The sequence below is a fragment of the Passer montanus genome, unplaced genomic scaffold (assembly GCF_014805655.1).
Source record: "Passer montanus isolate IOZ18808 unplaced genomic scaffold, ASM1480565v1 scaffold2, whole genome shotgun sequence".
In the NCBI taxonomy this organism is placed as follows: Eukaryota; Metazoa; Chordata; class Aves; order Passeriformes; family Passeridae; genus Passer; species Passer montanus.
This window is the reverse complement of record NW_024366591.1, coordinates 9,695,396-9,839,574: the sequence shown is the minus strand read 5'-3', so window position 1 is coordinate 9,839,574 and position 144,179 is coordinate 9,695,396. Positions and strand designations below refer to the sequence as shown.

General features: G+C 39.2%; 2 protein-coding genes across 2 annotated transcripts; both read left to right on the top strand.

The window, feature by feature from the left end:
* The first annotated feature begins 33,692 nt into the window (after window positions 1-33,692).
* On the top strand, window positions 33,693-122,677 carry LYST (lysosomal trafficking regulator). Its single transcript, XM_039707245.1, has 53 exons — window positions 33,693-33,711; window positions 56,696-56,780; window positions 57,979-58,177; window positions 59,089-59,179; window positions 61,059-63,135; window positions 64,724-65,756; window positions 66,690-66,851; window positions 67,497-67,647; window positions 70,065-70,291; window positions 71,019-71,085; window positions 71,869-71,978; window positions 73,108-73,531; window positions 74,576-74,720; window positions 75,497-75,670; window positions 77,207-77,367; window positions 78,875-79,065; window positions 80,580-80,825; window positions 82,398-82,571; window positions 82,849-82,998; window positions 83,592-83,729; window positions 85,533-85,731; window positions 87,209-87,340; window positions 89,408-90,050; window positions 90,490-90,667; window positions 92,800-92,969; window positions 94,440-94,670; window positions 95,570-95,736; window positions 96,211-96,363; window positions 97,567-97,758; window positions 98,256-98,434; window positions 99,414-99,620; window positions 100,899-101,075; window positions 101,541-101,617; window positions 102,532-102,720; window positions 103,482-103,627; window positions 103,716-103,812; window positions 104,480-104,541; window positions 105,016-105,071; window positions 106,281-106,433; window positions 106,769-107,013; window positions 107,851-107,917; window positions 108,784-108,940; window positions 109,334-109,474; window positions 109,884-110,101; window positions 111,425-111,655; window positions 112,347-112,536; window positions 113,392-113,528; window positions 114,351-114,449; window positions 117,892-118,031; window positions 118,331-118,428; window positions 119,436-119,592; window positions 119,803-119,874; window positions 121,221-122,677. Exons 3-53 carry the CDS (start codon window positions 57,986-57,988, stop codon window positions 121,357-121,359), a joined length of 11,412 nt encoding a protein of 3,803 aa, XP_039563179.1. The 5' UTR covers window positions 33,693-33,711; window positions 56,696-56,780; window positions 57,979-57,985; the 3' UTR covers window positions 121,360-122,677.
* Window positions 122,678-126,722: 4,045 nt separating this feature from the next.
* On the top strand, window positions 126,723-140,841 carry GNG4 (G protein subunit gamma 4). The gene is made up of 3 exons (XM_039707759.1): window positions 126,723-126,987; window positions 133,636-133,741; window positions 140,065-140,841. Exons 2-3 carry the CDS (start codon window positions 133,646-133,648, stop codon window positions 140,191-140,193), a joined length of 225 nt encoding a protein of 74 aa, XP_039563693.1. The 5' UTR covers window positions 126,723-126,987; window positions 133,636-133,645; the 3' UTR covers window positions 140,194-140,841.
* Window positions 140,842-144,179: the final 3,338 nt, after the last annotated feature.

The following is a 144,179-nucleotide window of genomic DNA, read 5'->3' as shown; positions in this document are numbered from 1 at the left end:
CAGAAACCAGGTAAAAATTGTGTCCCTTGTCTTCAGTGCTTACCTCATTTATTGGGTGGGAGTTAGCGGGATGCATTAGGGAATGCCATTCCTTTAAATTGTACCAGTGGTGGGTTTGGTGACTTGCAAGAGGAAGGTTTTTCTGAGGTAACCTGGGAGGCAGTGTGAAAGTACAGGCAGAGAAGTAGAAAATCAGCCTTTTGCCAGGATAGAACTAGCCTGTGAATGTCTTTGAAGCAAGGACAAGAAATACATAGGAGAGGCCACGGGAAGTTTTATAAATACATTACATAAAGAACTGCTAAACAGTAATCATCCCATTCCTCACTGCAATCCCCAACTAGTGGGCTGTGATCCTTTGTTGATGAAAAACCGCTAAGTTGCAAAATCAGCTGAAACAAAATGTCAAGAGCTTTTGTAAAGAATTATCTACTTTTCTTCCAAAGAATGCTGAGGTTAGATAGAGTTCTGCACTATTGCATGTTTTCACCACATATTTAAGCTGGTGGGATAATTAACATTTCTTTTGTACTTTCAACTCTAAAATCTGCAAAAAAAAAAAAAGCAAAGAGGGTGAATTTAAGTCAGAGGATATATTTAAGGTCAGTACTCACATGCCTCATCTCAGCATGAAATATGAGTGCTCTGCAATGGTATATTCACACTGACAAATCAGGGAGCAGAATCAGATGTAATATTTTGTCTTACAGCAACACTTACTTTTTGTGGGAGGTTCTTCATCTCTGTGTTTTGGAGAGTGTTTTTAAGCACCCCTTGTCTGATTTCTCAGGGCCAGCATAGCATCAGAGTAAACATAGCATTCTCAAATCTTCAAAAATGTGTAATGGTTAAAATGTTACAGCGTCTTTAGCCTTATGTGTTCTCCACAGCTTCTAGTGCGGGGCCTGGAAATAAGAGCAGAGGTAGAACAACTTTGAGGGTGCTGTGTTAAACAAGGAGCCCTTCTTCAGCTGAAGGCGTGCGTGCCCTAGTGTCTGCTTTTTCCTTCCTTCTTTCCTTTCCCCAAGCTGGGTAGTGTTGGTTGTGTGCAGTGGCTGAAGGGTGCTGCTCCTGATGGCAGGCACGGGGTGTCTGCCTAGGCAGCTGATGGCCACAGCTGTAGTTTGCCCAAAAGGACCAGAGCCACTTTGGCATTTGGATCCATCTGGCAGATCGACAGCCCAGCTGCTACTTAACCTGGAAGGGGCAGCTGATCTCCAGAGAGCAGCAGGTTCTGCTGAGGCAGCCCTTCAAGGTCTCTGCTCAGACACAGATTTAGCCCTGTGTGCTGCAGGAGGGACTGATGCTTTGGGCAGAGCTCTCTGTGGAACAGACAGCCAGTTTGGGTAAGAGAGCAATGCTGAGAATTCATGCTGTTCACAGGGGCTGGGGTAACACCACAATTGTCAGAACCCAGGACACACCTCTGGGTGCCCTGGATGGCCCGAGACCCAGGCAGGGGGCTCGGGAGTCCGGGCAGGTAGCCAAAGACACTTGGGATTTCGATCCTAACCCATGGAGCAAATTACCAACCTTGCATGAAGAATCACAAATCACAGAAGTTTCAGCAGAGTGATAATGAATTAATCACAGGGTGAAAAGTGGAATTTTGGGGATTTTACTATAGGGGTCTAGGAGGCAAGATGGAAGTATATGGGCATTGCCCTGTCCTTCTTCCTTCTTCTGTCTAGCCTCCATCTTCTGGGTGATGGTGGCACATTTGGATTGGTTTAGAATAGAAGTAGACAGTCTAACATAAGTGATAGGTATTGGAAAATAATGATAAATAAAGTACATGTAACTCATAGTATAAAATGTAGACACCAGCCCGGGGGTGGGCAGTGTGCCCCTGACAGACCTGTAAGACAGGTCTGCAGGTCCAAAAACGAATGTTTTAGATAAGAGACAGTAAACAACCTTGTGAACCAGAGCCGAAGAATTCCGACTCTTTCTTTCACCATCGGGCTGGGGAAAAAAATAAGGACTCTCGGGACCATCCTGACCACAGGAAACCTGAGACAGAATCAGCCCGAAGGTGCTGCGGGAGCCATGCTGGGGCACAGCACGAGCAATCCCTTTTCTCCAGACTTCACCCAGAAACCGGGAGATGAAGGGTGGGAGCCCAGCAGGCTGCAGGGAATTTGTCTGTGCGGGAGCAGTAGGTGCCACTAGGTGGTAGCGCACGGACACAGAATGCCTTTCCACAGCCGGGATCCTGTCAAACCTGAAGCAGGGGCAGCCAGGATGAGCTTGGAGCAGGGAGAAGCTGGGCAGGTTTAGGACCCGCAGAGCTTCTGCTGTGATTCCTTGACTACAAAGGAATGGAACTTTGCACGCTCCCTGCAGAACATGTGGTGATCGTCAATTTGAATGGTAGCATCAGGACGTACAGAGGGCTCAGAAAGCAAAATGTTAGTAGAATATGGAACACAAGAAAGATTAACAACCAGCTGGGAATTAAACCATTTTCTTCCCATTGCCACTGAAAGAGCAGCAGAACAAAGAGACAAGCCATACTCTGGCCAAAGATGCTGATGAGGTACCCCTTGGGACAGCACTGTCCCCAACAGACTTTGTGGGTGATTGCAGAAAAGCTGTTCTGAGGAAGCTGCTATCATTTTATTAATCTGTCTTAGAGCTCTCAGCAGCTATCATGCTACTGAGATGACTCTGCATTAGGGCATCTAAGCTCTATGCAGTCTTTAGTTTATGGTTCCCTGGAGAGTGCTGTGCTGTTCATTTTATCAGTAATATATATTGCAGCAATTGTTGTTTTCTTGAACAAAGACATTATGAGTGAACCTCAATATTGAACAAAGACATTATGAGTGAACCTCAACAGTGACAATCTGAGAAACTCAAACAAGCAAAGAGGAGCTCAGACCTGTGAAAAAAACTTTGTTCTGCTCTGTACCAGCAATTGCCAGCAGTAATATAGGGACTAGTTAACAATCCTCTCATTAACTAACTCCCTGTGGAAACAAAGTTCCAACAAAGCAACCTGTTGAGAAAATTGATTCCAGTAAATTCTCAATAAACCCCAAAATGTTGATTTTTCTCCTAGCACACTCTCTTGACTGTCAGTCAGTCCATCTGCCTGGCAGTCCATTGGGACCAGTTGCCATGTCAGGCCACTGGTGTCCTGGGTTACCAGTGTGTCCCCAGCCTTGGCAGAGCACGGAGCACCTGCCCACAGAGCACAGAGCAGCCAGCCCGACCACAGTGGAGCCACTGGAATGGACTGTGGAAGAAGCTTCAGGTCTGTGACTCATCTGATATCACTGAATCTTTGCAAAATGTATTTTTCTTGTGTTTATCCCCCCGTTGTTTTTTCCAGTCATAGGGTAAAAAAAATTCCCAAATCTTCCTTAGGATAGGAATTGTGGCATCTTTTCAGGACTGACCACTGTGCCTATCAGGAAGCTGTTGTAATGAATGTCATCCCACCCTTAGAGAGCCTTCACCTTTCAAGTCTCCCAAGATTTTAATCCACTTTCCTTTATCAAGCAGGGATTGTCAGGCTGTTGATGTAGCTGAGCCAACTGAATGGCAGTGTAGTTAAAAAACCCTAAAACATTCAAAAATATCTTCTTCTGGAGGGTCATCATGGGTCCCTCAGCCAGAATTTGAATAACTCTGAGGTAGATGGCCCAGCTGTTTTTCCATTCCAGTGTTTCAGGGAGAGGTTCCAAATTCTGGGTGTAGTGATTTAAAAGAACCTTCTCATGGAGTAGTTCTGGGCATTACAACATGCTTTTTTAATGAATGAATCAATTGACCCCTCTGTGTTTTCTATTATAGCCACAAAATAATGAGGGTAGTTACTAGTACCTTGCAAAAATAATGATGGAAGGTTTAACAACAATAATAGGATCACCTAAGTATTTGGAAATAAGGGATAATACAAATTGAGAATATCAGAGATTTTTTTTAGACTGTCTCTACAATATTGTGCCATTCAATTTCCTTCTCTGTGCAAAGTAATATTCATATGTGACACTTTGAAATAGCAATGTTTTTAAGCCAAGAACTGAATTAAGTACACATTTCTAGGCTTTATATTGCACAGACTTTAGCAAATTTGATATTGCATTTAGCAACTGTCTGGGAGCTTAGTGCTCGGAGAAATCTTCTGAAACTGAATCCAGTTGTCTGCCATTGTAGGCAGCCTTGTCATATTATCCTTTTAAAGGATTTATTAAGCTTCATCTTAAACATGATTAGGCCTTTTCCAGTTACTGTTCCTGACAGGAAGTCTGTTCTAGTGCATCACTTTATTGATGAGTAGAAATAATCCCCAAACTCCAGCTTGAATTTGTATGTGGCTGGTTTACAGCCATGTGTTCTTGTGCCAACATTATGCCATTTTTAAATCTTTATTTCCCCCTCTTCATGTCCTTTTCCAGTGTTTCTACAAAAAGCAATCATATGCCCTCACAGACTTTTTAAAATGAAACAAGCTTAGCTGGTTTAGTCTCCCCTTATAAGATAGTTTTAAATCCCCAGCATTTTTCTCTGCATTCCTTCCAACACGAGTTAGGTTTTCTCAGAACAAGGGGACCCAGGATGCTGTGCCTTGTCCTGGAAAAGCCTCCCCCAGGCAGTGCCTCACAGCGTGGCACTCTCACACAGGGTTTTCTCCAAGAGTGCTGCACTGCGTACAAGCTTTTGGCAACCAATCCCTTCATCCATCATCACAGGCATGCCCAGCTCAGTTGAGTGTCCTATGTCTTTACATTCCTTCTGCTGAGAAAGCAAACTGCAGGAGAAAAAAAAATTAAAAGAACTGGCACAAAAAGGGATATTCATCTTGCAGCATCTTCCTTTAAACAGGACACGTCAGAAATCCTTTGAGCAGTGTGAATACAGACTTTGTAATTTCTGAACTGGTCAAGCAATAATAAGAGCGTGCTTTTTTCCCTGATTAAATATTTCCATATTCCAATTCTATAAACACAGTGGTAAAATACTAGGTGCAGCCTGTGCTATATATTTGACTGGATTTGGAGTTCTTCCAGTTTGACCAGATAATGTCTGATTCCAAAGTTTTCTCAAGTAATATTGAGGCACGTGGAATGGTAAACAGTAAAAAATATAACAAAGGGTCTCAGATACCTGCTACACAGTGTAGGTATCTTTTTATTCCAGATAAAAATTAATTCCATTATACTTTTTATTCCAGAATTTTTTTAAATGAGAACATTTTAGGCCTACTAATGTTATTTAAAGAAGAAAGCCAGACTTGAGTTGTGCCCAAACCTGCTCTAACTTAGCAATCTTCCTGGAACTGGGAAAACGTCTTTCTGTATTTCCTAGATTCTTAGTTTGTGGCAAAATGGAAGTAGAGTGGAATTCTCACCCATGAAGAGTGTTTGGAAGGATACCATAAGTTCTTGTGTTAGAGATGCCCTAGGAGTAGATACAGCTACTGCTTTTTTGAACTTAATTCTTATTTTTCCTATTCCAGTTAATACTGGTTGGTTCCTTTGAAATAACTTCACACTTACAATGGCACATTGAACACAGGGATATGGAAAGGATGCCAGAGAGTGTTTTTACAAAACAAAAAGCAAATAGTGTATTTTGTACAGTTCCATGTTTTTTCAAGGTAGTGTGGCTCAGTCCAATCTGGCATCCAGAGCCATTTTAGTCCTTGAGTCTATTTTCTGTTCTATGTATCATGTTCCAGATTTGCTGCATTTCTTTCTTGAATAATTTTGTCACTTTGTGAAAGTCAATGAATTGTTAAAAAGATAAAAAGCTGTCCAGATGCTGAAGCTCATGACAGCTAAATAGACCAGCTTGATTATTTTTTTAAATAGCTGTTGAGCCAGTGAATCTGTTCTGCTGCCTTGCTCTGCTGAATAAGGGTACTTCACTAGGTTACACTGCCTAGAAGCCAAGCTGTACTGGGGACAGGTGTGTAGCTGCATCTTCCTCTGAAAAATGATCAGAAAGTATGTACAAGGATGGCCTTCATCAGTCAGCTGATCGGCCAAGAGAAACATTGTCAGCCTGGTAAAAATCACACAATCCTTATTCCCTTTCCCATTTTTTGCTAAATATTTAGTATTAATTATTAACCTCACTGTCTGGTACAAGATAATAAAGATGAGTGCAAGTTTCTATCAGAACACTATTCTTCAGTGGGCTGCACCTAGTAAGAGATGTTATTGCCTCAGTATGTTGCAAACCATATGGGGAAAGTGTCGTGTGAAACTGCTTTTCTCACCCTCTGAGGGAAGTCCCTCAGGAGAAGGGATTTCTTGAGTGTGAGGTATATATAAGAACCACTAATCCAGAAGGATTCTGCTGCAAATCCCAGAGTTTAATTTCAGGATTAGGTGTTCTGCTTGAGATTTTGCCCTCATTTTCCATCTCTCTGATTTCTGAAGTCCTTTGCCTTTTTCCTGCCTGCAGTCTCTCATTCTTCCTCCTGGAATGAGAAAGTAAGAACAAACTTTGTATTTATTCTATGATCTAAATCCTTGGAATTGCCATAGAGCTTCTGCTTTTGCTAATGATGGGACAGACATCTCAGTTGCCATACATAAGGCTCATGTTCAGTATTTGATAAATAAAAGGATTTGATCACTTAAAGATCTTGACTAAATCACAAGCAGACTCATGCTTTAAAGGTTTATAAGTATAATAAAGGTAAGTCTTTGCAGACAGGACAGGTTCTAGTTATAAAATGTTAGGCCATAAATTTTAGGCCAGCAGACTTAATCTATGGAGAGCAGCATAAAAACATTGTCCTTAATGAAACCTCATTTCTGTTTTGCTGGATTAACACATTCAAATTTTAAGTTTGTCACCTCATGGAGTTCTGCTGAACAATTAGCACAGGTAGAGTGTTTTGTTTTGTGCAGGTCCAAGAGTAAATCAGGGCTTGGGGGGGCCTTTTGGTTGTCTCTTTTTCTTGTACATAGAGAAGAGGTCCTAACAACTGCATGATCCGATGGGGGACTGGATATAAAATTAGCACACTTTTAAAAATACACATTTTACCTGAAAGTGATTTGAAAACTGAATGTGTTATCAGGAATTGCCCTTCACTGCCTTATTTTTAGAATTTGTGGAAAATACCAAACCGTGTCATTTAGGCTGACAGTTGCTCTGTTTCCTCAGCTGGAGCTAATGAAACAGTGGCAGATGTTTATAAAGCCTCTTCTGCAAGCTCGTTTTGATATATGCAATAATTAGCTCTCCTGGGAATGTTTCTCAGCAGCCTGCACAAATGACTCACCCTGACTTCAGTGGAAGCTCCATGCAGGGAAGTGGGTGCCTTTATGTAATCTTGAGAAAGAAAAATGCTGTCATCTCTACTTAGAGAAGACAAGTTAAATCTATAGATACAGCTGACTATTTTTATGTCATCCTCCCGTTTTACTCACTGCCATTGAATTCTGCCTAGCCTTAATGCTCTTTCAGAGCTCTTTCCTCCCACTTCTCCTGTGGTGTTTGATCTACTCAGGCACTGTGACCCATGTTTCCCTTTTAGGCACATCATCCCACTGATGGCAGCATCACTCAAGATGCAGAATTGATTCCTCTGGCTCTGTTTGTGAGTGAGTTCTCTTGTCTCCTAAAGTCCTCTCAGTAACAGGCAGCAGTTCAGAGTTTCATCCTCCTCTTGTGTGCTCCTGCCATACAGAACTGCAGCTGGGATGATTTCAGCAGACCAAATCCTGGCATACGTTGGTGTGAGAGAGCTGACTGCTCTCGCTGTGCTTTGTTTAGGTTTTAGCTGTCGTGTTTGCACAGTGCAGTTTGTGAGCCTGACATTTTGGGCATTGTATAAGCTCCGGATGAGTCACAGAGGCAAAAAGATTCACGGGAATGCTTCCAGTAACTTCAATGGGCTCTGACTCGAGCCTCTAGCACCCTCGGCTGGAGCAGATGGAGTGTCTGCAGGAAAGCAGGCAGCTGATGGACATCGTTTAGGGCTCTGTGATGTCACTGACACTGATTTGCATCGGTTGTTAGTGAAACCATAATTCACATACATGCAAAGCCTCTCCTAAGTGTTGCCATACTGAGTGCAACCCTGTTGCCTCTTTATTCCACTGTTCCATCCCTGACAGTGGAGAGCAGCAATAGATAGATGAAGTCACTCATTTCTGTTACAATCTTCTCTCCTAAGCATTAGGAACTGCCCTTAAAGCATGGAACGCTTTTGATCTTTTCACCTTTATTTATTTTTTAAAAATTCAAGGTGGAGGGGATGAAACTTTAGTAGAAATTTACTATTTGTAATTTCTACACAGAGAAAAATGGAAATGTTAAAACTGACTTCAAAGGTAGTACAGTTAAAATCTGCTTACCCATGACACAACCTTTCTGAAGTAATAGAGGGAAGAAGCCAAAAATGTATGCTTTGAGGTACTGGGGAAACCTTTAACAGTTATGGAAGCATCACCAGGTATTTGCTGTCTGTACAGAAACAAAATTATTCCTGTTACTAAGTTCCCATCCTAAGATCTGACAGCAGGTAAAGCACATGGCACTGTCTCCTGCTGTGGGAAGGAGCCACGTTATGAAGACTTGTGTCTCTAGGCAGGCTACACAGACAGTTACTGACTGCCTTTGAAGGGACTTGCAATGACCACTTCCTTTTTGCTGTCTCACTCTAAATGCTTTTATTTAACAGTAAAATTCTGAAAAGGGTAAATAATTTCACCACTTCTTAGTCTGGGTAATTCAGCATTTTCCTTGTGCTGGCTTTGTCTGTCAGAGTTACTGACCCCCAGGCCAGGGTGATAGCAAGCTCTCAGAAAGAACAAAATTCCCACAGGCTGGGAAGGATCGGAAAACTCTTCTGTTTTGCCTTCTAAACTTTAGTGGTGTTTTAGATAATTTACTGAGCTTGTAATTTTCAGTGAGAATGAAACTGGGGAACTTTCAGTACTAAACACCCAAGCAGCCATTGATTAAGACGTAGAATGCAAGAATGAAAATTTAAATCTCTATGCTTCAAAAAGTGTATGGAGGTGTCAAACTGAGCACTAAAAACCAATTTCTAGACAAAAAAAATGTTGCAATCAACCACTCTCACATGGTATAATTTCTTCTTAAAACAACCATTTGCATGAGGACCTTTTTCACTGCTCATGCTCCAACAGGCTCATGTTTCAGTTTTCCTCCTGAGGCAAAGGATGGGGGAGAATCCTTCTCATGGAGAGTACAAACTTAATCTTCAAATTAACAAAGGCTCCATGACTCACAAGTTTTCACCTCAGGTCAGGTCAGCCACTGGCAACAGCTTCCTCTGTTTACAGTCTGCTGTGCTGCAGCTAGGGCTGGGGATGGTTCATGTTGCTGCTCACTGTCATGCTGCTTATGAAAAGAGAGGGGAAACTTCGTGTGTCTCTAATAATGTCTGAGAAGTGATTAAAACAATTCAGGAATTAAGTCACCACCATCATTGAAACAGAAATCTTCAGACATTTGGATAGCCTTCTAATTTTTAAAAGAAAACAGACATTTACCTTGTACAGTCCCAAGTATTAATAGAATGCTTATTCTCTTTAGGGAGGAAAACAGTTAATGGTTGTTATTGGCTTTGGATGGCTTTTACTAACTAAATATATTCATAATTTGAGTTTGTAACAGGTATCACATATTTTAGAGTTCATTTTTTCTTGAAGAAAACCATGATATTGAACAGAAAACATGGGTTTGAACAATACATATAACATGTCTGTCTGCATATATGCTGTCAGATATACATTTAATAATAATGTACTGAATCACAGGGTTCTTTCCTTCATTTGTGTATGTCATTAAAAATTTGGCTTAGTTCCTTATGGAAAAACTTTCTTTCTGAGCAGTATCATGTTTTGCCAGTAGCTGAAATGGCAGGATTTTTCATACATTGCCTCAAGTCTAAAAATTCACATTTTCTATTATATTAATCTGAAACCTCAATTTTAAAAATGCATGAGAATCTACTTACAGATGGTGAGGAGATGTCAGTGGTGGTATACACAGGAATGGGGCAAACAAAGAGATGAAGAAAAGAGTTACTAGCTGTGAAATCACGTTTTTATTTAAAAAGTGGTCTTGGGGGATTTCTTCAGCAACACGCTCCTGTATCAAGGCACAAATTGCCTACAGTGGCTGGTAGAAGTTGGCTATCTATGTGTCCTCTCTTCCTGCTTTAGAGTATTAGACTGCTCCTTCTGCTTCCTCTTGTGGCTGAAAGCAAGCTGGCTCACAGATAGTCCAACTCTGTGTCCCCTTTACTAGAGATAAAAAGTGAAAAAGGAGGGAGCTGTTACCCTCTTTTTGCTGTTCAATGACACAAAATAATTCATGGTCAACATGCAGATGTACACACCACAGAAATATCATGGCCAGAAGCAAATTACACAGTTAACTACTGAGCTGGAGAGAGCTTGTTGCTCTGTATGAAAAAAACACCAAAATATATTTTTTTCTTTGCTGGGAAGGATTTATTCGACACCTAAGCAGTAATTTAGATGCAGTAATTAGACTAAGCAGAGCTAGATTGCTACTTCTCAATTTGGACACCCCTAAGACCAGATAAATTATGTCACCTTTAGCCCTTGTGACCTGCCTAGAGCCTTCAGACTTCCTCTCCATAGTCACTGCACCTTCTCACAGAAGTCTGATTAAGTACTGGGGGTTATGTTTACAGGTATAACATGTCACACCTGTGAAAGCAAAGTCTTCTGACTTTGCATTTCAGGGTTTTGTTTATATTTTTTCAGCATTTGAAGCTTTTTTCCATCTATGCTGTAATGCATGGCTGAGAGCTTGAAGAAGCTTTTCCCTGTGTGAGCCACAGCCTCTGTGTGCTTCCACCAGAACAGAAGAACACTGATTTCTAATGGTCTGACATTTGTCTGGTTGAAAAGAGACAGAAGGCAACTCTTAGGACCTGGTGGTGGATTTCATGTGCATTGAATCAGTCTGTGTCATGATTTCAAGTGCTAATCACAGGAGTCATGCACAGAAGCTATTAATTTTAGATTCAGACCATGTTTTCCTAATGCATGTGAAGTTATACATGATGCCATGGGTCATATATCATGATACTTTCCTCTTTTGCATCAATATGTATGACATCTTTGGTTTCAGCGCATTTTGCAAAGTGATTCTTTTATAAAGCAGGAGTATAAAGCTGCAGCCTCTCCATGCATCACAGAAATTGACTGATTAGCAGAATCAGCTTATTATTCTACTTCCTTAAATGTTTTGTGTAACTCCATGCATGATGATCAGTCCATGTCCAAAAGTTTACTAGCATGACCTACCACATGTATTTAACTATTATTTTTTTGTCTGAGACCTTCATAATTTCATTTAACAGTGCTCAGGCTGTTGGGCATAACACATTTAATAGGATCATCTCTTGTGCAATGTGTAAAACCTGAAGAGTTAATAGTCCACAGTAAATAAAAATGGAGTCCAAAGCCTTTGGATAAAGCAAGTACTTTAAATATGGGAAGAGAAACAAGAAATCTGATGCTTTAATAAAATACGTGTAGTCCCCACAATGTACCTCATGCTCAAGAATGAAAGCTCAGTGAGAGCCCTGCAGAGCCTGCTTCCATCACAGCACTGATCCAAACAAACTGCTGTCCACGAGAACTCATCTCGAGTTAGCTTCTCAAGTGTGAATGTCAACACAGTAAGACTCAGAGCTGCACGAATTTGCACTGCAGAGCAGCTCAGTTTGTACCCTCATGTTGCAAACATGTGATGACAAATCTGCCTTAAAATTTTCCTCTCTCCCTCCCCGCTGCAGCTGATTCAATGGGTTGTGTGACTGGACTCTGAACTGTGTCTGGGAGAATCTGTACTGGTGACAGCATCACCTTCTACAGGAGGGGCAGGGATGACTCTCTGGGTGCAGGAAACCTCTTCAGCTGGATCTTTTGGTGGTGGAACCACTGCCTGCTAGGTCTGTGAGGGCAAGCCTGGGAAGTCATAGATAGCTGAAAGATGAGCTGCTATACTGTGTGCTGTTGGGCTGTTCCTGTACCTTCAGAAGACATTCCAAGCACATCTGTATCTCTGCTTATCACTGGCCCCTCTGGACTGTACTCCCTCTCTTACACTGTTTTTTGTGAAATCCCAGAATAAGTCATCTTTTGCTCATCTCTAGGGCTGACCACTTTTTACCAGACACAGCTCTTCAGAAGCTCCAGGAAATTCAGCAGCTGTGAGACTTTTCCTCTGGGGCTCACGGCAGCAGGCAAACACACTGAGTCACATTTGATCAACTCCTGCTCTCTGCAAAGGCTGTCTAAATCAGTCAAATGAAATGAAGTGAGGGACTTTGTGTTTAGCTGGTGTACAGGAGAAAAGAATTACCCACATGCTGGGCTTAAAGGCACAGTTCACAGTCAAAGGTCTTCCTACCTCATCAACTATTTTATAGAAACCTGGCTGACAAAATCTTGTGCTCAGTGTTTCCTCCTTGTTTTCTTTTTCCCTCTATCCAGTTAACAACAATCTCAATTGGAGATTGCACCATTACAGGCTTGCATACCTGGAATAGATATTTATATTTGTGGCATCATTCATTGAAAACTGTTCTGTGGTTGACCTTTTATTTTTTTTTCCTCCATTGAAAAACTAGGGGTTGTGAGATTGTGCCATTACAGGCTTGCATACCTGGAATAGATATTTATATTTTTGGCATAATTCATTGAAAACTGTTCTTTGGTTGACCTTTGTTTTCCTCCATTGAAATACTAGGGGTTGCATTTATCCCTGCAAGGGGATATATTAAAATATTCAAGTGAGTGTTTAAGGAAAAGTTCACACTTTCTCTCTCTTACTGACTAGGTTTCCTCTCAGTATCTTAGCAGGGTCTTTGTTTTCAGTTCTGCTTTATTCTTCCACCTAAGGACCTCAGATAGGAGTTCACTCCAAGCTACTGTTTTGGCCAGGTCTGGATTCAAACTTTGAGTGTTTTGACTCTGATAACAAGATTAAATGCAGGGTCTTTGTCTTCAGTTCTGCTTTATTCTTCCACCTAAGGACCTTAGGTAGGAGTTCACTCCAAGCTACTGTTGTTGGCCAGGTCTGGATTCAAACTTTGGGGGTTTTGACTCTGATAACAAGATTAAATCCCTGCCTGAGCAACTTCTGTGGTCTCACTGGCTACCCTGGCCTCAGATGACCCAGGCAGGATTTGCATGTTATTAAACAGATAAACAGTGAAAGTTCAAATATAAAGACACAGCATGACTTGTCAATGCACCCGCTTGTTCAAGTACACATAACACTCCTTAGACACCTTCACTGGCAAGAGGTGAAGCACTATTTCTTGGAACCTTGTTCAAGTACACTAAACACTCCTTAGACACCTTCACTGGCAAGAGGTTACTGGGCACTATTTCTTGGAAAAATTATAGGTCTAGTTGCTTCTCTTCAATATCCCAAAGAATTGTATCCCCTCTTGTGATTACTTGTTATTCTTTTTTACTCTGAACAACTAAATGTATTTTACAAGATAAAATTTCTCACACTAGTTAACGCCTAACATTGTTTGCTTGAGAGTAAAATGCTAACTTTCTCTGCTTTCTTTGCAACTTGCATTTGTCGAATATCCTATTTCAGGGGTTAGGCTGGCAGCTGGAAGGAAATGTATTTGTAGAACACACCCTAAAATCTGCTGTGTAACAGAATCATGGTAGCAACATAAGCTGTTCTATCAGATCATGTGAAAAAACTGTAATAACCTCCAGTTCTTCACAACAGAGTAGCAACAGTGTATTATATATTTTACATTAATTTCCCTTTTGAAGAAAAAGTCTCCTTTTTCTTCATAATATAGAAAAATAATGGGACTAAAGATGAGGCAGTTTTTCTGGACAGTCTCAGAATCAGGCCAGGGATCTACAAGGGAGGTGGTGGGTTTTTCTTGTATAGAATAGGTGTATCACTAGGTGTTTGGTTCCAAGTAAATTTGAAAATTTGTACTGAAAGCTCAAGCAAATATGAAAGGCAGCAAAATCATAATTAGCTGATTTCTGTTTTGCAGAAAGCAAACTCATGGATTTCATACAGAATTGGTAAAAACACCCAACATCCTCCCTGCAGAGCTACCTATAGAAACTAGAAGAGATCAAAGACAATTTACATTATTAGACAGGAATCAGGAAGAGAATGTGTAATTGTGCTCATGGGTATTTCTCTTTAAAAAGAAACAAAATAGTATATTCAGCTCTTGTACTTTCATTCTCAAAATAATTAGGAACATTTTTATATTAAAAATTACTACTTGAAATTTTTTCAGCCTATAGGATGATGGGAAATTTAAAACTAAGAGTTCATAAAAGACCCTGATTGACAAGCTCTCTAAGCCTCTGGTTTTAGTAAATAAAAAATTAGGTAATATCAGCAAACATCAGACTCTTTCACAAGCTTCCTTTTAAAAGCTGGAGTTCATAACTTTGGGGACAGATCATTGGTCCTTTGAAGGCCAGAAGAGCTCTTTCTGTCCACTCTGTGATGAAGGAGGAACAAGTGGACACATTTTCCCCATGGAAGTTGTCACAGAAACTAGGTCAGTAGTTAGGGTTGTGGTTTTGGAGCTTACTTTATTTTCAAATGTGTTGACTGTATTCGAACCCTGCTCATTAGGGGCACTTGAAGAAAATGTGACTCACCAGCTGTATGGCCTTGCCTGAAGAGATGAGATTTCAGAGGTTTTCAGTGGTTGATCTGCAGTTACTACTAAGGCATGACAAAAAATATTTCCTGGAATTGTGATCATATGTGGGGAGGGAAGGATAGTCTTGGATTTGATTATAGTGACTCATCTTTCCTCTGGAACAGACATGAAAAAATCTGTTCTCATCAATACATCCTGCACCAGCTAAGACATGACTGCAAGAACTGCATGAGCAGACCACTTCCAAAATTACATTAAAAGCAAGATATGTCACTGACATTGTGTGATTTACACTAGCTGGCTAATGGTTTTTGGCTGAAATTACCACTATAACTCAGTCATGGTGTGCAAAAGAACTGAGTCAGCCTCTGTTCAAAGGAAAATGAAGGTCATTATCCTTCAAAGGACTTCAGATTTGAAACCTTCTTGGTTCAAAAGTCCTCTCAACCTAGGAGGAGCACAGGGCCTGTAGGAGCTCCTGTTCTCTGTAGAGGTAGCAGCATGTAGGAGTTGGTGCCTTAAGACAAAAAGGGGAATTGCAGTCAGTGTTGTCAGTGCCTGTCTTCACTGACAGAACTTCCTGGCAGCAGGAAGTAAAGAGTAGATAAAGATGCACTATTTTCTGGTGCATTTAGCTTCTAAGTAACTGGAGCCCAAAGTGGATTGTTCTTGCATGTATGTAGTTGCTATGGATGGAAAAGCTGCTGACACTTGCACCTCCTTGAAATCAATAACATGGCTTCCATTGCTTTCAGGGGAACGGAGGCCAAAGCCGCAAATCCTGTTGGATAATTATGAACCAAACAAAGAGTTGCAGTAAAGAGTAAAGCTCCACAGGGCTGTGATTCAGAAAAGTACTCCATGGTCTTTGTTAGGGAAGTAAATCATGCAGCAGCAGGAGATATTTTCAGTATTCTAAATGCTCCTCAGGAAAACTAAACTCAATTTTGACTGTGCAGGTTTATGTATCTGATGCCTCCATGAAATTTTTCCACCTTTGAGGAGTGTTTGTGATTGTATCCTCCCAAAACAAAAACAAAACCAGAAACAAAACAATAACAACAAAAACACCAAAAAACCAACAAAAATCAAAACTCAATTTTCTCTTATTTTAATATTTTCCAGTGTGCATTTGTTTTCACAGCTGGTCACTGAAACCTCAAGGAGGCAACAGCTGTTGTGAATGAACAATCAGATTGCCCAACTAATTAATAGTTTTAAATGGACTTGGGTGGTTTTTTGCCACTCCTTGGGATGTCATAGCTGATGAAACTGTTAATAAATTCTTAATGAGGAAAAATGTTACATAAATGTTGGGTAAAGCAGGTCTTCTTCTATATTCAAAGCACAACACATAGTTTAAATGTACCATGTATAGAATCAGAGCTTCATTTAACTTATCTCAACCTACCCACTCTGTGCTGAGATGAATATATCCTGCTTCTCATTTGATGTGTCCTGTTGTGTTAAATGTACCACACTGATCTAAAAATGGCAGATTCTGTGGGTGCCCAGGGTTGTTATCAGAACCAGACGCTGCACGCTCGCAAGACATGCCTCCACAGAGCACCTCTACTTAGAAGAACAAGAAATGTGTAAAATGATCTCACTTCTCCTTTAAAAACAGGTTTCTAATCCATTTAATCCATTCCTTGCAAATAATCAACTGAAAATACAACTTCCCCATTAAAATTGACAGTGTATTATTTTTTTTCTGTAGCATTTTCTGGTTTATTCATAGTAAGATTATAATCAAGAAAGAACAGTGCAATCTATAAGGAATCTTTTTAATTAGTTGGAAATTATTACTTTTAGTAATTGCTGAACAGGATGTCTTCTTAAACAATTTTTTAAAACACACTAATTTTTTTCCAAGAGCTTTCCCAAAATTGCATTTTAAGAATGTGATTTTTAAAGATAGAGCATTATATTTTAGAATCACTGACCAAAGGTTAAAATCTTCAAAGTGTAATTTTTAAGGAATCAAATATTTATGGTAAACTCTCATTTTTTTATAAAATAGATATGTGTCATCAGCTATCTTTCTGGTGTAAAATCCTGCTGTATTGTGTGTGAGAGTTATTTAGCTCCTGTTCACCGCCATGGGAAGAAGGCTATGTAAAATTATGCTGATCATACCAGAGACCCAAAAGCCATGAATCAGTCTTCCTATAAAAAAAAATTGCTTTAAAACTCATAATGTTTCTGAAAATACTGAATATTAGTTTATTTTTTAGCCTTCTGTTTTCTGAGACTTTAGCACTTTCATTTTCTGTGTTTCGACCTGCAACTCTGAGGATATGAGTAACTTTAAAGGGGAAGTGGAGTTTCTTCATTGACCACATAAATGCAAGAGCTGGGCTTTTATGAAAGATAATTAAATATTATGAAACCAGGGGTGAACCAATCCAAATTGACATGGCTGCGGTAACAGCCCTAGAGCATGAAAGGTACTGGGTGCTAATGAACAAGAGAGAAGGGAAGATAAATAATCCTGAATCCTGGCATTGTGTCCCAACCAAGTACCTGCATCCAGAGTTCAGCTTGTTCAAATTACTCTTTTTCCTTGCAGGCACCAGACAAAGGTTTTCTTGCATGCTCTTGTCTATATTGCTGGGCAGAAATTTAGTTTATTTATCTAAAGTGAAACTATTTGATGATTTCTACCCACTTACCCACACGCCCTCCTCACAACTTCAGTTTTTTTATTGGTGTTTTAAGATAGAAATTTGGTCCTTATGCATCTCTAACTCTGAGGTTACATTTTCTTTAAATGCTGTTGGCGGTGCAATGTGCTGAGTATATGCAGTAACAAAGGTACACACGCTTCTGACCTGTATTCAGGGGCCAGAGATGTGGATCAGAAAGAGAATGAGTTTTTCCTCTGTTTTGGCAGTGATATCCCAGCTGTTTTCATTTCAAATGTTGGAGCAGTGCCTCTGTGACTTCAGCAGGTAAGCTCTGCCAACCTATTAGGTGAGTTGTTTGGTGTGGACTTTGATTAACTTTGTACAAATTTAACTTTCTCCTGGAAAACCTAGCTGCTTGTTTTCTGTTGTTGCTACCGTTGTGGCTAATATATTGAGATATACATTATAAAAATGAACAGATAACGTATTGTATTGATACAGATTTTTGTTTGGCATCAGCAAGCTGCATTCATGACTACTGACAGCTGAAGCAGCCAGATGTGTGTGTACGTGCACAGCTCTTCAACCACGTGGTCTTTTGCACAATAAATCCATTACTGCTGATTGCCTCCCTTTCTCCAAAAGGCCCCGCTTTGTCACTCCATTTTGCTATCTCTATCTCTAAATCAGCAAATAGCTTTTAGTAGAATCCTAAAGGGCTGGATATTTGTGAATTATATAATTTAATGCATTAGTCACAAAATTGCGGACGAATTTGTTAAGGGTGACTCATGACTTTGTTGCCTGTATCTTCTAGATGTAAAATGGACCTTTGTCACTTGGGTTTTCTTTTCTTGCCTTCAACCTTCTTTATTTTTTTCTGAATGACAAAAGCCTTGCCTGTTTTATGGCTAGGAGCACATACTGTATGAAAAAAGCACCTTCTTTCCCTCTGAGAGAGAGAGATGGGGTCAGGAACGGTGGTACAGTCACAGAATCACAAGGTTGGAAGAGACCTTCAGGACTATCGAGCCCAACCCCTTCCCTGACACCTCAACTAAACCACAGCACTGAGTGCCACATCCTGTCTTTTTTTAAACACATCCAGGGATGGTGACTCCACCACCTCCCTGGGCAGACCATTCCAGTACTTTATCACCCTTTGTGTGAAAAACATTTTCCTAATATCCAACCTATATTTCCCTTGACACAGCTTGAGATTGTGACCTCTTGTTCTGCCAATGCTGCCTGGAGAAAGAGACCAACCCCTGCCTGACTACAACCACCCTTCAGGCAGCTGTAGACAGTGTTAAGGTCGCCTCTGAGTGTCCTTTTCTCCAGGCTAAACAAGCCCAGCTCCCTCAGCCGTTCCTCACAGGGCTTGTGTTCCAAGCCCCTCACCAGCCTTGTCCTTCTCTGGACGCGCTCAAGCATCTCAATATCCTTCCCAAACTGACGGGCCCAGTCACTTGGTGGCAGAACATCCTCCTCTCTTAAAGGCAAATTACAAGTACATTTATGGAGGTTTATCATCTTGGACTTGAAACGTAGCCTGCAACTTGAAAGTCAACATTCTTTCACAATTGGTATGCTACTTTGGAGTCTGGCAACTGAAGCCAGTTAGAGAGAGAAGTGATTTCCCTGTGACCCCAGCTATTTGTTTTACACCAATGCTTACGAAAGTGTTTGCACATTTCTCAGTACCCAAAGCTGTACATGGTGACGAAGCTGTTACAACACCTCCCTGCTAGCAGAAGGAGAGGGCTTCCTTTCTCTCCATGCCCCTCCCACTGTCCAGTCGCCTGCTCTCCATTCTGCTGTCTGCTGCTTGTGTGACTGGTCAGGGAGCTGGGCTAGCCCTGAGGACAGCCCTGAGGGCCCGAAGAGGAGGAAGGAAGAGAAGCCTGGGGCAAGGAAGAAAATTCCACCCCCTTTTGATGATGCTAAGGTCAGCTAGTGCCACAAACATAAGGCATGTAGATTCTCCCAAAATTTGACTTTTACCTTCCCTGGGTGGTTATCCATGAGTCATTGCCACACAATACAGCAAAACATTTTTTGAAGATTTGGGAAATGCTCAAAGGGATGATCATGAGATATGAAAGCCTGTATTGGTTCCTCCTCAGGGAAAAAGTTATCACAGTTTTTTTCTCAAAACAGTCTCCCCAAAAACACCCTTAGGCAAGACAGAATGCAGCTTCTTCATGCGATGGGTCCTCAAGACAAGGTCCATGAGTCAAGCTCTTACTCATTTCCATTGACATGCCAAGGAGTCTTTTTTAAGGCACATACATTCTAGGCAAAGAGTGCTATCAGAAATAATTGTAGTGATGCAGCTCTTCCTTCCAAACAAGCCAACATTTGTTAATTCACTGGACATAGTTGACAGTGCCCTTTGATTACAGGGTGAGTCAAAATTCAAATTACATCTACAGGTGCAGGAGTACCCATGCAACAGACTTTGCTTTTCCCAGAAAATATCTTGCTGCTTTCCCTCTCTCTAGATGTCTCTTCTTATGCATCTTTGCTTACTATGGTATTTCCTTTAAAATTTGAATTACTGAAATCACTCCTCAGTTATTGGACCTTCTGTTATCTCCACCATGGTGGTTTTCCCCTTAGGAAAACAGCCTGGTCATCTCTTGACAGATCTCTTTATACCAGCCTGCCTGCCCTTCGTGCTGTTTGCCCACAATTTGCTTTCTATGATAAAAGCTAGTGATCAATTGTTTTCTGACTTCCTCCCTGTCCAGCAGTACACAGGAAGCTGGAGAAGCACAAATACAGTTCATAAAAATGATACCTAAAGCCCCTCTCTACCTACTGAGGATTTATGTAAGGGTACAAAAAGAGTTGCCCCAGGAGTCTGGAAATCTTGCATAAAGCACCGAGTTGAGTATTTCCAATTCACATGTGCAAATGGAGCAACATTTCAGGAGTCTTCAACTCATCACTTGCCTCTTTGAAGACCAGGACTTTTTATGGGCTTTGTAAAAAGGATGATTTTGTTAATGGTTAGCCAAGTCAGTAGCAAGACTGGGAAAACTGTTAATGATATATTTACCCAAAAGTGAAGCTAGAGCAATTTGAAAAATGAGGTATGATATCCACATGAATACACAGACATGTCCCATGGAAAAACAGGCAGAGTGTCATGAGTGGTGTGCAAGCTTCCTGACTTGAAGGGCAAATAATACAATCAGGGGTGTATCACTTGGAATGAGTCTTTCCAAAAACCAGCATTATATAGGGGTAAAATTCACTCCATCCGTGTTGGACTTAATTTAATTTTTGCATGCTCACACTTGGGATCAGAGCAATAACTGGTGTCAAAGAGTCTTTGACCCGGGAACATCCAGGTTTCTGCATGTTGCTGTGCTGATTGGACACTTTTGTTATGCAAACACTAAACAAAGTGGAGTACAGGCAAAAAAGAGAACTGCTTTGCACTGGGATGTGGGCCTATGGCACTCAGTCTTCCCCTGCATTTCAGCCCCACCTCTGAAGAAAATGGCTTCTTTGCTTATGGATGCTGCCTAAAGTGCCAGTGGCTGCATATTAATGCCTCCTTTGTTTCCTGCCTTTGCATGAGATCAGCTTCTCAAGGACAATCCCACTGCCTGTGCCACTTTTGTGCTAGCCCTGCCTCAGCCTGTGCATTGCAGCATCAGCAGGGCACGATGAACACCATGGGCACTTCCATGAACAACCATGGGCATCCTCCTCTGCAGGCTGGGGAACGGCTTCACTCTCTCCCACCTTTCACTGCCTCTTTGGGGGCCTCACTGACACCAGCAGCTGCTGGGCTGTTCAAAGGGAGCTTCCACATCTGACTGCAACCATGGAGAGTAGTGACTGGGGCCCAGTATCCTGAGCTCAGGAGCTAGAGATGCAAGTGCATGTGTAATGTTTCTCTTCTGTGGCACCTTCTCTTTTTCCTGAGAGTATCTGCATATTCTCCTCATACTATAGCCCTGCAGTTCAGATTTATGGAAAGTAGTTTCCCTTTGCATTTTTAAATACTTTTAGAGGCTGTTTTTTATTTCCAAGGGAGCAACACTCGGCTTCAAAGAATATATTTAAGACAACATCACTTCTGTGATCATCCTTCATGCACTGGATGTACATAAATATCTTCAGTCAGAAAAAATGCACAGAAGATTATTAATACAATGCAAATCTTATTAAAATATGATCTGTCCCTTTGTTTTGTATTACAAACTGTGTGTTTGCAGAGTACTTTCTCTTTGCATTAAGAGGCTCAGCATTGCTGCTTGGCTTTCTGCCACTTCTCATTGCTTAACTCCTTTGGATATTTAGCAGCTCTTCTGTTTATTAGGTTTGTATTAGTTTAGTAAGGCATCTCCACTGGGCACTGTTAAATCTCTCTCTCTCTCTCAGCACTCCTCATACTTGGTGTCTGCTTTCCCCTTTCCCTGCAACTCCATTCAGTGAGCTGCCAAGCTTCCCAACCCGAGGTGCTGCACACAGTCAGTGTCACAGCCTGCAGCAGTGCAGGGGACAGGAGTGTCCTGCTCACAGGCTGACCCCACAGCCACTGCTCTTGTATAGGAGTCCAGACCCCACAGTGCCTCCTACACAAGTAAATGGTAAACCCGGACACTGGAGGCTTTGCACATGCCTGGGGATCTGCAGGCAGGACCTGGGTAAGCCCTAACCTGAGAGACACTCGTATAAACCTTTTGAAGAGAAGCAACATAAAAGCACCAACCTCTGTGCAATATGTTTGTATAATGAAGTTAGAAAGTTACTGGGTATCAGAGTGACTAAAGGTGGAGGGGAGTGGGTTCTGCTGAGGCCTGGAGAATTTGGAGAATTATTTTTTGCTGCCTCTTGTGCTCTGTTTGGGCTTTTAAACTGAATTTACTTAGTCTGTCGTGTACACAGCTGCTATGGAAGCACAAAGATGTAAATATTTACTAAGATAAATACACCAGCTTTAATAAATGTCTCTCTTCTCAATAAAACCTCTCCATCTGGTATAAAGTAGTACAGATATTAAAAGCACGGGTAACAAGTAGGGATTTCTCCTTTTGTGTGTCACAGTAGATGTCAACAAACTTGACTCTACTGCCATGATACTGTTATCTATACCATAAGTGGTCTCCAGGCTCACACACTGTAGAGATGGAGGAGAGGAGGGTGTGCCTCAGGACAGCTAAACTTAAAAATGGGAATTCAATCCTTAAGCGTGACAGAAATTATCTTGGATTTTTTTCAGGAATGCTTCTAGAGTGCCTGGGATCTCCATTTATATGTCACAGAAAAACAGTGGGCTGCAGGAGTCACTGCCACAGCCGTGTCTATCGAGTGTGTAGCTGTCACATGGATAAAGCTCCCACAGCCCAGGGGCTCTGCAGCTCCTCGCTCCCCTTGGGCTCTACAAAGCGACAGACCTGCTCTGCCCGTGTTGGAATCTCTCAGCCTCCACGGAAACTACCTGAAGTGAAAAGTTCTAAACACTTTCCAGGAGTTACCTGACACTCTGCAAGCTGAAGCTGTAGCAGTTTGTCATTTATTTATCTTTCATTTGCATGTTGGCCATCTTGCTGCATGGTGCCTGCTGCATACTTACACTAAGGTAAGGCCTCCCTGGATCACTCCAGCGTTAAGGTGTGGTGATGACACTCAGCCTATGTGAAGGTGCATCTGTGTGGTGAATATATGGTCTGCAAAGCCCAAACTACTTTCTTTCCCTCCCTCTGCCTCTCTCTCTCTCTTCCCACCCCCCTTCCCTCTCTCCCTCTGTTTCTGAAAGGCTGTCAAATGCTGCTTAGCTGCCAAGCTGTCAAATGCTGCTTCTCTGCTGCACACTGTCAAATAAAGGTGCTTGTGAAGAGACAAGCTTGAACTTACAAAAAAATCTGATAAATGGAGGAAGGAGGCAAAAAAGAGCAAGAAAACCTAACCACCTGCTTACTGTAATTTGTCACTGGTATTCTTATGTTCCCTTGAGACCACTGAACCCTTTTAAAAGAATAGAGGAACAGCTTATGACATCTGATGCTAGCAACAAACTGGAAAGTTTGGAAACTGAATCTCAGGACCTGTGCCTACTGAAGTCTGACTAATGTTTTGTGTCTTTGTTACATTGACTCGATCTCCGGTTCAAATTACAGCTCAGAAACTGAGACCATAAAGAGATAAAAGAGAAGTTTATCTGTATCAGACATAACCTTTGCATCCCTTGTGCCTAGTCTCTCTCTGGCTGAATTGGCATAGCTTGACAGGATGTGAGTGAAAAAGAAAATATTTTCAGATGTTTTATCTATACAAGAACCATCATTGCTCCACTTACCCTACTTTTGTTTTTCTTTTATTTTCTACCAACATTTGCAAAAGGTGTTTTTTATTATGCTGATATTTCTGAGAGACTTTCTTTAACAGACCAGTTTTAGATAAACTCACTGCATAGCAGAAATAATGTATATGATTTAATGAATGAGTCACATGCAACAAAAAATGAATTATGGATAGTACAAGTCAAAAGAGAAGTCACAAGCCTAATGCAGCATTTAAATCCTGTTTGCAACATCAAATGAATGTGCTTAGATTCAGTTCTTTGCATATTTGCCAACAAACTGGCAACCTTTCTGGTTTCCATGACCCAGAAAGGAATGTCACTGATTTCCCTTTGCTAGTTCTTGCTTTCCATACCTTGATTTCCAATCTATTAAAATAATTATTTTTAAAAAATTAAAAATAAAAAAATAAAGAAAAAATAAGAAAACAAAAGAAACATTGAATCAATAATTGTCCTTTAGGTGAGACTTTACAAAGGGCAGCCATTGGCCAGTGCATGGACACCACCACAGCTGCCAGGAATTGCCAGAGGGCTCAAAGACTGAACCCAGAGAGGAAGGAGCAGGTGCCTGGGAGACACAAACTGCTGCAGCCCCTCTGCCCCCATCTCTGCAGCCCCTGTACCTGAATGAGACACATTAAAGGCTCTGCTTGTGTGGGGTTTGTCTTGTGGTTAAATATACAGTTTTACTTTCCAAAGTCCTCATTTTGGCATTTCTCACAAGTATTCTGATCACACATATTAAATTCATACGTGGGCATGGGCAGAAGAAACACAAAGCACATTTTGGTTACTTCCAGCAGAGTCTGAGGCTTGGAATAAAAGTGTCACTGCAAAAATTGTTATACCCCTACTTTGTGACCAAAATTTCATCTTTTATGTATCAAGCAGTCAGCCAAAATAGTTGCTTGCTTTTTCACCTTCTGGCACAGGCATTGGTATGCTCTTGATCTGACACAATCTTTCTCTTCAGGATCGCACAGCTCAACATCTGCTCTGCACATACCAGCCCATCTCTGATCCCACAGGCAGAGCTGCCTGATGCAGGGAGTGCATTTAAAGCAAAAGCAGGGAGGCAAAGCTGGCTGGCATCACTCCTGGACTGTACTGTGTCTCTGAGTACCTCCTCTGCAGATTGACTATCATGCCCAACCTTTGTCATCCCTTTTTCCCAGTTCCTTTGCTGCCAGCCAGTTTCACTGCCTGTTCTTTCTCTTTGTCCATGGTTTACCTCCTTCAGTTTTGGTTTCCTCTCCTCCCTCAGATAAAATTGTGATGGTCTGTTGGAGGAGATGTTTTCTCCTCTCTTGTTCTACTTTTTTACTAGTGGAGCAACATGCAGTGTAAGCCCCTTGCAGCAGAGTGCCTTACTGTGATTTTGTTCAGTGCCCACCACACAAACGTCCCAACGCAATCTGAGCCCTTTTGGTGTTGCTTAGCTGGCTCAGCCACTGTATGAGGAGAGCCCTGACCTCTGTCCTGGGGATGTAACAAGATGGTTTTGGCCCCTACTCTCTCTGAAGGCCCAGCTGAAGTCACATCACATACGGGAGCTGCCTGATGGTGAGCATCATCTTCAAGGAGTAATCAATTCTGTGACAAACTTCTTGAAGTCTTCACCTCTCTCTTTTACCCTCTCACTCCTCTGCAGCTCCATGGCTTTTTCACCCTGCAGTTCCCACAGCCATTGGAGGCAAGGCAGCCTGTGTATTTTCTCATCCATGCCTTTACAGGCTTGGTGGAAGCCTCAGGTATAATTTCTTCACACTCCCAGGACTGGTGATGCCAAAGTGGCACAGGCGGGGCAGGGAAGAGACACCCTGTTTCTCACAAGCGAGCAGAGCTGTCCCAGGCTGGTGGCCTCTTTCTTCTCTGGCTTGTGAGGTTGTTGCCTGCTGCCTCCTCCCCTGCCTGAGGTCAGGGAGCTGCCTGCCTCCCCCAGCAGCCCCAGCCGGCCCAGCTGGCCAGGGCAGCACTGGCAGACACGGGCTGGCAGCGCCTTCCCTGCGCCTGCGAGCAGCAGGGCACCGCTGCCTCTCTCCAGCCAGCACCACGGGCGGGCCTGGGCTGCTGCTCACTGTCTGCAGCTTCTGGGCAAGGCATGGCCTCCACTGAGGCTTCCCAGGCTCGCTTGGGAGCCTGACATCAGCCAGTGCCGAGGAGATTTGGAGGATGCCCCAGGGCTGAAGAGGCATCTGGCCACATTGTAGGGAGCTGAGCAGGGTCTCACCACTCAAGCTCAGGAAGATAAAGCAGAGCACTTGGAATTCCCATGTGCTCCATGTCCATTAAGTCAACCTAGATAATGTTTTCCTGCTAATACTCTGTTAATGTGTTGGGGTTTGGGGAGGTCTTATGGCAAAGAAGAATGCTGGGAATGGGTCTGTGAGAAATGGTCCCAGAGAGCTGATGCTCATGCAGAAAAGGCAGAGGGATGCCTCCTTCCCACAGGCCCTTTACAAAGCACCTTCTGCAGGTCCTTTGCAGGGACCTTGCTCCAGCTTTCCATCCTACCCCTGCAAGCAGCTGCCTGGCCCTTGCAGTTACCCAGGAATTGCTGTCACTTCTCCTCCCTCCCTGTGGGAGACAGGAGTTTTGAAAGGCTTCTGGAACTTCTGTTTGCAAAAGCAGCTCCTCCTACCCTCTGCTTCAGTCTAGCCAGAAATCAGAGGTTGCCATAGGAAGTGATGTGGGCACTTCTGCCACGTGGTTGATCTTTGTGATTCTGTGCCCTTGTGAGACAGAGTTTCATCTCTGAGCTGCCTATGGAACCTGCTTTAAGCCCTGGCCCAGAGCAGTCAGCAGCCCTTGAAGGTGCCTGCTAACAGAAAGGCCATGGAGAAGTGAGTCTGGCTACTATTTATAAGGATAGACATTCTTGTCAATGAACCACACTTTGCGTGCAGCCTTTGCTTCCATTCACAACATGATGTCACTCAGTCTGTGGCCTTATTCTGCAGTGTAGGAAAATGAATACTTTTGTCAGTACTAGTCAGCTGATCCATTCCTATTTGGAGGCAAATTTCATGCTGGAAAATGAGTGTGTAGTTAGCTGACAGAAAGGAAACAAAGGCAAAACTTTTCTCAAAATGTTTTTGTTGTTGAAAATGATGCAATTATAATGAACCAAATTCATTAGCTCTCTTTTAAAAGTCACACACCTTTGTGAAGATATTGAGAGATAACAATCTGCATTTTAATTCCATTTCTAAGTGACTTGGTTTGACCTGTTTTGCTAGAAATAGTAATCCTGCTCATGAATGCCATCTGCCCATTCAGACTGCTCGTGTACCAAATAATATCTTAAAGGCTGGAGCTTATGGCTTTAACTATCACATGATACACAGTCCCATGCCTCTTAATCAGAGCATCAAGTGATTTATTCAATGTGCTTTTTTATTTCCTGCCACGGCCTGCCCTCTCAGAAGTTTCCAACAGCTTGAGGCAGCCAGAATTCATTCTTAGGGCTGTCTACTTTCTGACCAGCAATGCTGTTTACAAGCAGCAGCCTTTTCTCTTTATGTTGCTGTATTTGTTTCTCTCCCAGTAAACCTCTCCTCGTAAAGCGAAATCCCATGGTAGTGGGGGAGAACAAGATGATCTTTAAGGTCTATTCCAACCCAAGCTGTTCTGTGATTCTACAATTCCCACAGTGTCAGATGAAGCACATAATTCTGCAATGTGTGCAGCAAGATCTTCTCTGACTCCAAAAATTGCTTTAAGAAAGAAGATCATTTATTTGTACCCCACGTGGCCCAATGGGACCCTGAACCAAGGCCAAACTTCAGGCAGTAATGCACTGTAAATGTAACAGATTGACAATATTGCATGAGTAACACTACATGATGCTTCTGTGTCACATTGCTGCAGAAAATCCCAGTCTGTAATGTATTTGGCAAATGTTTTTTTTGTGTTTATACTGCTATGACCTGAAAATAGAATCTCATAGGTGAGCCACGGGTCAATCACTACAGCACTAATGCTTACTCCAGGCTTGCTTTTAAGACAAAAGCAGCCACACTATTTAGACAGGCAGAGCACTCATTTAGTCAGGAAATGTAACCAGCCCTAGTTAATCAAGATTTGATCTAAGTACCAGACTAAATCCAGCATTTTTGGGTTTTATTCTTAAAAGTTCTTACAATCCTGTAAGCAAAGGAAGCATGTCATTCACTCTTTCCTAGGGCAAACAGAGACCAAAACTACTGAGAAAAATTTTGAAAAGCTTAATGTTGATCTCCTGACTTGTAGCCTTTGATTATAATCACAAGACCATCCTTTCTTCTCTTTAAGTAATAAAAAGCAACAACAAAATCAGTCTGAAATGAGAGAAAAATGTTGTCTTTTGTTGGAAAGTGTTTAAATATTCAGTTTAAGGAGACATGTTGCTGTTTGTTATTATTTTAGGTCACAAAGAAATTAAGGAAGGGAACTTTCTTAGCACCTTTTTAAAACGGCTATCTCCCTGAATGTAGGCATGATCATCAACATGCTTTGATTCTGGCCATTTTATTGCAATGACAGCCTCCATCTGTGACTGAGTTGCACTGTGTTTCTCTTACAGCAGTGAAAGCAGAATGTAGGAGCTGTTACGCTGTACACAGGGTTGGGAGGGAGGCTGTGGTGAGAGCACTGGAGCACAGAGCCAAAGGTACCATTCCCAGCCTTTCTTGACTCTTAAATTACATTCTGTATTTTTGTGTTTTAGGTGGAATATTACACTGAAGCTGAAGAAGCAGAACCCCCTGGGATGAGTCATTTGTATATCCTGTGATTGTGGTTTTGTTTACCATCCTGCCAAGATAAAGATTAAAATCCTTTGAAGGATAACTAAAAATTGTTGTATGTTGCTGCTAAAAAAGCATCAGCTGTCTACATTAGTGTTATCTTCTAATTTTTGTAATCTTTCTCATTCATCTCAGAGATTTTGTGTTAACAGGAACAGACATCTAGCTTTCTTAAAGGACCTGGCATTGCTATGGCTGGCTGGGACAGCATTAGTGCTACTGAGGTGACATTTCTGATGACATCCAAAGTATTAGAGCAGGATTTCCTGAGCATGGTCAGTACAAGTAGGATGTGTTAAAGCAGTTGTATGTAGAGTGCATGCCACAGGGGAGAGCCTCTGGTCTCCAGCATCACCTTGTGAAAAATATGTATTCAAAAGCTGGCCTGGTATGGCACCACCAGTGTAAGAAAAACTGATCTCACTTGTGCACTGTAGAGACATCATTCCAGATGCAAGGGGTCTTCGTCTGTCTCCATGGTGTCCATAAGAGTTCTGTCTACAGTCATGGGGACTTGGACACCAGTCCCAGGCCCCTGAAACAGTGGCTTTTTCTAAGTTTTCAAACAGGGACCCTGCCTTACAGTGGGAGAGGATGGCATATATAGTCTGCTGGGCTACTCCACTCAGTCCCCTAGTGCCAACACCAGTTTAAAGTTCTTTTTATAGCAGGCAGATGAAGGTGATGATTAGCTTTCATTTCCTACTGGTCATGAATAGCTGAGAGATGTCTGAGTTGATTTCAGGACATGATAGGACGGTGCAGGAAGAACCAAAGCCTCAAAGACCACTCCTAAAATTCATGAGGTTGTCATCAGACACCTTCTAGGAGCAGCCTGCTGCGATGGCTCCATGCTGCACCTGAAACAATTCTTTGTGACCTCTTTTAGATACAGACTCTGGCCAAAAACTGATGTTCTTGGGTCTCAAAGAAGACTAGCAAATGTAGAACTGCTGCATGGGGAAACGAGTCTATCTGAGTCTTCATCAGGAATTTGGCACCACCACACCTCAGCTCTGCCAGTTTGGAAAGGACCGCAGTGGTGGCCATCCAGAACCTTCTAGTTTATTCTAGGCAGTGTCACCCAGACAGTGGCGGGTGGCTGGGAGACCTGCAGTGGGCATTGCTGCAGTGTTTGGAAGCAGAGGTGAATGGTACAGCAGCACTCCTGGAAATGCTGATAGATGGGGTCCCCAAGAAACCTCAGAAGGAGCTTAGTCTGATCCTCTACCCCAACAAGTCCTGAAGAACCATAATCTAACCTGATCTGCAGTAAAGCAGATGTTAGAGAGCTGTTGTGGGTAGGGCTGGGGCATGAACATCACATGAGGGGACACACTGCATGCAATTATGGCCCAAATAATCTTTTTCCACTGAACTACACTGGAGCTATTGTTGCTGTCTTGCTGAGCATCTGACTGAACATCTACAGCAAACATTTATGAGAATTGCTTTTGACCACTTGTGTAACCACATGTAATATTACTTGTGATTTTTATTAACTTTCTTATCAGGAGGAAAGTTAGTAGAAATTGCTGAAGAAAATGCTTGAACAAATTACTGTAACCAATAATAACCTGATCTCTGATACCAGGTTTTCCTCAGGAAAGGAGCTGGAATGCATGAGCTAAGTAAAAGCTATTTAGAGATATAGTCACAAATAGTGTAATGCTCCAGTCAAGAAACCAGTACAGAGCAGATCTAGTAGCTGATCAGGTAATGGTAATTTTATAATGTGCTACTTGCAATGAGTATCTTTTAAAGACAAATCTTAACAGACTCCACTGATTACTTTTATTTTTCAGCCAAAACGTACATGTAGAAACAGTAACGTTTGTGAATGTAATTAATATATTTTTAAATTAAATTTTATAAAATCCAAGTGTTTTCTGTAATAGAGAGAGCCAACCAAATACCTAGTGCAGTAAAAACTGATGAGTTATGTGGTATTTTACACCTCATGTATGTTTTGATATTTAGTCACAACTTCATTCAAAATGAATATTATGTACTTTGTTTTCTCTTCATTACCAGTATAAAATGCTTCAAAAGAAAATCCCAAATACCCTGGACAGTGAAGTATGCACAGTGCCAAGCTGAGCTGACAAGAACACCCCACAACTAAAAAAAGAAAGAAAGAACAGTTTTCTGTGCATCAGGAATAACAAAAGAAGCAGGAGCTATGATCATTACATTAAGCTGCACAGCCAGTTGCCAAGCACTAATCAATAGACACAGATTTAGAAACAAACGTAAGTCCTTTCCAGTAACAGAAGTAAGCAGAGGGCTCAGAAATAGCATAGCAACAGACCTGCTGTGCCTGGAGGAAGCCATTTCCATCACTCAGGCTCCACTGCCGTCAGCGGTGACACACGTGGGCCCTGGAAATGGTACTGCTTCAGCACTGGGTGCATGCAGCACTGAGGCTGCTCTGCGCCCAAATACACACACTCGCCTTCTTGGCTGAGCAGAAATGTCTGTTCAGAATTGTGCTCACGGTAAGATTTATGTCCTACCTGGCCTGGAGCCAGCAAGTGACAAATGGACTTTGTACAAGATGCATAAAGACTTGCAAGCCTGACGCGCTCACTCTCAGCCAGAAGAGCATTTCCAGACTTTCATGTGCTGCAGACTCTGGACCTTCACCATGTGCTTGTGCTTGTCTTCCAGTGTGGTGGGCACACACTCAGGGTGAGCAGGATTTCAGCTCTAGCCTGGCTTTGGGCCTCTGCACTCCTGCTCAGAGTGTGCCTCCTCTGCCCACAACAGCCACCCACCCCAGAAAGAGACCCCTCTCCCACCCCCTTACGGCTGCATTGGCCCTGGTGCCTCCCAGCACCCTGAGGTCCACAGGCTAATGATAGATCAAGAAGTTAGAATAAAACAGGCTTGCACAAGTTTCTGACAGACCTGAGCCTTGCTTGGACAGCACCTGACACACACAGCTCTAGATTACCCTCACAGCCCACTTCATCCTCATGAATCTGAGTTTTCCTTGGTTCAGATCCATCCCTTAATGAGTCCAGAGGACTTCTTTTCCTTCTTCAGTTTAAGGCCTTGTCTTCTTTTACCTTTAGTAGTGAGGAGGGGAGAGGGCCATTTTCAGGGTTCAGTTCACCCCATATGTGCATATCTGCTGGATGGACTGAGTTGCCCTCTGGGGGTTACTATCTTCCCCCACTTACCATATATGAATTTTCAGTTCAGCTGCATGTCTAATTTATTGTAGGGAGAAGTTAGGTAAGACAAAGATCAAGATCCATTTATCTACTGCAGATGTCTGATTTCCAAGGAAAACTCTAAATGCCATCAAAATACTTACAAATGTCCAGACAGATGTGCAAACAAATTTCCTGGTCACCTGAAGGTACTGCAGCACCAATGCAAGAATTGCTTCAGGTCTCTGCGTCAGACAGAAAATTTTGCTGTAGTATTTCACAGCATCCTGTGCTGCATTTTGTCTCCTTGAAATTCAGAAGCAGCTTCCTCTTGGTAGAAGAAAAGAAAGGACTTTTACATCTGGAAAATTTCCAAAAGCTTATAAAAGCTGAGAAGTCAAATTAAATAGTGATTACATGCTTTCAACAACATTGCAGTGGCAGTGATCTGTGCCTTCTTGCTTCATACCAGCTGCTCCTTGTACAGAGATTGCCTGAGTTACCCCTCAGACTATAATTTTGTAGTAAATCCTCTGCAGTTCAGGTGGTGTATGTCTGGTGACTATAAATACAGACTCAAGCATGACAGAGCTGCACTTATCCAAGATCTGTCTGAGTGTGTGGTGAACTTTGCATTCATGGTGAGGCTTAAGAGGTGTTCATGCAGACTGAAATCAAAAGGGATGGCACCATCCTTCTTCTTGCAGGTGCAAGTCCCCCTCCTGCCTTGCGTTGGCAAAGTACTCATGACTGTGCCATCAAAGAGATCAACAAGCTGATCCAGTGGAAAACTTGCCCTAGAAAACCAGCAGATTGTTTTTCAGCTAGGTCAGTGGGCTGATCCAGCTGGCTGCAAGATCAGACAAGCACAAGCACTCCTGTTCCAGCACCTGGGCTTAGTGAAACTGTGCCCTGAGATGTAGCTGTGAATATGCAGAAAGTAAAAATCTAATATGCCCAGCAAATACTTGAGGCAAATCCCAAGTCCACATTCTACAGGAGAAGCCATAAAGGTAATTCAGTGAATTAAGACTAATAGGTAGATCAGCATGGTCATATGTGTCAGGAAAGCTCAAAGAAGCAGTCTCAACCATAAATTCTTAATAAGACCCACAAATATTACACTGACAGTTTCAGGGAGGTGCATCAAGATTTAGTGATTTTAGTGGTTTTGAAACCTTAGCACACTCACAGTGCTGAGGCAGATCATTGTCTTACAGGGTTTGTGACTCTGGATCTCTTCATGTTTTGCTGAAATTCGCTCACCAGTATTAGTTCTAAAAGCATTGATGCCTATGCAGTTGGGATCATACACATTTAGATCAAGTTATTTGGTATTTTAGAACAAATATAATTTCTTTAGTGTGACTAGAATCACTAGTCACACTAGTCCCCTAGACTAAGGGGATCCTGGCCTTGCTGTCCTTGCAGTTGGAAATTCAAAAGGGGACATCTAAAACTGTAAACTCTGAAAGGTGTATGTAGACTTTGAATTGTGTGGTTTGAGCACCTTTTTCCTTTTTTTTTTTTTCATTTTTTGTTATTGTTGTGCTTGGAAAAATGACATCAGTTGGAGACCAGAAACATTTTTTGCAGATCAGCTCAGATTGCTTATCGAGAGTCTTTTTGGCAGAACAGGACAGAGTTTTGAGTTTTTCACTCAGCCATCTCAGTTCATGAATGTGGCCTTAAGGCCACACTGTTCCCTCTTTATACATCTATATACAATACTCAAGCAAACACAATGGGATGGCTCATTGGAAAGCTTTTAGACTCTTGCACCACTTAGCACAGTCTTTTTAGCTGTCTGCACTGTTTACTCATCCTCCTGCACCACTGACAGTAAAAGCCTGCAGGAATCCTTTGTCTTTCCTTCCTTTCCTATATGCTTTTTTTTCTCCAGCAGCACTGCAGACACAGCAGCAGAACCAACTCAAAGGAAAACAAACCAAAGCGACTTTTGAATTCCAAGACTCTGCAGGACAGGCTGCTTGTGTGAAGCTGAAAAGGAGCCAGAGCACACCAGCAAGGAAGCTGTGATTTCATCCAGCAGTCTGACAGAAAATCCAAGGTTCCACTGCAGCAGTTTGTGCAGATGCAGCAACCTCCCTCTGGCTGGGTCCATGTCAAACGCTAACAGAGGAGAGACCAGGAGGTGGGTGCCCATGTAATTCTGTGTTGCTATCCCTTTGCTTCTTAGTAGCAAGTGTCTGAGGAAATCAGGTATGCTGTATAGGTTTTTAAACAGTTTTTATTCCTTATGGTGATGTCTAATTTCTAAGGGAAAGGGAAGCTGCAAGGAAATGGGGAAGATGGTTGTGAGGAAGAAAGCTCCCCAAGGAGGGTCATTCTTCTTGCTATGGAGTGGTGGTAGGGGTGTGTAAGGGTGTGCAGGAAAATCAACCTGAGTGGAGGTGGCTGGGGCATTTGTCTGGGGTGCAGATTAGCAGGGAAGTCTCTGGTGAGGTCTGGAGTGAGGGCTCAGGGAGGGTTAGCACCTGAGTCACATGTTTTGGTGTTTGCCCGGGGACTGATATTTGTGGTTTGGCATCTGTGCATCAGCTTGTGTGCTAGGTCAGCAGGCAGGGGAGATAGACTGATCAAGTAGGGCACAAAGTTTAGGATGGTGTGTGCTGGGTCAGGGAAACACTAAAGATTGTATCAAACCATGCACCTGTGTGACTCTGGAATGACTCTGCTGACAGCAGTAGAGTAATACCGACAAAACTGTGAACAGGATTTTGCCTTAGTGTGAAAACGAGAAGATTTGGCAGAGGTCCTGGATGGGTGCTGGGAGGTGTCTCTAAATGTATGTATCTCTGAAAAGGTCTGTGCTGATTGCTGGAGAGATGTCTGAAGCCCTACAAGCATGCGTCACCCTTCCCTTCACAGGAAACAGAGCCTGCTGCACTTCAGACAGCCTACCCACTGAATTATTCAATGCAACTAAATAACTACAGAGCTCCAATGAGGTGCATAAAACTGCAAAACTGGCTCACTCCCTTGACTTGAATCAATAGTATTGTCTCCTTCTGATCGGTACATTATAGTAGTAAATCCATGGCTTGAGGCAATGCTTAACACACCTGGAGAAAGAACTGAAAACATAGTAAGAGGAGAGTGGAGGTGAACAGACAGAACACTGTAAGAGAGATTCTTGCTGAGGAACAGTCTCCTGCTTCTTGTGAGAAAGTGACAGTGTCTGAAATAGAGCATGTTTTGTGCCCTGTTGTGCTAGTGCCAAAAAATGCTAATCTGGAGACAGGCAAGCAGAAAAGCACAATGGCTGAGTATTATTACAGAGTCTACTTCATGGGCTGGGTTTATTCTAAAACAGGGAATGCAAACCCCGCATACCATCCATGCTGGCTCTCTTGCACCCTTTCACTTGCCAGGATCATCATTCTACTTGTCAGGTTCCCCCACTGTGCCAGAGCTGAAGCTGTGTCACGGTTTTAAGTCCAGCTGGAGATGAAACATCACACAGCCTCTCTCTTAACACCCAAAGGAATGGGGAGAATGCAAATAAAACTTTTCTCTTGAGATAAGAACATTTTAATAATTGAAAATATAATAATAATAATAACAACAACAACAATAATAATAATGGGAAAATCCAAAGTGATGCACAATATAATTGCTCACCATCTGCTGACCAATGCCAGATCCCCCTTCCCAAACCCAGGTCAGCTGTCCTTCCAGGTAACTCCCTCAGTTTATATGCTGCACATGACATTCTATGGTGTGGAATATCCATCTGGTCAGCTTGGATCCCTCCCAGTTTCTTTTGCTTACCTCCTCACTGGCAAAGCAAGACAGAAGGGAAAAAAAGTCCTTGACTAAGGATAAACTACTTAGAAAAAACCAAAACATCAGTGTGTTATCAACACCATTCTCATTACAAATCCAAAACACATCACTGTAATAGCTACTGAGAAGAAATTAACTCTACCTTAACTGAAACCAGGACAATATCCACCCTTTTTTCCATACCATTATATCATGCCAAGTTTCACACTGCCCACTATCCCATCACCTTCCCTATTCATCTCTTTTGATAGGTATTCATACAAACGTAATTCTCTTAGTCTATGAAATGCCTCTGTCAAAAGTTCATTAAATGTCCACACACACACACACACACACAAAAAAAAAAAGTTTATGGAATTCTTTTACTCCCTGACTTTGGCCTTCATCTTTGATAACAGTTCTTCATGCAGGAAACATGGTGTGAGGGGTTGGACTGTTGCATGGTGCACATTTGAGTCAGTTCTCATTCCAGCACTGCTGCACTTGCTGTTTTATCAAAGCCCATTCTTCATTGGTGTGAACATGGCAATCAGAGGGAAGTCAGACTCAGATCCCTAGAATGCTTGTGGCTAAGATTGATGCCATGAGATGCTCAGTGAGGTAATGCACACATAGCCACCATATATATAATATTACAACTGGGTAGTTATAACACAGTGTAATTAATTGTTTATTTTCACCCAAAGTCAAATCCATTTGGGGCACACTAGACTTCTGCATCCTGCCACATCACCCACCAAGTGCATCCAGATTTTTTAGCAAAAGCAGTCCCATGGTAGGACTTGCCTTTGCCTGAGGCAGGACTACTCCAGGTTTTCCCCAGCATGCCTTTAACACGTACTACAAGAACTTTATCTGTTCCTACAGTATGTAAAATGTTTTGATTGGGCAGGGCCATCCCAATTGGCCCTCTGGAGCTGACTAACAAGGTGGCTTTTGCTGAGTGTGTTCCCCAATGTCTGAATGTCCCATCACCCATTGCTGTCAGTGTAGTCTTTAACAGTCCTTTACATTGTTGGGTCTTTCCAGAGACTGGTGCATGACAGGGAATGTGGTACAACTACTAAATTGGCCCATGTGTCTCTAAGGTTGTCTAGGAAATGAGTTCCATTGTCTGATTCAGCTCCTTCTGGAGTACCATGTCATCATAAGACTTGCTTTCCAAGGCCCAGGGTGGCGTTCCAGGTGGTGGCATGGGGCACAGGGTGTGTTTGCAGCTCTCCTGTGGTTACTGCCACCATCATAAGCACATGGCACTTGCCATCATGGGATTGGGTGCATGTGATGCAGACAATCTGCCAGGCCTCACCATACTTACATTTCAGCCACCGTCCTCTACACCAAAGAGTCTTTACCCACTTGGGTTTGACATTCATGGATAATGTGAAGCTGGCATAACATACCAACAGGGAACCAAACATCTCTAAATATCTGGAGCTTCTGGGCTGAGGGCAACAGTCTGTCCCCATTAAAGCAGCTCTAGGGAAACGTCCTCTTTGCAGTGCTGACATGAGCACCCACAAACACTGCGGCTGCTGGGGAACAGGCACTGAACCAGACCCCCACCTCCCCCTGACTCCTCACTTGTACCTCCTCCATGGGGAACAGGCAGCCATGAGCTGTCCCAGCACCAGAGGAGCATTTGAAAGCACTCTTGTGATTGCTCTGTCTGCTTTTCCAGCACCCTGAGTACTGCTTAGCATTCTGTGCATGGAGGTCTTCTGAAGATGGAGATACCCAATGCTCAGGAAAATATGTTTGCAAACATTGAACATTTATCTTTGCTGAATAACTTTTTCTTTTCCCACAAAGGAAAGTCAGTAAGAAAATAATTCCTGGACTGGAAGCAGAACTATTAGATTGACAATCAGAAATCACAGGGAGAAATGCAGTATCAGCCTTATGCAGAAATATTTTAAACAGCTTTCTTTGTTTGTTTTTATGTAGCATTAATACATTGGTAAAAGCCATAGTCAGTGTGCCAGAAAATTGTAATGTTTGCCTCATAATTTATTCATAGTCTTGTGATTAATAGGTTTGTGTGGTTGACCTGCATTATGTACTTTTCTTTAAAAAAATCAACAAAAACTAATCAATATAGAGTGACTATTTTTGTGAAAGACAAAGTTTTGCTGCTGAGTCTTTCTAATGTCACACTGACTATACTGAAACTCATGATATTTAAAGAGGTCAAGCCTTAAAAAAAAAGATTGTAGAAATATTGAAGAAATTGGTAGAAAAGATAATATATAGTGTAATTAGTAGGTGTATAAATATATGTGATATTATGAAGAAAAATGGATATAACTTTTGTAGGAAAAACAATCTCACATCTTGGTGGAGTTTTTTGGGCATAGGAAGGAGATGGAAGTCCCCAGCGAAGTCTCAGAAATCTGTCCCTGAAATTGTTTGGTTTGACATAGAAGTTATCTGAAAACAAATGCATAGTCTGAGGTGAGAGATGGCAAATTCCTCTAGGAAGCAAAAATGAAAGTCAGCCAGAAAAAGAAGGATTTCCTGCTATGAGTGATTGGGTTAAAATGGCAGAAAAAAAATCAATATTGTCAAACGAATCCTAACATTTTGTGCAGAGAGAGAAGTGCTGAAAAGAGAAGTCCTATTACTTGGGCAGAAGAGATCCCTAAGTTATGACAAACAGTTTTATAAAGGGCAAGAAAGCTGGACAAATGGTACACAGTGAATGGTTAAATAGCCAGGGACTCTTCAGTGTGGAAAAAAAGAAGCAGATGGGAGATTTGACAAGAAGTCTTAAAAACATGAGCAATGTAGGGAGAAGAACCATAGAGTCATTATTCCCTCCTCCACAAAGCAGAAGAACTAGACAAAACTAAGAGAAATGGGCAGGTAAAAAGTCCCAAACAAATTAAAGAGGTGCTTTTCACCAGACATGTAAGTCAACTTTAGAACACTGCAGGACTTGCTGGGTGCCAGAGGCTTTTCAGGGCTCACACAGCTACTGGACAAATCAATGGAACAAAAATGAATCAAAGTCTATAAACCATGAAGAGACCCCATCTGTCCCAGGCTGTTCTTGAACTCAGACTGCTGCAGACTGGAACAGGTACTAAGGGTCACCATTCACGTGTCCTGTTCATGCAGCCTTCTGCAGGCAGCTGATGCTGGGCTGAACAGGTCTGCTGGGACCCAGACTGGCCATTTTGAAGGTGAGATTGGAATCCATCAGGAAACTGAAACAGTGAAAAAGACACTGGAGGTATTTGCCTTGATACAAAACCAGACACTGTACCCATGTGTCAAACTAAACAGCAATGAAGAATGTTCAGCTGTCACTAGAATAGTGAGCAGTATCAGTTTGTTCCAACTGTGTCCAGGCAAAATAAATAGGGTTTTCTTTCTTGCAAGTGGGAAAAGGATAAATACACTGGAAATGTGAGAAACAGGGTGAAAGAATTCAACAAGAAAGTTTGGCTAAGCTTTATCCAAACAAATATATACTCCCATCACCCCTACCATACTGTTGATGGGGTTTGGACCTGCAGTTCCCAGAGCTACCATTCTGATGATATGCTACTTTAAAAAACAGATTGTTATCCTAAAAAAATTCTTGGGGATAAGCTCTATTAGGCTATGAATGAATAAGCAAATTATGACAGAAATACACATCTGGAAACATGGTCACTTTCAGGGGCGTCTGCATGCTTTTGTGAATTTCCTATTTTTGTATTGTTTGCTCTTTATAAAATATATACCCATTCTAAACTCTGAAGTACAATCTTAATTTTTCAAGAAGAGCAGTGCAAAAACTCAGAAATGGTGCATAACAGGTGAAAATTAAAATCTGCTAGAACTTTTCCAATACTAAAAAGAAGTTTTAAAAAATAATATTACTTTCTATGAGTTATATTTCATAGAAATTGATTGTGAAAAGATAATATAAAGCATGTGTGTTATTGAGAACTGCAGATATGCTTTTTGCAGTGGATTAGGAAGGTAGTATTTTCCCATGGGTTGTAGATCCAGCTAAAGGCAATGGTAGGCCTAATAAGGACATGTGAAAACTGCAGTTTGACATGCTTTTAATGAGATTTCATCTCAGTTTCACCTCTTGTACTGACTCACTTCAAGAACACATCCTTTGCCTGACTGTTTACTGCAGAACAGATGTGAGTTGTTAGACACATGACAATGTGTAACTGTAAGAGACTATGATCTGGAATTCATGCATTTACAAGCCATGAGTAGGTGCAAATTGAGACTCAAAGTCCTGTCTCTATGTTTTTAAACGATTTGCATTTCTCATTAGGTTTCTCTCCTTCTTTGTAGTGGGAATTATTCTAGCTTCAATCATTTCTGTATAAATCAAGTTTTCTTACATCATACAAACTCACTTCACTAAAGGCAATTTAATTCTAGTTCAACATACATTGCAGCCAGTGATTTACCTCAGCTGTTTTTGAGTAAACTTTAAACTGGATTAATTCCTTTTTCTTGGAAAAGCCAAGGCTGGTCAAAGTATACTCACTGATTAGAAACTGATAATGCAAGTAATCTTTAATTCTTTCATCTAGATTAGATATTGAACAAGTTGAGGGGTCATACAATGTGTTTCCACCGGGCTATCTGGCTACCTCCTGTCCTGTTTGGGCCCTAGAACCATCAGTAAAAACATCCTGATATCAGAGTGTGCTGACCAGGAATAACTGCAATGAAAAATTAAGCATGACTGGAAATCAAGTCCTGCTTGCAGTAGGCAAGCCTAAACAAGGATTATAAACAACTAAGGACAACTTTCCACAACTCCTGTGCTTCAAGCCACTTTTGGCTTAATTTCACCTTTGCTTTCTACCTACTAGATAATGTTTTTCTTTGTCTCTGGTCTTTCTATACCACTGTAGCCAAACATAAAGAATGCAAACATGAAGAGCGTTCAGCCTGTATTTCTTTGTCCTTGAATTCATTCAACAGTTTACTCCTCCAACACTGATCTGGAAGTGAGTAGATAATCACAGACTACTTCTTCCCATGATATAGATAGACCCACACCTAGAGTAGTGTTTTTTAATGTTTTTTTAACCATTCATTGATCCTAAGTGCAAAACTGGTTTTGTACTTTATTCACTCTTTTGTTTTTTTTTTAAAGTAGTATACGAATAAAAGAGTAATGCGCTTCCTTGGGAAAACAGACTCTTATTCATTCCCTGCTGAAATGCTGCTCATCTCAGTTGACAAAAGATGCCCTTTCCACAAACCACTCTGATTTAAGATCATGGACTTAAGACAGATCATGTATTATATTAATTACTCCACAGTTTTAAATATTATTTTTATTATATCATAAAAACACAGGTAAATTTTCCAAGACAAATACATACTCATTGGAAAGGAGAGAAAATGAGACTGTAAAAGTGGCTAACAAAATCTAGGCCTTACATTACATTACCTTCACAAGGCTTTCAGCCGAAACCTTCATGATGAGAGTAGATGGACCTTTATTGAAAAATATCTACTTAAGAAATTCCGGGAATGGACAGTGGCTGACTGAATATTAAAATTTTGGAACCATTGATCTCAATCCACACTCTGTGAACATTAGCACCACACACTGAAGAATTTGGGTACCAGTGTGATCTGTGCAGGTGTTGTGGACTTGTTCTATTGTTCAGGAGAACAGTAGGGAAATACCACCTGTATTCTTGCTCCTTGCTTGTTTTCCATCTTATTATCATCTCAATTTACACAGAAGAGTAAGAATTATAGTAGAAACCCAGGAAGAATGATGCTGAAGTGAGATTCAGGTACTGTTTGTAGGATAGAGGGAGTCATCAGTGAACCAGTGATGCTAAGAAGAACCAGGCTTGATTTGAAGTTTTTCTAGTATGAACCGGTGTCATTCTGCTCACTTTCTGGTGGTGCTGCAAATTTATACTGATGTAAATGAATTCAGAATGCTTAGTACTTTACTGAAAAACTCTGATTTGAAATTGAGGAGCAGGCTTGTGTTGCATCTGTGCAGGATCTTTAATTATTGTAATTATTAAAAAAATCTGCATGGCTGAAAGGTTATACTTTGAAGCATTCAAGTGAGAAAAACATTATCATTCTGATAAAATCTGTAATTGCCCCTACTTATCTTTCTCAACAATATTTTTAGTCCAAACAGTTTATAATCTTTTTTAAACACACATGATAACTGTTTGGTGCAGTCCTACTTAGGCTATGGCATACTTCCCTTCTAAAGTTTTAATAAATTGTGAAAATTCACTCAGATGTTTGTATGTGATGGCAAATTCTCCCCTGAAAACTCTTATTTTCAGGAATTTATCTTATTTATCTAAAATGTTCATATTCTTTGCACTATAAAATCTAATATTCCAAGGGTGAGTTGATGTGCTGTTGGCCATTGACTTCATTTTCATTGCTGCTGTGACAGTTTTGCTGTACAATCATGCAAGGCAATGTACAGCCTGCTTAGCTTCACTGGTCTCCTTGAGAAACAGTAGATAATGTGCAAATGTCAAGCACTGCGTTTGTCCTGTGCTACATCTGCTTCTGGGGAAAACTGGGCAGCTGCAGAGGAAACAATGCAAGGAGCCTTGGAGGTACTGGCAGGCAGGAGTTTCGTGGGAGAGCCCAATAGAAACCTCTGTTTTCAGGGTGCTGCCAGCGGTAAGGGACACACACATGCATTCATCCTCATCATAAGATCTGAAGGAAAGATAAAGTAGTGGCATCTCAACTTTTCAGTAAACAGGAAGTGCAGGTTCTGAGGTAGAAGAGACTTTTCTTTCTTCTCAGCTGCAGGAAGTAGAGAGGATTTGTGTGAGAATTATTAGGGCAAGGACTTCCTGAGCCTGGGTTTGGGAACCTTGGCTCACTTTCCTCTCCAGCAGCTGCAGTGCCAGATGGGATGGGCTGGACTGAATCCTACCATGTCCTTCAGGAGTTTAAAATAAACTGGCTTAAAAGTAGGATTTAGTTTGCCTGAATTAGCAACTCTGGGACATTGACTGAACCACTTTTCCTTTAAGTTCTCTGTGACCACTGAAGAGGCTTGGGTGCCTCCGAAAGCCACTTATCTCTCTGAGCTTCTCAAGGGTGGGTACCTAAGCAGGGACATGGGGTGTCACTGGGGCTCCCACAACTGTGGTGGCTCTGTGACTGCTGTGTGACCTGGCTTAGCAGCAAAGCAGCGCCAGGCTCCTCTCCCTTCCTTCCTGTTCTGTTGGAATACTGGTGATGCTTGCCTAGGACTGCTTTTCTTGAGGGATTTAAGCAATTTTTGAGTGCAGAAGTATTGCCTAGGTGCTTAATTCCCAGAGAGAGGTACCCTTTTGGGGTCTGCACAGCTGGTCCTTGCAGGGAAATTGCTGTCTTGGCTTGGAATAGAGATCTGTTTAGCCCAGTATCCATCTCACAGAGATAGCTTGCTCCCTGTCAATAAGGTGAGCACAAACCTGGACAACAGCCAAAAGCAGGTGCCAAGGGAGAAAAAGATGGCCATAAGTAGATGCCATGGGAAAAAGCGTGAGAAGCAGGGTGTACAGGCAGATTGAAGTTTATATTTGCAAGACTTAGCTGCTGTTACCTCGTGTGTATCTAAACTTACTTTGGCAGGTGGGTCCTGGGATCCTGCTGTTTGAAGCATTCCCAAGATCTGTCTCTGTCCATCCGTGTAATCCTTGCAGGCAGCCTGGCTTAGAGTTTTACAAAGCCAATATGACACCAAGGTAGCCAGCAGGCCCTGGGATGATAAGCAAAATGCAATTACACAGTCCGCACCAGAAAAGGCAGCAAAGGTCAGGGAGTAGGAGACCAATGCACCAGGGAGAGGCATAAGGATGTGAGGATACACCTGCTCATCCTCTGTATGTATATTTTTTTGTGATTTCAAGAATCAAGATGGTGATGCCAAACCTAGGCATGCATGAATGTATGAAGCATATTGTTATTAACATTGCCTGTACTGTATTGCTCTCACTTTCTGAGTGCCCTGGCCGTGCAAGGTGAATTCCTGAAGCAGGCGAGAACAGTGACATGCAGTCCGGGCTCACCGTTTATTTATTTGCCTACGCGAACCTGTTCTGTCAGGGGGTTGATGGAACAGCACTCAGGGCAACCGTTTCTTCTGGGCATTCCAGCCGAGTGCCAAAGCCCAGCTCCGCAGCCGTAACCTGCTCCAAGAATTTGCTCTGAGCAAACACCGACACGGAGCTCAAACCCCACGGATCCCTCCGTGAGCCAGCGCAGCGCTGCAGTGACAGCGGCTCGCAGCAGCCCGGCCGCCGCCAGCGGGCGGATGGCCACGGGTACGTGACACGCATGTTAAGGGCGTTTTTAATGTTGACGGTAAAGCCGGGCAGGGTGGTAGCGGCGGAGTGAACCGGCTTAGGGGCACCTCCCGCCCGTCTGGCTGCCCCGCAGGAGCTGCAGGCCGGCCGGCTGTCCGTGTGGCACTTGCCCGGCGCTGTCACTGCCCGAGGACAGGAGCAGGGGCAGCCGGCAGCCCCAGGCTAGCAGGGCACTCCCAGGGCGGCCCTAGCGCGGCCCGGCGGAGGCGCGGCGGCGGGCGCGGGGCGGCCCAGAGCGGTCGCTGCTGACGTGAGGCCTCGGCCTTTGCCGAAAGGCGACGTTTAATGCCCCGAGTGCTTGTGCAGACGGTGCGTGCGGGTTCTCCTCCGCCCCCTCCCGTGTTACCGGGTTGCTGTGCGGGTGACCGAGCACTGGAACAGATTGCCCAGAGAGGTTGTGCGGTCTCCCTCACTGGAGATGTTCAAGAACGGTCAGGACTCAATCCTGTGCCGTGTGCTGCAGGATGACCCTGCCTGAGCAGGAGCCTGGAGCCGGTGCCCCGCTGTGGTCCGTGCCAGCCCGGCCCGCTCGGTGCGCTGCCTGCGCTGGGCAGCGCTGTGCGCGAGCACAAAGCCTCTGCTGGCAGCGGGGCGCTTGGTGCACATAAGGACTGAAGAAAAGCAAGTGAGGGCTGTGCACGGAAACGCGATAACGCTGGCGGACATAGAACATACAGGGGTCGTAACGTTTCAGCACCTGAGCTGCTCCTTTTCAAAAACGTGCATCAAAATGGGTGGACAGAGGCGCGATGGAAACTCTTCTACGTGTTCTTTGAGTATGGGGAGAATATTCAAAGATGCTTCTCCGGGAGAAAAGTAAAAATCTAAGAATTGGATCTTGCTTGATATCCCCAGAGGAACTAAAGAGCTACCTTTTACTGACATCTGCAGTGAAGGGAGACGGCAAGAAAAGCAAGTGCATCACTGGAAGTGAAAATAAAACTTCTTGTATAAGAGAAAGCAGAGCAATTGAAGAAATTTAGAAAGAAGATCACATGACAATGTCATGGCCTAGGAGTTGGAAAAGCATCTAATGTGGTTATAAATGGGGCTGGCTAAAGAAGAAAATCTGGATGGCAGGCTTTTTTCTTTTTTTTTCCTTCTTGCTTGCAGTGCCATGTGAGTCAGTAAGACTTCATTATAAGGGTCTACAGGGAACTTGGAGCTAGTGCCACAAGCTTGTGTACTGTTGCTGATGAGGTGGTGGGATAGCTATCTGTTTTGGTTATGTGTATCATAACCTTGTGCTAGGTAGCAGAAAGGAGGTGTCTGGAACATTTAACCTTTCCTGAAGGTTAGATTTTGCTTGTTTGAAGGGTCAGATTTTGCTTGTTTGGACAAGAGACCATGCCTGCATACAGCTTTTATCATAATGAAGCTACAGTGTGATAAGCACTTGGGAAAATATTCTTGAGTCTCATTTTTGCCTGTATTACAGGCTTCCAGACCAGTAATGCAAAGGAGAAAGCATCCTCTCAGGTGCTTTAGAAAATTTGTGCTTTACTGGCTCTGAGAGTTTCTGGTGGATGTTTTGAATAGAGTGAATGAAAAATATTGTTTTCATGTATTATCATAGATAAGGAAAAAAAACCAAACATCTTTTTCCTAGGGTATTTTAATTTAACTGTTCCTACTTGTTGTCCTTTGGACAGAGACTCTTGTAAGCTAAAAGCATATTGTTTTTGATGCTTTACTTCTAAAATCAAAGCCAGTTGCCAAAGGAAGTCAGTTGTCACTTGGTTTATAAGACTGTATACAGATTTCTTAAGAGGACCTTTTTTTATGTCACTTACTTCCTGCCTTCCATTTCTCCTTGCCCTGTGAAATTTTTAACCATGCTCAAAGTCAGCTTTCCATCAGAAATGTTTGATTGTAAGAAGTTTTTCTGTAGGGTTAATAACCATTTAATTAGGATTCTTGTTTGATGCTTCTTTTGCTTCCTCCTTTCTCGTTGTCCCTGGTAGGTCTTTCACGTGTCACCACATCAGTTGTTAGTGCAGCTTAAAATAGTAAGGAAAGAGTCTGTGAGTACTTTGCACAATAGTATGGGATGTGTTGGAAAGTTAGACACTGGATTTGTAAACGTTGGAAAAGAGAAACTGCATTCTTAACACTTACTGAAAGTAGTTGCTGTTTTCATATCATTCTCTTTGCAGTCAAGCTCAAAGAGCATAAGCAAATACTGTGATCTATGTACAAGCACTTCAGGAAGCTCAGCTCTATATTTGTACTGTCAGTGATTTCTGTAATAGACCATGGTTCTTCCTTATTAGTATGAAATTGTACACCCTTACAACTGGTAATTTAATATTTCTTTGTATTTGCAGAATTTTGCCATTGCCATGATGGTCTCTTTTCAAATAAGATAGTATTGCCCATGGAGGAAATCAGAAGCAAAACTAGTTTTGATACTTGGCTTTTGAGGGTAGAAAAGAGCAGAGGGAATGTAAGGTGAAATGATTACTTTGTAAGAGGATTCTGCTGCACCTGGAAGTGCTGTCCAGAACACACCTGCTTGTCTTCTGTGGGTGAATTTCAGTTCTTTTCAGTGAACAGCTGTCATTGACCAGACCACACTAATATCTGTTTTATTCCTTTGTGAGGAGTTGTCAGGCTCTGTGGGCTTCCTTGACTAAGAACTGTAGTAGCTATTGTATGAGATGTCACCACAAACATTTTTGTGCTATGTTTGTTGGAAAATTGGATTATGTTGTTAGGAAAGGATTGTAATGTGCAGTGGAGGGAGGCCTTTATGTATATATGCCTGGGGTTATGTTCTTTTACTTTCTTTTCCAGTTCAGAGGTGGTTGTGAGACTGTTAGGTACTTTGGCAAATTATTTTTTGCTGAAGGTTCATGGGCCTTTAGATAGTATTAGCTGGTGTCATCGCAGCTGTTGGTTCCTGTGACAGCTCTGATCTCAGGATGGTACACCTGGGACAAGATCAGGTAGAAGAGACTTGAGGTTCCTTCTGTTGTGTGATCTGGACTGGTTTGTCTGAGCTTGCTAAGCTGATTGAGCTGCTTGTTACTGCTGAAGGAGAAAATCTTCCTCCTGCAGCCTTCCCTTCACTGACAGCAACAACTGCCTGATCCCTCAGTATGGCAATTCAACAACAAATCCACTGAAAAAGCTAGTTTTCTGCAAAGCTGTCAGGGTGGGCCACATCATGAAGGAACTGGATGAGTGCAGTGCTGGAGAGAAAAGAGAGGAGTTGCTGGGGAAGAACAGAAGCACTTTATGCTAGTCATGTGTTATCAGGTGGGCTGAGCTGCCTTGTATAACTCCAGCTGTGTTTTGGGAGATGGGGGTTTTTACTGAAGTTCAGCAGTGTTTCAATTCAGCTGTCATGGTCTGTTGAGAAGAACTAATAAAGCAGCGTGGTATGCACCAGATCAGGTTTTCTTTTCCTCTATTTACATTCAGGTCTTGCATTTGGTCATGGCTCTCAGGGACTTGGAAATTAGTGCAAGCTGAAGTCTTGCTTCCAGATGGAGCCCTCTGTACAGAAGTGATACTGGAATGTGTGATGGGGAAGGGGAAGGCTATGTGTAGTCTTGAGTTTTTCCTTGCTGTAAGCTGTTACCTCTTGGATTCATGTTTGTAGCCTGGGGTCTGATTAAAATCTCTTTTTCTGGGAAGTCATGTGTTTTTGTACTAATTAGTAAAGTATAAGTGTGAATCTTCTCAGTGTGATTTTTCAGTAAATGCATTGCGTGAAAAGACAGATTAAATCTGATGCTGAGTAAGAGAGCAAGATAGAAAAAAAAAACCTTGTGATATTCCTTAGCTTATGTATGGAAGAAGGGATGGATATGTAAAACTGTCATCCATGTGGTGGTGAATTTCTGGAATAGTTGTGTATCTTGGTGCCTGTACCTGTTGGAACGTCTATTGTATCTTTGTTTTGGACATTTCTTTAAAGTTCCCCTAGCTTTTTTTTTTCTTTTTAGTCACTACTGCATATTTATTCTTCCTTCATATTCTGTACCTCCTGCATTTTGTGATTTTGGTGTGTTACAAGACAGCCAGGGCATCTATTCCTCTGCTTGTCTTCTGTTTCTTAGTCAGCTTCTCCCCCGTAAATAAGTCCCTACTGCCTGGTCTTACTGTGGGGTGAGGTTTTGCACTGACTGTGCTGTGGGAAGCATGGAAAGGGTTGTCTTCTGCACTTCTCAGCTTGTGTAGCTTCCTGCAGGCACCTGGGGCTTGCCCTGTGACACTTGTGTTTGTCTGGGCATGTTGAGCCTTGTGGTGCTGAGGCACTGTGGGAATTACTCTCACATTATGAAAGAGCTTTTCTGCACTTCCTGGGTAATTTAAAAGGTGGGAAGTGGAAGGCAAGTCATGAATAGTGGTTTACGAAAGATGGTGGAAGACTCGTGCCTGTTAGACTGTGTCTGTCAGGTGCTTGCTCAACCACTCTGACAATCTCAGCTAATGCTCATGTTTATGAATTCTTTGCTCTCTTTTCCTGCACCCAAAAGCTGATCTCCTTGGCTTCAGTTAGAAGTTATCACCATGCTCCATGGAGAAGTATGGGAGCATGAAGTACTAACTGGGAGGTGGGAGGAGGGAGTTTCTGATTTTTTTTTTTCAGCTTTTGACAGTATAGAAAAACCTTCCTGTTCTCCCAAGAGAAAATTGGAAAAATTGAAATATTAGGAGGAATTACTGTCAGGTAGTACCAAATGCAAGGGTTTGTTGGAAGTATTAAAATTGATACTAACTTCTGTGAAGTTTTATTTCAGCAAACACTTGACATCATCTATTCCTCTGTAGTATTGTGGAGGCATTTACCAAAGATTAATATTCTTTGGAGGAATAAGGGACAAAAAGTATGTAACTAGATCTGCTAACGTCAGTAAGCTACTGATTTGATAGACCTTAGTGTATTAAGTGAAAGATGGGGAATGAGTAATGGAAACAGTGATCTGAATAGCTCTCAATGCCTTAAGTCTGGAAAAATGTGAATTAGTAAGGGAAATATTTAAGATTTAGAGCAAGAAATGTTCCTGATAGTTTATAATTCTGTTGCAGGACCTGATAAAAATCCACCAATATAATAATTGATACAAGATTTCAAAAGTTGACCTCTGCCCAGTTTTGATTCACCAGTTTAAACAGACACTGAAATAGTCTTAAAATTAACCAAAGAAGTGCTAGTCTTTCTGTTGGAAGGCAAGAGAGTCGAACAATCCTAGTTTCCAAGAACTGAGGTCAAACATTGTTATGATTTGCTGTAGAGAAAACAAAGCAAAATCCCTCCAGTGTATAACTGGACTACATGATTATTATCACTTTTCTTTGTATTACTTGCATCTTTCAATGATATGGGGAGGTTTGAGCCAGTGAGGAATGTGTACTTTCATTTTTTATTTGCATGTTTTAATTAAGGAAAGATCAAAGGAAAGCAGAACACTTCCTTCATGTGTCTGAACATCTAGAGGAAATGCTGGGGGGGATGTGTGGGTGTATTTTCCACTCCAGAAGGTACTCCTAATTACTCCAGAACTATTTTTAGAAGCCTAAATTACACCAGTTACAAAGCCAGTTTGATTATTGGAATCCCGCTAAGTCTTTAGCATTTGCAGCAAAAATTATCATATGATGTTTGCTTACTGAAAATGCCACTTGGCTTCATATGCACCTTCATCTGGCATACTTCTTGCATCTCAGTAGTGTAAAATCTTTCTTTGGTGTGTTCATGAGTGATACACATTTATAATTGGGGACTTCCTTGTTTGGCACTATTTTTTTCCTTGCATTGTGGATGGATTAAAGGTTTACTCTGGTGATTCAGCATTTTGTTAAATGTTTGCCTATCTAGTAATAGGTATACTGGGAAATGTCATATTTTTGGTCATTATTATATGTAGTGATGTGCAATTATTAATTATATTTTTTTCTGTTGGAGTCTGTACTCCTTGACTAATTTGGAGTGCTGTTTAAACTTCAAAAATAAGTTAAAAATCCTAGCTGTTCCTTATTTGCATTTTCATTGGAGAAAAGCTATGTAAAGTGAGATTATGTGAGTCATTTTGCCTGTAGTTACCTGGGATGTTGACTGTGTCATCTGGGTCCAGTTCAGTGCAAGAGGGGCAGGTGAATCAAATGCCTCTTTGCTGTAAAGCCTGAAGAAACACAGGGTCTGCTTCCCTAACACCACCAAAGCTGTTCTCACTTTGTAAAGAAGCTGGCATACTGAGCTGAGCAGGAATAGCAGTGTATGTCACTCTCAGATATTTGGTAACTTTTTAAATTGACACTTTTAGAAGTGCTTACTTGTTGTTTTGTCTGCATCTGACAGCTAATAGAAAATACCAACTTCACTGATCAGTTTTAAAGCTTCAGAAGTGGAATTAGTCTTCAGTCCTTTAATAGCTTTCTAAAAACAAAAAAAACTGATAATTTATTTCCCCCTCTTATTTAATTGCTCTTAGTGGGTACTTTAGTCACAATGTCAAAACTTATCTTAAGCACTTTGTAGTTTTAATCCTCTCACTACTAAGCTTTCATTTAGGATAGCCTTTACTCATTCATATTACTTCAGCAAGAGTGCCTCAAGCACTCAAGAGTGCTCAAATCTTTACTTCTTCTCTTTCTCCAGGTAATGGTACAATCAAAGTGTATAAGATTATAAGTTACAAAAAGTTTTGTACAATCCTCTAGACCATGACTTGAGCACACATTTGTTGTTTGAAATGCAGGGTAGTCCGCATACTTGTAGTGCAGCCCCAGCCACAGTCGCAGAGGCCACGCTATCTCCAGTACTGTGGGTTAATGTAAGAGCATATCACAAAGTCTGCCTCGTCATGCAGGGCTGGTCTTTGTGGGCCCAGTACTGGAGACAGTGGCACTGCACTTCTGACCTACCTGCCCTGGCATACTGCTGCTTTCCTTTCAATTTGCAGTCTATGGAAGTTGGTCTTGATCTTTAGATTTGGTTGTTACTGTGTGGCCATGACTGTTGAGGCTTGCTTGTAGTCTGGTCTGCAGTTAAAGTATCAAACCTAAAGTATGGAAGATGGTATTTGGAAGCGTGACTTGTATATATTTTAATTTAGGGAAGAACTTGTTAGCACTCTGACTAGTGTTCAGAACAAGGGTTGTTTACGAGTGTTGCCTTGCTACTGCAAAATGTTTTACAGATGATCTTCATCCTTCATTTTTCTTTTGTAAGAACTTACTGGTCTTTCATAGATTGCTCCTTGTGGTGGAATATTTGTCAGTTCCTTCCTTTAGTACCGTGTGTTTGCAGAGGTGTTGGCCTCTGACAGTTTAGATAAGATCTGAAAAAAATCCTAGTCTTCAACCCTGCTAACATTTTTATGGTATTGGTAGAAGCGTAGGATTCTTTAGTGCTTTTTGCTGATGTCCATGATAGCAGGTGTATTTGTTTCTGGTGGAGTTAGTGCTGCAATGATTATCTTTGAAGGCCCCCAGCTTTGCCCATGCCTCTTGTAAGGAGTGCTTACTCTCTGTGCTTGTATGCAGTGGCCTGAAATATGAAAATTTTAAATGAACAGGAATGGATTTAATTTGGCTAACAACTATGTTGTAGTTAATGACTTTGGTTAGTATAAGACCACAACTTAGCATAGGCTTCAGTTTAGCATGTGTGCAGGGCTAATGTATAACTTGAGTGTAGGTGGTTGTTTGAGAGCCTGTCTTTCATTAGTGTTGTACTTTTTATCTTGTTAGATGAGTCATCTCTCATTTTTTTGCTTGATTCAGGCTTGACGAGAATGTATTCACAGGTGTTTCATATTGTTTGATGACTAAATAAAATTCCACGTGAAGCTGAGAAACTGTCTCAAAGCACTTGTTTAATATGCAACTAGCCTGTGGGATTCTTTGCCATTAGCTGTCTCTCAGTGGTATTCCCCCCAGATTCAAAAGGAGGAAATTATTGATAATCTGTTAACTTGTAAAGGAATATTGTTCTTCATAAATCAAGGCAAAACATGACAACCTGCTGAATTTTAGCAATAAAAAATGTCCCAAGTTGACACTTTGGAAACTGTTGAACACTGTGGGGGGAGAGGCTGTGGGAGATGTATTGTTGTATGTAAACAAGAATAATGTGTACTGTTAATCTGAGATAGCTCTGAGTTATGTTTCTATCATTTAGATCTGATTTCACCAATACTTGTGCTGGACAAGTCAAATCCTTGAAACAGTCGTGCTGGGGAGAGCAGACATAAACACAGATCAGAATGTATCACAGGAAGCTGATTAAACGCTAGCAAACACATTATAGGTTACATTTTGAAGGAATACATTGACCAGATTTTGGAAGTGTGGTCTGAAACAATCTTTCTGCCCAAAGACATTACCCATGAGTTTGATTTCAAGCTATCATAAAAACCTGAGGCCTGAAAATCCATGGGAAATTATAATTTGTGAGTAAGCAAGGGTTTGGCTTTTTCTTTCTGATGTCACTGTGTGGTACACCACAGGTCTGGGTCCTGATCAGAGGGATGGCAGCTCTGAAGCTGTTTCTGAGAAGGTGACCTGTCTGCACCTGCTGTAATGCCTCTGTGTATCTCAAAGTGTCTGTAGCCTTGGGTATGTTTGCTGACTTGATTTTATAAATATATATATGACAGGTATTTTGGAAAGCACCTGTTGCTTTTATTTGAACAAACCTGGCTTATTTGTCTAATCTCATTTGTTTTTTTCCCATGGCATTCCTATTCTACATGGGGAATGGCTAGTTTAGCTGTCATGTCAGTGTTCTCTAACCATACACAATATGGAAGTGTGTATTTTTTTTAATGGGCTATTTTTTTCAGTAAGCACAGCTAATTCCTTTAAATTTTGGGTTTTTTTACAGTGTAAGATACAACACTTCCACATCCAAAGAGGCAGAAATTTCCTAATTCTCAGATTGTATAAGCACTGAGCTTCATGGATTAAATTTTTAATACCACGAACACAAGTAAACAACATACTTATAGAAGGCTTATAATACTTGCTGAAGCAGGACTCTCAAGGTTCAGGTGTTGCAAGACAAACATCCTTCTTAAGTGAGATGGGAGTTAGTACATAAAGTGGCAATATTAAGATTCTACAGACATAAACACACTTGTGTATTCTGAAACATCATTACTCTGGTCTCACCATACTTTTAAGGGTTCATTAAAATAATACTTGTTTACTGTCTTGTACACTTGACACACTTCCCTGGCTTGTAGAAAGCACAGTGCATGTGTTATTTATCCAAACATACCAAGCATTTTTTGGTTTTCACCTTTTTTCTTTGTTCTGGGGGGAAGACACTCTGAACAACTTGTTCAGAAATAATATTTATCTGGTTAATTACACATAAGGCTAAAAGCTGGTTACAGAACTCCCTGATGAAATCAAGAACTTGGTCAGAAATAACACTGTGTCAAAAAATTGATAGGTACCTGCAGCCTTATAATAAAGTCTATGTGTTAAGAGGCTGTTTTTTTCATGTGCAATGTCATGGTTGGAGCAGCACTGCCTTAGTATGTAATGGGTTTTCTGCTTCTGTAACTGCAAATAGTTAATAAATAATAGCAGAGGACAGAGCAGAAAGTGGTTGAAAATATTAAGCAGGAGTTCCTCTGTGGAGCTGGAGTGTTGCCTGATATGTCTGTTTTGAGAATGAATCAAACTTAAAAGGTCCTGGTTTTGCTCTTGTTTGCTTATATTTTTGACCGAGTTGTTGGGTGGTTAGCAGATGTTCGCTGTGTTTTGTAAGCTATTCTTTTGGCTGATTGCCCTGCATCAGTAATGCCAAGCATCAAAGTGTCTCAGGTTTTCTGAGATGCTCTGCTTAAACTGCAGGTTCCTGTTTTCTTTCTGTCTGTGTGTTGCTCCTGCTGTGTAACCTATTTTGGCAATGTCAGCTGAGTATTTCTTTCCAGCTTGTGTGAAGTTTTGAATCATACCAAAAGAACAGAAAAGGAAGAATGCTGATTTTGGCGATGCATTACTTTGAGCCTTCACTTGCATTTTCCCACCACATACAGATTTCAAGGCAGCACTGTACTTCCCATTTCATTCCAGGGCACACTAGATATATATTACTCTGTTGCATGCTCTCATGCACTTTCTTTTCCTCCCCAGTTTGCACGGAGGATTTCATTCTTAGTCTGTGATTTTCTTCAACCAGACAATCAAAATTGCTGACTCCTACTAACAAGCTAAACTTAATTTCTGCAATAACCCTGACAATCTTTGCTGCAATAGCAGAAACCTCTTGTGGAGTGTCTTAGTGTTAATAACATGCTGATGCTCTTCATTATGTATATGTCCTCTGCTAACAGAGGCTTGAGCTTAAGTTGAAAGTTTAACCCCAGACTAAATCTTTATTTAATAATGGTAAGTGTATAAATGTTAAGATCCTTGAGAAGGTAACAAACATGCTCTCCAGAACATAAACATTAGGTACAAGCAATGATGCTGGAATAAGCATTTGCTATTTGAAATGAATACTTTTATTTATATTTAAATATACATTTAGTATAAACAAAATGTAGTGTTTGTTGGCCAGAGGTTACGTGTGTGTGTATGTATATATGGAGATGTATGTGTGTGTGTATATATGTATATACTTTATTCTAGAGAATGGGTGAAAAGGCTACAAGGTTTGAACTGGAGGCCAGAAAAAATTTGATTGCACAATGTCTTATAGAAACTAAGGGCTTTTTCAAAGCATTGATTTTAACAGCTGCTGAAAATGCAACTTCATTGCAGTCTGTACTTAAAAAGACTTGTAGCCATGCCATGCCTGGTCAATGTTTCTCTCTTACCTGAAAGAGAAAACTAGGAAAGGTAAAGAAATTAACAGCTTCCTGTAGCTGTATGTTCTCTAGTTCTCTTTTACTCCTGTTGTACCTGTTGGGCAACAGTTTCTAAAAGTAATAAACTAGTATTAGGCTTTTGAATTAGTACTGTATTTTATTGTGATGCTGCTGTTTAGTGGATGTTCCAGGCCTTTCTGGGCAACCTATTGTTGAAAACATAACTAAGGAAAAGGCCCAGTTCACTTTAGTGAACATAGTATTAGTTCTGACACTGTGCTTTTGTTGCATTTTCTTCTTTCCTCAAATTCTGCTATTGTTAGAGATAATTCTCATAATTAGCACAATGCAGATTTAGTATGTTAATGATTTAGTAGTCAAGATTGCTAAATTGGTCTTAAGAGTTCCATCCTTGTAAGGACAATTTTGATATTTTCTTCCAAAGTCCACTGAAGTACAAGCATCTTACACTTTAAGATGCTCAGTTGATTAGCAACTTCATAGAAATGGAAGGAAGTTCAGAAAATACAATTTTCAGGTGCAAGAAATTGATTTCTACCACAACAGTAAATAAGAAATGACTTCTTTGAGAGGTGGGGCAGAAAGAGGCCAGAAGGCAGATGTGATACAGGTTGAATTATGAGCATGATGCAAAAATGGGCATGAAAAGGGCAAGAGAATATCAGATTATTTACAGTTAAGTGGGGCTTTTTTTGACTTGTGGGATTTTTCCCTTTATAGATAAATTCTATCTAGTAGAGGTGTTTTTTATGAAATATGGTGATCATTCTTCTAGCAAATGGCTCTTTTTTTTTTTTTTTTTAGAGCCATGCAGCTTAGTTAGGTTTTATCATTAACTGCTTTCAAAGATATGTTTGTGCTGTCAGTCTGTTTCAAGGCTTCATTGCAGAAATAGGTACAACTCAGAACTAGCCAGCACTTGTTGAAACAAGTCCTAAAGTGCCCCATTATCCAGCATGGTATCTCTTTACAATTTTTTTTCTGCACTGTAGAGTCAGAGCATCTTAATTCCTTACCCATTTCATATTAAATTATTGTGTTAAGAATATGTGCCTAATGTCCCTTTGTGTTAATGGCAACAAAATGTTACTGTATCTGGCTACAGATATTGGGAATCCACCCTTTTCATAGAATATGGCGATTTATGTTAAATCCATGAAACCAGGCAAGCGGTGCAGGAAACCTGGAGACTGAAGCTTTAGCTAGAAGGACACAAAAACAGCTTATCTATATGATGGACACCTTATCTCTATGTTTGTTACTCTGGTGCAACTGCAAAACCACTAGCTGCTTAAACTATTCTATTTCATTAAATTGTGACAATTAACTGAATGGGTAAGTTAGTTTTTTGTGAAGCTGTGGATGACACACGGTTCCTAGTGGTCACAGGGAGGCCAATTATTAGGTGCTTGCCCGGGTAACCTGTAGTGTTTGTCTCTTTCCTAAAGGAGGTATGTCATGTAGTGTTCATGCTCATCATAACTTTAAGCTGAAGTTTTTATTTACTTACCATCTGAGAATACTAAACCAATTAATTTAGTGCTTTTCTTTCCTTTTTTTCCTGCCCCCATCTGTTGTGTGTTGGTTTTTTTCCCCTCACAATTAACTGTGGATGTAATGAATGTCTTTTGAGTGCTCACCTGGAGACCTTTATTAGTTTAATGTTTTTGAGGCTTTTCTTGGTTACTACTCTTTGCATTCCCAGTGATAAATTCCAATTGAGTTTCCCACTGACAAATTTTCAGTTTTTATTACCTACATCTTGCTCTTAGTGTAATAGAGAAATGCTATTCTGTCGGGACAGACTAGGCAGATTAAAGATGCATTTATGTCAACACCTGACTGCATAATTCAGTTCTCCTTCTGTCCCTCACTTGTACCTGGAGCTGCAAGTTCTTCAAATATTATATATGCAGGTAGTGATCACTAAAACCTCATACTGTTTCTAGAGGGAATTATTTAAACTTGTGTACCTAGCTTATTTTGCAAACTGGTGGATTTTATTATGTTAACTTACTTCATGTATGCCAATTATTTTCTCTGTAAGAGGCTTTCCATTGTGCACAATCTTAAACTAAAAGTGAAAACTGGGGCTTTAAAGCTCAAAAAGCCCTCAAGGACTCTTCCTAAATTTCAAATAGCTGTCATAAAATAACTTTAAAAAATATTAACCATTATATTTTTCTGTTTTTAAAAACAGGTGAACCAAGAGTGATATTTCCAGAATATATTTGCTTGTTCTTCCAGATAGGAGATAAATGTGTTAAGCTGGCAAAGTGATTCTGGTAAGAATTTTTTTGCTACTTCCATAGTGAATGTTGTTATATGTATAAGTGTTTGCAGTTTTGCTACTAGAAGGAGCTTACTGTACCATTAGTGCAAACAAACTTAGTTTTACTTCCAAGGTCTTATATTTTGCCTAATAACTGCATATCAATCCATCTGTTATATTTAAATGTTACACTGAGAATTATTTAGCCTTTTTTTGTTTGTACATTCTGTGCTTGGATATGATGAAAGTATTTGACTTTTGAAGCTTTTACTGCAGCTGTTTATACAGAAATACAAGGAGTTGAATGTGCTGTAGCACTCATTAAATGAGGTTTATGTGGATTAAATGATCTTGTTTCCTAGCTGCCATCACTGATTATTTTTGTTTTGCTTTCTGCTATGATCCTCTTGAGAATTTTCTACAGCTGAGTCTTGCATTTTGTGTCTTGTTTGAGTTAAATGTTTCTCCATGTACTAGTGCTGAGTATTCAAAGCAAAATTAAGTCTGGGAAGCAGAACCAATATTTTTGGTATTTCTTCCTGAACAACGGCAGCAAAATTGTATCTTGAATTAAGCACACACTGGTAGTGACTGCTACCCACTTAGTTGTGCCAGAAGGAATAAACTGTCTGGTTTGGTTGTAAATCTAAAGCATTGTACTTTTGCAACTCCCAAAATTATCTGAACTTGGTAATTTTTTTCTTTTCCCCTTGAAGCAATCTGCACACACTGTTGGAATACATAACATGATATTGTTCAAATAAACTATTAAATAATAGAATTTCTGTACAATGTTGTGTAAGTGCTATGTATTTTGCCCTTATACTTCAAATCAAATACCTTTTAGTAGCACAGAAATGTTGAAGCTTGCATAGAGGTTACAAAGAAAAACTGGAACAATGTTATTAACTTTCATTATGCAGTGGGAGGGAATGCTCTCTTGTAGTCTTTTATTTGTTAGATTTATGAAATCAGGAATTGGGGTCCTGGGCTGTTAAAGTTTTGCTGAAATTCTCTAAGTTTGTTCTTTTCTTTCCCTTCTACCCTACATGGGTATATTGATTTCTCAGTTCAGCAGACACTGTGTTTTGGAGGGGGTGAGATGCAGGGAAGAATTTTTCCTGTATCTTTCCCTTCTTCCCCCCAGTCTTTTGTCTATAAGGGATGTATTTTCTGATGGAGCTAACTTATGTCCTTTCCTCTTCTTACAGCTCAGACATGAGCAGTGCCAGTAACTCACTGGCACGGGAATTCCTGACTGATGTCAACAGACTGTGCAATGCAGTGGTACAGAGGACAGAAGCCAAGGAGGATGAAGAAGAAGAAACTCATATGGCAGCACTGGGACAATACTTAGTTCAAGGCCGTGGGTTTATTTTGCTTACCACTCTGAACTCAATAATTGATCAGGTAGTAGCTTTTCTTAAGTGGTTATAGTTTTTGTATTGAGCTTTGACTGTGTGGATTTGTCTGGCTCACTTTGGTTGTTCTTGGTGCTGGTTTTCTTTCCTTTTTGTGGAGAGCGCATGAGTTAATTGGGAAGACTGGAAATTCAAAAAGATATGTTGTAGTTGGATTCTGTCCTTCAGCAGGAGCAGGAAATGGAAAACTAGATAATCATAGACCTGTTTGCCAGCTCAAATTTGACTAAGGCATGTGTGAAGCTCAAGTGCAGTAGCTGGGTGGAAAGAGATTCAGCTGCATGTCCCAGAATCATGTCAAGTGCCAAAAAGCCTGAGTCAGCTTTTTCTGTTTGAAAGTTACTGGTCTTTGGGACTGAAACCATTCTGATAGTGCTGCAAAGCATCCCATAAAAAATTATATTTTAATTTTGTGCTTTGTACAGTTCTTCCCTGCACCGAAGTTCATAGCATGAAAGTGTTAGAATCCTACTAGGAGTGGAGGTTTTTTGGTGGTTATTCAGTGGCTTTGATTTTTTTTTTGTTTATTTGTTTGTTTGTTTGGGTTTTTTTGCTGTTACATTTTTGGAACAAAGTTTCGTGCTTTTTTTTTTAATCACTGTTTTCTGCTTTTGGCTTTTCTGTTTTTCTTTTTTGAGTAATTCTTTCTCCAAGGGGGATTAGGAGAGTTTTGTATAGAAACAGTTTAGAGGTGTGATAAAAAGCATCCATATCTTGCATGCTTTCTGATTTGCTCTAGTTAATGATTATAGCACTCTTTGTAGTTAGGTTGCTTTTTCAATGCTTAAAACAGCAGAAAGACATAGGGAACTGAATGCTGAATGGCTTGGTAAAATAAAGAAGGTTAATCTGTGTTTTAAAAGTACAAAATCTTTTATTTTTATTTTGTTCCTAACATAGGAGCTGACATGTCGAGAAGAACTTCTGACACTCCTCCTGTCCCTTCTGCCATTGGTGTGGAAAATCCCTGTCCAGGAAGAAAAAGCAATAGGTATGTTTTATCACTTACAGTATTCAACACATAAAGGAATTATTTGTGTTTTACTGCAGAGCTGAGGAATCTGTGCTAAAGAGTAGTTCATTGTAGTACATATCCTCTGACATGAAACGAAGATGTGGATTCTGCAAAGAATTTAAATTTTAAAAATGCCAAAAAATTGTGCAGAGAAGGTAAAGGCTTTTGGTCAGTGCGAAAGGCAATGCTTTTGTTGCTGTGTAAAAACTGAACAGGGAAATGGCAGTGATCTGAGTCAGATTTTTTTTGTTTTGTTTTGGGCTCTTACATTTGTCTGATGCATTCTCTTCCCTCCCAGAGGGTAAAACAAAGAGAATGAAGTAAACGAAGTTACCTGACTGAGAGAGTTTCTAAGGATTCATACCCCAAGCTCTTCTAGGGTTTGGGTATTTTTGCTATTTGCAACTCCTCCAAATTGAAGGCTTTTTTAATGTTTGTAGACTTGGAGTCTTTAAAGGGCCAGTTTCATAGGGCTTTTATATAATAAGCTTTCCTGCTTGCTCAGTTGCATCATTCTTTTGTGCTCCTGTAAGCATGATGGAATTAAAGAAATGTTTTGGTTATTCTGTGACAGCTTAGTGGCTTTTCCAGGGTTCTTTAAAAGGCTGTTGTATAAATAGGTTTTAAGATATTGTGGTTTATACACTTCATAATTCATAGCTTTTACTTCTGCAAATTACCCTCTCTTAGTACTGAAAGAGTAAGCATGATGTATCCAGTTGTGCGCTAAATAGTTGGATTGTTTCTTGGCCTGAAGTAAGTTCCCCTGTATTAGGCAGCTTTTTTCTTTCAGTGCAGGTAATATCCTTTGTTTGATAAAGTACTCCTGATTAATTTCCTGTCTTCAAAGCAGATGATGTTTCTTCTTTAAGTATCACAACAGTGACTTTTTAAACAGCGTGGCACAGTCATAGTTGTACATGGAAGCATCTTTTCTTTCAGCTTAAATAATGTTTATAGCTGTTATGTGGGCTTCTGGGGCTTTGTGGGCATGGGGGCTATTATTGTTAACTATGACATTTTTCTAAATAATGAATTTATGGGGTAGAGGATACTTGCAGTTGTTTTATGGTAGCTATTTTACTGCCCAAAGCATCCAGTTACAGTTCTGTCACTTCTTAAAAATAACAATGGACTTAATCCAAGAACATGCAGAGTTGTTTCCCTGCTTGCTTTTTTGATAGTTTAATTGGAGTTTACTGATAGAAATGAAGCAGTAGTACTTCTGTTTTCCTTTCTTTCTCCCTTTTGTCCCTGATTCCTTTAACATCTCCTACTTTTACTTCTGCTGCTTTTATTTCGAATAATTAATGCTGAAGTAAAAAGACTGAGGTCTGTATACTTGAAGATTTGCACTGATAAGTAGAAATTTATCTTTTCTGTTACCACTAGTGCACTGGCAATGTCCTCATGCATGCTAAGTGGACTGTGAGCTAACACACCCAGCTGAGTTGCAAAAAGTGACAGTGGAGCATCAAGTTAAAGACCTTTCTTCCTCCATTTAGTTTGCTTACCAAAAAGTCCTTTCACCTACCTTGATGACATATTTTGAGAATGGTTTTTTGAGAATAGTTGTGCCAACAAGAAGTTTTAAGAAACCTTTTAGCACACTTTTGTTTAACCCTAAACAGAAAATGAAATAATTTTTCTAGGCTTTAAAAATAGCCAGTATGGCCCCTAAACATGAGTTGTTGCTGCCTGTTTTATACTGAAAACATCTGACACAGGTGCATGCAAAACCATGACCTATTAAGATATAAACTTGCTTTTTTAAATCTAGGAATATTTAACTAGAAAATGAGGAAAAATGCTTTACATATTGTAATGTTCCTTTGTTATCTTTCTGTTTCAATAGATTTTAATATACCCTTTACAGTAGACATATGCATGACCAAAGAGAATAATACAAGTTCTGTGAAATCTACTCAGGAAAAACTAAACTTAGATGGAAGCGCTCATTCATCTCTTCAGAGCTCTGTGAAACTCAATCTTCGATCCCGTAAAAGCGGCCGTCTCCGCAAAACCACCCACCGCTACTCTGTGCGGGATGCCAGGCGGTCCCAGCTGTCCACTTCGGATTCCGAAGGCAATTCTGATGAAAAGACTGCTGTAATAACTAAACACAGACGCTCCCAGATACTGCAGCCCTTTTTAACCTCTTCTGTTAGGGACAGCTACCCTGGAGGTAGAAGTGATTGCCAACCTCCTGAAGTGGCACCAGGTTCTAATGCCGATGCCCCTAATCTAGAATGTTCCAGCAAAGTTATTCCAGCGCATCAGATTTTGAATGAGCCAGCTGCAGGAACATCTGAGAGCAACATGAATAACTCTCCTTTTGACTTATGCCATGTTTTACTGTCTCTCCTGGAGAAAGTGTGCAAATTTGATATTACTTTGAATCACAGTTCTGCTCTTTCAGCGAGTGTTGTACCCACATTGACAGAGTTCTTATCAGGATTTGGGGACTCCTGCAATGTAAGTAGTAATGCAGAAAATGAAGTTGTTTCTGCAGGGTGGACGGAAGAACCTGTGGCTCTGATCCAAAGGATGCTCTTTCGAACAGTTCTACATCTTATGTCTTTAGACATCAGCAATACAGAAACAATGCCTGACAATTTACGAAGAAATTTAACAGACTTACTTAAAGCAGCATTAAAAATCAGAGTTTGCTTGGAAAAGCAACCTGGTCCTTTTGCACCAGGGTACAAGAAAACACTACAGCAGGTGGTTCAGGAGGACTATATATTTTCTAGATATCGTCACAGAGCCTTGCTTCTACCTGAGGTTATAGAGGGGGTCTTGCAGATTTTGATCTGCTGCCTACAAAGTGCAGCCTCCAATCCATTCTACTTTAGCCAGGCTATAGATCTGGTTCATGAGTTCATACAGCAGCAGGGATTTAAACTGTTTGAAGTAACTGTGCTTCAAATGGAATGGCTGTGTATGAAGAATGAGGGAGTACCTGGGGAAGCCTCAGAGCATCTGAAAGCCCTGATCAACAGCATCATGAAAATAATCAGCACTGTCAAAAAAGTGAAATCAGAGCAGCTCCATCAGTCAATGTGTACAAGAAAGCGGCACAGACGATGTGAATACTCTCACTTCATGAATCACCACAGAGATCTCTCTGGACTCTCTGTATCTGCTTTTAAAAACCAAGCTTCCAAAAATCCTTTTGAAACTGCTGATGGAGAAGTTGATTATCCTGAGAGATGCTGTTGCATTGCTGTTTGTGCACACCAGTGTTTGCACCTGTTGCAGAAAGTTTCTTTGAGCAGTACCTGTGCTGAGATTCTCTCAGGTGTACATAATGTAGGAATATGTTGTTGTATGGACCCAAAGTCTGTGATTGTTCCGTTGCTCCATGCTTCCAAGTTGCCAATATTAAAAAATTTTCAACAGCACATACTGAACATCCTGAACAAATTTATATTGGATCAGCTGGGTGGAGCAGAAGTGTCTCCAAAAATTACACAGGCATCATGCAATATATGTACTGTTGACTGTGATCAGCTCGCTCAGCTGGAAGAGGCCTTGCAGGACAACTCCAGTGATGCCAGTCCCACATCTAGTTCCTCTTGCAGAGTTCAGGGAATTCTGCCTAGCACTGGATCTGAAGATATGTTGTTGAGGTGGCATGCACTGGAGGCTTATCAGGACATCATTTTTGAAGAAGACAAACTACGTGGTGCACAGATCGCAAGCCATATTTGCCACTTAATTCAAAAGGGAAATGTAGTGGTCCAGTGGAAACTGTATAACTGCATCTATAATCCTGTGCTGCAGAGAGGAGTTGAGCTAGCTTGCCATGCTCAGCAGCAGCTTGGACTAAGTACAGCTGATAAACTCATGTGCAGTTACCATAGCCAGGAGTTGCCTTCTGAAGTGCTTCAGGTTTATTTGCAGATGCTCCCTCTGTTGCTGAAATCTAGGTTGGTTGATTTTCTGTTTATTATTGGGAAAAGAAATAATTAGGTACAGAGCTTTGTATACTTGTTACTGATTGGAATGTGGTTGGATTTAGTTGGACTCTAAGTGGTGTTTGGCTATTGCAGGTGGCAACAAGATAAAAGCTTGAGTAACAGGATACAAGCCTAGATTCATAAACTATAGGAAGTGAGGGCTCTCTACTCAGGAATTATGATCTCTAACAAGCCAAACTCTGTAGCAACAAATAAAATCTTTGTCCAGTGTGACATGATCTCTGCCTCCTCATTCTTTGTTCTAAAATTAGTCAGGAATGTTAAACAGATTGATATGTCATTTTTCTGTGGGAATTAGAATACATAGTTTTCTGATCTGTTTCCTTTTTCCTTCTAGAATGGTCATTATGGAAATCACCTTTCAAAAATAAGGCTTGATGTTTACTTTTCCTGTAATAACTTTTTTTTAACTTAAAAAATCCTATTCATTTAAACATAGTTTAAAAACAGGAACCAAAACAACCCCAAAACACAAAAAAAGGGACAAACATTGTCCCAAGGCATAAAATACTTCTTTTTAATTGTTACATTTATTTTAAAAATGATTTAATAAATTTATGGAACTTTTTACATAATATGAATGTGTCCTTTTGTCCAGGAAAGACTGATTTCATTTCTCTTGGAGTCCTGAAGTGAATTTGGTGGGGTTATTCAAGACAAAGAGTAGACTGGTACTCCAGCTTTTGTGAAGAGGTTATACAGTTTTAACTTCTATCCTAACCTAAAATGTATTAAAAGCTATTAATTTTTGCAGGTGTACTTAGTGGCAAAGAGGCAAGAGAAATAATGCTTAGATAAAGAAAAAAGTTAAATTGTCATGTTTTTAACTGGCTCAAAAGCGGGAATAAATAAGTAAAGGATCCATTTGGTTCTAGAGTAACTTGATTAGAGTAAATCTGATCCTGTGGGAAGGAGATGGGAGGTAAGGAAAGTAGATATCTAAAGCAAACATAGTATGCTAAAAATCTTACAGATCCTTACCCTAAATTTTGTATGAACTTAATATAATACTTGGAGAGTAGAAGAAGGGAAAAATAGACTTAGAAGCAAATACATGGAAAGTTTTTTTGATATTGGACATGCTGGCATAACAATTGCACAAACAGTTGTCTTGAAAGGTACTTCTGAATATATTTGAAATTCATCATCCATGCACCTAGTAGACAGCTAGGAATATGTCATGAAGTTTATTTGAGAAGGAATCTCTGCTTTCTGGTGAAATAACTGAACAGACTTACTAGCTTCAATTGCTAATAAAAAATTGGGGCAAGGAAATACCACTAAAGAGTAAATGTCATAAATAAAGTTAATTAACCACCTTTAGTTTTTGAACATCATATATTTTTGTGGTCTGCATTTCAGAGGGAGATACATCCTACATTAAATCTCACAAAAAAGTTGAATTTTCCACTTCCAGCACTTCCTGGAGTGCTGCAGACAAGTTTCTCTTCTCTTTAACAGTAATTTATAGCACTTGCTGACTTACATGAGTTTTTCGCTGATTTATAAAGTAACTTTCTTATGCTTTCTTTTGCAGAGTAATTAGAGACTTGTTTCTGAGTTGTAATGGAGTGAATCAAATGATTGAGTTAAATTACTTAGATACATTAAGAAGCCATTCCTTGAAGGTGTTAGAGACTCTGATACTCTGCCTTGATGATCAGCAGGAAGACCAAGCAACACCAGAACTGGAAGGCCTGAACAGCGAGCAAAAGGAATCTATGTCTGACTTGCCCACTTCTCTTTGTAGCCAGCATGCTGCTTCAGAAGTTCCTCAAAGCCTGAGCAAGTTTTATGCTGGCTTGAAGGAGGCTTACCCAAAAAAGAAAAAGTTTGTCAGCCAAGACATTCACGTCAACACAATAAACCTGTTCCTCTGTGTTGCTTTTTTATGTATAAGTAAAGAAGCTGATGGTGATCTGGATTCAGCTAATGAGTGTGAAGATACCTCAGGATATGATAGTACAGCTAGTGAGCCACTAGGCCACAAATTACCATATCTATCTCTGGAAAGTCTTACTTTGCCCTCTCTGGAACATATTCACAGGGCTGCAGATATTTGGTCCATGTGTCGTTGCATCTATTTGTATAGTTCAGTTTTCCAGAGACAGTTCCATAGACTTGGAGGCTTTGAAGCATGCCAGAGATTACTAATCCTGATAATTCAGAAACTTGCAAAAAATAAGGAAAAAGAGCAAGAAAAGAGGGAGAGAGTGTTGAGTGAAAGCAGCAGAAGTTCACATGGGAGTCCTCGAACCGAGCTTCTCAGCAAGGATGACTCTGTTCAGCTGGCTAAAGGTAGAGAGGTGACACAACTGGAGCTTGATAGTTCTGGCAGTCCTGCTGGGGCTGAGCAGCTGGTGCCTGACTCTGCCTCCTGTGACAGCCCTGTGGGTATGGAACATGCTTTGGTTACTTCAGTTGCCAATCTTGAAGGGGTAAGGACTTCTGCAAGGGAAGAGACTGAGTGGGCACTCCAAGGCATCAGACTTCTAGAAGCTCTGCTGTCCATCTGCCTACACAGTGCAAGCACCATGCAGCAGAAGACAGAAGTGGAGATGCTTCACCAGGTAATGTGCGAATTTCCCTAGCTTCCTTTGCTCCTATTTGTTTCATACAATATTATTTTAACAGTAATTTATTCAAAAGTTCTTCAAGGGAGGTAAAAACTTTATGTAGTTTTTATGGTATCATATTTTTTGTAGTACTGAAAGTGTAAGCTAAATAATGAGCTTAGTAGTGAGAGTAGTGGTCTGCTTGGGTAGTACTCTTTTCAGAAAGAGTATCCAGTGTAGAATGTGTATGAAAGGGATGCTGGAGGAAAGCTGTGTAGGCAAGATGTGACCATTATACTTAGTGACTCATGTTGTTTTTTGAGAGCTCATGGTTCTGAGCAGAGCATGGTGCTTGATAAAGGACTACTGAAGGGCACAGATAATGAAAGGACTCCTGAAAAAATTATTCCTTAAGTCTTAGAGGTGGAATAATTTAGTATTCTACAAGAAGTTGTTAATTCACAGAAGACACCTTCACTTTTCTTTAATGTTTTAATTACTATCTTGAATTTTACTTGGCAATTTATTGCAAAGCAGGAGGCATTAAGTGCAGGAACAAACTGGAAACTGGAGTTTTGTCTTGAACATTCACTGTTTTTATGATCTTGGACGTGTCACTCTGTCAACTGCTAGTAATGCAGTGTGGTTTGAATGCACAGCATATCTGAAACTTTTTCAAAGATGTTTATTTTTGAAACAGCACTTTGACCTGCAAATTATAGATAGCATTATTTTGCCAGATTTTTTCAGTGTGCAGGTTCCAATGAAATCTGTCATGACATATAGGATGAATCTTTCTTATTTCAAGAGACTGGATGAAATCTGGCAGTTTTAGATGAGAAGTCAGATTAGTGTAGGTAGAAGGAGAAGCTCTTAAATTAAAGAGCTAGACTATTTCTGTTAGCAATAGTAACACAAATCAAAATGTTTTTCTCCCCCAAAACACAGAATGCCTGTGTGGATGATATCTTACTTGAAATAAGAGAGCAGCTTGCTCAGTCAAAAGTGATAGAAACTGACTTGGCAAAACCTCTTTTTGATTCACTGCTTCGTGTTGCATTGGGCATTTTTTCTGCTGATCTGGATCATTCTGAAGAAAAAATTGAAAAGGTATGAAACACCAGCTAAACAGTCTCATTCTGAAAAATGCAAGATTTTCTCAAATTTGTTCTTTGTGTCTTTTTAAACCTGATAGGAAATGTTTAGATGTGTTTGTTTATTGTGGCCGTTGAAGATGAAATCTCCGCTTCTCATACCAAAGTGGAATGCTGCTTATTGATATGGTCCCCACAATTGCTGCTCAGAAACAAGTTGTGCTCCAAACAGTAGCAAGCTCAGTCAATCTGATGTTCTCTTTACTCTTTCATCTCACAACAGTGTGATGAACTCTTAAAGGAAGGGGCTTCAAATGGGAATGTTGAGTGACCTTAGTGGCTGTAGACATCTTCATCTTTGAGTGGATGTCAAGATGCATGCTATTGGTGGTAGTAATAGTGATTTAGAAACAGTTTTAATGCTGCTTCCTAAAATTTTGATCAGGTAGTTAGTAGGAAAAATCCCTCTTTGCAGATTTAGTTTTTACAAAAGAATTAAGTATTTTTAATGTATCTCAGATTTCTTGGAAGTGTATGATTAATTTTTCACCAGTGGGCTTGGAGAAAATAGGCATTTGGACGGTTCTAAATTATTTGCTTTTCTCATCCAGAGATTTTTTTTTTTCTGACCAATGACAGTCTATTTGGTTGTACTGTACAGACCCATTACACTGAGAAGGAGCCCGTGTCACAGCCTGGAGAAATTTCTGAAGAAACTGAAGAATGCTGTAGTCTTAAACCTTTTGCTGAAGAGGAAGGATATGAAGCAGATAGTGAAAGTAATCCTGATGATAGTGAAACCAAGAATGAAGGTAAATGGGAACTTTCTGAATATACAAAGCTTTATGATATAGCAAAGCTTGTTTGTCTTTTGAGATGTACCAAAACAGTGCAAGCACCTTTAATAAATGGAAATAATAAACTATTTACTTCTGGTAGGATGGAGTTACAAATGGAAAGATGATAAATATTCTTACTGAGTGTTACACAAATTGTTCTGTCTTGGTTGTTTTGGTATATGTGACTCTTGCTCTAAAGTCATGTTGTTCAAGTGTGTTATTGTGATCTAGAAACACCAGAGATATGTATCAGTAGTTTTTTTTGAAAATCAATGCTCAGTTGTTTTATTTTTTTTCTTCAGGATTGTAACTACCTGGTGAAAATTAAATAGTCTAATTATGTTATAGAATACCAGATTTAAAGGGTCTCCAAGGATCATCTTGTGCAACTTTTTTTCACAAAGCACAATCTAGACAAGGTAGCCTGGCACCTTGTCCATCTGAATCTGAAGTGCCCAATGTACCACTTCTCTGGGGAGATTTATTCCAATGTCTGATTTCTCATAGGGAAAACTTTCCTGTTGTGTCTATATGGAATTTCCCCAGAAATCCCTGTTACCCTTTGCTTTGTCCATTGACTCCTTGTAAAAAGGGAGTCTACCTTCTTTGTAGACACCTTTTAAATGGTGATGACATGTCCTCTAAGCTGCCTTTTCTCAAGCAAGCCCAGTTCTCTCAACCTTTCCTCCTGTCTTTTTTGTGTAGTGGGGACAAAACCAAACACAGTATTCCAGGTGTGGCCTGACAAACACTGAATAGAGTTGGGATAAAGGTTTTTTATCCCTATTGAGGATGTCCTTATGGATGCAGCCCAGTATCCCATTGGCTTTCCTTGCCACAGCAGCACACGTTCACTCAATGCTGAGCTTGCTGTCCAGCTCTCCAGCCAGGCAGATCCCAGTCTGTGTTGCACTCCTGGATTCTATTTTCCCATGTACAGACATTACATTTGTCCTTGCTGAACTTCATAAAGCTCTTGTTAGCCCACCTTACAGCCTATCCAGGCCTTCCTGCAGGGTGGCTCTCCTTTCCCAAGTGCCCACTTCCCCACTTAGTTCAGTATCATTGGCAAACTCCATCAGGGTGGATTGATCCCATCACCCAGATCACTCATGAGGATATGAGACACCCTTGGGCCCAATATGAATCCCCTGGGGACCCCACTTGTGACAGTGTCCAGTTTAAAAGGATTTATCACCCACCTCTGGGTGCAGCCAGGCAGTCAGTGCCCACCCACTGCTCAGACCCCTTGTCTCCACCCTAATGCATCAGTTTTTCTGAGAGGAGCCTGTGGGACACTTTGGAAAGCCTTGGAGAAATTCAGGTAGACATCCACTGCTCATTCCATATCAACCCAGCAGGTTTCTCACTTGTGGAAGGCGATCAGGTTTGTCAAGCACTATTTGGCTTTTTCCAATCACATGCTTCATTTGACTTGATAGCCCCCTTGTTATACAACATATCTCATTATTCTAAACAATTGATGTGCACATATCTTCATGTATTCTGTTTGTATAATTAATTTTAAACATGAATTTGCTTTCATTTTTTTCCTTTGTGCTGAGCACACCTGGGTGCTTATGTTCTGATATGAGATCAGCATGAACACCAACAGCATTTAATAGAATCAAATCATCAAACTGCTGCTGTTTACCTCCATAACTAGGCTTTATCAATAGGTTTATAATATTTTAAAAGCATTTCTGAATAAAAAGCTAATCTGAAAAATTTCCATGATACATTTACATGTACATATGTCTGTACCAAATAATTTCAAATAATGAATTTTAAAGTCTCTTCAAAATGTAACAGGGAGGCTTACATGTTTGGGTTTTTTCCTTTGATTATCATGCAGATATTCTGCCATGTGCATTTTCAGAGTTAAATAACAAATTGCTTCATCCAGCCTTTTACCATGAAATTATTTAAATTTATCTCCTTTCTTGGCAGGCTCAAAGTTTGGATAGAAACCTGAGGCTCTGTTACAATGATTTTACTGTTGTGTTTCATGAACTGCATATTTTGCCATTACTATGTGTGTCCAATTCCCAGGAAATGAAGCCAGATAGTTTAAGAGCATGTAACGGGAGAAACTGCACCCTTGCCCTTCATTCTAGCAGGAAAATCGAAAAATCTGAAGTGTAATATAAAACTGCACTAATTTCTGAGAATTGCTTATAACCTAACCCTTGCCCTTCATTCTAGCAGGAAAATCGAAAAATCTGAAGTGTAAAACTACACTAATTTCTGAGAATTGCTTATAACCTCGTGATTTTTGTTTTGTTGTACCTATGAAAAGGTTGGAGATATGTCCTTGGATGTTCTGCTTAAATCATGCAACTGTATTCAGCTGAGCAAGTTCCAGTAAGACACATATGGTTTCTTTTTAGGAGCAGACGCAAAGGCGGAACCACGATGTACTGGTGCTTCAGGTTATTTTAATGGCCTGGCTGAAAACATCAGTCAAGGAGAATTAATGTATCCTGAAATTTGCATGTTAGAATTAAACTTGCTCTCAGCTGGTAATGCAAGTTTAGATGTGCTTGCTCATGTATTCCAAAGCTGCCTGAATATCATCAATCAGAAGGAGAGAAATGCCACTGTCCTTATAGAACAGGTAAAAATGTTATTAACAGAGACAACAGTTTAGCGGTTGTGTATCTTTAATTTTATCATACCTAATAGTGATCTTGAATATTCTCACTTTTTATGGGATTTGATAAAGTATGAAACAGTGTAAATGACTGATGTTGTCAACTGCATTGCATCTAAGTTACTGGGAGCTAAGTAACATACTGAAAGGTATCTGTCCTACAAAGATTGAGTTTTGCAGGTGTCTTTCTTTTATCAAGCCTGTTCAATCCCTATAGATAGATTTGATGATTGTCAGGGCCTTAAGGAAAAAAGGGCAGATATCTGCTTGTATGTATATGTAAGCATTCTAAACTTTTTATTGAATATGTACTTTTAGAAACTGCGAATCACGTACCTGAAAAATATTCCATGCTTTTTTTCTTCATAACTTTGTATTAGAAGTTAGTTGTGCAAATGGTCATGCCCTCATAATCCTTTGGAGTTTCTTTTAGTTGCCTTTTTTAAACTAAATTGAGTATCCTTCCTGCAAAAGATAATGATGTGAAATTCAAAGTCTCTCTTCTGCAATTGAACTGTACAGAACACAAAAGATTGTTCATGGCAAATATAAAAACAGGCCATAATTTCAAATAATCTATATTATCATTAAAATCTATACTAGGCAGGAATTGATGAGAATAATTTAGTTCTTAGTTCTTTGAGCTGGGGAGTATCCTTCAGATATTAATTTTACCAATTATTTTCAACAGGGAGCTGTTAAACACCTTTTGGGAGGATTTCTGAATATATTGACACAAACAGAATCCAGTTTTCATGGTGAGTTAAAGGTCCAAGTAAATTAAATATTGATTTTTAAAGTCTAATGTATATACAGTCAAACAGTGCAAAAGGAAATCCATTGGTGGGAGAATTTATGCAGCTACTTTTTTAACTTGTAAGAAAAACTAGTGTAGATACAGGGTTATTTCTGAGTTAGTGGAAATAAGTTAACAAAATACTGGCAGATGTGAAGATGATATTGAAACCATAAACACTAGTGACAGTGTTAAACACTTCTTGGAAAAAAATAGCAGCTAATGAATTCACATTCTATCACAATGTAAGTCCGTATTTCCAATTTCTTTATAACCCATATCTTGATGAGGCCTTGAGTTTTATTTCTAACTGGAAAGCAGCTAGCTAATCCAAGAATGTGGAAGCAGATAAAATGTTTGCCCTAAGGTAGATTCATGTAATGAGGGTGCTTCACAGCAGGAGGTGATGTAAACCCAACCCAGGACTTGGATCCATGGTGGCTTTGTGGGGAGAGCCTTTGCAAGGCAGGTGCTTGGTTCTCAGACTTCCATTCCATTTTGCAAAGCTGGGACAAAATCTAGTGTAGCACTGATTGAATCAATGAAATTTTGAACGATAGTGTCAGGAAGTACTGTTGGATCTCTTTAGAATTCATCTTGTAATTATTATTGCTTCCTTAATTTGAAATGGTTTTGAAAAACACTTCAAATTCCAAATTAATCATTCTTCATAATAGTATAGAACATGAGTTTTTAAAGCTTAAAAAAATCCATTTCAACAATATTATTGTCTCCTTCTTTTTAGCATGTCAGGTGGTGCTGGTAGATCTGCTAGTTTCCTTGATGAGTTCACAGACTTGTTCAGAAGAGCTAACTCTTCTTCTGAGGATATTTTTGGAGAAGACACCTTGTACGGTATGGAGTAGCACATAGCAAAATTCAGAGGTCTAATGAGACAAATGAAGCAAAAAGCAAATCCTTTTGTGCCCAAGAGTTTGGGGAAATAAGGAGATGCCCAGCAATGTTTGAACTGATCAGAGCAAATAAAATTTGGTTGTAGAAATAGTTCCTCCTCAAAACTGGAAAAGGAAAGAGGAAATGAGAAGCGAAGGGTTTGTTGGTCCTGGGAACTCTCTTCAGCACAAGAAACCAAGGGACCTCTCAAGGATACTGATGTTGTGGTTATGGGTTCCTCCTCAAAACTGGAAAAGGAAAGAGGAAATGAGAAGCGAAGGGTGTGTTGGTCCTGGGAACTCTTCAGCACAAGAAACCAAGGATCCTCTCAAGGAGTCTGACATTGTGGTTATGAATGACAGAACAATAATACTGTAAAATTAGAAGCAATTCCTTTAAAGTTACAAGGCATCTCTCTATTTTGAGAGTGCTTTAGCAGCAGCAATTACTTTCAAACGTGTCCTAAGTTGGTTGGTGTGATGCTGGAATCTACTGCTTGTGCAGGATATACCGCTGAAATAACTCTGTTGGTTGCTATGAGAGTCTGTAGAAAAATACAAATAGGGGAAAAGAAAAAAAATACTGTGCAGTGTGAAATAGTACCAAACCAAACAAAAGATCACAAGTCAGTTTTTCAGTGGTAGTGTGTAATTATCAGCCAAATAGCAAGAGAAACTTTTTGGCTTAAGGGCTCAGATAGTTTTGTTACTTGTTATGCAATAACAAAGTCGTGGCCTGTGTGTGCTTTCTTAACCAGCCTCAAAACACAGGTCTTTTTATGCACATAACAGAAATGAGATAAGGTTGTGCAATGACCACCTGCTGCATTTCAGCTGATTCCTAAGCATGGTAACTTGAAGTCTGATCTGCACAGACTAAATTCCCAAAACTTTGTTGGGCCGCAATCTGTTGAAGTTGCTACCTGATGCTTTGCCAATGTGTGTAGATTTGGATATACAAACTCACTTCTCTTGGAAAAACATGAGTCCAAGTTTAAATGAGGAGTAGGCTTCTATTTAGTTGTATGATACTTGACTACATGGTGTAAACAGTTTCTTTTTTTCTCGTTTATTTGTTTTATTTCTTCTAGGAGGTACTGCTCAAGGGTGTACTGAAAATCGTAGACACTAATATTTATATGAATCCATTACAATACCTTGCCTTTCCTTTGCTGAATGGCACAAATTTGAGTAGCAGTTCCTCACAAAAATGTGCTGGCACTTCCAACAATAAAAATGCTGGACTACTAAAAAGAGCAAAATTGTCACAGAGTAAGAAAGAGGCAGATGGTGAAAACTTGAGTCACCAGCTACTTTCTTCTTGGCATGTAGCTCCTATTCACTTGCCTTTAGTTGGGCAAAACTGCTGGCCACACATGTCTGATGGCTTCAGTGTCTCACTGTGGTTTCGTCTGGAGTATGCTCATGAAGCAGAAAATTCAACAGAAAAGGGGAAAAAAGTCAAGAGGAGAAGCAGACTCATAGCTGTAAGAGAGAACAGTTTTGACAGCACAGGTGAGGATATAGTATTTTGTTTTTATTTAGGTAGCACTTAAGGATTCTGGTTACAAATATTCCAATCTATGTACTGTATACAAAAGTTGGAAATTTTATGATCAATATTGAACAGCAGTGGTAGTATTCTGATTTTTTATGACTACTGTACCATATACTTAGAGATACAACATTTCCAACCCTAGTTCTTGAATTAAATTAATGCCTGCTTCCTTAGAAATGTAGTATTCTCATTGAATTTGTAACTTCAGTAAGTTTTATGCTATTTCATGTTATGATGAAAATAATAAATGCTGCAGCTGTAGTTATAAAAAAAACTGCTCAAGTTTATTTGATTTCATGTGTTGATGATCAAGCCTCAGGCTGACTCAGTATAACTTCTTAATTTTCCTTGTTGTGTGCACCATGTAAATACCAATAGCTGTAAAATAATTTTCTACTTGTACTTTTGTAGGGACTCAGCTGCTCTCAAACTGTTTTAAGCAGAATCTTTTGGATTATAATTTGTAAAGGGAAAATTCAATATTTAAAATGTATCCATTTCACAACACTTGGAATACCTTTACTCTTGTATTTGAATAGAAGGAGGGAAAACCCAACCCTGAACCTTGAAACTCACTAGAGCTGCTTTTGTTAGGTCTGTGCTTTTGCTTGGTAAAGTGAAAATACAGATCATGCTTAAAGGGTAGCATGATTTGTGAAGAAAAATATGAAGATTACTTGGTGCACACTGATAGTTAACATAGGAATGTAATATGATATGTCAAAAGCATCATTGTTAGTGTATTCAGCTCATTGAATTTATATACTACAAACAAAAACATGTAAAGTGCTAAGTTAGTGTTAAGTTCCTCTATTTCTGTTTGAGACCTAGGTTTCTAATGAGAATCAAGCTTATTAGTCAACCCACTTAAAAAAGAAACCACATCAACCAAACAAAACCCAGTTCTATGCTGTACTTTAACAGTTTCTTTTCACACGTGATATATACTGTGAAAGGCATTGTTGTATTATATTGTAATTGCAATATTTTTATATTTCTAGAAGAAACAAAGTCTATAGGAATGGAATATGCAAGCCTTGGAGACAAACTTGTTGAAGATGGCTGTATTCACATAATTTCACTGGGCTCCAAAGCTCTGATGATCCAAGTTTGGGCAGACTTGAACACTGGAGCATTCATATTTCGGTATGGTGTATTAGTCCAGAAGCAGCCGTGTGGATATATTGCATTGTTACCTGTAGTAGCAACTTGCAGGGGATACTGATGGAGAGTAGACAGCTAATTTATATATTAGAGATATCTTGCACACTGATGAGGCAACATCAAGTGTGTTAGATACAGATCTATAGGTTAATCAGCTTCAACTGTTAAGCTCTGGCCTTGCATGTTTAAGGTAGTCATTTATAAATAACTGCCCACAAAGTAGCAATTCAAGTTCTAATCAAATGACACAATAAATGTGAGAAGATGGAAAAGATTTTGCAGCTGTAGGTTTTCACACCTCAGCTGTGAAAATTGCTGCTGTGTAATACGTATTGGGACAGTCTTGATTTTAATCTTCTGAGCACATTTTAGCACTAATTTAGTTCTTGTAAATAATCTTTAAGTGTCCTTGAAATTGCAGTCTAAAACTGCAATTTTAGAGCACTTTATTTCCGTGTTCAAAGCACCTGTATTTTTTCAGTAAATTAAATTCAACTTTTCTCTAAAATAGCGATATTTTTATCTTAAATGTAAGTAGATTTATGCAGACAAGTTAAATAACAAAGGTGAAAGTGTTGTGATGATTTCCTTACCTTATGTTGAGTACACTAAAAATAGAACTGTGATCAAAAAAATTACCTGTCAAATTTAAGGAACACAATCTCAAATTAACTGAGGCCAAAATGTGCAAATTCGGGCCTTAAAATGCAAATATGAAAACACACACCCTCATTTTTCCTTTTCTGTTGTTTACATAGTATGTGCATGGATCCAAATGATGAGATGAAAGCTGGTCTGCTGGCACAGGCTGAATCTCCAGGGAATGTTTTCCTTGTGGGCAGGTGGCAGCATTTGGCATTAAAATACCTGCAGAAGCCAGAAGGCAAGAAAAATTTCCATGGAAAGCTGTTGCTCTGGGTTTCTGGTCAGAGGTAAAGAACACATTAGTTCTACCTAAATATTTATCTTCTTTTAAAGATATTTTCTGTTAAGAAAACATTGCGATATTTTGATGCAAGCTGAACTAAAGGTTGAGTATTCGTCTAGAAGGATAGGAATATTGCTAATATTCTAAAGAATTCCTAACAGTATGTTACACTGTTAGGAATTCTTTAGAATATTAGCAATATCTGGAATATTCATGGATTACTTTGAGAATTATCAGTTTATACCATGGACCAGTGCAGACATCAGTGTTTTCTTCATCACAAATAAGTGAAAGATGAAAGTACTATAAGATTTTGAGTAAGATCCAAAATGAGCTATGGCATGAAGTTAGCAGTAGGCATAATGTATCTGGTTGAATTCAAATTAAGGAGGTGTAGTTCAGGCAATACTGTTGGAAGTAGGAATTAAGAGGAGTAGGAGAAAATGCAGTCACTTTGTTCCACTGAGAAAAATGAATAGAGAAGAAGATTTAAAAAAAATATTTCAGACAAGACCTGATGGTGCAAAATACTACTTCCACTGCAAAGTTGAGGTCCATGCTCCTAAATGAGGTACCTGATACTAGGTTGAGTAGGCCTGTGCTTGGATGAATTATTCACTGGTTAGAGAAATAGGATTTTATTAAATATCACAGTCTTTAGCCTTTTTTCCTAAGTCCAATCTGTGAAGGCTGTGTTAAGCCTGTGCATGCTGGTATTCAATTAAGTCCAAATATGGAGATATAGGGGAAAGCTGAAAATACTACAGTGTTCTCCCCATGTAGTTGTTGAGGCCTCTCTATATATAGATTTAGTTGCTAGTTTGCTAATAGTGAGGCTCTTTCAGGAAGCTTTGAATGACCTTTACAGTCCAGTCAGTCTGTTTCTGTAAAGGCACATGAAGTTAATTGGATGCTTTCTGAAAGCATCAGGCTTGTTGCCTGTGGCTGTACAGTGCACCAGTTCTGACAATGTTTCCTAGTCCAAGCAAATCCTCAACATGGTGTTTTCCAGCATTTGGGAGCCATGGTTTTCATGATGTGTATTAGGATGCTCAAAGGACTTTGACTTGTTAGGAATAGTAGAAATGATTGAAAAACCTCAACATGGTGTTTTCCAGCATTTGGGAGCCATGGTTTTCATGATGTGCATTAGGATACTCAAAGGACTTTGTTAGGAATAGTAGGAATGATTGAAAATTTGTGGTATTTTAGAAGTGTGTATAGTGTTACATACCATTTGCTCTTTGAGGTCAGGGGAAAGAAGGATGGTATTTCAGAGCTAGGAAAACTTGATTTCGTGGCAGCCCTATCTGGGACTCGACTCATCTGTTCTGTGCAGTACTGGAATGCATATATCTTATGTTACTGAGCTTTAAGGTGCCTGGAAGTTGAAGAGGACTTCAGTAATTTATTGTTGATGACAGGATGGCTTCTCACCTACTGAATATTTAAATGAATTTTAAACCTCAGCTGAATATCTTAGATAGCAATTTTGATCACTTCTTAATATTTCAGCTTGTTTGTTTATATGTATTTTCAGGCAATGTGAGATTAATTTGGATTTTGCACTACCAAGGAAAACAAGCTTATCATCTGACAGTAACAAAACATTTTGCATGATTGGCCATTGCACATCATCCCAAGAAGATCTGCTTCGATTGTCGGGTAGATGGGATCTTGGAAATCTGCTTCTATTTAATGGTACTTTTGTATGCTTTTTTCTTGAATAAGTGCTCATTTCCTCTTTCCCCTCCAAAATCAATGGCTTATTTTAATGTCTTTTTTGACATGCCAAAATGTGCAAATGCCAAGTTTTTACAGTAAAAACAACAATACACCCTTTAGCAGCTCATTTCCTCTTTTCCCCCCCAAAATCAATGGCTTATTTTAATGTCTTTTAACACGTCAAGTTTTTACAGCAAAAACAGCAATACACCCTTTAGCAGCATAATATGTCAGGAAGAATGAAATGTTTCAATATTGGATACTCCCTAATGTGACCTTCTGTCATATTCTCTTGCTTTCTCTTTAGTGCCATAATTGGCAAATTTCTTAGAATTTTTTAAACTAATACCTTGAGGTAGGGGATGGAGAGACAGTGATATTTGTTCTATTTTTTTTTTTTCCTTAAAGCACTCAGTCTCTGATCTGGAAAATTGACATCATTTACCTACTGCTAACCTTCTAGCTTCAAATTGCATAAATCTATTAAAAAGCTAACAAAATCTGAACCACTGAATGCTCCGAGTTAAGCAAGCTTATTTCTGGAACTTGTAGTGATACTTTGGAGATTTCTTAGATGTATAATTCTCCTCCTTCCTTGGGAAGTCTTATCTAGTACTTCTGGGTGTTTGCTTAATGCTAAAGGCTGGAACCCTGCTGCTTTGTCACCTGGTATTTCAGATGATGTGGCCCAGTCAGGACTGCTCCACAAGTGAGATCAGTTTGCCCAGGATATGTGGTACATGCAGGTCCTTTGTGTGCAGATGTGTATTTGTGGGCCATAGGTGAGAAACTTGTCATAAATGTAACCTGTAGAATCTATGTGGTCTGGTTGCCACGTGCCTGCCACCCCCATAACTGATGTATCCAGAGAGCCCTGGATTTGCTGCTGTATAGTTGTCATGCACCCACACACCAGACCCAAGTCCTTCTGGATGCTTCTTTTGAGTTTGTTCTCAGGTTGTAGATTACCCAAGATGTGCTGCCCAGAAGATGGAGGAAGGTTCATTTGGTCTCGTACTTCCTATGGGGTTTTTTCTCCTTCTGTTAGTTGTAGTGAGCTGTTGTTGTTGCATGCTGCTCAGTCGCTGCCCAAGTCTCCAAGACAATACAGCATGTTGTTGGTATCTGTAATCTTGCTATGCTTTGAAAGTTTTGAGGAGGCTTGGGTAGATGTCTTTTTAATTTTAAAAAGTGAAATTATTCAGACATGTTGATGTTCAGTTCATGCAGGTAAGTTTCCTAACTTGGTTTCAGTTGCCTTTGCCACTGAGTTAATCTGGCCTGTGATGCGTCAGAAGTCACTGATCTGCTGTAGCTAATAGGCTACATAGTGTAGCATTAGGCTGCACTGATTGTTTTATCATCAGAGCCTGAGAAATCCAGTTGGTGATACTCCTTCTGAAGTCTCTGATCCTACTAGGCAATATATGAATTTTGCTTAATTGTATAGTAAAGAGTTAACAGATTATTTTCTGGATTTTAGGTGCAAATATTGGACCAGAGGAAGCATTTTACTTATATACATGTGGCCCAGACTTCACATCTGTAATGCCTTGTAAATATGGCAAAACAGTGACTGACTGCTCGAAGTACATAAGTAAAGAGATTCTACAATGTGAACAAATTAAGGAGCTCTTCATGACAAAAAAGGAAGTGGATGTTGGGCCTCTAATTGTAAGTTTCTACTTAAAAATGGTCCTTAATCTTTTAGAACTGATTAAGAAAGTGGGAGTGTGTTTCCTGCTGGTTCCCAAAGTACTTAATTTGATCAAAACAGAGATGATCAAATGCTCTTCTCATGAAGATCATTGCAGGGTTCTTCCTACTTATTTTAATGGGAGCTGACCTCCACGCAGGGTGACCATTTCATCTTGCTTTAGGTTGGGTTCTGAAAATTTCTAGATGTTCCAGCATCTATAAATAATTTAAATCACACACATTAAGGCATAGTGGGTAAACATGTACCTCCAAAAGCTTTAGGATGGATACATAGCTCTTCCCTCCATTAGTGTAGAAGTAGCCAAGGATGCTAAATTAACCTTTTAAGGTTAAAACTGAGAGAAAAGGAGAAATGAGGATTTATCTGGCTTTAAGGAAACCAAGGAATTTGGATTCATTCTTTTAAGGTATTGGAGGAATTAAGTTGGTATTACATTTGGCTGAAAAGTAATTTTCCAGCTGGCAGGCACTGCTTTTCTCATCTTTCCTGCCTGAAACAGCCCTGCCAGGTGCAAGTGTAAATATACTATTGCTAGAAGAACAACAAAATAAAACTTGCTTATCATTGAAGCCTGCTCTATTCTGGGAATTCATACACTAGTAATTCCTGCTGTATGAATTATTCCCACTAGAGGGATTTTTCTGATTTCATTTTGTAGCTGTAGGCAAAGGCTCATTCTGTCTGGATGTGATCCTTGAAGACAATGATACTAAATTTTGAGTAGGTTAAGAAGAAATGAATTGGATAAGAGCTTAACAAATCAGTCATGCAATTTATAAGCTTATTTTGCCTTAAAGAAAACCAGATAGAGGGAAGAGCCATGTGCTCAAGTGATAACTCAATCTTTGCACTTTTGCAGAAAGTGCAAGCTCCTTAAATGAAATTATTTCTCTATTTTAAATAACCTTCCAAATAAGATCATTTTACATTTCTGTGAAAAAAAAATTAGTTACTTTCTGTATGAGCTTTGGTTTAAGTCTCTTCATTAATGAAACCTGTGTTGAATTTCTCTTATGGCTAAGCTGATTAAAGAATATAGTTAAAATAAAAAGCTCGAGAAGGTTTTAAAAGGCATCAGTATTTTGAATTTGCCATTTTAAAAAAGGAAACTCTACTCAATACTTCTATATGCTAATTTTATTTTAAATTTGTGAATAACTTATGCAAAACAGTTATGTAATTCTTAAGGTGATGAGAGGGGGATCCTTGGTGAAATTTCTTAGCATTTTCTTAATTTTCTGTGTTTTAGCTATTGCATGAGTTTAAGATTTGGGAATCCTGTTGCACTTTAGTGTATATGCATCCACATGCAACCTTCAGTGCATGTTAATGGTAAAGTAGAAATGAACTGCCAAAGTTATTACTACTTGCTGTTAGGTGACTTTTGTGTTTGGCTTTTTGCATCCTTGGCAGGGGGCGGGGGGTTGTGTTAAATTTCTAGAGAAAAATTAAATTGCTTTCTTTTCAGGAGAGTCTTGCTGTTGTTTATACCACAAGCTGCCCTGGTCAGTACACCATATACGAGCCTGTCATTCGACTGAAAGGTCAAGTGAAAACTGTACCTTCTCAGAGACCTTTCAGCTTGAAAGAAGTTCAGAGCAATGCGTTGGACTCCCATCACCTAAAAGCACTTCAGCCATTTGAATATAAAACTCTTCAGAGCATACTGCATGAAATTGGAGGCACTGGTGCATTTGTTTTCCTCTTTGCTAGGGTAAGGGGGCTGGAGGAGTAGGGTGTGTGTATGTGTTTTCCCACATAAAATGTTCCTTTTCTCTTGTGTAGAAAATCACATTATTGTAGCTGCCTTGCTCTACTCTGCATGTGATGCTTTTCTGTTAAAGAAAACTTGTGGAAAATACCTGCAGCATAAGACTGCATCATGCAGACTGTCTTAAACTGGAAATTTAATTATAATTCTGTTGTATTATGGTTTTTGTAATATTGCCAGTATGTAAGATGGAGTTACATTCTGATTTAGAAACAGGCCTTTTAAATACCAATAGAGATTTTTTAGGGATGCTTTAGAACTGATTATATTTTTCTGCCTCTGACTTTGAGGCACCTAAATTCATTGCGTGTCTTTAACCACAGGATATTCACAATGCAAGTATGAATGAATATGAAACTACAAGGTGTGCAGAGCTTTTTTTTTTTTTTTTAGTGACTAGTGAGAGCTTTTTGGCGATAACTGTTCACCTGTCTTCAAAGGCTTATCCTAAGAAAAATGGCTATTTGAAAAAATAGTAAGGTGTTAACTTAATTACTGCTTAACTGTGACCTGTATGTGGAGAGGCTGATATTTGTGCTAGCAGTCCCTGAAGTGTTTCAGTGAATTGAAAATACTACTCTAGGCCTAAGATTTATCTGATTTCTATGCCTCCGGTCTTGTTCTGAAGGATATGGTGAGAGTAGTTACAAATGCACATTAGATTATGGTTATAAAGACACTGCCTGTGGTAATTTTGCCACTGATAGCGACATCTGAGGTGAAAATCCTAACCTGTGTTATTTTATTATGTAAATTTATGCTGAGTATCTGCTATAGATCCTGCTGAAGACTGTTTGCATCAGTAAGGCAAGCAAACAATAGATCAGCTGTGAGACAATACAGGTCTTATAATAGAGATGTATAATTGTATTATTGTAAGTACAGCAGAATTAACAGGTACATGTCAAGAGAACCTATAGGACCTGAAATCCTATTAATGTGAGATTTCATTCTTGTATATTTTTGGTAAAAATACTAGTTGCTTTTGGGATTCGAGAATTGTAGAAAGCAAAGAGGGGGAAAGGATTCATGGTCTTCATCTATAAAATTGCTAGTCTCTTTATGGATAAAATAAAACTTCATTGTTAGACATGTACAGCTAGACTTAGTCCAGAACTTCAGGAACCTTTTTTTATAGCTTAAACACTGCAAAAAATACTTTTTTCAGGGCAAACACTTGATTCTTATTAGTGGCTCATGTATTTCACAGCCTTGTGACTTTGTAGTATGGCAAGTACCTTCTACTTAAAATTTATTTAGAACAGTTTTCTTTTCATTGAAAGGGATTCTTGTAATGGGACTTGTATTTCCTTAGCAGATCATAATTTATCACAATGCAAATTATCACTTCAAGTGTAATATCTGAATGTACACACAGACAAAATGAAGGTTCTGTACATAATCTTAAATGCTTTAGAAGAGATTAATCCATAAGTAATTATTTAGGAGTGCAACAAGACTTTTTATTAGATGTTTCCCACTTAAACTGTCTTACTAAATTTGCCTTTTCCTCAGGTAGTAGAGATTAGCAGCTGTGAAGACACTCAAGCTTTAGCACTACAACTTATACTGTCTTTAACAAAATACAATCAGCAGAGAATACAGGAGATGGACAACTGTAATGGTTATTCTATGATTCGTCGGGTGTTGATCAAATCGAAATGCATTGTTGGATTTTGCATGCTGAAGGTAAAGTCCTCTTCTAAACCTGATATTTTGTTCAATATTAGGACAAATCTAGAAACTTATGAGATTTTAATTGTACATTTGATGCTGTTTTTACAAAGGCAGAACAGTGATTTGAAGCAAGATTGGTGTTGACTAGGTAGATAAGTCTTCCCTATCAAGAGTTTGGTGCCTCTTCAAAGATTTAAATTTTTTTATAAATGGGATAGAACAGCTGTACTGCTTTGTCTTTTTGGCTTTTTTTTTTGTTGCTCAAAAAAAAAATTTTCCCTTCTTTAAGACTCTCCTTGAAGGATGCTGCAGTGATGAGATTCTCTATGTAAATGAAAACGGGCAATTTCAGCTTGACCCAGATTCTACTGCAGTTATTCAAGATGTCCAGTTGCTAGAAAAGCTGCTGCTTGACTGGAAAATATGGTCTAAAGCAAAGGTAAATACTTTAATTTTGGAAATACTTCAGGTCTAAAGGTCAATATTTTTTAAAAAATTAAGTATTATCATGTCTCAAATTAATCTCTCCAGTTAGTAACATGTTAGTTAATTGCTACAATTTTCTCAAATTAATGTTCCTTGTTTTTCTTTGAATAGCTATTTGTGATATCAGTCTCCTATGATTAATGGTGGAGGTAGCCTTAGTGTATTAAATTCTGTGAATGTGCTGTATGCATATGATTTCTTATTTGAATTGATAATTTTTTGTGGAAAAACTAAGGAGGACCTGTTTTGTCTTGGAATTAAACAGTTTAAAAGAACTGTTCAGGGTTAATATAGCTAAGAATGTACAAAACTAATTTTAGACAAGTAATTTGTTTGTAGCTTAATCATTAAAGCATGCTTAATTTTGTACAAACATTACTTTTGTGATGACTTTCTAACGTGTTCTGATCTGACCACTTGTACTCATTTAGTCATCATCTTAGGTGTAAAACTAACTTGACTTTGTGTTTGCTCGGGTTTTTTTTCTCAGTATGTAGACTCACAAATATATTTTTGAAGCTTCATTCCTGTTTTTTTGTTTTTCAGCAAGGTGTTTGGGAAACCCTGTTAGCAGCTCTAGAAATCCTTATCAGAGCTAACCATCACCAGCAGATGTTTAACATTAAACAGCTATTGAAAGCTCAAGTGGTCCATCACTTCCTGTTAACTTGTCAGGTCCTGCAGGTACTTCCACTCTGAAATCCTACTTTGTGCTTGGCAAATACTCGTTTTTATTTGGAGAGGGTGGGGTAGAGGGGACTAAATTCTGTAGCAAAAGTTGAGTAGACTGTCCTCTGTGCTTTGGAACTACTTCCATCTTCAACAGGCTTTGCTGTAAATTGATTCAGTTTCCTACTGGTGCTCCATTTACTGCTGGGCAGGAGGGACAAGAGCTTGTAACCATCTGGTGTGATCTGGAAACCTATGCTCTAGATTTCTTACACTAGCAGGAGCTGAAATGAACTGTCCCTTCTATACAGAAAGACCTGAGATTTCTCTTGCTGGCTCTTGTCTTCTACTGGAAGCCAGATACTGTGCCAGCAGTGAAGGTCTCTGTGCTGTATCTCATGAGGCCTAATGGGGCAGCCTACCTGCTGTGCTCAGTTTGAGCACTCATCTCAAAATCTTGGTACAGTAGTAGCTTCCTCCCTGGCATGGAAATAGCTCTGCCAGAAAGGACTTTAGAGAAATGCTTCAGTCCTTTGATAGACACTTGTTAAGAACACGATTTTGAAAGGGTTTCCTGCTTATAGAACATGTATCCATTTGTAAAAATAAGTATTGTAATCACTTTTTCCTGTACTCTTATTTTCTATCTTGCATTCCTTATTACTGAGTTTCTCACTTCAGCACATAAAATGTATTTATTGGGTTTTATTCCTCTTTTAATGATTTTTTTACAAGAATATTTTCCTCATTTTAGTATCTGTAAGTTTTGTTTCTTCATTTTTATGTGATGTTCCCTACTTTTGGAACTTGTTAGTACTGTAGTTAACGTCTCAAATTGTATATTAGTGCAAATGCCTAGATACAGAATGTTTCATAATATTTCTCCTGTCATGTTGCATATTGGGGAAAGTTATTTTCTTGAGTACAAAAACATTGAAATTGGTCAATGATTTGGCAATTCTATGGGGACTGATGGAACAAAGGTGAAACTATATAAGCCATTCTCTTTGGGAAAACTTACTTAAATTAACTTCATTTAGTCTTTTCTCACAGCGATCTCAGTTAAAGTGCGTGGATATCAAAAAGGGAGGTAAATTTAGAGAAGTTGGAAAGAAAAGATAATCACTATGCTCAACCCTTTTGTCAGGGTTTCCTACAAGTTTCTTGAAGTTTTGTTCTAAAATCCATATTCTTTCAATAATTTTTTTCAGGTAGCTGTTGAGCTATATAGAATTCTTGATTAAGCTGAAATTATAAATATAAATTAATCTCAAATGGGTATGTTTATAAAAATGGCTACTGAAGAGGAAATACATAAGACTGCATGGTACTGTTCAGAAATTTATTAATATGTTTGAATTACTGGTATTGGCAACTATTAATTTCTCTACAAATATATAATCCAACCACAATAAACTGTACTTTCAATGATGATTCATGTTCTAAAGTTCCAGCTTTTCATGACAGGGCAATATAGTATGGAGAAGATGCTCATTTTCCTAAAAACCAACTTGCATAACATATGTAATATTTGGTGCAGGATGGACTGAGATACCATTCAGGACATACAGTAGCTCCTCTCATAATTAAAGAATACAGTTTTATTAGCTGAGATTCTTTTCTTGTCTGTTCTACTACAGCATGACAATTGAAAAAAATACAGTTTGTCAAATTAAAATTGCAAGTAGCTTAAGAATACAGTTTTATTAGCTGAGCTTCTTTTCTTGTCTGTTCTACTACAGCATGACAATTGAAAAAAGACAGTTTGTCAAATTAAAATTGCAAGCAGCTAACAGTTGTACTACTCTTTCTTTCTAGGAGCATAAAGAGGGACACCTTACATCTCTGCCTCGGGAGGTTTGCAGGTCATTTGTGAAAATAATTGAAGAAGTGCTTGGTTCTCCCCCAGATCTTGAATTGCTGACACTGGTCTTCAATTTCCTCTTAGCAGTTCACCCTCCCACTAATACATATGTTTGTCACAACCCTACCAACTTCTACTTTTCCCTGCACATAGGTAAGTATGCCACCTTTAGATAAACAATAAGATAAAAATCTGGGAATAAACCAATATATTAAAATAACCCTCTTCCCTGTATTTTAATGACTATATATTAAAATTATTGAACTGTTGGAACTTAGTACTGCAAACTACTTTTACTTTTCTGAAACAGGTTACAGGTAGACTTTGTTTACTTGGAGAGCTTTCTTCTGTCTATAGCCCTTAGTACTGCAAACTACTTTTACTTTTCTGAAACAGGTTACAGTTAGACTTTGTTTACTTAGAGCTTTCTTCTGTCTATAACGATAGGTAATTTCTCTGGTGGTTATGCCTTTAACTTTCTTCAAGTTTGATGCTGCTAAATGGTATGCTTAAGTTCAGCTGCCTGTGTGGACATTTGTTTGTGGGCAAATTTAGAAAAAGCCATCTAGCTCACCTGTAAATGGAACTTCTTCAGAATGTGTATTTGGTTCTTTCTCCACTTCTACTTTCTTGTTTCCTGTAACTGAATTCCAAGAAAACTGCTTCAAGTTTGATGCTGCTAAATGGTATGCTTAAGTTCAGCTGCCTGTGTGGACATTTGTTTGTGGGCAAATTTAGAAAAAGCCATCTAGCTCACCTGTAAATGGAACTTCTTCAGAAATGTGTATTTGGTTCTTTTTCCACTTCTACTTTCTTGTTTCCTTTAACTGAATTCCAAGAAAACTAAAGGACCCATGGAGCATTTTTTGTAACTGATGATTTGCACTACAAGACACCATTGTGAGGCATTGTCAGTTCATTGCAGACAAGCTCCTGGCAGTGCTTGTGGGCTTTGAGGGGTGCAGACCTAGAACAACAGCTGCTTTAATATATCTGTACTGGATGATCATGTTGGCAAAATGATGGATGTGAGCTTTAAAAAAAAAATATTTCTTGGTCTTCTTAAAAATGTGAAACAATGTCAATGTATAGTTCATGCTTTAATATTAGCATTGTACTACCTAAGCTATAACTTGGGTAAACATGGAAAGCATCATCCAAGTTGGAAATATTTTCTCCTTTTGTAAATACCTGTGTACCTCAAGTTTTAGTGATCAGTTTCAGAGGCAGCACAGTTATGTTTATCTGTATCTGTCCTCTAGTACTAACTACTGTAAAATTCTGAGTAAGGGGAGAATGCACGTTTTGATACTTGAAGCCTTTTTAGGCTGTTTGAGAACAACCACCTGTTTTTGACATGACAAAAAGTCAGTTGTCACTACTTGTATGTCTGCAAGGACTGTCTTTAAATGTAATTGCTTTAGTACATGATAATATTTTTTTATTGCTCTAAAGTAAACTTTGAAGTCATAGCGCTAAACCAAAAAGTGCTTTTTCTCAGTTGTTTGGACTTGAGCACTTCTCATTAGCCTCCAAATGTAACTACCACTCACTATTGTGAGTCTAATTTATCAGCAAAACAAACATAAAAAGCGTTCATGTAACTTTCCCCCTTATCTTTTCTTTCTAGATGGCAAAATTTTCCAGGAGAAAGTTGAATCACTTAGGTACTTGAGAAATTCCAGCAGTGGTGGGAAGTCAGTAGACAATTCTGCATTTGTGATTACTTCTCCGACTGGATTTACAGCTTTACCATTGGAAGGTAAATCAATACTGGAAAAATAAGGATGTTAGGACATGATCCTTTGGCAAGTGACTAGAGTGCCCTAAAGTGTTACTTTCCCACAGATATTTCCAAAGCTCCCCCTGTCCCTTGGAGCTTGATGCCTGAACAGCAGAGTAAGAAGGATGGAACAGACCATGCTACCTAAATTACTCTTCATTCTTAAGTTGAAACAAATTGCCAGGCTGACGGCTCAGGCAGTGAAATGCACCAGATAAGCAGAACCATTTCATTTGTTAAACAGACCTGCTAGAGATGTATGAGAGTGCCCTGACCAGGCAACAGCTGAAGTAGTCAGCCATAAGCAGCTATCTTGTCTGGGCAGAGAGCATTAAGCTGATACTTTTCTTTCTCTGTGCATAATCCCTAACATCCATCCATATATTTCAGATCATGTGTGACTGGCTATATTCTGGTTATCACAGTGTAATACCTTTTACAGTTGATATCTTGTTGCTGTTTTGTTTAGGAAAAGGAAATTGAGTCTTCAACCACTACTTCAGTTGAAACAAGTTTATTCAAATTTTTTTAGTTTTTTTCAGTAAAGTAGTATGAAGAACATATCACAGTACTAAATTTTGTATGGAATCAGTCCTTTTCCCTATATGGAAAACATATGAAAACTCATTCTTCTAAATAAGTACTTTTAGTACATTTTTATGTCAGTATTACTAAATTATTGGTTTTGAACAGACATTATTAATGTGTACAAGGGGAATACTCAACCTCATTTTTTGTGAAAATGTTTGAGTGTTTGTGATTCTTAATTTGAATTTCCAAAATAAATGTATAATTTATATGATCTCATATTTAATCAAGAACTATAATAGTCATAGGACAAGGAGTAATGGGTACAAATTAAGAGGGGAAGTTTAGGTTGGATAGTAGGAATAAATTTTTCACTGTGAAGGTGGCAAGACACTGGAACAAGGTGCCTGGGGAGGCTGTGGATGCCCCAGCCCAGCAGTACTCAAGGCCAGGTTGGATGAAGCTCTGAGCAACCTGGTGTAGTGGCAGGTGTCCTGCCCATGGCAGGAGTTGCTGGGACTAGAAGATTTTAAAGGTCCATTCCAACACCTTAACAAAGTGTGATTCTGTAAAATAGAATAGCTGCATGTGGGTTTGCAATTTGTTGTACTACCTGCTGATGTGTGTGAAAGCTTGGCTTTAAGACTACTGCAGCTGTGTAGGCCCCCCTTATTGTGTGAAGGCCAGCTTGGTCTGGCTGTGCTGGCACATGTATGTGTGTATGTATATTCATGTATTTGTTTCATATATTTGATAGATTTCTCATTAAAAAATACATTCCTAATGCATGGTCATTGCCTCAGTACTAACTGATGCATAGTTTTCAAAATACTTGTGAATGAAAAAAATTCTCCTTTTCCTAGTCTTACAGGTAGCTGCTTCTACCAGTATACAGACCTCTTTCTCTCTCAAAACTATATTTTGTTAAAGACTCGTTATATGCTCTGAAAGTTTGACTGTTTCAGGTCAAAATATGCAGTTAAAAGCAAGCACTGTTAATTAAAACATGTAGTTATTTGTTCTAAATTTGAAGTATGTGTAAAACCCTGGTGCAAAATAGTTGCTGAGTAGAAATTTGATGTCCACTGAAACACTGCAGATTGGACCTCTTACACCAACCTTCAGATAGAACAAGTTGCTTTATTTGACCCTGCCTTGAGCAAGGATTCTGGTGTAGACACCTCCAGATGTGTCTCTACCCACTGTGATTCTGTAAAAGTTCCTGCTGAAGGTTAGGTGAAAGGATCATAACTTAAATCTCAAAACTCCAGTATATTGGCAAAAATTATTTTGTATTTTGTTTCTTTTGCATTTGTGACTTGCTAAATATATGGCTGCATGATAGTTTTGTATTTCTACTTTGATTAACCAAATCTGAGCGATGTTAGGCATTGAATCGGTTTTGCACATAAAATTAACTTGAGTCACTACAATTTTAAATAGTTGAAGAGTGTAACATTATTAGAAAAGCTGGGTTTTAGTGTGAAAGGAACGCTTAAGATATCCTTATTTCTCTAGAGAGCACTTCCAAGGCTACTGTACAGCAGAAGATAAGCTCTCAGGCACCTAGAAGGCTTTCTAAAAGCTTACCAGCATCACCTACTTCCTCACCCCAAGTTCATCAAAAGAGGCTGACTGAAAGAGTGGGAAGCAGTGTTGATGACCTGCTGATCCTCGGTGAGCGTGACTACGTTGATCTTCAGAGTAGAATTGGTTTTGTAGAAAGTTCTGAAACGATAAAGAGAGTACAGGAAGAACTCTTCCTTAGCAGCTGTGAGTCTGCAAAAACAGTTTGTGACTCAGAGCTAACATCTGCCGAAACATTTGAGGATATCGCAAAAGAAGTGGAGTTATCTGAAAGTGCACTAGAGAGTAAAGAAGCTGATACAGAACTGAAATGTAGTGAAGCTGCTGGTGGTGGTGGTGCAGCTGAGGCATCGCTGCGTCGTCCAGACAATCTGAAAGGACTGCCTTCATTTCAGAAGGGGCAGGGTAACTTTGCGGGGCTGGGTTTGGCATTCTCTGTTCTTGGAGCATCGTCAGCCATTGCTCGCTGGCCAAGCTTTGCTGACAAGAATGTTCTTCCTGAAGACTGGGACAGTCTTGCTTTTTCTTCACCTAATGAGAATACCCCAAAGCCATCTGAAAGCCCTGATGACAGGTAAGCACACAAAAGAATAATGTAACATGAGCTTTAATTTCTCAGTTCTTGTTCTTGATTAATATACCATAAAAATTCAAATTCTGAAAACTAAAGGAATGTTTTCAATAGCTGTCATGCACACTTTATTAAGCTTTTAGTGTATAGAATGTTCTGTTTTCTCAGTTTTTGCTGTATTTATATAACAAATTTAAAAAATTAGGATTTTTGCTATGTACAGTAAAAGTGGGAACTGCTCATAAAAAGTAGCTCTGGTTGGTTTATCCGGTTTACTGTCTGCCATCTAAAATTAAGTGTTAATGAAGATTGGTGGCTAGGAGTATGGAGAAATTATGTCTTCCAAATTTCTAACCTGAACCCTCTTTGTGTCCCTCAAGAATTACAATTTCACATTTTTTAATCGTTCCTGCTGTGGTGAAACCTATTCCTCTCTTTTCAGATGTGCAGAAGACTATCTTGTGCTTATCTGTTGTGGGTTATATGATCTCTTGCGTGGAGTTCTCCTAATCCTACCAGATGTCATGCTAGAAGATGTGATGGACAAACTTATCCAACCTGATTATCTTATAGTTCTGGTGAACCACCCATCTCCTCTCATACAACAAGGAGTCATTAAAGTAGGCCTATATCAAATGTTTTCTCCTAAAAATATGTGAACCAGTACGGTTAACATGTTGGAAATGTGATGGGGTTTTAATATTTTTGTTGACCTTCCTTCAGTTTTCTACATTTATTTGAGCTTTAAAATAAGCTTTCACCTTATGAATACAAAAGAACCAACCAAACAAACAAAAAAAAACCCCAACAAACCAACAAACAAAACACAACCAAAAAACCCCACACAACAAACAAAAACAAGCAAATCACAAGGCAACATAAACACAGTCTCTTTGAATAGATAAATGTAGTCCATAATGTAAGCCAAAGGCCCTAAGAGCTTATTGATAGCATTACCATTGTAAATGGAAGCAACAATGCAGAAAGTCAGTGACACAAAGCATGATGCAGTGTGTAAAAGTGCTTGCACCTTGTTTGAGATCAAATGTTTTCTCCTAAAAATATGTGAACCAGTACGGTTAACATGTTGGAAATGTGATGGGGTTTTAATATTTTTGTTGACCTTCCTTCAGTTTTCTACATTTATTTGAGCTTTAAAATAAGCTTTCACCCTATGGATTAAAAAAAAACCCAAACAAACAAACAAAAAAACCCCCCAACCCCCCCCCCCCTAAAAAAAAACAAACAACAACCACCAAAAAAAAAACCAACCCAAAAAACCCCCACACAACAAACAAAAACAAGCAAATCACAAGGCAACATAAACACAGTCTCTTTGTGCAGAAAGTCAGCGACACAAAACATGATGCAGTGTGTAAAAGTTCTTGCACCTTGTTTGGCTTGTAACAGAGTTGACTTTGAGTTATTCTGAGTCGTACACACAATCTGTGGGCTGAAGATGGACTTGAGGCTTCAAAATGTTTTCCGAGATTTTTGTAGTGTTAAGGACAGTGTTGCTGTATGATGACATTATGTAGATGTAAAACTTTGAGTAGATTTCTGTTTCAGTTTGAGAAAGAATACAACTTTGACTTTATTGAGAATGGATTGTCATGCTAGAAGATGTGATGGACAAACTTATCCAACCTGATTATCTTATAGTTCTGGTGAACCACCCATCTCCTCTCATACAACAAGGAGTCATTAAAGTAGGCCTATATCAAATGTTTTCTCCTAAAAATATGTGAACCAGTACGGTTAACATGTTGGAAATGTGATGGGGTTTTAATATTTTTGTTGACCTTCCTTCAGTTTTCTACATTTATTTGAGCTTTAAAATAAGCTTTCACCTTATGAATACAAAAGAACCAACCAAACAAACAAAAAAAAACCCCAACAAACCAACAAACAAAACACAACCAAAAAACCCCACACAACAAACAAAAACAAGCAAATCACAAGGCAACATAAACACAGTCTCTTTGTGCAGAAAGTCAGCGACACAAAACATGATGCAGTGTGTAAAAGTTCTTGCACCTTGTTTGGCTTGTAACAGAGTTGACTTTGAGTTATTCTGAGGAGTTGTACACACATCTGTGGACTGAAGATGGACTTAAGGCTTCAAAATGTTTTCCGAGATTTTTGTAGTGTTAAGGACAGTGTTGCTGTATGATGACATTATGTAGATGTAAAACTTTGAGTAGATTTCTGTTTCAGTTTGAGAAAGAATACAACTTTGACTTTATTGAGAATGGATGTTGTGCGTGCATTTCCACACACACTGAAGTGTAAGATTAAACAAATATAAAAAGTTTGAGTATTTATGTATGCATTTGCTAACTGTTGTTTGATTTCATTTGCCTCAAACTTGATGAGGTAGATTTCTGTTTCAGTTTGAGAAAGAATACGACTTTATGACTTTATTGAGAATGGATGTTGTGCATGCATTTCCACGCATACTGAAGTGTAAGATTGAACAAATATAAAAAGTTTGAGTATTTATGTATGCATTTGCTAACTGTTGTGTTTAATTTCATCTGCCCCAAACTTGATGAAAAATGTGTGTTCAGATCAAAAATATATTATCAAATATTGATTGTAACAAGGACAGTGTAGATTGCAGCTGCAATAGTATAATTGATGTTTGCAATCTTGAATTTTAAAAAATTTCAATGTCAGACAACAATTTCACTTTCAGGGCAGTTATATTAAATGTTTCATTCTTACACCATAATTATGCATTTATTTTTAGTTGTTGGATGCGTATTTCAACAGAGCAAGGAGGGAGCAGAAGGAAAAGTTCTTAAAGAATCGTGGCTTTTCTTTGTTAGCCAACCAGCTGTATCTTCATCAGGGGACTCAGGAAGTTGTAGAATGCTTCTTGGCAATGCTTTTTGGCCGCTCTGTTGGCTTGGATGAAGAGTAAGTAATGCTTTTATGTTCTGTAACAATATGTGAGTTATAAGCAGTGCACTTTGCTGGTCAGCAACCATAAAAAAACTATTCAGAACTGTTTGGTATGTTTTGCTTGTTTAAGTTATAAGCAGTGCACTTTGCTGGTCAGCAACCATAAAAAAAACTATTCAGAACTATTTGGTATGTTTTGACGTTGAAATGTATTAAAATCCTTAAGGCTGTTTTGTGGCTCTTAAGCTGTTTGTAAGCAACTTCATCTGATGGAGGCTGTCAGCAGGGATCTTGTAAACACTCAGACTTTCTGAGTGCCTCAGAGGCCTTGAACTCAAATGTCACGTAATCAGTTTAACTCTCTCTGTCTCTGATCCTACAGGAAACTGGTTTGTATCCTTAAAAGTTTTAAGTAGTAGTCACTAGACTTCTCTTAGCTTTTGGTGGGTAATTAAGGAAAATTCTTGATACCACAAGCTGCTTCCTTGTTTGGCTGCAAATTTAAATGGCTGTCTCTTTTATGGAAAAATCCCAGAGATACACCATTTTCATGAACCAAGGAGCCACCTTACATTGACAGAAAAGGAGATTACCTTTAAGCAGACAGCTATATAAGCAAATTATATTTTTAGAATTAGTCTGACTACTTAATGCTTGTACAGAAATCACTTGTAAATATAATAATTGGAAAAATCTTGCAAAAGTTTCCTTCTCAATTGCTGCCTCTGCAGGATTTGTAGCCAAATTACTTTTGCCTCTTGACCTGATCTTCACCACTCAAAAACTACACTTGTTTAACTGCAGTATTTAGTCATAGCTACTTAATTTGTCCCAAGGCAGAGAACTGTTGCTTCTTCAGGATTTATTGTGGGGCTGAAAAGATAATTCTAATGTCTAATGTCTCAAGTTTTTAAGAGTGTGTATAATAGTCATATGATGGGCTGATAATGTTATAATAGTAATGCAGTTTCTTAGTGCATAAATAAAAGAAGGTCTGAAGCACTGCTTCGAATTCTGCAATCACTGTAAGCCAGGTGCCAAACTTAATTAAACCTCAGCAGTAATGGATATAGGATATCAAACCTGCTGCCAGTCAGTACATTGTTACAGAGATGACAAGCTGTATCTGTTGTCTACATTAGTTATCATAGCGACATTGGATGGGTGATGCAACATTCTTCTGCACTGATTACAAACTCCTCTATTTTCATGAAGTCTATATTGTAGACAGCTGGTAATTAGCTGAAACATCAGATTTACTTCTTAGGCACTTCATTTCTTTGTGGCTCAATGAAAAGTTTATTTTTCTCTTATTGGATTTTTTGGTAGCTAGGTATTGTTACTACAATGAAATGTAGGAAATTACCATGGACATCTTTGCCAAAATACAAGCATATGATACAGAACTGGTATTCCAGTTGTCTGTACTGTTTTTGTTATCAGATTGTTCTTTATGATGCCATTTACTCACATTTCTGTTAACAGATTTGATCTGGAAGATGTCAAGAATGTTGGACTCTTTCGAAAATGGTGTGTCATACCTATTCTGGGTCTAATAGAGAATTCCCTCTATGATAACGTTCTGCTGCATAACTGCTTCTGTCTCCTCCTGCAAATCATAAATTCCTGCTCAAAAGTTGCAGACCTGCTGCTTGATAATGGTTTGCTCTATGTGTTGTGTAATACGCTGGCTGCTCTCAACGGACTGGAAACAAAGTGAGTATTGTTTCTTTTGCTATCAAATATTCTAGGCACAGCCTTCAGGCTAGCAAGAAATTCCTGTATTGCATTTTTTCTACTTTTTAAAATTATCAGACAGCATGTATAAAATACTGGGTTTGAGGTTTTCAACTTTATACTTGTAAGTTAATGTTTAATCATTTCGTGTAGTGGAATATAAAATGTTTCTTAAGCATTCAAGTGAAATGACATTTTAAAATGAGAGTTTGTCACACTGTCTGCACTTTCAATGCTTTTCTTAATAAATCTGAACAGTAAGATAAAGGTCCAGGAAGTGGTAGCATTCTACTGTCTCTATGACCAATATCAAAACTGAAGAAAAGTCTCTTCTGTACTGCCTATGATTTAATATTTGAGATTTTGAGTAACTTCAATGACTTTATTAGCAATAAAGATACTGTACTTTAAAAAATATTATACAGGGAACAAAGGAGAGACAGGGTTTTGTTATTTTATTTCATTAGTTGGTGTCCTGAAGAAATGGAAAGGTTTCCTTTTTACCTCAATATAGTTTTTGTTCAGCATGATTACAAAATGAGATTGTCCTGATACCTTTTTGAGAAATACAGGATTTCAGACTTGTCCTTTAACTTAAAAATCTGATAGTAATACATCATTGTTTTTCAATAAAACTGTGCTGCACTCAACATTAGAATGCCTCAAAAATTTGCAGGCATCCAATCTGCCAAAGTTAACGCTAAAGTAATGTCTTGAGTTATAATCTTCTAGTCTTCAGCAGTGACATTTTTATATGAAGTACAACAAAATATTAGGTACAGTTGGCAGAAGTAGCAAGGGGAATAATAATGGGTCTTGTTAAGGGTTACAATCTACTAGAATTGTCATGTTTCTGGTAACTACAACTTTGTTTGCAGCATTCCCTTGAATGACTACAAGTTACTTGCATGCGATATACAACAGCTGCTGGTAGCAGTTGCAATTCATGCCTGCAGCTCCTCAGGTTCTCAATATTTTCGTGTTATTGAAGACCTCATTGTGCTGCTGGGTCATCTCCAAAATAGTAAAAATGCAAGGATGCAAAGTAAGTTGTCTGCTAATTTTTGGGGTCATGGGACTGGAAAAGTAAATCCCTTCCCCGCTGTTTTCTGTTTAATATTCCTGCTGAGGGAGAAGGGGGAGTTTTCTGGTGATGAATCTTTCTCTTCTAAGTGATTCTCAAATTAGTAGTTTCCCTTAGGAGCCTGCCTTGTGGTCAAGAATTGTGTGCTGCTAATCTGAAAAAACAGTGACTGTAAAAGTTCTTTAAGGATATTTAAATGAAAACATTCTGCACAGTTTCATTTAGCTTGTTTTAGAGTGATCAAATTAAATGGCTTTTCTATGACAACTCATTTCTGCAGTGTCTGTATCTGTGGCAGAACAAAGTGACTTTGTGTGACTCCTGTGGAATCTAGAGTTCTGTAGCTCTTGACCCATGTTGTGGTTTGACTTGTTACGAACATCTCGTAAACATTGCTGAAGATGTCCTGTACACTTTGTATGCCTGTCTCTCTAGATATGGCAGTTGTTCTGCAGTTAAGAGTTCTTCAAGCAGCCATTGAGTTGATAAGAACCACAGCAAGCCAAGATGCTCAGGAGCAGGCCAGTTCAGCCCCGGCGCCCTCGGCACCGCATCGCGCAATGTTTCAGAAGCGCAAAGGCATCGCGGGTGAGTAGCAGCAGGGTGGCCTTCTTGTGCTTGCTCCTGTGTGTGTTACTTGATGATTCCAGGGTATTACCACCTTTGGGGATTCTCTTAAGTTGCTTAGTAAAGATGTTTTTAAAGTAATTTATAATGCTTGTAATAGCCAACCTCGCAGTAAGTCAATGCCAAAATCAAGGGTAGTGCTTGTAACTAACATGGCTATGATGTGGGGATTGCTTTGTTGCACAACTTTTCATTAGAGACTGTCCTGAAATAAGTACCTGCCACTCCAAATTTATATTTGGAAGTGCCGCTGTGGTTGTGTTTTTAAAACCTGTATTGCGTTCTAGCTTTAGCAGTAATACTTTCCCTGTATTTGATAGCTAGTCAGTCCTTCTGTAAAGGTTTTAGAGTTAGATGTAAGTTGATTTTATATGTCTCTTACAAATAAAGCTGCATTAAAGTCTTCACAAAAGATACGGTTAAAAAACCTGACAAACACTCTTTCCTGTTTACTATGGCAATGTAAACAATGTTTCTCTTGGCAATGTTTCTCTTGATGGTCAGCTTTTGAGACCCCCCTCTCCATCAACCAAGTAAAATATTTTATATATATGTTCAGTACAGTGAAAATGTTTTTGTATTAGTGAACTTGGTAAAGCACTAAAGGTAAATAAAAATAGTTGTTTCCAAAAGAAGGAAGTAAAGTCAAGGCCTCCCAGTTAATTTCAAGAAAATTCTGAGGAGTATACTTGTAAGTTAAATACTGTGCTTCTATTAGTGTCAGTAGGTATGGTACAAAAAGTGTTTGCTGATATGTCTGGCACATAATTTGTGCTGATGAACCCACTCTGCAATATGCAGGATTTTGGTCTATCACTAATCTTTAATCCTTTATCCTATTTATACATAAAAAGAGGATAAAAAGAGGAGTAAAAGTAGTGGGATTGAACGTTTAGCAAAAAGATATGGAAGTCACGCCATAAATCTCATCTCATCTCATGGTATTACTTATTATTTGAAATTTATATATTTATTCTCAAAAAGCCTTAAAAATTAAAAATAAGAAAGACAAACACCCAATGACACTTAGGTTCCCTTTGATATGGATATATTTCAAATGTTTGTTTCATTAAATAATGTGAAATCCTTGGTTGAAAGTAGTTGCTAGGTGATGGAGTTTTTGTGTGTTTCAGTAGAATTCTATTCATGCTTCTCTTTTTAAAGGTTCCAGGAAGTTTTCACTTGCTCAGTCTGATGCTCTGCTGGTGAAAATGCGCTCACTAGCAAGTGAGGAATTCAACATGATGATGCAGCGGAGAATGAGCCAAGAAAATCCTATCCAAGCCACTGAGTCTGAGTTTGCACAAAGGTTACAGAGGCTGACTGTTTTGGCTGTTAACAGGCTCATTTATTTAGGTAGGATTTCTTTTTGTTTTGTTTCTGTTTGGATGAAAAAATGAATTCTTGCTTTTGTAATGCTGAAGTGTTCGAGAGGAAAGTTGTTCTATTGACACGAGTTTAGTGGATTTTAGCCATAAAGCATTGTTCTCTATGATTTGTCAGTATTATGTAACTGGCAATCTGGGTAATGTTTTTATCTGAATGAACTGAACAAGTTGTTTTATTTCTACATTGGTCCATTCATCTGTTAACTGCATGAATTATTACATGAAGATTTAACTGCCAAAGGGAGCATCTGCTCTCTTAAAATGTAATTTTTCTATGAGATGGCTACATTGGTTAGCAAGACTTGATGACTTTGAGAGCTAGTTCAAATTCTGCAAAAGCAAGAGAGACTGTAAGTGTGGTAAATACATTAGTAAAGGCAGTATTTGATATAGTACCAACTAAAGGTTTGTAGGATTGTCTTGCTTGAGATGGTACTGATCAATATGTACCTCTTAAATTTTAAGCCTCTACCGAAGAGTGCCTTGATGTACTGGGTATAACAGAAAATACAAGTCAAAGCAGACTTTCAGCATCCCAGCTGGAAGTTCCCGAAGAAGAAAGCCAGCAAGAACTGACTAGCAGAGTAAATCCTTTTCTTAAAGAAATGGTCAAAATGTTGGTGGAAGGAATCAAAGTATCCATTGTAAGTAATTAGATGCTTTCCACATTAAAGCATATTTCATAAGGTTCCTTTATTAGTAACTTTCATGCATAGTGTATTCTGTTCATAAATGCTTTTCTTACTGCCTCTGTCCATTCAGCTGTGGCATTAAAAATTGTTGCTTCCCAGTTAATTTGCAGTTGTAAAATAAAAAATGGATCTGTTCTGATTTTTACTTTTCATTTAGCAAAATTCTTCTTGAACAAGAGCACAGAACTTAAATAGACTTTCTTTTACTATGAAAATTTGCTTGGTCTATTAAACTTCAACATTTAGGTTTGCTGAAGCCTATAAAACCAGATCTTCTGTGCATCCACAGGTGGTGGAGATTTTTTGAGCAATTTGTTGATAGTATATTTTAGAGTTGGGAAGGAGAACTCTCTTTATTCAATTCTTTAAAAAGTGGTGAAAGTCTTCTAACATACAGGTGTTAGCTTGTCAGCATTTCCAAGGCAATCAGTTTTTACTTGAATAATACAAAGTGTATTGTTAGTCTTCCTTAGGTTATCTTGGTAAAAGCAGTTCTACATAATTTTCTTTCTAGCTCAGAAAAATTACATTTGATAGGTGTATTATCTTTATATTGTACCATATTTGTAGTACTTTTCAAAGATGGCAAGTTTTTTCTTGTGAACACACACATCTCCTTCCAGTGCCTTCTCACTAATCTTTTGAGGTAATCTGTTCAGAAACTGGTGATTAATGTAAAAGGGCTGTTGATTAAAATGAGCAATAAAGAAACCCTCTGGTTTTTATATCCTTTACATCACAATTTTCACTTTGTTTTAGTAGAATGCCTTAATCCCATAATAATAATCACTATACTAAACCAAACCACTTATTTTGGTAGATAAAAGTTTGTCTTGCATTTTGATCCTACTGTGTTTATTTTGTAGTGTGAAAAACTTGATAGAAGAAAGTCTTAATCCTGTAATATTAAAAAGTTGTCTCCATTACTTAGGGCACCAGCAGAATGAGCACTCCAAAACAGCAGTGGAACAGAATCCTCTTGTTATGTAAGGACACATTCCGTACGCAGCTTGGGAGGCTCCTTGTGCATAGCTTGTCTCCTCTAAGTCCTCTGCAGGAGAGGAAGCAGGCTTTGGAGATGGCACACGAAGTAAAGCAGCAAGAGATTTTGCGTGACTGTCTTAGCCCAACTTTGCAAGTAAGCTCAAGAGTTTTTGGGAGAAGTTTCTAAAACCTATATTCAATTTTTTGTCTAGATTTTACAGTTATTTAGAACTGTATGAGGTAAGTTCTTCACTGGTACTTGAGCAATGTTTAGTGACTGACAATTGTCATACAAAACACCTGTGTGTACCTCTGCAATTGTGATACTATCCTGAGGACAGATAGAATTAAGTCTGGGTATGTAGGTGTTGCTCTGCATCAAACATATCCCCTGTGCTGTGCAGAGACAAAAAGTGATGATAGTTTTAAGATTAAGGATTTTACTGAGGAAGCTAGGAATTAACATGCCCTAAAAAAGCAAATTGAGGAAGGAATTGTCCTTGGTTTGGAACTCTTAACTGCAGATTTCCTGAAGCTTGTAAGAATTGATTGCAACTAGATTTCAAGAAGCAGTCAATCCTCATCCAAAGCAGTACTCTCTCTTTTCCTAGTTAGCCTTTATTAGATCTTAAAGTGAAATTGTGTATTCCATTTTCTTAAGTTAAAAAGCTGAATAAGCTCTCCCTGCTTTTCTGAGTTTGTCAGAAGAAAGCTTCTAATGGTGCTATGTTAGTGCAAGCTTGAAAGCAATTGTTTTTGTGTTGTTTCAAGGAGAAATCAGGTAGGAATGTTGCAGCTGGAGATCTTCAGGAACTGCAAGAATGAAATAAAAGACATGCCACAGATTGAGTCACTGTATACTAAGGAGAGAAAGTATTTATTGGATTAGTTTATGGTACTCGCATATTTCTGATCACATACACATTGTTCAAATAAATAAATTTTATCAGGTAGAAAAGATCTGATATACTAACAGTGGCTTCTGTGTGGGAGTGTCATGTTGAATGCATTTATGACTTATGTCTGCTTAACTTCATTATCTGTCACTTCCAATTTGATTAATCAAATGAGGTGTAGTGTTCTTGGCATGCAAAATTAGAAGTCTCTGGCGCATATTTCCAGAAGTATAAGTAAGGCTGCAGGAGCTGAGTACTGGGGGAAGAGAGAGTTTTCTAGCAAGCCATTTGAAAAGTCACAAGATGCTGGGGCAAATTTTAACATTTGAGGGTAAAATTCAGCATGTTTTTCTAGTTTTATAAAAGTTTATTTTTAACCATTAAAGCTGTCTTTTTCTTTAAATTAGAGAATAATTAGAAAAAATCTGCACAGTCTGACTAGAAAAGGGAATAAAAATGGTGGGGAAAATATTGCTCAGTGTTGTGGAAATGAGCATGACCATACATTCTCCTCTTTCCTTCTTTTCATCTTCTAGCATGGACCTAAATTAGTGCTCTATTTGTATGAGTTAATGCACAATCACAGTGATGGAATGACCAAAGAACAACAAAGAGCAGCAGGAGACTTAATGAATGCACTGAAAAGTTGTGGCTATAAATGCATTCCCCTGAGCCCACGACCAAAACCAGATTTAATAAAAGCTTTGAAAGAGGTTTGTGAATTAAAAACTTTGCTTTAAAAACTGAATGTATTTGAGACAGTTGATCAGAGTTTAACTGCAGACTGTGGTATTCTTTGGTGGATGGCTTATGCTTTTGGGAATTCTATTTGGATTATCAGTATTTCTGTCACATACTCTTAATTTTCATAGCAAGCTCACAAGCTTCTTGGTTAAACATATTATTTAATCCAGAGGAAAATTAGAGTTCATAATAAGCTACTAGTATCTCTTATTTTCAAGAAAATAATTTTTGATTTCTTACAAAGAGAAAAATTATATATAAATATAATAAAATGGCAGTAACTGAAATGAAGCCTTGCTAGTTTTAAATGCTGTGAAGATATCAGTTTAACAGTTTCATCACGCTTCCTTTTTAAAACTGGCATACCCTTTAGCCTCCCCTTCCTTACTTTGTCCATCAGAGAAAAGAAAATAATGTGTTAAACTTCCATTCAGGATCAGAAGAAATATGAGATGGAAGAAGGTGTTAACAAAGCTGCTTGGGAGAAGACAATGGCTAATAATCGGCAGAAGTAAGTACCTTAGAGGGGCTGCAAGAACCTTAAGAAATGTTCTCTGTTCAGCACTTCCCATTGCAAAGTTGCCTATGTGATTATGGATGGCTTTTTTTTCAAATTAACAGCATCACTAGCTTTCATGTTTTTAAGTATGCTATTATATTATAGGCATATGCATTTTGGTAGGTTGTATAATAAATGACATTGTGTGAAGCACAATACTGAATTGGTTTTTTGCACATTTGGCATTTCACCCTTAATTTTATGACTATTGCATCTGTCCAATCACCTCTCCTGTTGCTGCGGTCTGTGCAATTGAATGTCCCTACAACTAACTGATTTTCAACAAATGAAATACTGTATTCAGTATACAATTTTAATCTTTTTGTGAGCTATGTAGACTACTGCTCCTTGGTGTAATTGTAAATTTCAGTACATGGTGGTAGATAGTTTTCCATTTATTTAAATTTCAGGCTTTGCCATGAAATTAGATTTGAGATGCACACATGATGTGCTTTAAAGTAGGCAAGTGCAGTAGCTGTAAAGGTCAGCTTAGTCAAGTTCCCACAGACAAGTTTAAGACTTTATTATGTTGAATGATTTAGGAGATTTAATCAGTGGTAAATTAGTGTCCTTACTCCAGATTTTTATTGTCACGAGTGTACATTAATTAGTCAAGCACGTTAATACATAGCCATTGATCTTTACTGGCTTGTCTTGTCTTTGGCCAAAAGTAATAGGTTTTTTGATGGCTAAGAAGCAGAAGGTATTCATGAATCTCATTATGTAGGCTAAGTTGTTCTGCATCTTCTGTAACAAGAACTTTACATATCTACTGCCAAACTGATTGTATTTTATGAGACATTTTTGGTGTCTTTTCCTTTTCAGTGTGTTTATTTGGCATTTTAAACCACAGCTCTTCTCCTCAGTCTCTTTCAGCGTCTAGATACAAAGTCTAAAGACATTTCTAAAATAGCTGGAGACGTCACACAAGCTGTGTCACTGTCACAAGGAATGGAAAGGAAGAAAGTAATTCAGCACATCAGGGGGATGTATAAGGCAGAGCTGAGTGCCAGCAGACATTGGCAGGAACTTGTTCAGCAGCTTACACATGATCGGTGAGTTTTCTCATCTCAGGGAAAAAGTGAGAGAGACTTGATGCCTGACATGTGCTTCTCATTCTAATCAGAGGCATACAAAATGGAGATGATACTAAAATCAGAATTACTTTTGCTAACCATCTGATAACCATCTTTTACCAAGCCTATCAGATGGTTAGCAAAAGTAGGCTTGATTTTTTTTTTTACCCTATCTTTTAGGGTCAGGTAGTATTTCTATCCCATTTAGACAGTTTTTTTCATCATATACATTTTGCTGTGCCTAATACAATGGAGAGTGTCCTAAAAGTTTTCGTTTTAGTTTTCATATCTTGCACAACATAGATGGAGTAAAAAGCATTTTTGGGGTAATGTTATTCACATTATCATCTAGATACTCTGTTCACTAAATATTGTAGAACAAAGAATGTTAATGTTGATGTTGATAAGAAACCAAACTAGGGTGTCTTCACCCCTGCAGAACTAGCATTATCTCATGTTTGCAGCAGTGGAGTTTTCAAAATAGTATTGGATGCATTGTATTGCTGTTTTCATTAGAGTGAGTAACTCCAAGAACAGTCTTACAGTAGCAGCTTGTGAAAAGTCATTCAATGGAATAGCTCATAAAAATAATCTAGAGAATTCAGTCTTTTAATACTTTTTCAGAAATAATTGCCCAGTGTACTTCTGTGCAACTTCTGTCTGTCTACTTGCTAAAGAGCAGAATTTATAAGCACATATACTGCCCAGCTGCCTAACTACTAACACATCTTTTTTGTCAGAGCACTCTGGTATGACCCAGTCTATTACCCAACTTCCTGGCAACTGGATCCAACAGAGGGACCAAACAGAGAGAGGCGCCGCTTGCAGAGGTGCTACCTAACTATTCCAAACAAATACCTTCTCCCAGACAGGCAAAAACAGGAAGGTAATTAAAACATCTTCAATTCTGAATGTAGCATAATGTCTGAATTGTAATGACTGTTACTATCTTATTATTTGTGATGTCCTTATAGGTGTGATAAAAACGCCATTGTCTTACTTATTTGAAGACAAAACACATTCTTCTCATTCCTCTACTGTAAAGGACAAAGCAGCAAGTGAACATATAAGGTACATTTTGAATAACACATACTTCTCTTTCCTATCTTTTCCCAGTCAGATGAAATAGCTGTCTAAAAACCTTTTTGTTTTTTTGGTCTTAAAAACATTTTTTAAAAAAAAATCAAGTGGGAAATGAGAACAGTGTCAAAAATGCTAGGCATTTTGCTTTACTCAAAAGCAAAAGATTAGAGCTATCTAATACTGGTGTGCTGTGGATAGGACCTGTGGGATAACCTGAAGAGATCTTATTTTTGCTTAGTAGCACTGCCTGTCCTAGATATCTGAGATCTGGTAGGTCTTTCCATCAGAGTTCAAAAGCAAATTGCCTTTCCATCCTCTCTGCTTTTATCATTGCATTACTCAGCTCTGCAGTTATGTCAATTTGCCACCTGTTACAGGCACTAATACAGCCTGAAATAACTGCAGAGAACATGCAAAGTAAGTACAAATACACTCATAAGCACGTCTAGAAAGTTGAGGTTCTATTTCTTTCCCTCTTTGGGAAATAAACCATTAGTCATGTTGTTGGACAGTTTTTTCAGCTACAACTTGGAGAAACCTTGAACCTTGGAGTCTGTGTGGTTTAGGCTGGTTTTAGACCTGCTAAAAGGTACATAAATCCATAAGGATAGGCATTTCCATAATCCATAAGCATTTCCACTTTGAAATATTTCAGAGTTAATCGAAGATGTGTAAGTGTAGCACCTTCTAGAGAGACTGCTGGTGAACTGTTGCTAGGTAAGTAGAATTTTCATCTTTGTAAATATATTTTTTTGTGCATTTATTGTATAAACACAGTAAAAGTCTGCTTGCTGGTGAACTGTTGCTAGGTAAGTAGAATTTTCATCTTTGTAAATACATTTTTTTTGTGCATTTATTGTATAAATACAGTAAAAGTCTGCCGTATATAAAAAATTTGCCAGGTTTATATAAGTAATTGAGCTCTTGCCTGACTTTGTGGATTACATACTTTATAGATCAATTTTGCCTTTCTTCTCTACTGTTTTCGTGAGTGCTGTTTGAACTGCCAGTAAGTTTTAAGATCTGCAGACCACTTGTTAACAGATGAGGAATGATAAATTGTATTTCTGTCAAGTACTGTCTTGCCCCAGGTACTATTCTTAGCATTCTTAACTCATGACTAGTGTTTATATAACCCAAAGATGCATTGTGCAATATCATGTACCTTTTCATAAGTATTTTTTGCTGTAGGAAAATGTGGCATGTATTTTGTTGAAGATAATGCTTCAGACACAATTGAAAATTCGGTAAGTGTTAGAACATATTGTCCAGTTTTTGTTCCAAACTATGGCCATGAGTAGCTTTCAAATTCGGTAAGTGTTAGAACATATTGTCCAGTTTTTGTTCCAAATTATGGCCATGAGTAGCTTTCTTCAGCAATTTCAGTGGCAGTAGTACTGAATCAGTGGCAGTTCCAAACTATGGCCATGAGTAGCTTTCTTCTTCAGCAATTTCAGTGGCAGTAGTACTAGAGTTAGAGATCTCTGGACAAAGCTAGCCAAACAGATTAGTTTGGTTTGTGTTGCTTCTGGTAACCCCGGGTATGGAATTCGTGGTGATAGAAGAAAACAGGAAAGATGTGGGCCTGGGACTGGGGGGGGAGGAATTCGCGGTGATAGAAGAAAACAGGAAAGATGTGGGCCTGGGACTCGGGGGGGGGGGATGAGGAACAGGTGATGTGAGAGGCTTCTGCACCTTGCAGTGCATTGCTTTGATCTTTGTTCATCACAAAGTGCACAGAGTTTGCTTTGATCTGTGCCTGAGAACTTGCCTTAGTGGAAGCTGGGGCACTATGAAGTGCAGAAAGTCACAGGTGTATGGATGTGCTGTGCTCCACAGCATCTCATTCCTGAATTTTACATTATATATGATGTTCTAGCTCCTCCAATTTCCTATACAAGAGTATTGTTTCATGAAGGAAATGGGAGCTGAGCCAGTCCTTCTGAGATACAAAGACTAATGTGTAAGTTGTTTATACACCCAACAAACATGTAAAAGTAATTAAGATATGCATTGCACTACTGAAAGCTTTAAACTGCTTTTATGGAGCTCTTCCTTGCATCTACTGAACAGACAGTTCCTGTGATTTAAGATGCTACCAGCTGCTTTGTCCTTCACAGGACTGTCAGAGCTGGGATTCTCAAAGCTCTGCTTGCTCTGATTGGCTGTCCAGTATTTTTAGCTTAAGAGCCATTGAAAATGTGGCAGTACTTGCTAGTGCTGCGTAAGGAACTGGAGCAGCTGAGGAGCATGTGTCATGTTCTACCTACTACTTTGAGCAAAGTAGTGTATGGGGAAAGTAGCTAAAGAAAATCACAACAATGTATTAAAGCATTACATTAAAATTAAAGTTTGCCTTATGATATGCTGTATTGTTATAAAGTGGCTGCATTGAAGGGTTTCTTGTTTGGAAAGTCCACTATTTAAAATAACTTTCTAAATTGCAAATTCTGCAGAGTTTTCATGGTGAAACTGAACCAGCATCATTTTCTTGGACCTATGAGGAAATTAAGGAAGTTCATAAGCGCTGGTGGCAGTTAAGAGACAATGCTGTGGAAATCTTTTTAACAAATGGCAGAACTTTACTCTTGGCTTTCGATAATACAAAGGTACTGTGGCACCAATGTGGAGTAATACACCAAAGCATTTTCTCTGTCTTTATAAGATGTATATTCATGCATTAGGTTTTAGGGAGACCTGTTGCATGGACTAATTAAATTTTGCCTAATACCTTTGAAAGAACTTGGCTCAGCTAGGCTTCTGGCTGATCATAGGTATGTTGTAAAACACATCTCTGATATATTAAGACATTAAAGAATCTTAGTGATACTAGACATTATTCTCTTACAGTAGATATCTGGAAATATACAAAATGAGAGAAACTTACTCTTGGTAGTTTTAAACTTCTAAATTGTATTATTAAATCTATGGTGTTTTCTTCTAGGTCCGTGATGATGTGTACCACAACATCTTGACTAACAATTTGCCTAACCTTTTGGAATATGGAAACATTACTGCTTTGACCCACCTGTGGTGCACAGGACAGATTACTAACTTTGAATATCTGACTCATTTAAACAAACATGCAGGTCGTTCCTTCAATGATCTCATGCAATATCCAGTATTTCCTTTTATACTTTCTGACTACACCAATGAAACGCTGGACCTAAATGATCCCTCGGTATATAGGTAATATGAAATGCTTGAAACTTTTTTTCAAATACTTGAACTCATGATCCTATATAGCTTTTTAACTTTGTACTAAACTGCACACATACACAAATGGAACTATTCAGGGACAAGCCTCATCTCTGATAACTGGGCTTTTACAGTAAGTGGCTGCTTTGCCTGGGATATTGAAATAAAACAGGTGTGTAGATTCAAATGCAGTGTATTGGACTTACACTGTCTTAATAGCTATGTATAATTCACAGAATTAAATAGAAGCTCTATGTTTAAATCCATATGATTACAGACCTCCAGGCCAATTAGCAAAAATTAAATATAAAAGGAAATAATATTGTAAATTACTTAGCCAGTTACAAAATCACAGTCTTACTTGAATGGATTTGAGTGAATTGTCCCACCCTAATAAATTTATGCTAATTTTACAAAATCAGTCTTATTTGAATGGATTTGAGTGAATTGTCCCACCCTAATAAATTTGTTATGCTAATTGTAACATTTGTGTGCACTGTGTCTTTGCCTTTATAAGATGCCTCTGATTTGACTGAGGTGCTTGGCATTTGCTTGCCTGTTACTGTGCTGTGGATCCAACATTTGTGTGCACTGTGTCTTTGCCTTTATAAGATGCCTCTGATTTGACTGAGGCGCTTGGCATTTACTGTGCTGTGGATCCGAGTTTGCCTTTAGCACTAACTAAAAGTTGTTTTTTTATTTTCTGAACTTTCTTGAAAAGTGTTAAGTTTTCCTTGGCCTTTTCATTGTATAAAAGGTGTTATTCTTAATGATGTGAATCAATATTGTAATAAAAATTACAACATATCGGTACTGCTTTTGTTGCAGAAACCTGGTCAAACCAATAGCTGTGCAGTCTAAAGAAAAAGAGGATCGTTATGTGGATACTTACAAGGTAATTTGGATAATGTTTTCTTCTTGCCTTTGTCCCATGTATAAATGACACCGTGGCTTTAGTTTTTATAACATATTTATTGGGGAAGAAGAAACCACAAATACAGTATTTCATGGCTACAGAGCTCTTACTTCCAGTGTAATTTCCAGGAAACATTTCCTAGGAATTGTTTTGTAAAATGTTTGGAACTTGTGTTTTTTTCCTGAAATGTCAAATCAATTTAGCCCATCCATGTGATACTTTTGAGGAATTTAAATGGGTACCACCTTGTATGGGAACTTGTATACATTTAAAGATCCCTAAAGATCAGGAAGATAGTTTACTGCTGTTTAGTTGACATTACTTTGGTGGAATTTGTAGCTGTTTGTTCTGTTTGATAACAGAAACGCTGTCCTCCCTCAAGTACTTTATTTTAACATGCCCTACTATGACAATGGTGCTTTTTAATTTTTTTTCTCAAAATGTTTTAAATGCTGTAGGAAATAGCAACATACTGGGGAATTATAGCATCTGCATCTGGACTTTAAAATTTGTCTGTGTCACCATGGTCTACTATATTATTTGCTGTTTTTTCTGTGAGACTGCTGTGTTAGAAAACAAGACAGGGGAGTGGGCAAAAGTAATAAAAAATGGAAAGTAGGTAATTTAAATTGACTGAAGACTTCAATACCTAGCTGGATTATAAAAGCAGTTGTGTGTCTTAGACACTTAAGTGTATTTAATTCCAAATCGCTTTTCAATATACGCTTCTGAAGAGTTTGAGTGTTTATTGCTAAACAATTTAGGCAAGCACTTCTTTTTGTTGTTGGAATGCATCTAAGGAGAAGGTTTGTGATTTTCTTTTTCATTCTCTCCTCTTTTTCTAGTATTTAGAGGAAGAGTACCGTAAAGGAGCACGAGAGGATGATCCAATGCCCCCTGTACAACCCTATCACTATGGATCTCATTATTCTAACAGTGGAACTGTACTTCATTTCCTGGTTAGACTGCCACCTTTTACTAAAATGTTTTTAGCTTATCAAGGTAAGGTTGCATTTGCCTGTACTTGCCTTTTACATCTGGGCCTTGTTCCAATAACCCAGGAATGCTATATGTTACCCTATTTAGCATAGATTTTCCAATTCCAGATAGCTGAGCCTGATAAAATTAAATTTGGTATGCTTTAACAATAGATTCATTCTTGAAATTATCAAGCTAAACCATAAAGCTGGTCATCTGATGTTTATGCCTTAGTTTCTGTAGCATAAAAAGCTGACCTCTATTTGTCTTGCAGTTGATGTGTAACACATAGAATTGAAATAAGAGAATTCTAAATGTTCTCAGCTAACTAGAGGGCAGTTAACAACATGAAGTTGCAGATGTGCAACTGTTGGTGTCCATCATCAATGTAACAATTGAGTTTGGATTTCTTTACAGATCAAAGTTTTGACATCCCAGACAGAACTTTTCACTCTACCAATACAACCTGGCGCCTCTCTTCGTATGAATCAATGACTGACGTAAAGGAGCTTATACCAGAATTTTTCTACCTTCCCGACTTTCTAGTTAACAGAGAAGGTATACTAAGAGAGCAACAGAACTATATACCCAAAGGAGTTGTATGATTGAGCTTATGGGTTGAAACTGAGAACATTTATATGCCTTGGCTGAATATGCTAAGTAGTAGATGTATGAGAGAAATCTGGCACAAATTTGTGGGGTATACTAAAAAAAAAAAAGCTGTTATGTAGGAGTTAGGCTGAGTTTTTCCCTAATTTTGTCAGCAGGACAAAGGAGTTTGCTGTTTTCTCATTTTTCCATTTGAATGAGTATGTACAGCTGAATATGTTTTGGAGGGACTTGTTAATGATGCTGCTTTGTTGATTGTTAATCACCATGCTTAATCATTGAGGTCTGTAGAATCCTATAGACCTTTTTGAGGTTGCTGTCAACTGAAATGCTGGAATATTCACCCCCCTGTTTCTAGGTTTTGATTTTGGAGTGCGTCAAAATGGTGACAGAGTTAATCATGTCAATCTTCCACCCTGGGCCCGTAACGATCCTCGTCTGTTCATCTTGATTCATCGTCAGGCTTTGGAGTCTGATCATGTTTCCCAGACAATCTGTCACTGGATTGACTTGGTGTTTGGTTATAAGCAAAAAGGCAAGGCCTCTGTTCAGGCTATTAATGTCTTTCATCCTGCAGTAAGTATTTGTTAAGCAGCATGTTTGTTCATTGTCCTTAGTAACTTAATGGGGGTGAGCTTGGTCTGACTTGCTTGGAAAACATCAAGCCTGAAACAAGATCCCTCGCTCATGAAGTGTTGAAAAAAAAAAGGCTTTAACCATTTCAATGTTGAACTGTAAGATCCCAGTGGGTATTGTGAGACTTAGTGCATTTTTGTTCCTCTTTCTTGCCTTGAGCTACCTGTGGGGCATATCAGATCTGGGGCTTAGACCTTATGGATAGTTGTTTGCAGTGGCTTGCAGTAGTCTGATTGTTGTAACTGTGTGTATCTGCTTCTGCCTAATTCAAAAGCTCTTAATTTAGGCAGGTGCTGCTGCAGCTTTTGATAGAATTGAAATAGTTCTGTGTGTCCTGAGCTAATGCTGTTTTCCTTCATGCATCTCCTGTGTTCTGTCCCTCTAATGAGCACTTTTCTCTACAGTAAATTTAATTTCAAATAAGTCTTCATTTAATGTTAAGACTTCCAGAGTTTTACTGCATAATTGCACCATGGATATCTTGAATTGAATTCTTTAGCTTCAGTCCTTACTATCACAAGGTTTGCTCAGCAGGTAGTCCTGGTTGTAAATGCATTCAAATGTTTCCTGGTTTTAGTGTTTGTTCTATGGCTGGAAAAGCTAATGAAATGATAGTGTGTGGCAGTGATGCCTTTTTCAAGTAGCTATCCAAATACTTCCCTTTCTTTTACTCTTTTTGGGCTTAAGTATTGATTGAGTTAATACCATGAGCTTCAAATATTAAGTTTGCATCTTCATCATTTTTTAAAGTGAAAAGTCAAGGCCTTTGGTGTGGCTTCTGATGAAAAGTGCGTGATGCACAACTGGAGAGGCATGAAAAAGACAAATTTCCACTCTCTTGAAGTATGAGGTTTCTTTCTCCTTCCCTACCCCAAAAGAGAGCTTTAATATGCTCATTAAAAAGAGATAAAGAAAATAAACTTCTCCAACTCTTTCCACTTCTTTTGTTTATCATCAGCAACCTTTCCTGTTTTGCACAGATTGGTAAGGTCTCAAAGAAAACCTTCAACAGAAATTAGTCATATGTGGGTGCAGCTCACATGACAATCCTTAAAGTGGTAGTTTATTCCAATAAAGAGGAGGTGACAAGGTTATGCTCTCAGTGGCTCTTTAGTCAGCACAGTTGTTGTGGGATCTCTTCTGGTCCACACCTTGAGCAAACAACGGAATAGTCTGCCTCTGAATTTGTGTGTTGCAAAATCTTTCCTAAAGACAAACCTGATGAGCTTATTCTTGCCCCTCTCCTTTGTTTTTTGCCGGTAGACCTATTTTGGGATGGATGTTTCTGCTGTTGAAGATCCTGTTCAGAGAAGAGCCCTTGAAACAATGATAAAAACATATGGACAAACGCCCCGCCAGCTGTTTCATGCAGCACATGTTAGTAGACCTGGATCCAGGCTTATCATGGAAGGAGAACTTCCTGCTGCCATGGGATTACTAGTGCAGTTTGCTTTCAGAGAAACCAGAGAACACACTAAAGAAATCATTTATCCAGTATGTAATTTTCAATTGCAAAATGGTTTAATTAATACCTGTGTGCTGTAATTGTTGTACCCTGTACCCTTGGTCTAGAATTTTCATCCTAAAAGTGCTGCTTGCTATATTGTACTGTAAAGAAAATATATAAAATTAGGAAGTGATAGTGAAAATTACTTTCATGCATTGGTGATATTTTGTGTAAACTAAGATCTGAGTTTGTCTTGCTTTTGGGAAATAGGTGTTGGAAAGCATTTCAGTTAACCAGTCTTATATTTTCCATGATTAATTGTGGAATCTGTGTGTAGACCTATAGCAAGCAAACACATACTGTGCTTTCTTCCATCCCATCCTCAGCTTTTTTACTGCCTGTAGGACAGTTAAACTTCCTTCACTTCAAGCACTTTTCCCTGAAACCTAGTCAGAAACTGCATCTCTGGATTTAGAGATCTGTATTTTTCTCTAAACTACCTGAACTAGAAGCTTGCAGCCTATGCCTTCAAAGAAGGAGTAGAACTACCTTAAAGTTAAGTTTACTGATGGTATTAAAGGGCTTTGAACTTGTCTTTGTAGTGGTTTTAGAGCAAAGACTTCAGCTGTCCTTACCATGTGATTGCTTACAGGAAACTGACATGAATCATTCTACATTACTAATGAAACAGTTTTTATGAAAATGGTATAATTTGAACCTTGTCTGTGCTTGTTTCAGAGCCCATTACCATGGATAAAGGGCTTGAAGTGGGGAGAATATGTTGGTTCCCCAAGTGCTCCCGACCCTGTTGTCTGCTTTAGCCAACCACATGGAGAAAGGTTTGGCTCTCTCCAAGCTTTACCAACTAAGGCTATCTGTGGTTTGTCCAGCAAGTTCTGCCTTTTGATGATATATAGCAAGGAGCAAGGTATAAATTTATGCTTTATTCTCTATATGCACAATATATGTGAAATGAGACATAAAAAAATTAAATCTAATGCTACTATTGTAGCAAACTTCCCAAGTTAGTTGCTTTTGCCAAAGATTAATTTGTAATTTCATTAATAGCTTCCATATGTGTGGTATTTTACTGGAGGGTGGATTTTCCTTATAATTTTCAAAACTACAATGGAGGCATTCTGTAATTCATATTTTTTGGTGACGTGACTGAAGCATGAGAATTTAACTTTAAAAATTGCCAGCAGGTTGGGCCCAAGAACTAAAGAACAGATGAAAAAACTCAGGAGGCAACAGAAAGGAAAATTTAAATGGATTTTAGAGGCAGATAATGAGAAGTTAACAGTAAAAAAGCAGAGGTGAAGAATCTTCTGCTTTCAGTTAAACTTCTTGGAGGGATTCTTACTGAGAATGTGAGAACTTGTTTGCACAATCTTTTGTTCTGTTTGTGGCATATACTAGTGAAGGCTTTCTAAAAATAAATCACTTCACATTTTGTCGACAAAAATAAGTAACATTCTCCTTGAAGTTACAAACACTTTTTTCTCTAGGTGGGAAGTATTGTCTGCCCCTTTTCTCTCTACACAAAAGATGCATCTCTTCTTCAAAAAAGTTTTGTCCAGGTTGCAAATTGTCTCTGGAAAAGATGGAATGTTCATTTGGTCTCTAACTGTTTGTTTATAATATGTTACAGACAATACCTTCTTTTGAAACTTTGGGGGGTTATAGTTTAACTTGTGATGAAACATAAACCTGAGACTTTTGTTGACTGTTAAAGTGGTTGAATCTTGCTGTGCACGTGACACAATCCTGTGCCTCCCTTCAGGCGTGAGGAGCATGCACAGCACTGACATTCAGTGGTCCGCGATCCTGAGCTGGGGATATGCCGATAACATCTTACGACTGAAAAGCAAGCAAAGTGAGCCTCCAGTGAATTTTATACAGAGCTCACAGCTCCATCAGGTAAAACGAAATCAGTCCCTTGCTCTTCAATTTAATATTGGTAGTTTAAGTGGGGTGGGGTACTCTTGCTTTAGCCTTTTTTGGAGATGAGCATACAGTCACAACGCACAACTCCTTTTAATCTTTTTGATTTGCTTTGGAATGTGTTCCTCATGGCTTCACTGTTTTATCTGGTTCCTTGTTGTTTTCCTGTACTAGATAAAGATTCCTTTTGAGTTAATTTGATTTTTGTAGCTTTTCCTTCTTAGATAATATTGCTGTGAATTTAAAAATGTTTTAAGTTCTGTCCCAAGAAAAATCAATACAGAAAAAAAGTATAGGTGCTTCATGTTGGAAGAACAACTCCACTCTAGTTTAGGATCCATTTGAAAAAGATTGTCTAAAGGATTGTTAGGGAAAGCTACATAATTTCTGTCACAATCCAGTGACTGGTAAGATCTTGCCAAAAAGATTTTGGTGGATGATCTTGAAGTCTGTACTGCTCTTTAGTTATGAATTCCAGGCTACATAAAACTCCCTCTTTACTCTGTTTCTGACATAGTAACAGAGTAGCTATATTTTAGCTCTTGGATTTCTTTAGTTTAGGTGGTTTACCTGTCTTTTCATAGGATAACTAATAATCAGTTTGACCAAATGCTGTGACATAAAATGAAAACAGCAGTTAGAATAGTTTTCTTGGATTTCTTTAGTTTAGGTGGTTTACCTGTCTTTTCATAGGATAACTAATAATCAGTTTGACCAAATGCTGTGGCATAATGAAAACAGCAGTTAGAATAGTTTTTCTTTCCTAATTTTTTCCTGGATTTGTTTTGTCTTTTCAAGGTAACAAGTTGTGCTTGGGTGCCAGACAGTTGCCAGCTGTTCACAGGTAGTAAATCTGGTGTCATCACAGCATATATGAACAGATTCACCAGCAATACGGTACGTTATGTTGGAAAGAATTCATAAATGAAGGATTTTGTCTATTCAGTATTACAGTCCTTTTTTAAACAGGAAAGATGAGAAAAAGACATATTCTGGATAATTGCTGAGAAATTACATGCGTTTTTAGTATTTATTTTTGAAGGCTCCTCTGACATCTGAGCATGTTTGCCTGTTTTTCTTAAGCTGCCGTTCATGTACAGCTGGCCTTTAGTCAGCCCTCATCACCTGAGTGCACAAGTGCAGCTCTGACTGTGTTCAGGACAGGGCGTGGAACTGAAGCTCTCTGGAAGTGAAGCTTCCTGCATTAAGGACTAACTTCTGAGAAGGAGGCAGAGCCTTTCAATACTTTAACTGAAGCTGTGGAATGCAATTCCCCAAAGTAAACAATAATTCAAGTGCAGAAGGCACTTAAGCTACAGAGAGCCAAGATGAATTCTCAGTGTATATACCAAGCCTCTTTACTTTGTCGTATTCTCCGAGGGGCAAAGTTGTGAGAATGGAAGGCAGAAAGTAACTTGCATTACTTAATCTATTAGTGAAAAATACTGAGAGTAGTAGAAAGTCCCTTGATACTGTTTGCTAATAAACATGGTATAAATAGAAAAAATAGGAAGTATAAATGGAACTCCAAATTAAAAATCTGATTCTGACTGCGTTTTGAAGCTTCCATCTGAATCTTATGTACTTTATTTAGCAGTAACTACTATTCTCCATAGTTTTAATAAAGAGTGGACAACTTTCCTAACAGCTCATTTTAGGTGTGTCTGCAGTATTACCCATAGCAACAACTGAACTAAACTGATTTCCTAAATGTAGCTTGATACAGGTATTGGCAAATATATTTGGTGTTGTACTCCTTGATGCTCTTGAATCCCTATGTTAGCATGAGCTAGAGAGAACCTTGGCATGATCTGCTATGCCTACCCAGTTTCCTGTTTTCAGAAATGACAAGCAGCAGATGCTTAGACTAGGAAGAACATAAACACAGTGATTTTAAAATTTTTTTCCCCTTGCCTTTCTTCCAGTTTCTGGTGACCTGTCACTCATATTTCCTAAGCTCAGCAGCACTTTGAGTATAGGAAATGAAGCAGAGCTTCAAGCCTGCAAGCTTTAGTTAGTTGGATCATAAATCAGACACCTTAACTGCTTCCCAGAATAGTGAGCTTGTAAATAACCTGTACTGAAACTTGGATTCCAGTTGTTTTTTTTAATAGAAGTAAATATGCTTGCCTTCTGCAAAGCTGAAAAGAATCTTTAGTTAGTTGGGTTATGGTTCTTGAGTTCCTTCAGTTTCCTAGAAAAAAAAGTGATTTTTGTTCATCTGCACAGCTGATGTTCTTTGAGACATCTTTGCTGAATTTCTCAGCACTGACAGTTTTGTGCCCCAGGCAGAGGGACATTGTGTCGAGTCTGTAGCACCTGTCATTGAGTCAGTTACCCAAGTCAGGGCTGCAGGGAATGCAAATGTGCTTCCTCACATCTGCTCTGTATCCATCTTGTCAGCTATCAGCGATAAAGTGGACTGTTTGTTATAATGCAGTACTTGACACATGAATATTTTGCCCTGTTTCACATTTGTATAAATGCAATGTATGGGAATGAAGTAGATACCATGTTAATTTGGTATGGGAACTCAAAGGCATGCAGTCAGAATTCAAAAATGGCTCCATGTTGTGCTTCAGGTGCTCTGTTTTTCCTTGCCTTATGATGGTGAGAACCCCGTGAAGTACTGCTTTGACTCTGTGATCTGTGCTGACAATGAGTCACAGCTGCATGAGCCCCTCAGCCACAGGTGTCTGGCTGTACACATCATTTCAGCACTCACTTGCTGACTGTTAGAGGTGTCTTGCAAGCAGAGAGTGCACTTAAAGGACCTGTTTGGGTAAAACTGGGAAGAATTTCAATTCCCCACTTGAGTGCTGTAGGCAGGAAGAGCTGCTTTTTAAAGGTAGATATGTAAATGCATGTTTTCCCATATCCAGCTACCATTTTAGTGCTTGTCACCTAAAAGCAGGGGGGAAGTAAGAAGGGTAAAATATTTCAGGTGTGAGAAGTACCTATTACATGACTTATTAGAACTTAATATAACTTAATCCAGCTTGTCTCATTGCTGTATGATTACTATAAAAATCAATAAACCATTCATATTAGTGTGGTAGAGAGAATCTACAAAAGGTGAGAACTGCTTTCAGTTCAAGTGTTGAAATGCAGATTAAGAGGAAACACTTTAAAGGAAGTGGGAGGACCACAGTAAAAAGGTTATCAAAATCAGTTCTTCCTAAAAACATAAAATTTCTATAACATCAACAAACAAGACTTTTCTTTCTCTTAACTGGGAAAAGGTTAAAAAAAGATTTTTATATGTGAAGTGTCACTGAAAATGACACCTGGGTACTTTCATAAATGTCTTGCATGGATGAGATGCTCAGTAGCAAGAGCAAACTAGCAGGTCTTTCTGTTGCCAGACTGTGCATTGCCTTTTGCAGTATTACATAGATTAGATTGTCTCTTTTAGTGCAAAAACGTACATTTTCTACAACCTGTGACTTGAGCATATGTATACATACATATACTCAATACATATATGCATATGTATTTTATCTTGTCTGTTTGAGCTTTCAAGGTTTTTTGTAGACCTGCTATGGGTAGGCATCCTGTACCCTTGTACAAAAATGCAGATGATGTGCTCTGACATGGGTGAGGAAGCAAGCAGAAAATTGTTCTCTTCCTTTCCCAAGGTTATTCTAATCCCTATAAAGCAAGTTGTCTTAAATAAAGCATTAGCATTCTGATTAAGCAGATCTTTCAACTTAGCCAGTTTTCAGGAAGTCTGAGTCATTTCAAATTATATAACTTGAATAAAAAGTGTTGTTTGGTGTTAAATTTTGCTGCTTTAATTTTTACTCAGCAATTTCTGTACTTAAACTTGACTTCCTGCATGTTTTTCCAAGTTGGTATCATTGAAGAACTTGGCACCAATTTGAGGAATTCCTAGTAATTTGCTGTATGGAGAGTGGCAACTTCCAAGCTGGGTCTTCCTTTTATGTTTCCAAGCGTCTTCACTAGATGCTAAAATATTGAGAACTGTCATTTCAGTGTTGTATGGAAAGAGCAGTCTTGCAGAAAACAAATCAGCTGACTTCAAGGTGTGTAATTGAGACAGAACTACAGTAGTTTTTCATTCTGGTTCATCAGATCGTATAAATGTATTTGCTGAGGCTAAAGCATTGGAAGCAAAAAGTTGAACATAAGTGATAGCTCTGTTTTATCACATTATAAAGTGTTAAACACAAAGCATGAACATAGATGCTAAAATGATGATATTAAAAGCAATAGGAACCATTCTTTGAAATCTAAGACTTAAACTAGGCTCATCTTTTTAGAAAAAGAGACATTCATTTTCTTTTTCATGAGAGTTTCTTATTTTGCTGTTTTTCAGCCTTCAGAGATAGAAATGGAGTCACAAGTCCATCTGTATGGACACACAGCAGAAATAACAAGCTTATTTGTGTGCAAACCATACAGTATAATGATCAGTGTCAGCAAAGATGGAACCTGCATAATATGGGATTTGAACAGGTACAAGTGTATATGTAACTTTTTCTTATAGCTTTCTTATAAATACAGGTTTTCCCACTCTTGGGTATCTTTGCCACTTTGAAGTTAGTTGAATTTGTTCTGTGTATATCTTACTGTGAAGTCAAACCCTTACTGTTTTTTCTCATAAAAGATGCTAAAATTTTATTGTGAAAATGAAAAATGCCATCATTGTGCAAAATGTTGATTGAAATTAATGTAACTATTTTTAAGGTTTTCCTCAAAGGACCTTTTTTGCATTTGAGTCTGAAATTTAGGCTTGTTCCCTTTGTTTTCTTCAGGCTGTGCTATGTCCAGAGTCTGGCTGGACACAAGAGTCCTGTGACTGCAGTTTCAGCAAGTGAAACCACTGGTGATATTGCAACAGTCTGTGATTCAGGTATATTTGTCAGTTAAGAAAGCTGTTTTGACTTGCAGATGAAATAAATCACAAGAGTTGTAATTAAATTAGTTACTGAGTGTGTATTAATCATCTGAGGATGCATTCAGTCATACAGGAGCAACATTTTCCTTTTTTTTATGTGGTAACACAAATTTCTCCAGAAGAGATTACAGGTGTTTGAATGTAATGTAGAGCTATGAAGACCAACAGCTTGGTCTCTTTATAAAAAGACTTGAAATTTCAAAGGTGCCTGGGAGACTCAAATTTTGTGATGTTGGCTGCTTTCATTTTGATAGAGATATTCTTTGTGAAAAGTACAATTCTTGGAGGAGTTCCATGTATAACAGAGCACAGGCAAGGCGTATTGAAAGACAAGGGGACATTATTGTGGCAGTTTCAGAAAACTTATATTTAGATTTTTTTTTTATTTACTTGGAGACTTTCAAGTCCATTTCTATAGCTCACAAAATAAATTATTTTTTTTCTGCAAAGCATTTTATTGGTTAATTAGTATAAGGGACATTATATTTCCTTTTAAGACAATTCCTTTCAAGACAAAAACAAGAATCAGGTTGTTAGTTTGTTGATAGAATCAAATAATGCCAGATAACCAGGTAAGAGAACTGTGCTGGCTATTTAAGTATTTTGCTTAAAATGCAAGCTAAGGTATGAGAATCAACTGCTTAGATAGCTAGTATGAATTCCATCTTAGTGTCTTCCCTGATAGTGCATGAAAATTGGTCATTAAAAGTAAATTCACATAGTGCTTTGTAAGTAAAATGTTCCATAAATAGGATGTGATGGTTTCTAAATCACTGCAGTGGCTTGGTGGTTTGTGTGCTTCCTGTCTCAGAGAGAGAAGTAATTGCAGACATTACTCAGTCATTTAAACCTTAGGAACTTTCAAGAAGTTGAATTCTTTACCATGGAATATTTAAATATTATCGACTTAACTGTGGTCTAGATTTATTTTCTTAATGCTCCCATGCTGTGTTCTGTTACAGTTGGAGGAGGCAGTGATTTGAGACTTTGGACAGTTAATGGTGATCTTGTTGGACACGTGCACTGCAGGGAAAGTATTTGCTCTGTTGCTTTCTCTAACCAGCCTGAAGGTGTGTCTGTCAATGTGATTGCAGGGGGCCTTGAAAATGGAGTTGTAAGGTAAGAATTAGAAATGTTTATTTATTAAAATGCTCTATCACTTAGGCTCACAGTTTGAGAGCATGTAGCCAAACATCATGCTGGTATTTGGCTTTAAAGAAGGTGGACAAGCTGTTACTCAGCTCTCAGTCTTAGCAGTTGCTAAACAGATTGTTTATCACTGAAGTATTTGTAAAAGCAAGTGTGACAAAAAATGGCTCTTTCTTTCAGACTGTGGAGTACGTGGGATTTGAAGCCGGTACGTGAAATAACATTTTCGAAGTCAGCCAAACCTATTGTAAGGTAAAAGGATCTTAAGTGTACAATTAATGCATTTTTCTCTTTAGGGAAAAAACCACCCAAACCAACAAACAAAACCACAACAGAATAGTCTCGAGTACTGAGCATGAAAATAGGAGGTAAACACCCATGCCTAAAAAGAGCAATGCAAACCTACTAATTATTCATGAAAGCAAAGTGAGCACAAGTGTACTGGACTGGTAATGACAGTAATAACTATGTTCTGCTGCTGACAGATGGAAATTAGCAGGATTCCCTGGAAAACTGAACAATATCTACTCCTCTTATTTTGAAATTTAATATTTTTCCTCAGAATCTGTGTTAAAATGAGATAATCTTAAATATGCCAGACTTAAATATACAGTGTTTCTTTCTCAAAATTAAATGAAAATACTGCCTTTTCCATTTTTTCTGATGGTAGGGGGAAATCATGGAGAAAGAGTAGCCTAGAAGCTGCCATTTTGGAGATCTTGTGTAGTTAGTTTTCTCCAAGCCCCATTGATTTAGATGAGCAGAGTTCTCGTGCCAAAGTGTTTTCAGAAAGTGGTCAAAGGATTCTCTTTGATATCCCCAGTGGTACAGTAGTCTGCAAAAGGTCCTAGAGCTATGTGAAAATTTTATCTTAATGTTAGCATAGTAACAGATGACTCTTTAAAATTTTGTTTTGACTGTTGTTAAAATACCATTTAAAATCCAAACTACCATCTTTTTATAAATTAAAAAGATTGTCTGGTAGCAGCTATTGTCTTTGTTACCTCCTTTAAGCAGCATATTTCACAAAGCTTGTAGATAACGATTTAGTAGCTATTGAATAATTTAAAGTTTCCTGCTTAAATGTGACAGTAAATGGATGCTGACCTTCATGCTCTCTAACATTAATCATGGCATGATTTAAGGGCTTTACGAGCCCTGCTACAGCTCAGAAAATGCTCATGTGAACAAAAGTCCTGTGCTGTGCCATGAAATCTGATGGATTCAGTTTCTGCCTTTGTCAGCAATGCAAGTTCAGAGGGCACTGAGCTCTGTTACAGAAAATCTTTCTGTTCAGAAACAGAAGGGAAGAGGGTAGGACTTTGCTGCTAAATCCTGCCCTTTGCTGTGACACTGCAAAGAAATGAGTATTAAACTGCAGGGGATGTTGAAGTGCTGGCCAAAGCTGCAGTTCAGCCTGTTTGGGTATAAGTGGATAAGCAGATATATGCAAACATGTTGGTGTGTTAGTGTAGGCACTGGGCCTCCCCTCCTGACAGCTCATCTTTGTTGGCTGAACCCTCATGGGCTTTTAATGTCTCCTAGCATTATAAGTAGCCACATTTGGTGTAAAGATAGACTCTCTCCTTGTTTTGCAGCCTTACGTTTTCCTGCGACGGCCATCACTTGTTCACGGCTAACAGTGATGGGAACGTCATCGCCTGGTGCCGCAAGGACCAGCAGCGCTTGAAGCTGCCCATGTTCTACTCCTTCCTCAGCAGCTACGCCGCTGGCTGACGGCGGGGCCCGCTGCTGACTCCTGTCTCTGATGCACTTTAATCCAAATAGGCTATAGGAGCTCTTCTTTAACTGGACTTCGAAGTACTTTGAATGTCTCTAGAATGACTGAATAGCTGGGTATTTTTTTCAAGAGCAGCCTAAGATGGTTGTAAGATTGCATATGTGCGTGCACAAACTTGAAGCATATCTGGGTCAGCAGGAAGCTCTGGTCATATTATCCAATGCCAGCAAAGTGAGTAAGAAATGCTCAATGCTGCAATATAAAACACCAACAGTATTTTTTTAAATCACTTCTTGGACAGAAGTATTTAAAAAATTGATTGTGTTTATTCCCCCTCTTAATATATAAAATATCAGCAGCATCAAGTTCTGTAAATATCTATTCAAATGTCAGCATATGTATATCTGATTAGTTGAGTGTGGTATGGTTAGCTCTGGGATAAGCAATCCAAAACTTAAAAATCAACAACCACTTAAAATTGCTTTTTTTGAGAAGCAAAGAACTTAGTAGGTGCATTTTGCACCATCTTAAGATATTGTAATGCTAAAAATAGAATTTCTGCTATCTTTGTAATTTTTGCCATCTTCTCTGTTACTGTAATAGTCTTTGCAACAGACAACAATAAAATATTTGTCTTAGTGATGGGTAGACACCTCATGGCATCATGAAACAGTGGTTAGATCACAATGCAGTGTGAACTCCCTAACTTCGTGCTAGTTTGCTATCACAGTTCTGTGGCAGAACATCTACTATGTACACACACAACTTCTCTTTCAGAGCTCTAAAGAGAGGTGTTAAAGAAGGAACAAATGTGCTGCTGTTCTAGTGTCACTGAGGTTCAATACTCTGTAAAATGTTTGAATCTTACTGCTTGAATAATCAATGTTCATAAGCATCAGATTATTCAGAAAGGTTCACACAGATACACTGTGCAAATTTGTTGTGTATTCTTGGGTGCTATTTTATGAGGGGGAAAAAAATAAGCCTCTGTTGTGAACGGCTTAACAAATCTGAAATCTTAGGCCACATGACAAATTAGTATTTCAGTTGATGGATTTGAAGACCTCTAAACCTGGCACTGTGACTGAGTGCCTACTAGTCATGTGAATGGTAAAGCAAGAATGCTGTGCAAGTCTCATGTAGTTACATTTTCCTTTTAAATTGCTTTGCTTTATCACTGACATGTTCTGCTATTGCCATTTAAACTGCTGTATCTTCTCATGTTTAAGGCTTGTCTGCTTTCAGAACACATCACGTGAAATTGTCAGGTCGTGACGAAGGTGGTGCACACACACACACAAAAGCAATCTTTACACTTCCCCAAATAGTCTTCAGAAACTCTTGAGACTTCCCAGTTTAAGAACTTTTCAAACTAGAAAAACTTAAGAAAAATGTTCTCATAGTTCATGACACAAAGGATCATCATTGGTTCAATTAAGCAAGTGGCTGTATACTGTATGGATTGAGTTTTAAACTGCATATTATTGTAGCAGCATTGTATGGGATGGCTTTAGTCATATTTTTCTCAGTCTAAATGTTATTGTAAGATCCAAGTACTGACTGAAAAGTTTCCTGGCTCATGTTGATGTGATGTGCTTTGTTTAAGAGAAAAAGACAAACATTGTGGTTTTGGGGCACTTTTGTGCTCCCTGTTTTGGAGTGTTGCTCACAAAAGCTTATTTTTTTATAAGGTAGAATTCCACTTGTTACAAACCAATATGCAAAACTGCTGGCCTTGTCAAGAGTGCAATATTATATATTTTTATGTAAAAGTAAAAATGATTTTTGAAGCAAGGAATATTTATTCAGCTTAATATTCTGGAACTATTAAAATAACATTGCAATAGTGTCTGTGCATGATGTACTTAAATTTCCTGTAAATGTCACATTCCACACTGTATTTGTATATACACTGTCACATTGTTGGGTAATAAACAGATCTTTGTATCAAACCATTTTGAGATTATTAGAAACATGTTTTTGGCTTAGTTGCAACTTCCTTCTTTTAGGGAATCTTTCACGCCTTGCTCCAGATCAGTTTCTGCTGATTCCCTTGTCTTTCATATTTAAAAATTCATTATTTTTAAAAATCATTATGTGGGAAAGTTCCGTTTATGGACTACATCCTGTGTCTGTCAAACTGAAGGTGGTGAGCATAAGATGGGAATTGGGAAACCACGTATATCACTTTGCACATGTGTTCATGTGTCCTTCCTTCCCACAGGATGCATGACTAGAACTTGGATGAAATGATGGCTCTCAAAGCAGAGACATTCCCCTTCCTTCCATCTGCCTTCTCACTGAAAGCCTGTCTGAGCAGCAAAGGCAGAAAAGCAAATTCTCTCAGGATTCTCAGAAAGACTGGTGGAAATTGGAAGACTGGGATCCTGGGGAGGCCTCTGGCAGGATGTGAGGCTGTTTCTGCTGGCAGCTGGGGTTTGGGAGATGTTCATGGGCCAAGGCTTATCTACCTGATTGCAGGATTCTGTGGTAAATCCAGACCTTTATGCTCAATAGTGGAGAGGCATGGTGAGAAAGGGAAGGGGAGGCAATAGCTGGATATTCCCCGTTACTGAAAGGGAACCCTGATATTTCATTTTGAGATCCACTGCTTAGACAAACCCATGACAATGAACAAAAGTGAAAAAAAAAAAAAACACCAAAACAAACCTGAGCTGAATTAAACAAAAATGTAATAATAGTAAAAGATAACAATGGAGTAATGAGGGAAATATGACCTGGCTTGCTACTAACAAACTTTCAGTTTACTTTTTAATTTCTTCATGCCTTCTTTTGTTTAAAGCTGTATTGGATTTTTTCCTTGCATATGAAAATGGAAGTCACGCTTCCATATGCTGCTACTCTATCAGAAAAACAATCAATCAATTACTGTTTAAAAGCTCTGCTTGCTTTGAAAAATATCAACTGGAATATTTAAGCCTCTGTACAAATATCCACTGGAATATTTAAGCCTTTTACTTTGCTGCTGTATTAAGTTACAAACTACTGACAAATGACTGCTATTTGGAGATTTATTTGCCATTACCACTCTGGAGTGGGGTCAGAAAGGCACTGATTTTGTATCAGAGTTTCTGTAATAGGCTCTGTTGTGTATTTCATAATTTTGAAAAAAGATTAAAAATGAAATGTTGCTGCTCTGATTAGACACTAAAACTATTCTGGACTACACAGCAGAAAGTAGTTGAGTAAAACAGGATCTTGCTTACTGCTTCCAGCTTTGAGGTAGCATTCCCGGGTTAAAAAAAAAAAAAGTTGAGTAAAACAGGATCTTGCTTACTGCTTCCAGCTTTGAGGTAGCATTCCCAGGAAAAAAAAATAAATCCTTATTCTCTAATGCAATTGACTGAAGCCCATATAATACTCATTAGAGCCAAGTTCATGTAAGTTCAAGGAATATAAATTTGTGTTAGCTGTATGGGTATTGCTTTCAGAACCTGTAGGGGAGACTCCTGGTTGTGGTGGAAGGTTAAGAGTTTGCAGATTTAAAAGAAGTATCTGTGTAATATATGATAATGTTTTTAAAAGAGCCATTTCCCACATTTATATTTTAGCTTATGTCATAAAATTGTTAAATCCAGTGGTAAAACTATTCTGATGACAATGGCTTCATGATTAGAACTATCTACCATAGTTCTGTGTGCTCTTTGTCTAACAGCATGTAAATCCTTTGTGTATGAAATGGGGCCTTTTGTAGATTGATGATGTGGTTGAACATGAATGAAAGAGCAGCAAGTGAAGTCTCCATCAGTTTCTGGAACTCTGGTGATGGGAAGCTTGTGAACTTACCTGATTATATTTAGTGATATTTACCTTCTTCCTGTTGCATCCCCTTCTGCAAGCCGCTACCCCAAAGCCATCGTCTCCATCTCAGAAGAGGCTGTCCTTGCTCCAAAGCACCTTTAGAAATAGGACTCTTCTTTGTTCTCTTCCATATAGAAAACAAATGTTACTTGGGAATTCTGCTCCATTATGATGGAATGAGAAAATGTGCTGAGGGCAGGTGGGAGAAAACCTACACCACTCCAGAGGGAACTGCCATCTTACTGGGGAAAAAACCAATGAGACTGGTCATCCAGATGGGTTATTGCAGCTGACAACATTTTCAGTTAAAGATGTTAACTGGCACTTTTAAATGCTGCTGAACCATACAGCTTTTATAAGGAGAACCATATCAACATTGCTCTATGAAGCTGAATTGTGTTGTTCTGACATACTAGCCCTGACAAGGTGAATCTAAGCAGCCCCTTTCCCACAGCAGTTCCCTTCCCCATGACACGCTTTTTCCGTCATCCTCTGTTGCTGTGTGTGAGGGCAGGACAGGCACTGCGGGCTCTCACCCCGCACCCCAGTGCCATTCAGGCTTTGCTGTTTGAGGTGCAGCACTACGGGCTGGGGGCAGAGTGGCTGGAAGCGGCCTGGTGGAAAAGGACCTGGGAGTGCTGGTCAGTGCCCAGCTCAACATGAGCCAGCAGTGCCCAGGTGGCCGAGAAGGCTGATGGCATCCTGGCCTGGATCAGCACCAGTGTGGCCAGCAGGGCCAGGGCAGTGACCGTGCTGTGCACAGCACTGGTGAGGCTGCACCTTGAGTGTTCTGTGTGCAGTTTTGGGCCCCTCCGTTCAGGAAGGATGCTGAGATGCTGGAGCACGTCCAGAGAAGGGAAATGGACTTGGTGAAGGGAGCTCAGGTCCTGTGAGGAGTGGCTGCAGGAGCTGGGGATGGTTAGCCTGGAGGAAAGGAAACTCGGGAGACCTTAAGCGTTCTCTACACAGGAAAGGAGGCTGTAGCCAGGTGGGAGCCGGTCTCTTCTTCCAGGTCACAAATAACAGGATGAGAGGGAATGGCCTCTAGCCGTGCCAGGGGAGGTTCCGTTTCGACAGAAGGAGGAATTTCTTCACGTAATGGTGGTTAAACTTTGGAATGGGTTGCTCAGCGACGCGCTGGAGTCACTGTTCCCGGTGTGTTTAAGGGAAGACTGGATATGGCACGTATCCACGGTCTAGTTGAGAGAGCGGTGTTCGACCAAAGGTTGGACTCGATGATCTCAGAGGTCTTTTCCAATCTAATGCATTTTGTTTCTGTGGTCTGTGATTCTGTTTGAGAATACCTGGATGATGGCTCGATCCCTAGCGCCTGCTGGAGCCGGGGCAGGAGGCGGCTGCCGCGGGGATCGGGAGGGACAGCGGCAGGCGGAGCGTGAGGGCGGCGGCTCCGGGCCCGCGGCCGCCCCGCCCCGCCGCGCCCTGTGCCAGCGCCGGGCTGCCCGCAGCCTGCCGCCCGCGCGGGGAGGGCGGGAAAGAGGGAGGGAGGGAGGGAAGGAGGGAGTGCCCGGGGCCCGGGCGGGAGAAGGTGCCGGGAGGGGCGCCCAGCGCAGGGCGGGCCGGGGTTTCGCGCGGGGCTTTCTCCGGCCGGCGGCCGGCGCTGGTGTCCCGGGAATCCCTTGGCCGGGCCCGGCGTCCCGCTGGTCCCGTGGGCTGCTGCGGGTGGGCAGGGGCCGGCGGCGGCCGCGCGAGCCGGAGTTTCCCGGTTATCCGCAGGAGTCGGCGCCGGGCTCTGGGCTCGGCAGCGGCGGGGAGCGTCCTTCTCCGGAGAGCCCCGAGCCCAGGTACCCCGCGGTACGGGCGGCGGGAGGGGGGCTCTGCCTGGGGCGAGGGCTCAGGGCAGCGGCGCTTTGCCCGCTGGCCGGCCCGCGCTGGCGGAGGAGCAGCTCCCGCTGCCCGGCTGCTGCGGGCGCGATCGCTGATGTGCGGAGCTGGGAGCTGCTGCACAGCAGAGCCATTAGGGCAGCGCAGTGAGACAGAAAACTCGGAATAACAACTTAAAAAACGCTTCTGCCCTGCAGGGGATGCAGTGCCGAGCTTCCCGGAGAAGCTCTCCCTATATTGTAGGTTACAATTCTGTTCAAATACGTTTTAAGTGGGGTTTAAGAGGAATAATCAAAATTTCCTGTGTCTTTCTTTGAAAGCTCACGGCTATCTTTCAAAATTAGCTGAAGAGGTAAAATAGTAGCCAGGAAAAATCTTTCTGCCTCAGACTTTCCAAATCTCTGGTGGTTTGCTGGGCTGTTCATATAACCTGTATACTGATGATAAATTATATTGTACAAAAAGATTGTCTTTGGGAAATATCACATTACTTCAGCCATTGCTTCCTTTGATTTTTTTTTTAATGTTCAGAAGCAAGATTATAATTCTTAGTAAAAATTTGGGTATGATGGCAAGAATTTTCGGAACTTGACAATTAAACTGGATATAGTACTGGACATGTTAGATAAGAACTAAGCTGTTGGAGTTTTGCTGATTTGCAGTTACATGAGGAGAAGTTATTTTCAAAGTCACCACGGTTATGGTATGAAAATTGCATTCTTTCCTTATTGTGAACAATTGTTCTTGCCTTTAATCTAATAATTTCTGCTCGTAGTACTAAGCTTCTCCTTAGGAGATGGACTGAAAAGCTGCAGTAATTTTCTTGAAATTCTTTGTGTAGCCATGAGATAGAGAAAGAAAAGGATTCCTTACCCTGCCTCTCTCTTTACAGAGCTACATCAGTTGCTGTAAATCTTAGGGTAAGAACTGAGATAGCAGGGTTGGGTTTCTTTCAAGTTGGGTTTCTTTCCATTTCTTTTTATTTTTTTTCTCTCTTTTAATTTCTTTGGTATACCAGATTGGCATGGAACAGCTGTGAGGCTGTAAATTTTGCTGTTTATGTTCCTGCAAGTGGATAATGAAATGTGACGATCTTTCCTCGATTTAGGATGTGATTTGCAGGTCATTATCCAGGGATGTTTCCCACTAATGTCAGTGGAACTTAGTTCAGTGATTGATTGGGTTAACTTTCCTATTGGGCTGTGTGGTCCACAGAATACAGAGCTTGTGTGGAAGGTTTTCTTTGGAGTTGTCAACCCCATGTTTTCTAATCTAGTAATTTCAGGTCCATGACTTTAGATTAAGGCAGCAATTTGGTTTAGGGCTTTTTAGATTGAGTTCCAGAGGTCACTTTTAAGGTATGGCATTTTAAGATTGTACTTGGAGCTGGGGGCGGGGGGGGGGGAATGCAGCTTTTCATCTCTGTTTCTTGTAGAAATCCATCCTTGAACATGAAAATTCAGTTTTGCTTCTATGTTACTCAAGTTTTTAGACTTTTTCTGCATTTTACTATCAAGTATTTATAATGTTAGCAGGTGAAGGTTGCACTCCTCACCCCAATGCAGCATCAAGCTATACCTGCAAATCTTTATGCAGCTTTATGCATTATAATAAGATAAATTTACCTTTGAAGTGCTGTTGGGTACAATCATTCACTGTAAAACAAAAAAGGAAAAAGCTGCTCTTCACAAGCATTTTTAGGAGCCTGGGAAATGAAGAACTTCAGCACACATGAGTTACGTGCAGAACCCAGAAAAAGGATGAAGTGAGGTAAACAAAACGCCAGAAAATGCAGCTGGCTGGGAGGCTGTCGCTGCGCAGCTTTCAGGAGTGATGCTTTAGGAAAGGGCTGTCTGGTGTGGGGTGCCAGTCAGCAGAAACTGTTTGGCTAAAAAAGGCTGTGTAGCTGCTGTCACTGTTCTTCGTTAGCCCAGCCAGTGTTCCCCTAAAAGAAAAGAATCAATAGAGACCAGGCCAATGAACTCGGTGTACTGCACAAAAATACCCTGGCTAAATGAGCTCCTGTATAATCCAGGTCTGCCGGCTGCAGCAGTAACATGTAGGCTGCATGAAGGCTGCTCGTTAGCACAGTTACTGCAACTAAAGTGATTATCAGGGCCTGTATTGATGTGTGCCTATATTGATCCAACGTAAAAACAGCCAGGAATGAGTAGCAGCAAACCCAGCTGAGAATTTCTGGTTCCAGGGGTTTTAGGTAATTCAAATGATGGGGAGAAATTACTCCTTTTAAACATCAAAAGGGATGTTGTCAGCAGGTCCAGGGGGGTGATTCTGCCCCTTACTCAGCTGTGGTAGCACTGCATCCACACTGCATCCATCTGAGGTCCCCAGCACAGCAAGGACACTGACCTCTTGGAGCGAGTCCAGGAGAGGGACACCAGGATATCAAGGGGCTGGAGCACCTCTCCTGTGAGGAATATCTGAAAGAGCTCAAATTGTTCATCCTAAGGAAGGAAAAGCTCCGAGAAGACCTTTCTGCAGCCTTTCAATAATAAAAAGAGGCTCACATCCAAAGGGATGTTGTCAGCAGGTCCAGGGGGGTGATTCTGCCCCTTACTCAGCTGTGGTAGCACTGCATCCACACTGCATCCATCTGAGGTCCCCAGCACAGCAAGGACACTGACCTCTTGGAGCGAGTCCAGGAGAGGGACCCCAGGATATCAAGGGGCTGGAGCACCTCTCCTGTGAGGAATATCTGAAAGAGCTCAAATTGTTCATCCTAAGGAAGGAAAGGCTCTGAGGAGACCTTACTGCAGCCTTTCAGTAATAAAAAGAGGCTTAAAAGAAAAACTGGGGCAGAATTTTTAGCAGGGCCAGTTGTGAAAGGATGAACGGTAATGGTTTTAAACTAAAGTGGGTTGATTCAGACCAGATGTAAGGAAAAAAGCTTTACCATGAGTGTGGTGAAGCACTGTAATATGTTACCCAGAGAAGTGGTGGATGCCCCCTCCCTGGAAACATTCCAGGTCAGCTTGGATAGGGCCCTGAGCAACTTGTTATAGCAGATGTTCCTGCTCATTACAGGAACATTGCATTTCCTTGAACCAGGTGATCTTTAAAGGTGCCTTCCAGCCTTTAAAGGTGCATTCCATGATCCTGTAGACTGGTCACCCAGGTACTATATAAAGATAAATGTGCCTTCCTGTGGGACTAAAGGCCTAGAGAATACCTGGACAGTGTAAGAGGAGTCATCTTAAGAGAGAGGATGAGATCCATTTGTCAGGCTGCAGCCTCAGATGAAACACATCCTGCAAGAGGGTGTTTGAAGGAGAGGCTTCGTCATATTCCAGGGGATGGGTGTGTAATAGATTCTCTTGTAATTAAAATTTCTCTTCTCTCCAGAGCTTTATTTCTAAGTAACAGTTTTATTTCATTAAAGAATATTAAGCTTAAGGTTATTATCACAGGTCCTAAGGAGAACAGAATCAAGTGTCATACAAAGTTTTGTCTGCAAGAAGGATCTTTATCACAGCCTGGTTTGAAAGTGAGTACAGTTCTCATTGTCAACATCACACCATATGTAATAGGGCCTTAAATGATGCACAGATATGTACTCTGCACCATTTCAGGCCCTATTACATATGGTGTTTGCAGAGAGTGAGAGAAGGTAGAGGTATATGTAGCTTGGTATGTGAGGAGAAGTCAGTCTCGCAAAGTTATGGAACCATACCTGTCTGTAGGAAATTAAAAACTTAAATGGATGCTAAACACTTCCAGAAATACAGTAGTTAAATATTTAAATGCATGTAAAGGTTGGAGCAGGATTTGGAACAGAATAAATGTTTGTACTTCAGAGTATAAACGAACCTCTTGCTGGGGATAAGTGGAAATTTTCTCTCATGTCTGAAATGCCTGGTACCAGACTTTTTCTTTTGGTTTAAAGTTATTTAAGAAGCCTCATATTCTGTTTGGTTTTTTGATACTGTTAAATGCTTTACTAGTCAAGATTTTTATTTTTTTTCCCATTTGGTGTTTCAGAATATAGGTAAGGATACATTATCTGTGTGGCATTGTTTTAGAAACATGGTTTGAATTTTTAGAAGCATTTTTATGCCTAATAGCCTTTTCAGAATTCCACTATGGACTTAATTCAATTCTTATTCTGTAAATGCTTAAACACTGGCTGGAAGTACTATGAACGCTGTTCTTGCCAACTTTGTTGTAGCTAGTGACAGTTCACATTGTCTAACACTAATGGTTATAGCTTTTACAGTATGAGTGAGTGAATTGCCAGAAAGACTTGGGAGATCTGGAATTCTCTGGACTGTTCAGGGAGTTGCAGTTGCTTAATTCAGTTTAATTTAAATGTTTGTGGCAAATGTAGAAAGGCCTCTGACTTGATTTAGCTTTGACATTTTTGACTTTGTGATCATTAGTAAGGTAGATGTGGAGATGATAAAATTTAAATGATTCAGTCTTGTGGGGGTATCATTTTGTAAACAAAGCTAAATGTGTTTATTCTAATTTTTATGGATGGGTTGATACTTAAAAGTGAGAAGGTTGAGTCTAACAAAAAATCCAGAGATGAGCTGTAATTCAGAGCCTTCTCTTTTTCTGAATGTCTTGTACCTTTTCTGCTCTTTGGCTTTCCACTGCAAGTCAAAACACATCTCACAATGGATTGAAAGCTGTGGCTTGGTTGTAGATTTTCATACAGTACATGGCATTTTATGCAAAGCCAGTTCATCCACATATGTTCAGTCCCATGCCTTGTAAGGAATATGAGTTAAAAATTGTAAACAAAGATGAAGACAAAGAACCTGCTGTGTTCTGACACGATTTTATTTCATCAGAGCATGCAAGGGGGAAACTTGTGTTCCATTCAAATGACACATGTATATGCAGAAAACCTGCTCTTTTTCTTGGCATATGTTCAAGCTCTTGTTTTGTTTGGCACAATTAATAGATTTTAAAGTAGCATTTCCCTGCCTTGACTTATACTAGATCTGAAAGAAAAAGATTCTATTGTTTCTTCAAATTAGTGTTGAGCATGGCTCACCATGGCATTTGTATTACACCATCTATTTTACAGCACAGGTTACTGATTTTAAGAAGCAGTTTGTGTCATGCCAGGCTGTGAGAAGAAACAGCTGTCTTTGTCTTGTCTCTGAGAATTTGTGTTTAGCAAAATCAAAGTAGTTAAAAATTATTTCTACATTCTTTTTTTGCTATGGATTGTGTACTTGTCTTGAGTCTAACAGGGGCACTGTATGTACAGGTTTTTTTACAAGAGCATTTCCAGTGTCCTACTTTATTTCCTGTTTGTATCTTACACCCCAGTGACTGGATCAGGTAAGCTATCAAGGTTCAAGAAAGGAAATTTGTGTGGTTCTAGGTGTTTGCTTCTTATCCAGAAATAAGCTGGAAGTATTAATTTTGAAGGGTCTGAGCCTAAAACTGCTTTGGCAGCAGTGCAAAAAGTGCCTCCTTGTGTGTGTGTTTTTCTCCTGTATCCCATCTGCCTCTCACACTCTGTGTCCTTTGCATTTTGCTGAACTTTAGATTGGTTTCCGAGGCTTGATGCCAGACTAATCTGGCTGCAGGTGGCCCTTGTGGAAAGGACCACAGGGGAATGTTGCCTGATTGAAACCTCAGCATCCGGTCTTACTAGCTAGTACAGCTAGTCTGAGACCTGTGTAGGACATCTGTATCCCATCATCTTTCCCTGTGGCCTCAGTCCAACCTCCAGTGACTTCAGAACAGTGACTGTTCCTTGTGCTGGGCCAGAGCACATGGAGGTGTCAGCACAAGGGGGTGTGACCTGCAGACCACCTCTGGCACAGATATTGTAAGTTAGTCAAGGTCTGAATGTGGACATCTCAACTCATTTAACAGGTAACAGTGCTGAGGACTGCTGGATATTGAGCTGATTTAATCCCCAGGGAGAAGCAATGCAACAGAACCAAATGCTGCCATACCTTTCCTAGATGTCCCTTCCCAAGAGCTGCAGATCTCTTAAAAAATAAAGCATCCTCTACTGTACAGCATACTGTACTGGCTTTAGTCATCTTTAAACTTTTCTGGAGTGTCTAAGCAAAAAGTTAGAAACCTCTGCATTATTTCTTCTTAATCTGTTACTTCATTTCTAAACTTCTTTTATCAATAGTCAGAATTCTGACTCATTCTCTATCTTAAAATTTCTCTCTGATGCTTGGTGAGAGTGGTGTGGCATTAATTTCCACTGCACACACTTCTGAGCTTGTTTTGATGTTTCTAGGTGTAACTGGGGCGTGGAGCCAAACTGTGCAATGCCTGCAAGGTCTGTTTGTGAACAGCTGTTCTGCGTTGGCAACGTGAACCAGGGCAACCATTTTCACGCTGAAGTCATGGTCATGTGCTCTGCATTTGTATGTCATTTGCAGGATTCAGGCAGAATGCTGATGATCGAGGATGCAAATATGTAATGCAATAAAGTGCCATGGAGCAAGAGAACAGAAATAAATGGTGTCTGCTTTGTATTCGTGACCAACAGCCTGGCAGTGTTGATGTGGTGGGCAAGGGCTGGTTAGAGTTCAGATAGCTGTCCTCTCAGTGATTGCTGCTTTTGCTGCCTGTTCTTTAAATGGTCTCAACTTCATCTTTTCCAGGAAAAACAAAATGAAGGAACTAGTGTCAAACAGTACAACCAGTATTTCTCAAGCCAGGAAAGCTGTGGAGCAATTAAAAATGGAAGCATACATGGATAGAATAAAGGTAAACTTAGACTTATTGTTGATATTTTGAATTCACTGATATTTTGGATTCACTGGCTAGTTTGTGGAACAGTATGCCCTTAATAATGCAGAAGTCAAGAATCTGTCTTGAGCAATTAAAAAATATTCAGTTCTGTGAGTGAGTTACATACCAGCTGTGGGTTCTAGTGAAGTGATTTCCAAAGCCTGGCTTCAAGTCTGCTTCTGTGTGAGTGTCTGTCATGTTTGTCAAAAGTGGTATTTTGTGAAATACTTAAAATCAGCTGGTGGGTGCTCTTCCTTGTTACCTCCAGCTGAATTTAAGTGCAGCTCTGATTTTTTTATTTTTCTCCTTTAAGAATTGGAATAAATCTTTAATTGCAAAATTTTTGAATAATGATGAGACAAGCTGAATTGCTTTGCTTTGTTTTGTTTTAGTGCAGGTATCATTGCACGAAAATCGTGTGAGATTGCAGTGTCCAGTTATGATTCTTCACACTTGATAATGTGTTGTATGTGAAGATTTGGTTTCATCATGCATCTTGTGGATTAAATATTATCATTAAAGGGACTATTAAGCAGAGGTTTTCTGTTTTTTTAACTAAAAAATCCCGTGGATTATTCTTGCATGTCATTCTTTCCACTAGGCTAAAATTTTGTGAAGTACCAAGAACCTAGAAGCTAAAAATGCCTTGGAAGTTTTTAAGAAAGCAATGCTTATTTCTTTTGCTCTCTTCCTCTGAAAATAGGGAATAATTATTTCGATAAAAATCCAGTCTCTACAAGGAAGAAGTTCTTTCCATCTTTAAAAAGTAATGCGTTGAAATTACCCAGTTCTCTACAAACAACTGCAACCGAGTTGCTACAAACTGTAACTGAGATTATTAAGTCAGTAGGACAATTTAGAAATGTTGTACATTAAAATCTTCATGTAGGTCTTTACTCAGTCTGTTTGTCCATCCGTCCTCTGTGCTGAAAGTCTGCATGTAGTCAGCATGGGGACAGTAGTATATAGTTGTGATTTTTAAAATAGTCTCAGATCACAAACTCACCAGCTGGAGAAGTAATATTTATAATTCAGAAATATTAGCACAATTCACATGAGTGGTCAGTCTTGCTCATATGAAAAAAGACATTTCAGTCACTGTTTTGTGGCAGTTTTTAGTGATGTCTTGTAAGACCATTGAAGTGGCAAAAGTGCTTTCTCTGTTTCACAGCGTGTCACAAATTCATCACATAACCTGTTCACAGGGACAGGTGCTTGCTTCCTGCAGTGAAAGAAGGTCTGCCTTGGTTAGTCCCAGGTCATATTGCAGCTGCATGGACAGAACTGACAAGGGAGGGTGTGGGTGGCAGAGGAAAGTGTTGGAAAGATATGGCCCAGTTTACTGGCACTTGAAATTGTTGATACTTAGTAGATTGCCTTAAACTTGCTTCTGTGTATGCAGTGGCAACTGTCAGGTCCCACATCATTAGGTCTGTTTTGCAAATAGCTTCATTAGTTAGGTGTATAACATTCTTAATTGCATATGCAAAAAAGACATAGCTACAAGAAAGACATAGGTTATTTTTACAGTCAGTTTAATTAAAATGAACACAGTTATTACAAATGTGGCAGACCTAAAAAACAGGTAGCTTGAAAGTGCAATTATTTCACTTTTTGAAACAGCCTGGGACCAAAAACACACAAAAGAAAATTTGGCATGTTTCAGAATTATGAGGGTTCCTACACTAATATAAAACAAATATAACTTTTCAAAATGCATTGATTTCTAGAATTTCTCTGAACAAGCATATAAGGAATTGTGAGAAACAGTTGATGGGCTTTTTATCCTTCAAAATCTGCTTGGCTTTTTAATCTTGAATCAGTTAAGTGTGTGTTTCAGCACAGTCAAATTTTACCAAGAGACTTTCCAGTGGTTTCAGTGGGAGATTTTAAGTTCTCAGATCATTACTGTAAAGGTAGATCAATGAACTTACTACCTTTTTTCCCCTGGTGTTTTGCATCTGATTAAACTAGTTAGACATTTAACAAAAGATCAGGGCTTTCCAAATAATTTAATTAAACCCTCTTTTGCAAATAGCTATAGCCAAGTTGTTATTGCCACAATAGGCAAGACCACATTGCTAACATGGAAGAAGTGCCTGTGTTATTGGCTGGGAAAATCAGAAGTTCCAGTTTATTTTTCTACTACGGAGGCATTTTGTTTCCAATGCAAATTACAGCAGCTGCTGTAATCAGCAAGAGTTGCGTCTACTCATTTAAAATGCTGTAGTTAAAAGTATGTTGATAGTTGCTGACTCTCCACTGTATTCTGGATTTTTCAACTAATTTAAGAAGTACTATTAAGTCCTCTAGCCAGTCAGAGCAGCAAAGCAGTGCTGTGTTCTGAGGTTCCACAAAGACAACTTGCTGCTGAGGTGTGAAAGAAGCAGGACAACTCAAGTGATGGTTGGAGTTATTGGTGTATTGATTGGTAATTGGAAGGAGGATTTTTATAAACCATAGGAATGCCAGAAGGATCATAATTGAACCTGTCTTACCTGGCAAAGGAACAGCTAGAGTTATAAAGGAGAAGTAAGTAGGAAGCTGGAAACACAGATCTCAAGCTAGGAAACACCAAAGTAAAATCAGGTGAACAGTGGCCTCATGACTAGTAGAATAATGTGTCTTCTAAAGGTGCTAGCAGTAAAACTGAGAAAGTAAAGTTAGTATTGGTGTTTATCAGAGTTGTCCTCAGAAAAAAAGCACTACTTAATCTTTTCAAGCAGAAAAGCAACAGTGCTCTGACATTTAAGACCCTTGGCATATCAGTTGTCATTCCATTTTCTTTTTCCTAAAGAAGATAGGAAGTATTCCTAACTGGTCCTGAATAGTGTTGGGAGATGAACAGTGAGAATGCCAATAAATGTGTGTGAATGTCTTTGTTTTAGATATAAAGGATAAGCAGAGTGGGTGTTGTTGCAAGGATGGTAATTAGTCACAATCCATGACAAGGCAGAAGACATTGTAATTGCAGCATTTTGCCCTGTCACTGAAGCTTATAATTATTAGTGCAGCTAACAGGATGTACTAACTCTGGCAGTTTTTATCACCTCTGCTACTCTGAAATATAATGGTAAAATTTCACAGTCCTCCTGAGACTAATTCTGTAAAGGATCAGGGTTGAGTGATTTGTTGGACATTTTTCCCTATTGTTAAATTGATAACCAGATGTGGTTTTTGCAAGAGTAAGAGTAATTCTACAAAATGTGAGAATCAGTGTGATACCTATATACTCCATCTTCTAGTCCATGCACCTTAAACAGATTTTTAAAAAAAATGAGGTGTTAACTTTCTGATAGAATTCATCAATCAAACTGGAGGCTGATTTTTTTTCCTTTAGCCACTTCTGCAATATGTATAAATTACTTTGAACTTGCAGACCAAGCCATACTGCATAGGAAAGCTGACATGATAAATGCGTTCACTTCATTTGAATATTCAAATCCCATGCATTTATTTTAATTCTTAGGAAAAGCTATTTTGAAGCTGTCCAGCAACATTCAGCTACAAGTAACCCCAAAGGCGAGTAAAAGCTAGGAGAGATTGGGCTCCATCCCACTCCTTCCATGGCACGCAGTCAGCACATCAGTGTGTGAGCACAGCCCGCAGCCCTGGCCGTGGGGCACCTCTGGCTGCTGCCTGTGCCCAAGCAGCCATCCCTGCTGGTCCTTGGTGCCATGCCCAGTGCACAGGCCTTGCACCACTGCTCTTCCCAATAAAGACACTGAGCAGGCAACTTGCTGGAGGCAATATTGTATTTTGCTCTTTTTTGGTCTGACTTTGCCAACACTGCTCCACAACCTTGGGAACTCGTGTTTTCATTGCTCCTGGACTGTGATCAACTCATTTAACTCCCTGTTGTGAATGGTCATTATTCCACTGTGCAGGCCTAAGTTACTCTACTTTTAGTGCAGAAATGGTTATAATTCACCTGTTTTATGACTACTGTAATCCCAGTGGGAGGATTCTCAAAACCTTTTATTTGTTTAAAGGATGAAAATAAATGGTCTAGTGCAGGTTTAGTTTGTGACAATGATCATGTTCCTCAGTTTCTTGTTGCAGGTTGATTTTTATATAAATTGTACTAGGGTTTGTTTAAAAGCAAACTAAAATGTGACTTAAACAGTATGACACTGAAGGAAAGCTTTCTCTTCACAGAAGGGGGTGATGGGGCATTGGAGTGGGGTACCCAGGAACGTGGTGGAGTTGCCATCCCTGGAATTAAGAAAAGACTGATGTGGCACCAAATGCCATGGTCTAGTTGACAAGGTGGCGTTAGGTCAAAGGCTGGACTTGATAATTTCAAAGGTCTTTTCCAACCCAGGTGATTCTGTGAATGTGTTACTCTGCTTCACAACATTCTTACCAACATTACAGGACAAGTTAGCTACAAAAATGTATGCTGAGCTTTTACTAGTGAAACATCCCTTTTTTTTTGTTATATCATAACAAAGCACAGCAATATGTAGAGAAGCAGGAAATTGTATTATTGGGTTTCTCCCTCCTAAGAACGTGGTCTGAAATTGTACTGCTCTTCCATTGAATGAAAAGCAATATATTTGGGCTGACATTGCTTATCCACGCATGAAACTAACAAGATCATTACAGGAAAATCATTACAATCCTTTGTACTTTGAGGTCTGTTACTTTCAACACATTTTTGTTTTACTTGCTTCTTTCTTCAGAAGCACTGGTCCTTGTGAACATCTCTTCTGATTTTTTTCAGTTTTCTGTTTCACCTGTGCCCAGCAGTCTTCTATTCATACGTAGTGTCTCTGCCACCCTTTTGTCTTACAGGCCAATTCAAAGACAAACTGATTTTAAATAACCTCAACACTCTTATTTCCTCCATTAGGGGGATGGTTTATACTGGGGTGCCAACCACAGGTTCTCCATAGGTTTAAGCATTCTACAAAGACATACAGAAATTAAAAATAAAGAAAATAGAGAAATAAAGTCTGCAACTGTCTTCAGAAGTTCATTCAAATTTCATGCAAATTCTGATTCAAAACTCATTGACTTCATAGATCTAATCTGAAGCCTTCTATAGGCTTATTTCTCCCAAATTTGCCCTTAACCAGGACAGCTGGGTTCATGTCAAAGCGAGCAGGGCGTGGGGAAGCTTAAAGCAAACACTGGGGACACACCTGCTGGAAAAATACCAGAAATGGGATTTGTTTCTTCTCTTCACTCTAGCTGTGCAAACATACTGACCCTGGTGTTTGATGAGGTACAAGCTGTCACCATGCTCAGAGAAAAGACTTCTTTGTAAACACTCCAGAATTCATTTTCTCAACTATCAGAATATTGAAAACCCAATAATTCACCAAAGCAAAGAGATACAGATAGCCATTAATATCTTACTGACTGATCAGAACAAAAAGTTTTGTAAACACTTTCTAAATTCTTGAAAAAATAAATGAGTCACTATGGCCTGCCGCCACCAATATTCTTATGGCACAAAGCTGCAAAAACTAAAAGGTTTAATATTTCATTTTTCATTTACTGTAAAATAACTTGCTTTGCAAATATTCAACACACTGCTACATTTTTGTATGTATTTGTATTTTTATAGATTTTTCAGTAAGCATAAATCCATGTCCTCAATTTGAAGACCTGAGAATTATTTATTTTAGAAGTATAAAAATATTAAGTTAAAAAATATTAAGGCAGTGCTCAAGCTTAAATGAATGCTGTGAATAAAGTACTACTTATAGTAAGGTACTAAGCAGAAGCCATTAGTCTTGCTTCATTGAAAAGAGCAGTATTTAGCTTAAATGAGACCTATCACACATGGTGTTCAAGTTTTGTTCCTGATTTATTATTTCTTTTTACTCTCATAGTCATGTGCATAAGGAACTTTTTTTTTTTTGCAACCAGAAGAGCAGAAGGTAGAGAGAGTATGTGTGGAAAACCTTAAAACCAATGCAAGGGAGTAAGAGCTGAAGCAGGTTTCTCTACAGAAACACACTTCAAGGAGAATCCTTATTGCTTATGGCTGGTTAACATATAAATGTTTTAATGACTGTGTGCTCCTGACATCCTTCTGATGCAGAGAACAGCTCAACGTGGATGATATCAATCAATACCATCTATGTCACTGTGTTAGATAAAATGTGTGTAAGGATTACTAGGCCTAGGAGGAGCAAATTGAGAGATGTGACATCATTAAAGGATAAAGCAATCTACTCCCTGTTTTACGATAGCTTCCATTATCATTTGCTCTATGAAAAATATTTCTGCAATTCAGATTGGTTCAGAATTAAGTGTTACAGTAGTTCTCTCTTCTCTTCTATTAGGTATCCAAGGCTGCAGCAGATTTATTGGCATATTGTGATGCACACATTGGAGAAGATCCCCTTATTATTCCTGTACCTGCATCTGAAAATCCCTTTAGGGAGAAGAAACTCTTTTGTACTATCCTTTGAGTCAGTTTTCAATTAAAAATGTCATCTGCTAAAACTTGGTATCAGTGTTGCATGCTTTTAACATTTTTTTCTTCAGATGTCAACACTTACCCCATACCTACAATATTTTTGGAAGGTAGTGCAATTTTGGCTAAAAAAAACCCCTAAAATTAAAAAAAAAATTAAGAAAAGAAAAAATTCAAGGTAATGCTTATCTTTCAGAGCAATGTACAAGTTTGATTTCAGTACTTCATAAATATTCTTTTGGTCTTAGTAAAAATACCAAGTACAGTATCAAATTGTAGATATCTTTGCCAGTAATAGATTTTTCTGGGATCCAAATGAGTCATATCAATTCTTGAAGCTATTTTTAACATTCTTATTTTCCTTGGAAGGTGAATTCAATTCAATTGCCTTTACAAAATCTCTATCTAAAGAGAGTAGCATGACCTTTTCCTCAAGTAGCACTATTTAGGAAAAAGTCCCAGTAATTTACATTGTTTAGAGTGATTGGTCTTATAAAGTAAGTGGTGTCTATAAATATGTTTTCTGAAGACTGTAAAAAACTTGACTACAAAAACAATCCTAGTAAATTGCCATTGTAGCTACGAGCAGAATGAAGATGTAAAGTCACACATCAGGATTGCATCAATAAAAACGTAGAAAAATGTGGTTGCTTGTATCAATTATTTTGAATTATAATGATTTGAATTATTTAGAAAGTAAACTAAACTGTGAAATAAATGTTCCTGAGGGTTTTAGTCTGGGATGTAAAACTGCCCTGAATGGCACAGGGATTGGGAATTACATTTTCTGAGCAGCCTTCTGCATGCTTTTGCCCATGAGAGTAGGACTTTATGGGGCTGTAGAGTAATGGTAAATAAATGTTGTTCTAGGATATGCAGCAAGACCACTGTGATGTTGACAGCCACTGTGTTTGTACATTTTGTGGCCACAGATTAGTTAAGTTGTCAGCAAGTAATTTGTGGAGGTTCTGGGATGTTTTTTTTGTTTCAACTTTAAAGTGCAGTGAGAGGAAAAGAATGAGGTGTGAAATAAGACTGCCTTCATAAAGTAAAATTAAGCTCGTGCAAGGCACTTGATGGAAGCAACTGTTATTTTAGAGATTTTTTGTTGTTGTTGTTTTTCTCCTTATTAAAAAAAAATGAAAGCTCTTTTTCAATCTGATGCATTAGGACAGTTGTCTCACTGATATGTACCTGATATGTACAGTGTTTCAGCCAGCCCCATAAGGCAGGAGACAATTTTGTTGGAGAACTGCACCAGTCTGAGCTGAACAGCCACCCATAAGAGATAAAACTTCCTCCCATCCTCTGCACAAACTTGTATTCCATAAACTTCTTAAATAATACCTGCAAAAGACTAGCTGAGGAGTTGAGGGCCTTGGGGTATTCTTAAATGCGGAATTTAGATGCTGAAAAGGGCTGCTTGGTGAACAAAGCATTTCCCCCAAAAGTGCATGTACCTTCTCCAGCTTATTTTTAGCAATTTCCATCAATGTCTGTTGTACTGTCTTGTGCAGTGGAAATACAAGATGTCTGCATTGTACAGATTTTGTTTTCTTTCTGTTTGGCTTGGATAATGGGCCTCACCCAACTGTGTTCAGCTACTAGTCTGGGCACACGGGACAGGGGGCTTTGGATGGTGCTTCTGCTGCTGGCAGAACTCACCTCATGTCCCACATGCAATGTTATTGTAAAAACCCCTACATATTCCTTTTAACCAATAGGCTTTTGGGATGCCCTTAATTCAAAGATACGGTTTTTGAACTGGGCAGCTGGAGACACCAGTATCTTAGCAGGCTTGGCATACCTATGCTGAAAAACATTCAAGTATCTTGAACAGGTGTTACTTTGGGTAGGCTCATCCTTGGTTCCTATTTCAAAGTTTTCAGCTTAAGAATCCCATTCCTAACTTTTAACCAAAATATTTCTTAATGTATGGTGTGTTTTTATTTTGAGGGTAGAGAAATAAGGTTTAGCTAACTGAGTTTTATTGGCAGTGAAACAAAAAAAGGCTTTTTGAAAATATTTATTTAAAAAGAGCAACAAAATGCTTAATAAGGTTCTTTAGGGAATCCTTCCTACAGCGTGCATGATTTGGTAACTGCTCTGATCACCATGGCAACATTTTCATTTGTCCTTCCGCATGTATGGTTTTAACTGGAACAGCATGGGAGGAGAATATAGGGCATACAGCTTTATTCTCAAAGGCTTTGTAACAACTTGCATTTGTGCATTGTGCACTCATCATTAACATTCCCATCTCAAATAACAAAATTGCCACGGCTTATTACAGTATTGCAAACAGCTTGCTTTCTGTTTCCAATTAGGGTTAGAGTCTGACATCCTGAGATGGAAACATTTCAGTGCTTTTGAGGGTCTCTGGTTGTAAGAGATGCATTTACAAAAATCCAGAATTATTATTCACAAGGGGAGAATGGAATTCTTTTGATCTTCAGGTTTTTCCTCCAAAATCTTTCTTCAAGGAGTTGTGAATGTGTTGGAGTTATGTTTTAAATAGCTAGTTCCCATGTTTTTAGTCTCTTTCATCAATTCATAAATTTCATTAGGTTAAAAAAAAAAGAAAATGTATCTATTAAGATGATTTTATGCTTCCAATTTTTAAAAAAGTTTTTAAAAATTTTAAAATCCAGCTTTATAGCACTATTAAATTAAGTGCAGGGAATACCATAAAGTGCATATTTACATTAGCAGATGTCTATAATATGTTTGAAGAGGTGAAACTGTAGAAGCATAATTCCTTACTGGAAAACAGAACATCTTTCTCTGATATCCTTGGGCCTTATTTACCAGTTCCTTGAATGAAGATATACTATTGGCAAATTAGTAATTTGAAGGGGAAGAGGGTGAGGTGAACTTGGAAGATCAGCACTTCAAATACAATTGTAACAGCTTTGGATTGCATACAAATATATTATTTTCCTCAATCAAAAAATTGACTCTCTGAAAGAGAATGGCATCATCTGGTTTACTTTTTTTTAATGCCAGCTTGATCCACAAATCAACATTTAAAAGAATATATTTTCCTCCAATCCCAGCAAACCATAAAATGTCTTTGTCATTGTTATATTTTGTGCTGCTTTGACCTTTGAGGTTGTTTGGATAATCTGCTATTGATACTTAAGTTTCATGCTTAAGCATCTTGCCTCAGCTCTACACAAAAATATCCAAATGATTTTGTACATTTTCCTAAATAATGAATACATGGTATATCATGAAGTATAGAATTATGTATATTCTAAAAAAAACCCAAAACTCTCCAAAATGTGGATTTATCTAACAGAAAGGTTTCCTGTAGGCTGAAGCAATGAGTTTATACTTTCATCAAACGGTCTGATTTGATTCCTACCAATTTTAATGAAAACAAAACCAGACCTGCTGCCATCCAAATGCTGTACTGCTCTCTCTCTGTTTCATCTCATATCCCATTAGGCTTGTTTATTTGTGGTTCAGGCCCAGAAAGTAATGGGTGCTCTCTTAACTGTGTGAGTTGGGGCTGTCATCTCACAGAGTGAGAATTTCAGAACAGAATTGGATTCAAGGGGGTTTTGACATGCTATGAGTAATCCTTTCTTCATATCCCAACTCTTGCTGCTCTGATGAAATGAGAGTTCCCAATAGTTTGGTGGCAAATTGTAATGTTTTGACTCCATGAGATTAATCTCCTTGGTTTACTTTAACATGCTACCATTTCAATCCTAAAAACTATTTTCCTCCTCCCCATTATATAATAAATTCCCCTTCTTCACTTCCTGTATCATGTAATAAATTAGTAGCGTGGTGCTTGGCTGGTGCTGATAGGCAAATTTTTTAAGCTAACCTTTATGAAATTATCCCCAAAGGAGAAGAAAAATATGGAGGGAAGTTTATACTTAAAGTTATTCTACATCACACCAAAGGTTAAAATAAATAGAACCTTTGCTGTCATTGGTACTAAGGTAAACAATTATTCATGGGGATGTT

Bases quoted from the DNA above. Each gene is read 5' to 3' on its own strand.
- LYST (XM_039707245.1), top strand. From the start codon at position 57,986: ATGAGCAGTGCCAGTAACTCACTGGCACGGGAATTCCTGACTGATGTC. The intron at 85,732-87,208 runs GTAAGTATGCCA...TTTTCTTTCTAG, and splicing joins CTACTTTTCCCTGCACATAG to ATGGCAAAATTTTCCAGGAG. The intron at 98,435-99,413 runs GTAAGTAATTAG...TCCATTACTTAG, and splicing joins AAGGAATCAAAGTATCCATT to GGCACCAGCAGAATGAGCAC.
- GNG4 (XM_039707759.1), top strand. From the start codon at position 133,646: ATGAAGGAACTAGTGTCAAACAGTACAACCAGTATTTCTCAAGCCAGG. The intron at 133,742-140,064 runs GTAAACTTAGAC...CTCTTCTATTAG, and splicing joins CATACATGGATAGAATAAAG to GTATCCAAGGCTGCAGCAGA.